The sequence below is a fragment of the Lycium ferocissimum genome, chromosome 12 (genome assembly GCF_029784015.1).
Source record: "Lycium ferocissimum isolate CSIRO_LF1 chromosome 12, AGI_CSIRO_Lferr_CH_V1, whole genome shotgun sequence".
In the NCBI taxonomy this organism is placed as follows: domain Eukaryota; kingdom Viridiplantae; phylum Streptophyta; class Magnoliopsida; order Solanales; family Solanaceae; genus Lycium; species Lycium ferocissimum.
Window position 1 is genome coordinate 51,529,318 of NC_081353.1, and position 144,179 is coordinate 51,673,496.

At 33.6% G+C, this 144,179-nt stretch overlaps 4 protein-coding genes, 1 long non-coding RNA gene and 2 pseudogenes across 7 annotated transcripts; 3 read left to right on the forward strand and 4 right to left on the reverse strand.

Moving 5' to 3' along the window:
* Window positions 1-11,170: 11,170 nt before the first annotated feature.
* LOC132040703 (polyphenol oxidase E, chloroplastic-like) lies at window positions 11,171-16,865 on the forward strand (annotated as a pseudogene).
* Window positions 16,866-36,001: 19,136 nt separating this feature from the next.
* Window positions 36,002-47,555, reverse strand: LOC132040733 (uncharacterized). The gene is made up of 2 exons (XR_009410756.1): window positions 47,173-47,555; window positions 36,002-36,309 (listed from the first exon to the last, which is right to left on the reverse strand). It is a non-coding gene; the product is annotated as an uncharacterized LOC132040733 (long non-coding RNA).
* Window positions 47,556-49,887: 2,332 nt separating this feature from the next.
* On the forward strand, window positions 49,888-51,068 carry LOC132040316 (serine/threonine-protein phosphatase 7 long form homolog). The gene is made up of 2 exons (XM_059430953.1): window positions 49,888-50,247; window positions 50,655-51,068. The coding sequence occupies exons 1-2, from the start codon at window positions 49,903-49,905 to the stop codon at window positions 50,886-50,888; spliced, it is 579 nt and encodes a 192-aa protein (XP_059286936.1). The 5' UTR covers window positions 49,888-49,902; the 3' UTR covers window positions 50,889-51,068.
* Window positions 51,069-66,493: 15,425 nt separating this feature from the next.
* LOC132040501 (uncharacterized) lies at window positions 66,494-67,853 on the reverse strand (annotated as a pseudogene).
* Window positions 67,854-106,250: 38,397 nt separating this feature from the next.
* Window positions 106,251-108,193, reverse strand: LOC132040176 (delta(12)-acyl-lipid-desaturase-like). Of its 2 annotated transcripts, none has more exons than XM_059430798.1 (2): window positions 108,035-108,193; window positions 106,251-107,655 (listed from the first exon to the last, which is right to left on the reverse strand). In XM_059430798.1, the coding sequence occupies exon 2, from the start codon at window positions 107,632-107,634 to the stop codon at window positions 106,501-106,503; it is 1,134 nt and encodes a 377-aa protein (XP_059286781.1). In that variant the 5' UTR covers window positions 107,635-107,655; window positions 108,035-108,193; the 3' UTR covers window positions 106,251-106,500. The 2 variants fall into 2 exon arrangements, with proteins under 2 accessions (XP_059286781.1, XP_059286782.1); XM_059430799.1 differs by having other exon boundaries at window positions 108,011-108,090.
* A 1,735-nt stretch (window positions 108,194-109,928) lies between these two features.
* On the forward strand, window positions 109,929-112,817 carry LOC132040230 (uncharacterized). Of its 2 annotated transcripts, XM_059430860.1 has the most exons (3): window positions 109,929-110,244; window positions 111,030-111,183; window positions 112,186-112,817. In XM_059430860.1, exons 2-3 carry the CDS (start codon window positions 111,045-111,047, stop codon window positions 112,311-112,313), a joined length of 267 nt encoding a protein of 88 aa, XP_059286843.1. In that variant the 5' UTR covers window positions 109,929-110,244; window positions 111,030-111,044; the 3' UTR covers window positions 112,314-112,817. The 2 variants fall into 2 exon arrangements, with proteins under 2 accessions (XP_059286843.1, XP_059286842.1); XM_059430859.1 differs by having other exon boundaries at window positions 111,030-112,817.
* A 23,910-nt stretch (window positions 112,818-136,727) lies between these two features.
* Window positions 136,728-138,553, reverse strand: LOC132040242 (delta(12)-fatty-acid desaturase FAD2-like). Its single transcript, XM_059430871.1, has 2 exons — window positions 138,460-138,553; window positions 136,728-138,069 (listed from the first exon to the last, which is right to left on the reverse strand). The coding sequence occupies exon 2, from the start codon at window positions 138,037-138,039 to the stop codon at window positions 136,882-136,884; it is 1,158 nt and encodes a 385-aa protein (XP_059286854.1). The 5' UTR covers window positions 138,040-138,069; window positions 138,460-138,553; the 3' UTR covers window positions 136,728-136,881.
* Between the last annotated feature and the right edge of the window lie 5,626 nt (window positions 138,554-144,179).

Consider the following 144,179-nt stretch of genomic DNA (forward strand, 5'->3'; position numbering starts at 1 on the left):
AAACAGTATATTTATATACATAACCGCACATTTTATTACTATCTAATAAATGTAAATAACACACGGGCATCAACATGCCTGCTTGTGCTACCTGCTTTTTTTTCTCTTAAATTGTAGGCATTCTATCGTGTCGCACATAAATCCCAACACATGTACTTAAACATCTGGGCCCATTTGAAATTATTCGCTTACTTTTCAGTCAATCCGCAAATACTTTTGTCCAATTCTTTCGATTGTTGTTACGATATCGCATTGCAGGGGCTTTGTAAGTTCACCTTAAATATGATACTTGAACTTCATATGGATTTTCATCAACACATTATTTGAGGTTAAAGAAGATTTAAAAGCTTAGTTGATATTATCTAAATTTATCTTAAAGTCCAAAAAATATTTTTATTATTTATGATGAACTTAATAATAAAATTCAAATACTTACTCTTATTATTGCAGTTGTATTACGATGTATTACAACACCCCACTATTATATTTCTACAAACAAAACTGATGTTACTAAAATATAGGTGACAATAATTAAATTATCAAAAATTATAAATTACATCGAGTAGGAACAAAATTTCAAGCTCCCATCTTAATCTTCACCCATTAATAATAATATCAGCTACTTAGGAATATAATAGAGAAACTCTTCACTATTGTCAACATCACTTTTAAATTTCATTTTAACGAAAATTAAAGTTTTTGTTTTGACTGTTATTTTAAGATACACAACTAATTCTAAAAGAGTAGAAGGTTATAAGTGTTACACCCCGGCAATTTCATATCGCTGCGTCGTGAATAGACTAACGCAAGCTTAAGGCAAACATGAAGCCCTCGCGATTATAAAAAGGGTATTTGGCAACCCTAGAGGATGTACGACAAGATTTTTAAGTTATGTGACTTGGTGGAACTAGGTTCGGCAAAGGAGGCGAAGTATAAGCTATGTTTGGGAAGGATTTCATGGTTATCGAGTGGACGGATATTTAGTAAGGCTGAGAGGAAGAGTTATAAGGTTCGTTAGATTGTTAAGAAAGTGTTACACAAGTGCTAAGAAGGCTCCATAAGGATTCGAGATCAAACGAAACGACGAGGACAAATCTGGGAAAAGTGTGGATTATACGGTCATATATACGTACCGTATATTTTATACGGCCCGTATACCTGACCATGGAACCCTTCTAGTGAAGGGTGAGTTTCTGGAAGAAACATACGGTCCATTATACGGACCAAACATACGGTTTCCTTTTCTTTTTCTCATTTTTCACTTCTCCAACCTTCCTAAAACCTCTAGAATTTTGTCCATATCACACTAACACATCCAAGAAGGGAAATCAAAGATCAAACATCCAAAGTTGGTACAATCAAAGGTGTGGATGCTCCCTAGGGTTGATAGACATTAAGAATCTCTTTGGTATTGGAATAGAGCTCTTATCAAGTAGAGTATTTTCATTCAAAGGTCATCTCTACATAATCAAAGGTGAGTTTTACAATTGTTTCATGTTGTTGATGGTGTTGAGTAGTTGAAGAACTTGAATTAGAAACACATATGGAATATGGACTCAAATATGCTAATAAGGGTATGTTGAGTTGAAAGATAGGTTGAGTTGTGATTCATGGTGTAATATGGGTATAATATTATTATGAATGACACTAATGATATTGAGGAAGTGTTATATGAATGATAAACATGATGATGTATTATAGTTATGGTTATGGAGGATCTTGGAAGGGAATTTGGAAGTCGAATAATATCTAGCTCGAGGGAATTTATGTGTTATGATATTATGGGCGTTGTTGTGATGTTTGGGAGCTGTTTTATTATATGAGGAAAAGTTGTTGAAACAAAGGAAATGCTACCCAATTTTCGTTACCTCTAATGGATTTAGTTTAAGCTTAAGTATACTTCCGATGATCTAACTTCCGTACGAACCCTTTGTATGTAGAATTGTGAATTCGGAAAGAGAGCGCTTACTCGATATCGTTAAGGAGATATAAAGGTATGTAAGGCTAGTCCCGTTCTTTCAGAGGCATGACTCATGTATCATATCATAACTTCTTCTCTATATGCCCATGACCTTCTTATATCCCAAAGACGAAAGTTAAAGATCATTAAAAGCTCCTTATGAGATATGTTTTATGCTAGTGAAGATGATAATAATGCTTTCCTGATGTTGATATTTCTACGTTTATGATTCCATTGATGTTACTTTTGTTGTTATCTCACCTCATGGTATTAGTTCCTTCAAGGTGAGATATAACGATGATGATGACGGCATAATGCGATAGGAGGTTCACGACCTTACGTCACTCCGATAAAGTGCATCTTTTATTTGGGCTCTCATATATATATATATGGGACATGGGGAAAGGTGAGGCACTATAGACGTATAGCCACCTGATCAGCTGGTATATTATGATATCGTCCCGGACTCGGGATATATGGATAATTGGATCGGGCCGTTCATTCCGCGGCAATATATTGATATATGATGGATACATGAATAAATGGATCGGGTTGCACGTTCCATAGCAACATATGATATGATATGATGTTGTTTATTAAATAAGCTTGCATGCAGGACTCCGCCCTAAGAGGCAAGCAGTCACAGGTTATCTCTTTATCTCTTATTCTCTCGTTATCCTATTATGTTATAATGCATGCCTTACATACTCAGTACATTGTTCGTACTGACGTCCTTTCCTTTTGACTATTTGTGTTCATGCCTACGAGTAACGGAGACGACCCAGATTCCTAGGAGCCGGATCAGCTTGCACAGGAGCACTTCCATATTTTGGAGGTGCAGTTTCTGATATATTCTTTTGTGTACATACTTGGATATGGCGGGGGTCCTGTCCCGTCCTCATGACTTCAGTGTTTTAGTTAGAGGCTCGTAGGTACTTATGTGTGGGTAGTAGATGTTATGTGACCCTCAATGTATATTTTGTATATCATTCTTTTGTTGCCGTGAGGGCTTATATGTATAAATGTACAAGTTTTGCGAAGTAGATTATAATCAATCCATAGTAAGCATGGTTTTGGAGATTATATGTGTACAGGTTGGGACGATAGTAGTATGATGTGTGGTGCTCGGTAGTCAGCTCCGGGTACCCGTCATGGCCCACTAGGCGGGTCGTGATAATAACACATTTATGTTTTAGGAAAAAATTAAATAATTTAAGTTTGATATTATGAAAAATATATTATACAATAATTTTAACAAAATGTATCTTAAGATGCGATTTAAATTTATGTGAAAAAGTTATGAATTAATGACAAAGAAGTTTTAATTATAAATATATAAAAATGTAAACTTAAAAAGTTCGAAATAGCATTCTATTGGAGTTGGGCCTGTGCTTTGCATGGACATCTTCTTAGGGAAATCTACATGGTATAGAGAACATTAGACCTTATTTATATTTAGTAGCTATACTTTTCCCAAATTACATCTCATAGGTAAATCTTGTATGTCAATTACACAAGGTAACTAGTACAATAAAATTATGTTGTATTTAGTATTAAAAACTATTTTCTCTCTATTCTCATAATCTCCTCCCATTTTCCTCCATTTTCTGTCTCTTCCATAGCCTCTCTCTGTCTGCCGGATTTCACCCCTCTCGCCTCTTTCTCTCAACCGTCTTCTTCGCTGCTCCGGCAAGGAGCTTCTAGCTCTGGTGAACCGGAGCAGTCACCACGAACAACAGCTCCGACCAAACGACACCACAACATCCACCCTTGCTTTGTTGCTTCTTCGTCTTCTTCGCTGCTCCGACGAGGAGCTTCTAGCTTCGGTGAACCGGAGCAGTCACCACAAAAATAGAGTGTATCTTAGATCTAAGCGAATTGAGTGTATCTCAGATTTGAACCGATGCAGTCATCACGAAATAGAGTGTATCTCAGAAATACACTCTCCTTCACCGCCGCCGTCGTCTCCAGATCCGGTCATTTTCCAGCGTGCTGGCTTAGGTTTGAGCTTTTTTTTTTTTTTTTTTTTTTTTTTTTTTTTTTTTTTTTTTTGTATTTCAAATCAGAGTGTTTTTTATTTTCTTGTATCTGAGATGCAGGTGTACATTTGAGTGTATTCATTAAATTTTTTAGCGTACAATCCAGTGTTTGGGGTGTATTTTATTTCTTGTATTCAGTATTTGAGTGTATTCGTTAAATTTTTAGTGCAAAATTCAGTGTTTGGGGGTGTATTTTATTTCTTGTATTCAGTATTTTGAGTGTATTCGTTAGTTTTTTTTAGTGTAAAATATAGTGTTTCTTTATGTATTTTTTGCTTGTATTTTGAAGGATATCTTTTTTGTATACAACCGATTTTAAATATTATAAAGTGAATACAGTGTAAAAGTAGCTATAAATGAATACAGTTAAGTTGAATACATTTGACTTGAATACAGTTTAGTTCAATACATCTGACTTGAATACATCAAAATCTGACTTTAATACAGCGAAATCTGACTTGAATACAGCGAAATCTGACTCAGCCGAATTTTGAATACAATCTACTGTGACGCTTGAATACAATCTACTGTAGGTACAAAATGTAATTAGCAAAAGTGTAGCTATGCCTAAAAAAAACTCCAAAATGTAGTCATTTATGTATGTTGCCTATCTTCTTACTAGTATGTATATATATGTTATTGATTACCGAAAAGGGCCAAAATTACCCCTGAACTTTGGGAAATAGTTCATCCATACCCTTTGTTAAACTTTAGGGCCAATTATACCCTTACCGTTATACTATGTGGTCAATTATACCCTTATGTCTAACAGCTGCCACGTGGCATCATCCAACCCTTCAAAATTATTTTCCCCTCAAATAATTTTTTACCCACTAAAATAACCCAACCCGACCCGAATTATTTTTTTCCATCCAAACTGGTACAGACCCAACCCATTACCCCTTGGCTAGAAAAAAAAAAATCGGGTCGGGTTATTGTTGCGGTAAAAATTATTTGAGGGAAAAATAATTTTGAAGGGCCGGGATGATGTCGCGTGGGGACCGTTAGACATAAGCGTATAATTGACCCCATAGTATAACTGTAAGAGTATAATTGGCCTTAAAGTATAACGAAGGGTATGAATGAACTATTTCCCAAAGTTCAGGGGTAATTTTGGCCCTTTTCCATATTGATTATCTATTTAGATGCAAGTAAATTCTGATATCACTTGATGGAATACTGATATAAACAACATAACCAAACAATCAAAATTACTTGCATGTAATATAGACATGTGAAATAAGCTTTCACTTTTCCACAATATTCTATTGTGGGACCCAAGAAGTTTTCAGATTTAATACTTGTTTGCTCAAGTATTTCTTCCAAAAACCAATATCATTGAAGATTAAGAGTATAAAAACATCCGATAGACTAGATATTTCATATAATCAATTTAAAATATTATTTATCTCTACTTGGTCCGTCCAAAAAATACGATATGCACTAGCACAAGAAGTTATAACTATACCATTTTCACAATCAAGATAACTTACACTTAATCTTGTGCTACAACCATTCTAATAGGTATCAATTTCCATCGTAGAATGTGAGCTTAAACTTTATAAATTATAAGAATTAGTGATTTATTTTTTCGTGTATAAGTTAAAAACTCTATACACTAAATCATTTACTGTATAATTAAGTAAACAGATGCATAAGCGTTTATAATTTTTTGTAGACATTTTTTGTTTGACATTTGATTAAAAGAAATTTTACAAAACATTAACTTTTGTAATTCTTTTTGAAATAAAGCGCCACCTACCACACCATGATATCACTCAACCATGTCAATAATTCAAAATTAAGTGTGAAGCATGTTGCAGAATCAATGTTTTCACAATATAAGTAAAAGACAATTTTCATTATTATTCACAAAAAAGACAATTTTCATTATTATTCACACTTTGCCTACCTTTCCTTTTTTGGAAATTATCCAACCACAAACATTTAACAAAAGGGCAGCCCAAGTGCCAAAAACATCTCCAAATTAAAATGTCAGTTCTATCGTTCTCTGGTTCTCTAGAATCATTTTGTCATTTTAAAGTGTTTACACCTAGGGGTGGACGTTCGGGCCATCGGATTGGATATGAAATTTTCGGTTTGGATATTCGGTTTTCGGATTGAAGAAATTACAATCCAAATAAGTTTGGATTGGATTGGATATTTTAAGTTCGGTTTCGGATTATTCGGTTTGGATATTTCGGATTTTCAGATTTGACTCTTAAGACTTAAGGAAAACTTATTAGAAACGAAATTCATGTGTTATTCTGCAGAGGTAAATCTAAATCTTAATTGTTCAATAAAAAAAGCCTTCCAGTTCAAATTAGGATTAACAAATCCAAGTCATATCCAACATAGTAAATCCATACCAAATAAAAGCATTCTAGAAAAGTGAAAATGAACAAAATAACATAAGACTTTTGAGACTTGAGAAGTAAGAAACCCCTATATTATATTTGATTTAGTAAAGAATTGTATATTGGATTTAATATTTTAATGGGTAGGACCTTAGGTACTAATCTATTGGACCTTTAGAAACTAGACTTATTAATACTTGACACATATGATACATTTTTTTTGCGCGGATTGCCCTTCTTTTGGGGTGGTCTTTAAATTTTGCCCCTCAAATTTGTGGTCTTTAAATTTTCGCCCTCATATTTGTGGTCTTTAAGTTGTGCCCTTCGCTTGGAAAGGTGGGCGAATACATGAAGTTTACGGTTCGAACCCCGCTCAAGCATAAAATAAAAAAATAATTTCGCAAGGCAGATCGGGGAGTGTATGCGGATCGGCATACAATCTTTAAGGGAAAAGCTAAAGTTATGCGGATCCCGCATAACTAAAATCTCCGCCCCTATAAGGCAGAATTTTTCCTAAGACATAGTTTAGTTATGCCTTATGGGGCAAAATTTTAGTTAAGGCATAACAAAATTATGCCCCATAAGGCAAAAACTTTTCCTTAAGGCATAGACTTTGCCTTATAAGGCAAAGTTTAAGTTATGCCTTAAGGAAAAGTTCCGCCTTATGGGCATACTTTTAGTTATGTCTTTGGGGCATACTTTTTAGTTAAGGCATAACTAAAAGTTTACCTTGAAAAGTTAAAAAAAAAAATATATATATATATATATATATATATATATATATATATATATATATATATAAGCCTACGTCGCCCGCGACTTTTAGTTAAACATAACTAAAAGTCTGCGGAGGGGGCATATAGCAAAATTTAAACTTTGCGCTTATAAGGCAAACTTTTAGTTATGCCTTAAGGAAAACTTACGCCTTATGGGGTATACTTTTAGTTATGTTTTATGGGGCACACTTTTAGTTAAGGCATTACTAAAAGTTTACCTTGAAAAGTCAAAAATATATATATATATATATATATATATATATATATATATAAGGCAAAATGCCCCCTCCGGCAGACTTTTAGTTAAACATAACTAAAAGTCTGCCGGAGGGGGCATAGCGAAATTTAAACTCTGCTTTGCAATTTTTTTTTAAATTTTTGACTGAGCGGGGGTTCGAACCCGGAACCTATGGGTTTTAGCCGAAGGGCAAAATTTAAAAACCACAAATATGAGGGACAAAATTTAAATACCACCCCAAAAGAAGGGCAATTCTGCGAATTGCCCCATATGATATAGGTAGGGCTAGATAAAAGGTATAAAAATTTTGGATTTTCGGATATCCAAAAATCCATAGTACAAAATCCATATCCAATCCGAAATCCATAAATGTTAAAAATAAAATCCGTAGTCCAATCCATAATCCAAATATCCAAACCAAATACTTAAAAAGTTTGGATTTTAGTTTGGATTTCGAGTCGGCCCAAACTGTGCCCACCCCTATTTACACCTATCAACCCCTTTCAAATTTCTCCACATTTTTTGCAAGGTTTACTAAAGTCACGCGATGTCTATTTTTCGTTATTTTCCCATAGGATTAATTTAGTGGAAAGGATAAATGGTTTTGCTGTGGCTCTGTTTGTTTTCACTTTATTGAAGTTAATATTCGAAGTCTTCGTATTTAAGCTGTGCATTTTTTTCTTTTACAGTACTAGTTTACTTTGTAAATGTTTAATTCATTAAAATCTTCTATGTAATCTTAAAATCATTAAGATATTATTCACTTAAAATACATGTGAATGCAATATTTAATCACCACTCTATCTACTAGCTATCACCACACAACCCTTACCACACATTCACCCATGCCAACAACTTCAATCGGCCAATTTTAATTGCAGAACCACCATCGCTAACCACAGCCACCAATTCATTTTCATCGGTAACCACAATTACCAGTTAACAATATGTGACTAGTGGTGAAGATAGTATTGTGTAACTGGATTTTAAGATAACACTATCAATTTAGTCTACTTATTTGTCATTTTATATCGAGTATACAAATATTTCTTGTTTAATTGGTGCTTGTGATTTTCAATGTGGAAAATGGAAGTAATTAAACATCCAGATGATTTTGTTTTCTTATATTTCTTAGTCATATTGAAAACTTTTGAACGAACCGCAGAGAAATCCGACCGGGTCTAGGGGAATAGTTCGATGTCAAACGTTGATTTATAGTTTTTCTAACACAAGTGATAAGACTATTAAAATTAGAACGCAAAAGGGCCAAATATACCCCTGTACTATGAGAAAAGATTTAAATATATCTCTCGTTATACTTTCGTTCCAAATATACCCCTGTTGTTATATTATTAGTTCAAATATACCCTCTCTTTCGTTAAAGTTGTCCAAAGTGGACATCCAATACTACGTAATCGACATTTGATGAGGTGGATGCCACGTGACATGCCACCCCATCACCCCTAACCCATTTTACCCCTCCCTTCTATTTGCTCTTCCACCACTAAAATTTCCTTCCCCTCCACCACCATTACTGTCATATAGTTGGAGCTTTATGAGCGGTATTTTTGTTCACTTTCATAACGGCGGGGCATAAATAGCCCCAACTTATAACGGAGGACAAAACTAGTTAATAAATGAAAGTAGTAGGGGTATTTTTGACAATTAGTATGAAAATATTCTAAAATATTCAATAAGGGCCTGTTTGGAAAGCCGCCCATGTAATAGGATTTGGGTGTAATTGGGTGTAATTATACAGTTTGACATGTTTGTCAGGCCAAGCAATTACATGATCAGCATGTAATTGAGTGTATTTATGAGGTAGTAATTACACTCTTCACTCCTCAAGGGGGAGTTGAGAATTGAGTGTAATTACACGGTGTAACTACAAGGTTACTTCTTAACTTCTTTCCTTTTTGTTTTTATTTTAATTTTTTCTTTTTAATTTATTTTTATTTCTTTTTCTTTTAACTTTTTAAATTGTTTTTATTTTTAAAATATATTTTTATTTTTACATTACTTATCTTTCATTTTCTTTCTTCTCATTTTCCAAACTTTGCTTCTTGTGATTCCATATAATTGCTCGTATCTTTTTATTTCTTATTTATTTTTCATAATTTTCTTCATTTAGGATAACTACATATTTATTCTAGTTTTTGAAACTACCCCTCCTATTTTTTTTTTTTCAAAAAAGAGTCATTAACAACTTGGCATATAACAAGTGATAACATTAAGTAGAGTTTCGTTGTTGAAATGGGGATGTAGACTTATGTTTTCCTTTTCTTTTGAATTGTAGTTACTTAAGTTACGTCGGAACTTAGTTTATGTTATATTGGAAGTTGACATAAGAGTATTATGTTAAAAAAAAAAAATAGATTTTGAATTTATGTTATACTTTTGGTTCCAATTTATTTGCTTTATATAGTAGTATTGACTAATTATTTCACATTGCATGCCGTTCTTTTTCCAATTAGAATTGATAGATTGACTCTTTGTCACACATTTGAATGTCATGACATTATATTTTTAAATATTAATCTTTTTCTCAAACATGCCGTCCATGATTCTTACAAAATATATGCTTTTAGTTTTTATAATTACTTAAATTAAACTATTTTAATTTGAGAAAAATATACATTAATTATTTTTACAATATTAGTTACAAATATATGATTATTAATACATAATTTAATATCATTTATAAAGGTACATATTTGTCAAACTGTATAATTACACTTGTGCAATCAAACAGTACATGTGTAATTGCATTGTAATTACGTTATGACAAATAAACAGATCGTCGTAATTACTATACCGTGTAATTACCAGTCAGTATAATTACTACCCCAATTCTAATTACCAGGTGGTTTTCCAAACGGACCCTAAATCAACATTGTTAGAGAAATTTCATTTTGATCAAATCACACGTGGATCTCGAAAATTTGAAGATTAAAAAGAAAACATTTGGATCCATTTCTGGATGACCAAGTTCATGATCCTATTATTGGGATATATTATTGTTTATTGAGTTTCTTACGCGACGGAAAGCGAATTTATTGCTGCATAGTTGAAGATGGAGGGTTGGATAATGGTGTGAATATTCAATTAGCATTTCATTAGATTCAAGGGGTATATTAAAACAATTTTTAAATTGATTTTCCCCTAAGATCTTTAGCTGTAAAAGATCACTCTTCAGACCAACTTTCATCCAAGTGGATTCAGTTGAAATCGCTTTATTTTTTATTTCTTAAATACTATTTCAATGTCGAAATTACTTTTCTAAGAGATGAATTATGATGAAAGAAAAATTATCGAAGGGGTCAAAGTCCACCAATTTTGCCTTCACGTCCATTTCCCATTCATTTTTTTTGCGCGGATTGCCCTTCAGGCGTTGATCTTTAATTTTTGACTCTCAAATTGTTGGTCTTTAATTTTTGTCTTTCGTTTAAAAAAGCGAGCAAAAAATAAAAAGCATGAGTTTGAAGTTTGCTAAAAAAAAAAAAAAAAAAAGCCTTGTAAAAATTCGCCTTATAAGGCAGAATTTAGTTATGCCCTAAGAAAAATTATGCCACTTATAAGACAGAATTTGTCTTAAGGCAAAAGTTTGTCTTGTGAAATTTCTCAAGACAATTTTTTTCTTTTTTACTTTATTGGGATTCTACAGAAGTTATGCCTTAAGGTCTAATTTTTGCCCGAATAGAAAAAAAATTTTTTAAAGGGTTTTCGCGAAATTACGCAAGGTTTGAATATTGGAAACAAAAAGTATTACATAAAATTATGAAAGTATTATATAAAGGTTGAAATCCTCGAAGCAAAAGCACTCTTCCCAGCAATGGCTTCTACTACTCTACCATTGTGCACCAACAAAACTCCCTCTTCTTCCTTCCCCAACTCATCCTTCTTTGCAAATCCTTCTAAGCTTTTCCTCTATGGAAAATGTAACAAAAATTTCAAGGTTTCATGCATGGGATCAGAGCATGATAAAGACATTGAATTAACAAATAAAGAATTAGGAACTCATAATGTTGATAGAAGGCATGTGCTTCTTGGTTTAGGAGGGCTCTATGGTGCTGCTAATCTTGCACCATTAACCGCTTCTGCTTCTCCTACACCAATCCCTGATCTCAATTCCTGTTTTACAGCCACGAAAAGCGATAAAGATCCAGATAATCCAGTATACGTGTCATACAGTTGTTGCCCCCCTAAGCCTGAAAATTTGGACAACATTCCATACTACGAGCTCCCTTCTAGTACCAGACTCCGTGTCCGTCCACCTGCTCATGCGGTTGATGACGAGTACATAGCCAAGTACGAGTTAGCCACTCGGCGAATGAGGGAACTAGACAAAGACCCTTCTAACCCTCTTGGGTTCAAGCAACAAGCTAATATTCATTGTGCTTATTGCAATGGTGCTTACACAATTGGGGGCAAACAGTTACAAGTTCATCAATCATGGCTTTTCTTCCCTTTCCATAGATGGTACTTGTACTTTTATGAGAGAATCTTGGGATCACTTATCGATGATCCAACTTTCGCTTTACCATACTGGAACTGGGACAATCCAAAGGGCATGCTCTTTCCTCCCATGTTCTACAAACACTACAAAAACGCATGCGGGGGTTATTTTTAAGGGGCATTGTCAAAACCCCCACAATAACAGTTGTCACAATCAATTAGCGGCGGTTTTTTACCGACCGAGGTTATTTTATATAAAGGTTGAAATCCTCAATACATATATTTTTTTTTTTTTTAAAATTAGCTTATATTTAAAGCAATCTCATATGCCCCAACAACTCAAAATCACCAGAAATCATAATCAAAGCAAAAAAACGTTAAAACTTTAAGAGATATCAATAACATATCGTAAAATCACAAATGTTATCATAACTCTACCATTAGTGTAGCCGATCACTCAAAAACTAAATTTAAACACAATACATTTCTTCCTAACATCCCCAAACAATACATCCTTCTAGGATTTATGCATGATCCTGCATCTAAGGGGCTTTTCATAATGAAAAACTCTATGAAAAAAGAAAATCAAACAACTACTAGAAAAATGCTATCATTAAACAAGCAACAAAAATTTCAAAAGGTTTCAGCCTAGTGCATGAAAATATAGTAGAACATATCAGAGATCCATTCAAATAACCAAATTCAACGGGAAGAAGATCAAGAATTCTAAGTGAAAAAGACATTAGAAATTAACACCATAAAGAATTAGGAACATATATCATAATGTTAGATAGAAAATGGGAAAATGATGTGCTTCTTGGTTTGTGACATCCAATAATAGATAACGTGGCAAGCCAAATGTCTTTACCTTTGGGAAACAATGGTGCTGAAATTTAATTTATAACCCAATAAATCTTGCACCATTACAAACTTTAAAATATTCAAGTATATAGCATAATATGCATTCTCTACAAAGTTTAAGCTACTAAAAATAAAGAATGCCTTAAAGACTACAAAGATGATCTCAAGATTTTATTCTAGACCTAAAAAAAATTTTTACAGCCACGAAAAGCGATAAAGATCCAGATAATCCATATATGATTTGACCATACAATAAAGTGTCATATAATAAATTACATGAATTGTTGCCCCCTAAGCCTGAGTACCATCAAATGTTGACTTGGACAACAATTCCATACTACGAATATATCTTCAAATCTTCTATTTAACAAGCACCTAACACCAAGCATACAAATTACACTTTAAGTAATCACAAAATGGAAAACTTTCGGTTTACATTAAAAAATGGACGTTGAAAACATCGAGCATAAGCACTCACCTGCTCATCGTTGATGACGAGTACGATATTTGTAGCCAAATGTTGTACAAAGTTAGCCTATATCGGCAAGAAAATGAGGGCACAAACTAGACAAAGATCCCGAGAGAGATGAACTAACCCGTTGAATATGTACCGATAGTCAAAAGTATTTCAAGTCTACAATCCAACAAGCTAATATTCATTGTGCTTATGTTGCAATGGTGCTTACACAATTGGGGGCAAACAGTTAGTCAAGTTCATCATAAACCATCTTATTAAGAAATTTTGATGGTTGCATACCTTTTCAAGTTCCATTTATCCAGAGTTTGCTTAGATGGTACAAAATACTTGCAAATTTAATTTTTTCAAAAAGTTGAGAAACAAATCGTTTTATTCTTTTAAGGAAGAAAAAGAAAAGATCACTTATCGATGATCCAATGTAGACGATTAGTAGAAATTAAGATAAAAGAGGCTTAGCAAAATGTACTAAATTAATTTACGAAAGATGGCTCATACTGAAAACTGGACAATCCAAAGGGCATGCTCTTGAGTCCTAGAGGATTCCATCCATGGAAGATAGTTCTCACAAAAATGAAAAAACACATTCCAAATTATAAAATCTATGTCATAAATAAATGTAAGTAACGTAAATAAGAAACACATAGAGATACTTATAATGTTTTATAAATTCTCAATAATTAAACCGTTTTTTTCTTGAAATAATTAAACTTACATTTCAAAATCAACACAATGAAAATTCAATCATTGACACAAATAATCTTGGGACCCATTTGTAAAAATAATTGCAAATTACAAAAACCCAAAAATGGGATGAAAGACCCATTTGTAGAAATAATTGAAGAGATACCTTGATCGAGGAAGAGGAGTTTGGGTTCTCAAGATTTACGGACGAGGCTTTTGTTTTTCCATTCCCAACTATAATTCATTACAAACCGTTGCAGGTACAGCTTGCATTCCAAACAAAAGAAATTAATAGATCAGATGATAACAATACTTACCCCACCCCCAAAACATGAAACAAAAAGTAGTGGATCTTCCACCTATGGATAAAATTCAAGAAATACCCACCTAAAAACTTCTCATACCATACCAAAAGACTCAAACTTTGGCTCAAACAATATATAAAATGAAACCAATAAAACCATATACAAATGGAACATATACTGCCTACCGATCAAAATCAACCATACTCTCATCGAAAACCAAAAAAAAAAAACTACCTTGAACACGTCGATGAAAACAATAGAACAACATACCCAAATAAAACAAATTGAATTGATTACAAGAAACAAAACACACCCAATAAAGAAAAAGTGCAGATTCACACAAAAAATGGACCAAAAAAAAACACCCATAACACTAAATTGAAAACCAAACAATAAAAATCAAATTGAAATCAGAAAAAGAACTCACAGAAATGGATGATTCAATGTTTTCCAAAAAAGAAGAAGTCTGTATCTCTTGATTTGCCTCTAATTTGTGGAATTTTGCCGACTAGAAAAGCCGTTTTTTTTGTTTTTTTTTTTAAAAAAAAAATCTTTTATATATATCTTTGTATATGGTACGTGATGTTGTTGGGAAGGTATTTAACCCACTAAGATATATAGTGAGAGAGGGAGGTTTTGAGACACAGAGGGTTTTGAGAGAGAGAGAGACACAAAGGTGCGGTGGCCTTTCCATCTTTTTTGTTTAAGAGAAAAAAGAGCCAAGTTTAAAAAAAAAAGTGAGGGCTAGCTATTTTTTTCGGGGCGTATGGTGGAGGTTCCAAATGCTAGTTTCTTTTATTTAAACCCCGCTATTAAGACGTAGGGTTTTTTTTATTTTTAAGCATTTTTTTGTAGTGAAAGATGTAAACTCTCCGCTATATGATGCAAGACGTAATCCGAAAGTCACTGAGAACAAATACAAATTCGATCTTGGTTCTTTCGGAGACGAAGTCGATCGTAATGATTTACCGACGATGGTTAATAACTTAACTCATATGTATTGTCAGATGACAACTAATGCTCCATGTCCTCGGTTGTTCTTTGGTATGCCTTACGTTCTCGGGAGTCTCGCGGAGGGCTACAAGGGGGTCGATGGGTGCTTTTGCGTATACCCCGTATTAGTACTAGAAAAGCCAATGAATATATATCTATATATATTACAAACAAACCCACTAAGATATATAGCGGATGGTTCAAAGGGGTGCGAGAGGCTAGCAAAGCCACGTGTTCCATATGAGACGTGGGTTCAAAACCCAGCTCTAGTGCTTTTTTTTTTTTTGGTTTTTTGCCATGTGCTCTCTTAAAAAAAAAAAGAAAAGAAAAAAAGATTACATAAAATAGACTCCTTAGTCACTTCTGTTAGCCTCCATCAATGCGTGCTAAGTTCCCAACAAAAGTTCTGCCTTTGATTATTTGTCTAGTTCTTTGAGTATACATAATTAACTCATTTTTAATTAAAGTAGCTCATTTTACAAATAGAAAAATAGCTCATTAATCAGGCTCATACCGAAAAAATTGAATTAGAAAAACCAACCGAATTTGAAAAAGATCAAACGGTGTTCGGTACAGACATTCGAATAAACGAAGAACCGAACGCCCACCCGTACTTGTTCGTTAGTTTGGTGGTTGTTATACATTAGCTTGAGGTTGTTGTCATGATTTAAAATTCCGAACCTACAAATCTCAAATCCTGGCTCCACCTCTGTCGGGAGTAAACGTAAATCCAAACAACAGGACAATTGAAAGCATCCCTCACACTCCTGCCCACATTTGGACTGGTACAGTGCAAGATTCGGAATTGGGTAAAGATGCTTCGGGTAAACCTATCAAGTCGTCCGGTGAGGATATGGGTAATTTCTACTCAGCTGCTTTGGATCCAGTTTTCTATTGTCACCACGCGAATGTGGACAGGATGTGGAATGAGTGGAAACAAATAGGAGGGACAAGAAGGGATCTCACAGACAAAGATTGGTTGAACTCGGAGTTCTTTTTCTAGGATGAAAAACACAACCCTTTCCGTGTGAAAGTCCGAGACTGTTTGGACACTAAGAGGATGGGCTACGATTACACACCAATGCCCATCCTATGGCGTAGCTATAAGCCACAAAAAAAGATCACAGAAGGGAAAGTGAATACAGGTTCACTTCCGCAAGCCAGCGAGGTATTCCCACCCGAACCAGCAGGGAAGCTGGATAGAGCCATTTCCTTTTCCATCAATTGGCAGGTTTCGTCGAGGACCCAACAGGAGGAAGGTGAACTGGTGGAGTCGCTAATATTCAAGGGTGTCAAACATGATGATACGAAGAATATAAGATTTGATGTGTTCCTCAACACAGACAAGACGGCGAATACGGATGACCTTGACAAGGTTGAGTTTGCAGGTAGCTACACCAGCTTGCCACACCTTCATACAACAAAAAAGGCTGACGATAAGGGTGTTGACTTCAACCTGGCCATCACTGAACTGCTGGAGGACATCGGGTTGGAAAATGAAAAAACTATTGCGGTAACTCTGGTTCCAAGGAATGGTGGTGAACTGATCACCATTCGGGGTGTGGAGATCAATGTTCAGCCTTGTAATTATGTCCTGCTGTGGTGCCAAAAAATTGCAGCGGGTGCTTTACTTTTCGTTTTTTTTTTTTTAAAATATCAACTGGATTGCTGATTGTCTTTCTAGCTGTTGCTAGAGCTGGAATAAATGTTTGTCTCCATGCACACTTTTTTGTTCGATTTCAACTCTGCTGCGTTGAAGGCTATTTTTCGGTTTCCGTTCGATTTCCATAATTTTCACCAGAGAACTTCATGTAAGCAATTTTCTGGTTTTCTGCGATTTCCTTTCGATTTTCTGGTTTCCACTCAATCAGTTTAGGCACAGTGGTTTATATTGTTGAAGACACATCAACAAAGTTGAAGATACTTGTTATGTTCGGCTTCTGTTCTTCTCTTGGTTTTTTCTTGTGCATACTTTCGTGCGGCAAAAAATCGATATTAGTGCTTACTCCTTTTTAGTTACTAGTACTTCTTTTTTAGTATATGGAGATGTAATAAATAAGTTATAATTTGACGTGCTAAAGGGATAAGGCACCATTACCCCCCCGAACTATACCCGAATTTGCTACGACACACCTACCTTTCCCCGGCCCTATTACCCCCCTAAACTTATTTAAAACGGAATAATTAGCCCCCTAAACGCCGCCGTGGTAAGAGAGTGTGTTTTTTACCTTTTTGAGAGAGTGAAACATAAAAAATTTAAAACTTAATTTTTTTTTTCTTAAAAATCGCATTTTCTTGTGAAAATAAATCTGTCTTCCACATTTAGTTTTAAAAAACGTTAAGAAAATAATTAATTTTTTCAAAATTTTATAAAAATTCAGCTTTTTTTTCACATTTTGGCAAGAAAAACATTTTTCCGCATTTTATTTGAAAAATAAAAGTGTCCTAAGAAAATGAAATCAAGATTTTTTAAGACATTTTAAAAAAATAATCAAGTTTTCCATATTTTTAACAAATCCATTTTTCCATATTTAAAAAAAAATCATTTTTTTTTTTTTTTCTTTTTCAAAAAACGGGTTTTAAAAAAAAAAACAAATTTTCAATTTTTTTTTTTTTTTAAAAAAGGGTTTTAAAAATCCTTTTTTTAAAAGAAAATTCAGTTTTTTAATCAATGTTTTTAATTTTTTTTTTTTTAAATGGGTTTTAAAAAAATCAAATTTTCAAATTAAAAAAAAAAGACGGGTTTTAAAACTCATTTTTTTAATGAAAATTCAGTTTTTTATTTTTATTTTAAAAAAAATTGACACGTAAGCCGAAAAAAATTAAAAAAAAAAAAAGAAGAAAACAAATAAATACACATGTGGCAAGGAGAGTGTATGTCGTTTAGGGGGTAATTATTCCGTTTTAAATAAGTTTAGGGGTAATGGGATAAGTTATAATTTATCTTTTACCCTTGTTCTAAATGGAAAGTATGGATGTTTTTTTTTTTTTTTTTTTTTTTTGTGCATTGACTGATCGAAAGTAGTCATCTATAGCCAAGTGCCAAAATTTGATGATATACGAAGTAGCAGTAGAGTGAAGTATCCAGGTTCTCGCTCCTTCGATGTTTACCAAGTAACTTGATTGATAATTTATATCTGTGTTTCTACTATAACAAGGTAGAGTTTAACTAATATCCACATACATGTAATCATTTTGCTACACTATCAGGTAATTTGACCGGCAATAACCAGTCACCAATCTTACCATCCTAATTTTCAGCTTTTCTATGATTGTCTTCTTTTTTATTTTTTAAACAGTACTCCTTCCGTACCTCTTTCACTTCCATTCGCACTCTTCCGGATTTGCGTCTATCCCTATCCCTCTCTCCCAAGTCCTCATTTATTACTTCATATCTAACCTGTTAAAATATTCAAAAATTAACCATTCCAATTCTTTTGAAGTCCAAATTGCATATATTTTTCCAAATGAACTTGTTTGAAATTAGAAGCTCTTTTAAAATTTTCACTTCAAGTTCAGATGTAATTCTAATGGCTATTGAATGGCAGAAGTCTCGTATAATCAGCCAAATAATGAGATTATAATCTTTTTTCAACAGGAAAAAACCTGTTGTATCATTCGTATGATGCTAACTTGATTAAAATTAAGTAATCCTAGAAGTTTGGATGCGATTTTAATGGCTATCTAGATGATCATATTAAAGTTGACCATTAGTTTCAAAAGTGTGATGGAAGAATCTTTTCCCACCAGCATAAAAAATCTTTAGCTAATAATTTCTTATGGCAGATTGGTTGCTTAGAAGGAGTTGTTTACTCCTAAAGTTGGTGATGTGGATCAACCACAAAAATTCTCCATCTCTAAAATCCGCAAAGGAAAAAGTTAATGTATACCATATAGAAGAGAGTTGGTGATTGTTCAATGGTGTATGCTGTAGATGTGTTCGAAGAAACAGAATATAGGAAGAAGATGTGGACTATATATTTTTTGTATTTTTGGTAAACATGGCTGGAGAATAAATGTAGAGTCCAAGTGGATATTGGTTAAACTCTTATCAAAGTTTAGCCCTGAACCCTGTTTTGCCGACTAACTAGGGGCAGTTGGCTAGAAGGCCAGTTTCAAAACCTTTTTTAACAAAAGGCCACAAGTCTGAAAGAATTTGGTGATAAGCCACCATTTATTACGTCATCATTATCAGACGCGGAAGCCAACAACCCTAGTTCCAAAGTTTTGAAAAATACATTTTGGCCCCCAACCCCCAACATTTTAATTACCCCAAAAAGAAATAAAAAACTAAATATTTCCCTCCAAAGCTCTCAATTTCTCCACTTTTCAGATCCCATTTCCGGCTTAAATTCTGGCTTTTCATCGGAAAATTAGTCTCAAACGAATGAAAGCTTCCCTAATTCAGCCATTGTAACTAAAAGCTCATAGAAATCATGGAAAAAGAGCTTTCCCATTGTTGTAAAAGGTCACTTTTTCGGCGAAAATTTCGGCCTCATTCCGACATTGGAGTTCGTTTTGGGAATACAAATTCTCTTGTGGAGTCAATTCTCCATCTAATACCTCAGTTCGTAACTGGTAAGAGCTTTATTGTTACACTTCGTAGTTTTGTAAGTGAGATCTATTAGGCATTAGTTGTTTAAGTGTAGACCTTGAGGACTTCCTAGGATATGTGAGATTGTATGCACCTATCTCATGGTTACGAGGGTTTAAGTTCATATAATAAGCTATGGAAGACTCTGGGACCAAGCAAATCAAAGAAAATAAGTTTGTCGAAAATTTGAAAAAAAAAAAAAGTTGGCAGAATCAAGGATAGAATTTTGGGTCAACTTTGGAGGGGTATATCTCCAGGTATATTAGGAGTTTTAAGGTGTTTCAAAATCCTAAAATGAAGTTCGTCGAGTCTAGTTTCCAACACAAAAAACCACTCGTCGATAGGACATTGGAGTAGAGAATTATGGACGTTACAAGTTCAGTTGACAGAGCAGAAACAGTGCTGCTACAGTGCTGCCGACTCTTATCCACTATAAAAGGGTTAAAAACCCTATTTTTCTCCATCATAACCTCCTAAAACATTCCAGAAAATTCAGCAAGCATGAGAGCTCACATATCACATAAAAGTGAGGATTTTGAGTAAATTTCAAGTTATGGAGTATTAATCGAGGTCCGGACAACGTGTAGTCGCAATTATAATTTCGTTTTGTGTTGGAGTTGGCTTGGAAACAAAGTAAATATTGAAGATCTTGCTACTTTAGTAAAGATAAGGTATGAATCATTGAATCTCTCTCTTTATTAACGTTGATTTAGGAATATTTACGAGAATAAAAGTTATAGTTTGTTGTGTTGATGTTGTTGGCTTATGGATTGAGGTTTGAAGAGAATTTTGGATGAAAATATACATATTTATCTTGTAGAATATTGAGGATATTATTGGTATTGTTTGGGAGTTGTTTTGGTATTTGGAGGAAGTAGATGATATAGGGGAGATGCTGCCCAAATTTTCGTAACCCAAATTAGTCTTCAATAATTAGTGCTTATAAGTTGATGGAAATATGATGAAAGTGTGATTAAAGATGTATTTCTCAATATATAGGTTCGGGTGAAGGGCAAGCATCGGTGTAAGGAATTCTTTAAGTGGTGGCTTGACGGATAAGGTATGTAAGGTGTTCGTTTCCCTCTTTCTTTGGCACGAATCCAACTAGAATATAAACATGAGCGTTCCGTAACAAATCCACTCCATTCCCATGCTTTGTATTTCAAATCTTAATGGCTTGTTATTTTGTTGATTCTTAAAATATTATTTTACTTATCATCATCGATTACTTCTTTGGACTCGATACGAATTCCATAAGTTATTCGGAGGCTACCGACCTTATGTCACTCCGAAAGGCCAAGGTCAGATCATTGACTTCTCATGCATGGTATATATATATAAATGTATTACACTATTTTACTACACCGTGTCGCACTATAGTTGGCCGGGCATGGCGCGTAGATGCGCACACCACTGCAGTGGGCATGTTATGATATTGCCCCGGACGCGGGCTAATGATGATAACACCGAGCCTTAACGGCCGGGCATGATTTTACACATATAACACCGAGCCTTACGGCCGGGCATGGATACTATCTGTTACGTATATATATATATATATATATATATATATATATATATATATATATATGCATACAAATGATTTTATCATGCATTGTATCTCGTGCTACTTCCAGATGTTCAGTTTTCTTTTGCCCTTATTAATGTTACATTATATCTTAATTAAGTTGTTACTCTCCTGCCTTACATACTCAGTACTTTTATCTGTACTGACATCCCATTGCACGGGATGCCACATTTCGTGCTGCAGGCTCCGACAAAGTTATTGAGAAGCAACCGCAGTAGGATTTTTCAGCTTCAGCGGTGTTAGCAAGTGCCACTACTCCGGGCTTGCTATCTTTTGGTACTTTTCTGTTAGTATAATATATGTTCATATGTATACTCTTAGAGGCTCATGGACATAGTGGGATATGTAAATATTATGTATGGCCTTGTCGGCCTTGTTTGGGTTCTTGATATTTTTTGATAGCCTTGCCGACTTTATGATATACGTTATGTTGTGGCGACCTTGTCGGTCCGCATATGTACATATGTGTTGAATTATTGGATATTTCTATGTTGGGCCTTTTCTGCGTGCAGGTGTTCTTTGAGGTATGGTATGTGATGTTCAAAGTAACTGTTAAGTCAGGTGATTTTCGGCCTACAGGTCGGAGCCCGTCATTGTTGACACCCAATTTTGACCCTCTTTTTTTTTATTTAATTAATTTCACTATGCTTCTCAGTCGTGAAAATTCCCCAAAAATGAGTTTGAAACATTTTCGCTAATTGTTACACTATTTTTCGAGATATATTTCTCTAAAATTAAGAACATTTTTATTGTTTCTTAAAAATTACTAAACATTATATTTTATAATTAAAAGTTACTAAGCATCATACTATATAATTAAAATGACTCGAAAATAATGTTGACATTCCTATATCAATATTGGCGTTGACATTTTTTCTTTAATCCTACTTATTACCGTATTAATCATCTTTTACTCTATTTTTTTTTTACTAAATGCGTGTATTAAATTACTTGTATTATAACTTATATAGGTGTATATATTTTTGGGAACTAATTAGGAAAAAGAAGCATATTTTAATTAATTGATTGAAGTAAAAAGGGATTAGGAAATTAATTCATCTACCTAAAATTTGGGCCAAATCCTATTCCTATTTCTACAAAAATCTGTGGCCCAAAAATGTCCCTAGCCCATAACCGCCCCAGCCCAAAACCCCACTAAACCGACCCGGCCCAAACCCCTAAACTAAGTCCCTAAATCAGCCTTAACCAAACAAAATCCCTAACTCTTTCTCCTTCAACCAAACGAGTCCCTTCTCTCCTTCAACCAAACCAGCCCCTCTCTCCTCTTCAACTAAACACAACCCCCAACGCTACCACGCCTCCACCCCGTCACTTTCGTCACGTTTCCTCACCGCCACCACGATCATCAGACTGCCAAAACAACCTTCTCTCTCTCTCTTGAATCGAAAAAAAAAATAGTGAAATCTATGGGTATTGAAGCCATAACCACCTCCATTGCTACCACGTCTCTGATTGACGTGGTGGCAGAGCCGAAAGGAGCCCTATAGGTCGTTTCAACCTCTGTAGAAGAGGAATGTAATGGACCGCCAGTTGCAAGCTCGTTTTCTTTGATTCAATGGATACAAGCAAGAATCCGCCGGATTCTATCCCTAACGGCTCCAATAACTGATACATCTCTGAAAGATAAGTCTCATCACTTCATTTCATAACTTTTCTCCTCTTTTCCAACAATTCTCAGAAAACCGTCACTTTTCCCCTTCTTTTCTTTAAACTTGAATTTCGAATTTCAGTTGCAAAAGTGCAACAATCCAGCTATAAATAGAGCCCTTAGTGAGCCATTTTAGAATAGGGTGGAGAACCATGAAAATCCCTTTTATTTTTCACAAGTTTTCGTCTCATAAAATTCCTTTTGTTAAAAACTTGGATTCTGTGAAAATCTCATTTTTTCTAAGTTTTTGATTGTCGCAATTCCCTCTTTTAGTTCTCGGCTGAGCAAGGACTGTTTGGAGCGGATTCGGAGACCCGACGACAACATTAGCCTCAGTTCGCTGTCCCGAAGAAGGTAATCGTACTCATCTTCTCTTCGTCTCCAATTTTGTAAAAGTAGAAATGTAGTCGTTCAAGCATTTCTCGTCGTTTATTTGGTTTAGTTGGCTGGAATGTGTTCGCTCCTCGTTTTGTCGTAAATTAGGGTAGAACGACGAATTTCGTCGAATATGTGTTTAACCCCGTCGATGCACGTAAAAAAGGGTAACGTTTTATCCTTTCTTTTATTTTTGTGCCTTTAAGTGTTTTATGTATGTTCTTATGTAGTTTAGCTTGTTCTGTATGATATTCTAGTCCGTAATGTAGTTAGTGCTATTGTTAATGTGATTAGTAGTTGCTTTACTGATTTGGTTAGTAATGTAGAATGACTAGGATAATAACTAGGCCTTGTTCGTAGGTTGTTAGAATAATTCGGTGTTGGCTTCATATAACCAACTTAGTTGGATTCATAGACTGTTAGGATAATACATGATGCTTAAAACCACATCGACTCATCTAGAGTAGTCAAACGAACAAAACATAGCATAAAGGAAGAAGGTTAACAGGAATCAAGAGTGGCATAGGTGGAAATGAGCTTTAAACAAGCCTTTATGAGTTCATGATAGAGGAAGGGAACAGTTATTAAATTCTGTAGCTAAAGGGGATTAAAAGAAAGGAAAATGAGACTAGGATGTTTAACCCGTGTGTGTCCTTGAAAGCTTCTTGTTAAACCTGAGATGAATGCTGCCTTAAGCCTGGATTATAGTTTGTTTGTGTGTCTGTTTTAAGTGTGGGTTAATTCAAGTCTTGAGAGGTCTTTTTTTTGTTTAACTGAAGCAGGAATCTTTAAGGGGTAAAGATATCGCATGATCATAGGTATTAAAGGGATTCAAACATTGTTTTGGTGTACACTCATTTAGCTTGCTAGTTTGTCTATGTGTGGTTATGAAACTAAGATGTAGTTGAGCCCCTTTTCCTTTCTTTCTGAAATACAAATAGCTTAAAGTTTGGATCTGTGGCAACCTTGTATTGGTGTGTTTTGTTGTGACCAAACTGCTATTATTTGTTCAAAAGTGTTGGGAATTCACCTCTGTTTTGGTTACATGATATGACAATACACTAGAAGTTGATAAATGGTTTAAAACATGACTGCTTGGTTGCTAAATGGGATTCTGTGATAAAATATTAAGTCTAAGGCCACTAAGCATCTAGTCTAATCCCAAAGACTCTAAGAGGCTATCACTTAATTTTAGGGTGAGGTAAAGCGGAAATATTGAGTCTGTTAACAGTTTAAACAACCAGAATATGATTCTTGAGTCCGTTAACAGTTTCTGGGATCTAGCCTAAGTAGAATTCACAATTGGCTACAGAGTTGGTTCTAATGATAATCATTCTTCTCTTAAACATGAGGTTGCTTTAAATATAGTTAGGAATCATTTTGGTCCCTCTTTGTTGTAGGCTGAGTTAAGGACCCTCATATCATCATAATAATTTGGTAACTCTAGCTACTATGATTAAGAGCTAGTTATAGCTAGTTTGAGTTGATGTAGAGGTAGTATACCCTTTTCATTTCCAGTTCATTGTTTTTTAAATCTTGTGAAGGTGTGTATTATTTGTTTTGTTATTAGTTGGTGTAGTTGCAAGTAATTAATTAGGTTATGTGATTAGTTGTTATTACCATTAGCCTATTACTAATGTTAATCTGCTGTCACTATCAGTAATATGATTTGTTTAGATAGCATACTGTTGGTTTTTTTTTCTTTTTTTTTTCTTAGTGATTAATGTTGGTTAACTGACTATTAGAACTATTTAAGAATGCAGTGCAGAGGGAATACTAAAAATTAAAAACAAATCACCCCTTTTGTCACTGTTATGAAATGTGATGAGCTTTTATGTAGTTTTAAACTCAAATGCATCAGTTTGGGTGGTGGGACTAAAAGTTCCCTCTCTTATTGTGATCATGAGCATAAGCTTTGTTTAGAGTTGAATAGAGATCTGTTTGGGTTTAGTTTTTGCCTCTCCTTGTTCTCCTTTTCTATATTTACCACCTAGAATTCAATTAGTTCTTGTGGGATAATAGAATCTGTGTTTGCCTGAAGTTGGTATACTAAACTTAATCCTAGTCATGCCTTAATAACCTTTGAAGAAGTCACTAATAGATTGAAGTGTGATGTGAGCTTGCCATTTTGTATTAACTGGTTTGTGGATATTGCTAAGTCCTTTAAACTGATGACAGCTCTAAAGGTCTCAAGTGATTTCCCTCTCAAACTTCTTGTAGAAATTCAGACCAGGCTCTCTGTTTAGCATAGACTTAAAATGTTGTTTGACTAAATATTGAGTACTCAGATGTGTTCCCTATTTGAATGCCCCTTTTAGCCATCAGTAAATTTCTGTTTCAAGGTTTCCTAACACAAGAGTGGCTGCTTCTTTTCCTCCCTCAGGGGAAGTTTGTTTACTTTTTCTCAAAGATTCATTTCTTCACTTTGGTTTTCTTCAAGACTTTAACATTAGGAATGTGAATCTCCAGTATTACTTACTGGTCTGTTTAAGGAAAGAGTGATGGTTTAGCATGTTTCTTTTAAGGTTTTTCTTGAGAATTATGGGTTGATTAACTTTAAGACAAAGTTGGCTTCTTCTTTACAGTATGTTTTGAGTATGTTAGGGCACACAAATTGACTGGCCACACTGTTAATTGTAGCAGGCCATTGATAAGTTAATATGGTGATGTACCTATTTTAAAGGAGGTTTTTAGTCTAAAATCCTGTTCCCACTCTGTAAAACTAAGATAAAATAGCCATGGTGTTTTGTGTATACACTCAGTTCTTTGTTAGGATAGATTTAGGTGCTAATCTCATTGACTATGTCTGTGTGTATGAGTTCCTAACAGCCTTGTTCTGCTTGCTCAGGATACAAAGTTTGCAATCTGTCTTTTTTTTTTACTGTTTGGGAGCTTGGGGTTTCCAAACTAATTTTGATTGTGCATCTGCGTTATCTCTTGTCTCATTTTTGTATACTGAATGTCCGAGTTAGGTAGTTATTTTTGTTGGATATTAGCTGAGTAGTGTAGAAAGTTTTTTTTAAGAGAAGGAGGTGTTTCTTTAAGTATGTTAGTCAGGGGATGGATTCCTCATGGGATCTATCTCTCTTTAATCTTATCATTACTCAAAATTTAGTCCAAAACCCTTCCCCCTACTCCCTAGCAAACTGTCAAATTCTTTTAACCTTTATGAACATAGCTAGGAGTCCTTAGCATGAAGGATTTTAATCCAGTTAAGCCTTCACAAATATACATTTCCTTGTAGTAGCAGCTCTCTGACTCTTGACTAACAAATTATTGTTGGATCATCTCCTTGTGTGGGTTAGCTTCTGAAATTTTGGTTTAGTAGTATAGGACCTGGCCTGTTCATTATAAACCTTGTTTAGAAAAATGTTAAGTAAAATGCTTGCCCAGATGTTTCTTTTGAGAGCCATCTACTTATGCCTCTAAACTCGTATAAGGATTTGACAAAGAATCCCTTGGTCTTCACTTTGGGAAAATTTAGATTTCTCAGGAGTAATAAGTTGGCAGATCTCAAGTTTGATTATATTTGTGTTAAAGATGAGTTGTGTCTGCATAAGTTTCGCCTTGAATGTTTATAATTAATAATGTGCTAACAGTTTAAGCCCAAAGTCAAGACTCTCCTTGAATTAGTAAAAATTACCTCTTCTCTTAGTGAATTTGCTAGTCTGTTTTAAGATGCCTTGTTTGAGTGAGAGTTTTTTTTTTTTTTTTTTTTTTTTTTTTTTTTTTTTTTTTTTTTTTAAAGATTAAGTAGTTGAAATATCTTTGTGTTCACTTTTTCTTGAAAGCATACTGAGTGGGGTTAGTATCTTTACTTGCTGGCAACTATTCCCAAATAGTTGACCACCAAATATTCTCTTAACTTAAGTTTACTTCCAGATTCTTAGCATTAAGTGCTTATGACTCTCGTAACTTGCAAAATCTGGATACTTTTGTGTCATGAAGCTATCTTATGTGCTCATCTACTTTAACAATATTGAAACCTTGCCTAATATGTCGAAACTGGACTAAGTTACGATGACCATTCAATAAATGAGATGTCTTGTGTAAATTCTGGAAACCAAGCAAGACACGTGCTTCATTTCAGATTATGTGATTATTCTTATTAACTAGTTTTATGCTTGTGATTAAGATCGCTACTAATCCTTTGCTTCTTTTTTTTTTTTTTTCTTTTTCATGCAACACTTGGGAGCATTTGGAGTTAAGGACACTCCGGATTCGCCCGTATTCAAAAAAAAAAAAAAAAATAAGGCGCATCCGCAATGCTCGTGTCTAGCTGTCCCCCGCTTTCATGTCAAGAGTCTTCGTCCGTCTTCCTCTCTTAAAATTTTATATCTTTTGTATTATTATACGTTATTTGCACCCTCAGACTAACATTTTATGGGTTTGTATTTGTAGGATTTTATTTCTTGTTTGTTTGTGAACTCGTGAATGGCCGAGCTTTGTCATTGGCCACTTTTTCTTAGATATAAATCTTGGTTTAAGGATAGCTTAGGATGAAAAAGTGACAAACGTCCCTTTGACTTTGCGTATTTCATAGGTCGTAAACATTTTTTAACCAATAGATAAGGCTGATTTTTTTTTCTTTTTCTCTTCTTTAAAGTTAATTAACGTTCCTCCCCCCCCCCCCCTTTTAACAAAATGAGTGATTTAAATAGGGGCTTCAAAAGGATAAGATGCGTATTTTATGGGTAATCCTTTTCTATTTTATGCTAACATATTGAATAGGTTAGATTCATTAAATTTAAATGAGGAAGTTATATTAGAGCCCGAGTATAGTGGCTCAAGCTATTTTACGAAAGCTATAAGGTAAATATTCCATTTTATATACACGCATACATATATATATTATCTTATTTTCAGCAATTCCCTTAATCATCTTTTCATAATGTGTGTATATATATATATTATTCTCATGTCGTAAATAGCTATTTTCAAAATATGACGCACCATATTTACAAATAGCTATTTTCTAACTAATATGACGCATCCCTATATATATATATATATATATATATATATATATATATATATATATATATATCTTCTAATACATTAAACATACTGTGTTATATATATTTTATTCACGCATGCTTCTATATATATCACATATATACTTAATCTTTTCTCATTTTCTATACTATATTATACAAAGGAAAAAAAACATTAGGGGGATTATTTATTATATACCTATTTTTTAAAAAGCACCTGAAAAGAAACTATTCCTCCAAATGGATATATATATATATATATATATATATATATATATATATATATATATATATATATATATATATATCTCATGCACATTAACTACTTCCTTTACAATAAACATGTCACATATATACATTAGTATCCTATAAAAACATACACCTGCTTATTCTACATTAAACATACTATTCTAAACGTTATATATATTTTCTCACGCATGCATCATCATTATCTACTTTTACAAATGTGCATTTATTCACATAACATAATCATCTTAAAATCCGCTTTTCTTTTACAAGTCATTTGGAGGAATAGTTTCTTTTCACAGTGCTTTTTAAAAAATAGGTAATAATAAATAATAAATAATCCCCCTCTAGTGTTAATTAAGCTAAGTTTAAAGACTGTCCTCGGATAGGCTCTGAGGGATGCTTAACACCTTCCCATCGGGGTAAATAAAACCCTTACCTAGAATCTCACAGGTTTCGAAGACTAAAAATGGAGCTTACATTTTATGAATGGTTTCCTAAAATTAGGTGGCGACTCTGAAAATTTACAAAACCAGAGGAAACATAGTCATAAGTTGTGAACTAGTTTTAATCCGTTAAAAATAGGGCATGACAGTCATACTCCTCGTTGGGGGTGTGACATTTATCCCTGCTCTTTTTTGGTTCTGAATCTGGTACAGTTCGTCGGCCAGTCATAGACCACAATCATCGTCGAGTCATAGACCATAGTCATAGTCTATTATAGATTTATTATGGAGTCATTGACGAGCTACGTAGGCAATTTAGAATTTTCTTTTAAGTGCAGTCACATGAGTAAAAAATAACTCATCCCTGTAACGCAGGGTCAAAGAAAAGTTGCTTGCACAAAGTTTCATTTGCTGCTTTTCACATGCTTGGAGAATCTTAAGACAAGCTTCTACAACTTTGGAGGATGGAGCGACTTTCCATGATGGTCTTCTTACACCAACTTCTTCATTGTAGATGGATCTTGGTGCATCAATGGGCCTACTCACTCTGTCTGGGGACATATCTACTTAGTTCATGCACTTTCTCGTCATAGCTGTTAAAAAAAAAAAGGTACTTCAAGTGTCTCCCTCGCCAAGCTGAAGAGGGAGATGCACCATCAACTTTCTCGTCAAGGATGGAAAGGACTACTCTAAGTGTCAATCTCTCTAAGCCGCAAGAATGAGATATACCATGTAATTTCTCTTTCAATGCCGCAAGGAAAGTGGAGGCTCCAAGTTGTGTCTGCAAAAAAAAAACTATTAGAAGGGTGGAATACACCAAGTGATTCCTCATCGATCACGTGGACATCTTCATTGTCTGATATCGATACCATTTGTGCTCCTTCATAAAGCTGCGAAACAAAGAAAAGATCCACAACGACAATGCCATAATGCTTTAATGCGGGATGGTGAACATTGTGCCATTGTACTTCTCCACAAAACATTGAAGGATGAAATACTCCATGCCGTGAGGCGCTAGCTCTTTGCACTTCTTCACTAAGTCAAAAGAAGAGGTTGACAACACCAAAGGTTAAAGAATGATTCATTCTCCCTACGCCTTTACAAAATTGTGAGAAGAGGACGTCACATGTGCTTTTTTCTGCCAAGCCGTGGGGATGAGATTCTCCATGTGCTATTTTACCAAGGCAGGATGCAAGAATAGTGGATGCACAAAGTCTTGTCTCCGAATGGTGTCTGGCAAATAAGTAATCACGAAAATGCAAATTGATGTCCTTTCAAATTCGTAAAGCCGCAAGGAAGGATGAATTAAGTCGTTTCTCGCCAAAGCTGGACAGATTGATACATTAAGTTTCTGTTTTGACCCATTTTCAATAAGTCGTGCGGGCACCTATCTTTCCCACCTCGGCAAGCGAACCCTTATCCCAAACAATCATAAAAGAATAAATTAGTGGAAGAAGATAGAATAACGTAAGTCTCACGATAATAAAATAAGAAAATACGGAAGTAAAAGAAATACACCCTAGTATCTAGTCTGGTCATACAAGAGTATCTAACTAAATACTACAAGTCTGAATCATAATAATACATCCAATAGTCTCAAATTATGTCTTAGAATGGAAATAAAGACATAATAACATAGGAAGAGTCTTCGGGCAGCGAACATCCTCATGCTCACCTCGAAAGACTCGAATCAGCAATCCTCGAATATCAGCCACGAGGAGTAGAGGTCGATCCCACCTGGAAATCTGCTTCATAAAAGAATGCAGCAAGTGCAAGTCAGTACAAACAACAAGTACTGGTAGGTATCATAGGCTGACTAAGACTAGCAAACGTATATAAAGACAACAAAGCAAGATAAATATATAAACCAACAAGTACAAGTCAACACGAATCCATATCCACAGAACAAGTCATCACATATGTTATAGCATCTAAACCCAACTGTGTCAAGTCTCAGCACAATCAGTCCAAACAAGTACATCACAATCATCTCACAACATGTCATCACCTATGTTATAGCAGCTAAGCCCAACCGTGCCAAGTCTCAGCTAATCAATTCGAACCAGTATATCACGATAGTATCATAACATATCAACAGAAACCAGAAGGTACAATATGCAATGTAATAATGTATGTATGATGAATGCAATGCATATGCACCTTTGTACAACATGTCCTGGATGAAATAACTCCACGTCTCGATGATCATGATCCATGGGGGACCGCGAAGTCCATGTACCACTCTTACGATCCCGGCAAAGATCTCAGTCATCGGACACTCAATCATTCCCTACAAGAAACCTCGGGCAACGTACACTCATCACTCTCTTACGCTCTCCGACAAAGACCTCGGAGGCTACAATCTTTCACTTATCATCATCAGTACCATAACCATGCATATATCAATATATCATGGAAATGCGTATGAATAAGATGCAATGTAATATCAACAATCAATACAATCCGAAATAGTACCACATATGGCACAAAAGTAATATCAATAGTAAGGCTACACTATAAGCCACAATGGAATCACCATCCTCATCTCAGTATCAACAAAGTAAAGCACCACAATATCATAGCCATGATATAGCACTAGTAACAAATACCCAATATCTCAACGTGGCAACGAGCCAACAAGTAAATAGATCAAGATAAATCAACAACACAACGAGGTGGCTAGCCCCCATATCATACAACAAGGTCCAACCTAAGACAATATCCAACCCAACTTCATACCTGAAGGCTTACATGCATTCTCCGACGATATCATCTAAACATACGCTTCGTTAGTCGAAGTCTCACCATAAAGTAAACCATAACCTACCTGGAGAGCCGAACAACAAAGTCTCCAATAATCAAACCTTAGTATTTTCCTTCCTTTGAGCCTCGAGATAATGGAAGTCTAAACATATCCGAATCATGAAATTAGAATCAAGAAGAACGTCATTCAAACTTTACTTCTATTCAAGACCCAAATCCCAACCTATGGAATGGGGTTTATGAACTAGAAAGATGAAATTAGAAATCTACAAGTCCCAACATGAAATTAATACTCTAGGTGATCAATTCCCATCAATCATAATCTAGAAGAACTCATAAATTTCTCAAAGTCGAATTCTAGGTGAAATACCCAATTTTGGGTATAAACCCTAACTTTAAATCTCACAAATTGTCACTAATAATGAAGAAATCATGTTTATATGGTTACTACTCAACAAATCCATGCTTAATCAAGCTTAATCCACCAACAAATCAAGGTTTCATAAATAACAACTTATTCTAGAAAAATACCCCAAACCCTCTCTTATTATTCAAATTCTGTGGAGTTACTAGCATGAATTCTTACTTAGGAAAGGTAATGGAAGAGATTGAGATTAGAGAACTTACCCTTAAGAGAAATCTGGCCAAACCCTCCTCAAATCGCCTCTAAGATGCTAAGGAAACGTAATATAAGGAATGGGAGGAAATAAGGGTTTCCAAAGGCATTTAAATCAAAAAAACTCCCCGTTGGCCGGTTTTTCAGTCAACAGGCCGCTATAGCGCAACCCCACCTCTATAGCTGTCACCCTACCGCTATAGCGCTCACCAGACACCAGAAAATTCTGGTGTCTTCCAAACTTGGAATCGACACCTGGTACCTTCAGGACACAAACCAAATATGCAAATATAGCTAAAAACGCTCTACGAACACACTCGTGGCTTCGAAATTCCCAACGGAGGTCTCGTTGAACAAGTCAACTCCCCAACGGCCTAAAATTAACTTTCCAACACAAGTCCCAAAACACACCTGAGTGCATTGGGAACCAAACCGAGGCCACCAATCAGTCACAAATGATCATGCAGGCCTCCCGAAATTGATGAATTTTTAAAAATGGTCCGTTTACCTAAAAGTCAACTATGAGTCAAACGATTTTCACTTAAAAGCTAAATTTTCCAAAAACTACATCAAAGCCCAAACCAAAGCCTAGGAAACCATGCCACCTATCCCTTCGGGTCAAAATAGTACTAATAAGGCTCGTGTACGGGTCAATGGGGGCAAAATGGTCAAAAACGCAACAACGACCAAATGGGTCGTTACAGTTTTATCAAAATCAGACATATGACACTCCAAGTAGTTCCTAGCCAATTAATAATGGATGAACTTAATTCGATGGCCGCTTTGTTGTTGGGAATTTTGTTTGCTCTTTACAACTTCAGCAGATGGTAGTGACGTCTCGTGCATCCTATCAGTTTGATATAGAGATCGTTTACACCCTCTCAAGGACCTATAACAAAAATCAAATGAATAAAAAGGAGAATAAACGCTCATGAAGCATGCTATTCGGAATAACATCAGATTGTAGCATCAACTTGAAAAAATTGTGTGGGTCAATCCATGCCGAGTTAAATATCCATATTTATCAAAAGGCGTATGGTTGGATTCTAGTTCTTGTAGGATCAAATGGCTCATGATTTGGACTCTCCGATCTCGAGATATGAAATTTTTGCCTAGATTACCCAATGCAGTGAGATTAACGTGCCAGATTTGAGGATCAACTTTAAAAATTAATTCTCTTCAATACAGAAGGAGTTTGAAGTTGATTTTGGATATATCATAGTCCTACGAATGTAGCATCATTAGAATCAAGCCTCTCATCATTTCAATGCTCCTACACCAAGATACAGACATTTGGTTCGACTACACAAATTTGTGAGAAGAACCGCCAAATCTTGAGAGCAACTTCAAAAAATTAATTCCCGTTAATCCAGCTCGAGTTTGTTGATGATTTTTAGATATGTCGTAGTCCTACAAGTGTAGCATCTTCAGAATCAAGTCTCTTATCATTTGAATGCTCTTATACGAAGATACGACTATTTTGGTGAGACTAAACAAATTTGTGAGAAGAACCGCTAGATTTAGAGACCAACTTCAAAAATTAATTCTCATTAATCTAGAAAGAGTTCAATGTTCATTTTTGGATATGCCGTATTCCTACGAGTGTAGTATCTTCTGCGTCAAGCCGCTCATCATCTAGACACTCCAATCTCAAGATATGGAGTTTTCCGTGAGACTGTACAGTGCTTAGAGAAGAAAATGCAGATTTGGAGCTCAACTTGAAAAATTAATTTCTATCAATCAGGAAGGATTTTTGCTTTAATTTTTGGATATGTCATAGACTTCAATGTCTTATTTCTACAAAATCAGGCCTCTCGTCATTTGAACTCTCCTACACCAAGATACGAACGATTTGGTGAGACTGCACAAAGCTTTGAGATAACGGATAAGAAGTGTATATCTTCACTAAAGCTCGATACAAGCTCTAAAAAAAGACATAAATTGTCTGCTGGAGGAGTAATAGAAGGTTTTAGCACATGGCACATCAAGAACCCAAAGTAAATGTCAGAATTTTCAATGCAAAGCATCTTCTTAAATATATTTTCTTAGAAAATATATTATTGGAAGGAAATTTATTTGTTTCAAGTTTGGCTGGAGTGATTAAAGTCTTCAAGGAAACAAAAGGAAAAAATAGATGCTCAATTGTTTTCTAAAAAAGGAAATAAATCAAATAGAGTACTAAAAAATAGAGTAAAAGGAATGACAATCTTTTCCTCAGTTTATATGCATTAGATTAGTTCCTTACCAAGTTTACACTCGAATGATTATGGCTCTACATGGAAACTATGCGGAAGGATCTCTTTGTCATATGGAGTTATAATACAACTTTGATATTTGAATATTGATCAAGAAAAATTGTTGCAATAAACTCATCACCAAAATTGAAGGAAGAGAATTGTGTATCTTCTTGGTTGTTCACAAATTCAAGTAACATTAACTTTCAAGCCGCATTTCAAGGAAAGTCACCGAAAACAAGTCTCAAGGAAGTTTTGTATGAAGACAAAGTAAAGTGATCTTCAAGGGTACTTCAAGTCTCGTCTACAATTTCGGCAGGCATACACCTTGACAAGTCTTGAAGTTGGGTATTAGTAGACATCAAAATTTTTATTCGAATTAATTCATACAAAATTTGGGTTAAATTCTAAGTTATTGACATGTTGACCAAGTCAAATTTTGGTTAATAAAGTCGGATTAATTATTTAAGTCAAAATTACATGACTTGAATGAAATCCAAATTAAGTTTGGGTTAGTCCATTAATTGGGCCTTTACAAGACAAGCCCAACCCACGTCTTTCTAGCCCAAGGTCCACTAGAATTACTTGGAGACCAAAAATACCCCCAGGCTCTACCTCACACCTATATAAAGGGGTCACACATTTTCTTTTGAAGACATCTTGACATTGACACAGCATCTTGACTAGAGGAAAAGTAGAGCAACAACATCTACATAAATCTTCTCCATAGGTCTTCAACAAGAAGGAGAGTTCCAGAGACCTCTTCCCTCAGGAACAATCCAAAGTGCTGCTCAAAGTTCTTCAAAGATTCAACACATCCACAAAAGTTCATCGTTCGTTCGAGAAAGATGCTACATTGGCCCTCGAATCAAAGCGAACAACACGGAGACACTACAAAAAAAGGCTCCATTTGCAGGGGTTAAATTCACATATTGCGGCGGTTGTTAACCCCCGCTATCCGATGTAACGGCGGTTTACAAAACCTCCCCAATTATGTTCGCCGCAAACACTTTGCGGGGGTTGTTTTCCCGACCGCTGCTACACAATTACGGCGGTTGTGTGATGCATTTCGCGGCGGTTCTGACCTCCGCAATTACAATTTAATTTTTTATTAAAAAATGTTCTGGGGGTTAAAACCCCCGCAATTCCTTTATTTAGCGGGGGTTACGACCTCCGTAAGCTTGAATACATTTTACCAGCTAGCTATTGTTATCTATGCTATTCTGAAACATTTTTTTGGGACAATTATTACTCCAAAACTGATTGATCTAATCTTTCTAATATATTAATATAATGAAGCGTCAATTTATTATTCAAATTGTTTACTAAAATCAAGTAACATCAATGTATTATTAAGCCATATTGACATTAACATAAAGCAAGTATTATAATTACTCTCAAACCTAACATTAAACACATCCACTCCAACATCAGTATTCTCATTAGTCTCAAAAACTAACATTAAACACATCCACTCAAACCATTAATCATAAAGGATCTGCTATGTCCATTCAATCAACTACCATACTTAATTGTCTAATACAATTGCAAGGAACTTCATTAGTTGTCATTATGATTACTGCCACCAAATGATCTTCTTACGTCCGTGGGTGAAACGTGTCCACTAGCGGCATCACTTGGCTACAAAAAAGAATTTAAAATAAAATAAAATTAATCGAAAGGACCACAACTAATGATCAGATCTTCATAATCAGACATAATTGTTCATGCTACTTTTGTTTGAATCAATAGCTTAAAAAATATACATTCATTCTAGCAAACAGTCACCATTTCCTTGAAAAACAATAATCCTAATATGAGACCTATATACACTCAGTTACCACTGTACATCACCTAGATTCAAAGGCCATCCATTCAGATAAATATCTGCAAGTTCATAGTTGATCAAAAAGAGCTACTATTCAATCACTCCATCTCAATCTAGTTGAGGTCAGCTCCATAAATCATCCTAATACTCAACTAAATGACTTAATTCTTCAGTCTGTATCTATCTAAATTTTCCCAGCACCCCTCAAGAGAGCCAAAAAGAGCCCATGAAAGTTGTAAAGCAACGATCTTTGAAGTGATTAAGTCGTAAGAGCACAAATGATCCAACATCACTGAACAGGGTCAACTTTATTGGACTTGGATGTTGACTTTTAATCAAAAAGCACTGTTTGTGTTAAAATTGAGCCTTCACAATATTTCAACTATTTTCCAGAGTAATCGTGTCATAAAACTCTAAAATATCAACCTTAGTCAAACCAGCTCACATTCTTACGGTGATCATATGGGGCACAACTAGAAATAAGTATTTTACCAGAATTTCCTGTTTATGAAATGTATATTTACTTTTACTTCAAGTAGATAAGAGAAGATCAAAGGTATTACAACAAAATTTATTTCAGGATAATATGTTTAGTATCTGTTGTCTAACAGACAGTCATGATTCATTCATAAAAGGAGACACAATTATTTTTCTTGTCACTGCTATGTCCTCGCTTTTATCAGTTGTCACAAATATTTTTTCTCTCTATCTATTTGTTACACCTCGCATTTTCATATGTTGAGTTTCGTCGAATGCTAGTTGTCCTAGTCTTGGGAGGTAGGACAAATTTTTTCAAGGTCATGAGGATAGATATGTCCATCTTGGGTATATAATGGAGTAAAACCATGTTTAGTAAGCCTTGTGAAGGTATAAGACTCGTCGTATCATCGAAGTCAAGTTTCGGTGAAAGTTTGGCAAAGTATCACATTATGGCACAATATGTGGCGCAACATGCTAGCAGCAAAGCACGCTTTGCGGTTACGCAGTTGCTTAGCAAAGTGTGACAGTGAAATTTTGTGATTTTGCGAGGTCTGCGACACAACATGCATTTAGCAAAGCACGCTTTGCGTCTAGCAAAGCTCGCAGCATGTTTTGTCGGTCCAGAATTTTCTGGACCACTATAAATAGCCCAAATTCGACCCTAACTCATTATTTTACCATTTTTGGACCTAGAAATCTCTAGAAACTCTCTCAACAAGTTCTCTTATGATCTAAGACCAAAATCAAGGGCAAACCAAGTGATTCCAACATGAATAATTCCATGATCATCATTAGAGTGTTCTTCCTTTTGTGGTGTTGAATTTGGAGAATTCTTGGAGGTGGAGGAATTTCGAGTTTAGAGTGATCCTTATGATTGAAGGTAAGATTATCACTCCATCTTCATGTTTATAGAATTATTTGGCATTTACATAATTTGGGTGAAGGAGAAATTGTGAAAGTAAGGTTTAAGTTGTGCTAGAACTTGTTCTTAGCTATCCTTGAGTATGAATTGCTCTAGACTTGGTATGGTTGTGATGTTGTTGGGCTGGCTTGCACAAATAATTTGTAATATGAAGTTGTTGGATTGCTAAGTAAGTTGTGAAGATGGAAAGGGAACTAGTATCGAATTGAGGGAAACAAGCTACATGAATCTCATACACATGAAATGTTTGACAAAATGTCTAAATGAGTTCTCTTATAAGTTATGAACCCATCGTTGATGCGGATACTTCGTTTAATGTAGATAATCATTTATAGAGTGCATGAGGACTCGAGGGATCCATACACTAAGGAGACAAGGTATGTAAGGCTTACCTCCTTCTTTCAAAGGCATGATTCTGATATCAAAATTCTTCGTAAATTTCCATAACCCTCTCATGTCACAACGTGTCGAAAGCTAATAAGTCTTAGTAGTTTCTTACAAGAAGAAGACGACATACGTTTATGATGATGACGATCCCATTGTATAATTTCATTGACGTTTTTCATTGTTTGTTATCTCACCTTATGACTCTAGTTCCACCAAGGTGAGACTTAGTGATGGAAAGTGTCCCATAATATAATTGGGGATACGACCTTATGTCACTCCGATGTAAAGCGTAACAATTGTTTAAGTTCTTCCATATGTTTCTATGGTATATGATATATATGTGTATATATATATATACATTAATGAATATATGGATGTAAGCATGAATACAGGGGATAAAGGGGAAAAGGGCCAGAGCGCTATAGACGCATAATCACCTAATCAGTTGGTATCTGATATGATTATACCATCCCGGACGCGGGGTGCTCGGATGCGGGATTTGTGGATAAATGGATCGTGCCGCACGTTCCGCGGCTATATATGGACATATGTATGTACATATATGTTGATGTATGATGGGGTATATATATATATATATATATATATATATATGTGTGTGTGTGCGTGTGTGTGTGTGTGTGTGTGTGTGTGTGTGTGTGTGTGTGTGCATGTACGAAAGATGCTAAAGGAAAGTTAATATGCATGATTCTGCCAGAAGAGGCCATATGTCACAGGTTTTCCCTTTATCATATATTTCCTATGTTTTTTTCATCATGTTGTTATACATGCCTTACATACTCAGTACATTGCTCGTACTGACGTCCTTTCTTTTATGGACACTGTGTTCATGCCCACAGGTAGACAGGGAGACTGACCGGATTCTTAGGAGTCTTATCAGCAGCTTACGGGATCACCCTATTACTCCGGAGGTGCCACCTTTTGATATATTCTTTTATATTTGGGTATGACGGGGTCCTGTCCCGTCCTTATGTTCAGTGCTCCAGTTAGAGGCTCGTAGATACATATATGTGGGTAGTAGATGTCATGTTACCTCTCAGTGTATATCATATATATCATTTTTGTAGCCGTGAGGGCTTGTGCGTATATGCATGCTTTGGGAGATATTTTATGATCAGTTCATAGGAAGCGTTATTTTGGGGATTATGTGTGTACAGGTTGAGAATGATAGTTAGCATGATAAGTAGTGCTCGGTGGGGTAGCTCCGGGTAACCGTCATGGCCCCTAGCTGGGTCGTGACAAAAGTGGTTTCAGAGCAGTTCCGTCCTAGGGTGTGTCTACGAGCCGTGTCCAGTAGAGTCTTGTTTATGGGTGTGAAACACGCCACATTTATAAACAAGAGGATGCGGGGCATTTAGGAATAATGGCCGTATTTCTTCTTTATAGATCGTGCGATAGAGCTATAATGTGAGAATTTCCTTTTTCCTAATCGAGTGTTATGTTTTCAGCGATGCCTGAGAAGAGGAAGCAACAGCCGCCCATAAGGGCAAGACTGTAGTAGAAAGGCGGACTGAACGGGAGTCACCAAGAATATGGAAGGGGGTGAACCCCATAATGAGGCTCCCTCTCGTACTTCCCACACTCCGCCTATATTAGGGGAGCAAGAAGGGGTCTCCACTCCAGCTCCAGTACCCCCAGTTCCTCCACCTCATGCTTCAAGCCAGGAGATGAGACGGGCCATTATTTTGCTGACTCAATTAGTAGCTGCTCAAGCTCAGCGGCAGGGATTGGGTCATGGTGATAGGGGTCATAGGAGGAGGATCAGGTCTTCAGGGTTTGACCGTGGGTTCAGAGGTGCCTCAAGGCAAAACAGCTTTGTAGGCACCGGCTTGTTCGGAATAAGTGCGCCCTACGCTTTTTAGACCCAGGTCTGATAGACCCACTTATCTCGGATCAGGTCAGAGCACTAGAGTTTTGGATTCCCAGTTTGGAGGTGAATTCAGGCAGATGAGACCACCTGTACCACGATGCCCTCAGTGTCGTAGACTACACACGGGGTCGTGCCGCTTGGGTTCGGAGGTTTGTTATGCCTGTGCTCGGCCAGGCCATTTTCTGCGTGAGTGCCCATTTCGAGGTAGCAGAGGTAGGGTTCAGCCTACGGGAGTAGCTGTTGGATCTTCATCATTGGTACACCCTCCGAGGCAAAGCTCACAAACACCAGCAGGCCGTGGCAGAGGTAGAAGGGGATCATCCAGTTCGAGTGGTCTTCGGCATCGCCTCTATGTATTAGCTGGACCTCGGGATTTTGAGTCTTCCCCTGATGTTGTCCCAGGTCTATTACCAGTATTCCTTAATGATGCATACATATTGATTGATCTGGGGTCTACTTTGTTGTATATATATTTCTTAATGTTGCCGACCGTATTGAGGAAAATAAAATCTGAATCAATCAAGCGTTTTGAAATGTTTATACCTGTTGATGACCCAGTGATAGTTATACGAGTATGTTTTATGAGTATGTAACCCCGGTAAAAGGAGTTGATTGATGAAATGTTTAGAAGGAAAAGATGAATTCTAGAGGGAACATTTAGGTACAATTTATGAGACAAGGTTTATTTTCATGACTTTGCATTCTTTCATAGTGATCGGCTCTATGTGGTTAGGTTGTGTATTATATGCGCTTCGATATGTGGCCTTCTAAGGCATGAGATGTGTTTTTTGGGCTGTGTGCAGGTTTGTGATAGTTACGTTTACGGAGGAAACTCTGCTGAAATTTTTGGAAAATTTAAGAGAAATCGTGGAAAATTCTAGGTAAAATTATGCCGAGGAAAAAAAAAAAAGGGGTCTAGTAGTGAAGGATTAATGATGAAGTTAGTAGTTAATTGCGGGGTGAATGTAGCAAGTATGCATTAAGCTGAAAGGAATGATGAATTGCCCAGGATAGGATAAGAAACGTGAGAAAGGAAAACGAGGTTATATGCTAGGAAGAAGTAAAGAGACAAGCATTCTAGAAGAAGTTTGCGAGTTAGAAAAGTTGACTAGACTTTCTAAGGTTATAAAGGATGAAGATATGAAATAAACTTGATATGTATATACGTATAGGCCTATGCATGTAACACCGATTCAGATTGTTAAGATAGATTTCACCTGATGGTTATAGTGGGAGAAAACTTCCATGTCACTATGAGCCAGCCCTGTCGACCTCGGTGATACCTCGAAGAAAGAGATCAACAGAGATGTGTTCACAAAAGCTCCTTGCCTGGAAATTGGTTAACCTTGTGACAACAGTTGTGTTCTTTATTATAGTTCGGGTTATTTATCCAGGAATTTACTCGAATGGTTACATGGTAGAAGTTTATTATTACTGATATGAAAGGAAGCGAAACCAAAATAAGGTTGATCAATGAAATAAAAGAACTATAAATGACGAATGCCAGTATGTGTGATGTGTGTATAGTAGGGAGAAAAGACAAGAAAGATAGACATGCTGGAAACAGAGAAGGAAGGGCATAAGTGAGGCAAATAGAAGAAAGGTCTACTAGAGCAGAAACCCGATAAATAGAGGGTGGAAGAAGATCAAACTCTGTGGATATCCTAACATTAAGTAGGAATGGTAATAGGTGTCATGGAGTGATTGAGATTTTGGATCTTACCGTGGGAATGGTGTGGCTAATTATGTTATGACGGGAATTATAGAACCATTTGTTCAGCAAGATATCTTATGCGTGAGGAGCGAGTTTATGCGATATTCATATAAAGAATTTTAAAGGGGCCAAGCATTACCCTGTTATTAAAATGTTAAGATGGCAGGGGACAATGCTCCTATAGCGGTGTGAACTGATCAGAGAAAAGGAGGGGTAGTCAATGGTACTCTGAAATATGCTTAGAACGATTGTCCTGTGGATGGAATCATCTAAGGAACGGGATGAGAGGTAAGACGGAAGAAGAAACAAGGTTTGATTGTGAACGATCAATGGACTGACTTCATATGTATCTTCAGACAGTAACAAATGGAATTGCACCCCCGGTGAGTTACACGGTAAAGGTAGTAGGGAGTGACTATTGAGGAAAGGTGAGCCAAGAGAGGGCGAGTTTATGGACGATTTAGTATAGGAGTATAGGGCGGTTATGAGCTACATTGATGGAAGTGGTAAACATACAAGACGATCTATGGGTCTTGACAGAATAAATGAAAGAAACACTGGGTAAAGACAATCCCTTATGGTTAGTTAGTTGTGGCAGTTAAATGGTAATCAAAAGAGACAATCAAAGAAGTAGTCTTCGACTTTCCGAGGCAGCGTGGCCGTCGGAGGCGTAAGGATGAGATAATACAAGATATGGGCCATAGAATGTAAGACGGACGGAGGATCCAACATGGCAATCGTACAACAATAAGGTGGATTATGAGGTAGAGTTAAAGGATAGGCGTAAAAACGGAAGAGCAGTATTAACTCTCAAAAAAAAAAAAGATACCTCATGTGAGTATTATGGCTTCTGTTCAGACGTAAGATGAATAAGGATGAGACGGTATTCCCATACAACAAAGGGTTCATACAAATGAATTCGTAATGGAGGTATACCGGAAATGATGCTAAGAAAGGGAAGAAGTAAATAATGGGCTAAGATAAAAAGTCAGGTGAAATAACCGCCGCGAGCTAGTTGGATGCATGCGGAGCTCCAATGTCGTATACCGGTTGGGGAAGCATTGTACAAGGAGAGCCTTAAAAGCAAATTCTCGAGTCGGAATTTTGTAATGTCTTTGCTAAAGAAGGGATGCAGAGTTAACAATAGAAAAAGATTGAAATGGAAAAGGATTATTTAAAAGCATGCGGGTACTTGATAGTGTCAACCTATGGTGAAAAAGAATAAATGTGTAAGATTACCTAGAAGAGGAAACTTATAGATGATACTAGAATTTCGGACATAGAATAGTTAAGATGTAAAAGGAATTAAGGCCGCGCTACAAGTAAATGGAGTAAGATGTACCAGAGTAAAGGATCATATAAAATATCTATGAAATTCTCCGGTTAAGATATTCAGTTCCCTACTAGCGCCTGAGGATCAACGCATTCAGAGAGACTTGGAGAATATAGGTTATCCCGGTAAAGCCCTCCATAGTTGTACCAAGTAATGAAATTCGAACTATAGCACAGTTATCGTATGAGAAGTTTCTACTGTCCTCTCAATAACTTCGAGGTGGTGAATTAAGAATTAGAAGTGTTAGCTTGATGAAGCTATTATGAAAGAATGCAAAAGTAAAAGAGATGACCTGGGAAGTAGAGGAAGATGCGAAGTCCAGGTACCCACATTGTCCCACTCCCAGAGAAGGTTCAGACAGAGCCACTGTTGTCCCCAGGTATGCAATGCTTTATTTTGATAATTTCTTGGTCGTGTGTGGCCAATATCGTATTTGTTGTGGTAGCCCTGTGAGGTGATATATTTTGGGCTGTTGTGACAGGATGATAGTGGCATATTTACAGGGAAAACTCTGGCAAAATTTTTATAGGATTCCTAAGAGTCTAACATTCAAGGACGAATGTTTCCAAGGGGGGAAGGATGTTACACCTCGCATTTTCATATGTTGAGTTTCGCCGAATGCTAGTTGTCCTAGTCTTGGGAGGTAGGACAAATTTTTTCAAGGTCATGAGGATAGATATATCCATCTTGGGTATATAATGGAGTAAAACCATGTTTAGTAAGCCTTGGGAAGGTTTAAGACTCGTCGTATCATCGGATTTAAGTTTCGGTGAAAGTTTGGCAAAGTATCAGCGGCGCAACATGCTAGCAGCAAAGCACGCTTTGCGGTTACGCAGTTGCTTAGCAAAGTGTGACAGTGAAATTTTGTGATTTTACGAGGTCTTCGACACAACATGCGTTTAGCAAAGCTCGCAGCATGTTGTGTCGGTCCAGAATTTTCTGGACCACTATAAATAGCCCAAATTCGACCCTAACTCATTATTTTACCATTTTTGGACCTAGAAATCTCTAGAAACTCTCTCAACAAGTTCTCTTATGATCTAAGACCAAAATCAAGGGCAAACCAAGTGATTCCAACATGAAGAATTCCATGATCATCATTAGATTGTTCTTCCTTTTGTGGTGTTGAATTTGGAGAATTCTTGGAGGTGGAGGAATTTCGAGTTTAGAGTGATCCTTGTGATTGAAGGTAAGATTATCACTCCATCTTCATGTTTATAGTATTATTTGGCATTTACATAACTTGGGTGAAGGAGAAATAGTGAAAGTAAGGTTTAAGTTGTGCTAGAACTTGTTCTTAGCTATGCTTGAGTATGAATTGTTCTAGACTTGGTATGGTTGTGATGTTGTTGGGATGGCTTGCACAAATAAGTTGTAATATGAAGTTGTTGGATTGCTAAGTAAGTTGTGAAGATGGAAAGGGAACTAGTATAGAATTGAGGGAAACAAGCTACATGAATCTCATACACATGAAATGTTTAACAAAATGTCTAAATGAGTTCTCTTATAAGTTATGAACCCATCGTTGATGCGGATACTTCGTTTAATGTAGATAATCATTTATAGAGTGCACGAGGACTCGAGGGATCCGTATACTAAGGAGACAAGGTATGTAAGGCTTACCTCCTTCTTTCAAAGGCATGATTCTGATATCAAAATTCTTCGTAAATTTCCATAACCCTCTCATGTCACAACGTGTCGAAAGCTAATAAGTCTTAGTAGTTTCTTACAAGAAGAAGACGACATACGTTTATGATGATGACGATCCCGTTGTATAATTTCATTAACGTTATTCATTGTTTGTTATCTCACCTTATGACTCTAGTTCCACCAAGGTGAGACTTAGTGATGGGAAGTGTCCCATAATATAATCGGGGGATACGACCTTATGTCACTCCGATGTAACTGTAACAATTGTTTAAGTTCTTCCATATGTTTCTATGGTATATGATATATATGTGTATATATATATATACATTAATGAATATATGGATGTGAGCATGAATACAGGGGATAAAGGGGAAAAGGGCCAGAGCGCTATAGACGCATAACCACCTGATCAGTTGGTATCTGATATGATTATACCATCCCGGACGCGGGATTTGTGGATAAATGGATCGTGCCGCACGTTCCGCGACTATATATGGACATATGTATGTATATATATGTTGATGTATGATGGTAGTGTGTATATATATATATATATATATATATATATATATATATATATATATATATATATATATATATATATATATATATAAGTGTGCATGTACGAAAGATGCTAAAGGAAAGTTAATATGCATGATTCCGCCTGAAGAGGCCATATGTCACAGGTTTTCCCTTTATCTTATATTTCCTATATTTTTTCATCATGTTATGTATGCCTTACATACTCAGTACATCGCTCGTACTGACGTCCTTTCTTTTATGGACGCTGTGTTCATGCCCACAGGTAGACAGGGAGACGGACCGGATTCTTAGGAGTCTTATCAGCAGCTTACGGGAGCACCCTATTACTCCGGAGGTGCCACCTTTTGATATATTCTTTTATATTTGGGTATGACGGGGTCCTGTCCCGTCCTTATGTTCGCACTCGATTAGAGGCTCGTAGATACATATATGTGGGTAGTAGATGTCATGTTACCTCTCGTTGTATATCCTATATCATTTTTGTAGCCGTGAGGGCTTGTGCGTATATGCATGCTTTGGGAGATATTTTATGATCAGTTCATAGGAAGCATTATTTTGGGGATTATGTGTGTACAGGTTGAGAATGATAGTTAGCATGATAAGTGGTGCTTGGTAGGGTAGCTCCGGGTACCCGTCATGGCCCCTAGCTGGGTCGTGACACTATTGTTGTAAACTCTCTCTCCCTCGCAAGAGTATGATGTACGAGAACAGTAAAACAGACCATAGTCGATTTCATATATTGAATAATTGTCCACTTAACCTTCAAATCTTGTCTAAAATTCAGACCATCTAAAACAATAAAAAGGAGGTCCATATCAACAAAATCTTTGTCCAACTATTTGAAGGGACACAAAGATCATCCGTCAATAAAGTAGCAATCAGAAGATATGTTGATTTGCCTTTAATCTTAATACAACCAAATATTCACTCTGAGAACATTCAACAACTACAAGCTAGAAAACTAAACATGAAAAGAGAAAAGAACTCATTTTGCACTAAACTATCTAACTAAAATCTAAATACTAAATCTAAAACCCAGAAAGAAAGTGCCAGTTTTCTTCCACAATACTCAAGTCTGTTATGTAGTTATATACCGTTATTTCATTACAAAGAAGGAACAAACAAAAGGAAGACAGAAAATCCAACTTCACATTTAAACACTGAAAAATACCCAACAAACGAATGGAGCCTATAAAAGTTTCAATTACTAATCCAATACTAAAATTATATAACTTTGAGTCTTTGAAAATCGTTTACCAACTACTTCCATGTGATTGTTAAAGGAAACATAAAATTCACCAATGCAAGAAAAAGAAGAAAAGACAAAAAGCAAAAACTAATGAAAGAGAGCAAAAAACTCATACATAGCAACCAAAGCAACAGCTAATTTGAATAACAACTTGAAACAACACCAGTAAATAAGAGTTAAACTAATTCACCGATTTCCGATTCAAAATAACGAACTCATAAGTTCCAAAATCCAAATCAAAGGATCAAACAAATGCTATTTACTGCTGTTATTTCTAGTTATTATCCAAATCACAACAACTATGTATGCCTTCAAACTGTCAATTCCATAGTTCAAACTGTCAATGCCATAGTTCAATACCTTCAAACAGCCAATGCCTTCAAACTGTCAATTTTAATTGTGGAAAAATACAAAAATCCAGCATTGATGCATAGAAAATCCACATGCAAGATGAAAATAAACTAAATAACAATTTGTAGAGAAAAGTCAAAAAATAAGGAAGAAGAATACCTGAAAATCAGTAGAAACTTGAAGAAATCTTATATTTTCAACATTGATTTTTGCTTTTCAACATTGATTTTGGATCTTCAACCTTAGATTTTCTAAGAAATCTGAAAATATGAGCGATTTGGGGGAATTTTAGAGAGAGAGAGTGTGAGAGTGGAGAAATTTTAGAGAGAGAGTGTTCTGGGTTTGGCAAAAAATGAGGGGCAAAATTAAAAAAATGAGGTTCTGGGTATATAGTTGTGGCGCCCTTTTTTTAATAGGTCTAGCGGAGGTTAAAACCCCGCAAATCTAATGAAAAATAGCGGGGCCTACACTAACCTCCACAATTAGTATAATTTTGCGGAGGTTATAATAACCCCCGCAATTAAACCTCCGCAAATCCAGCATTTATTTGTAGTGAGATTAGAATATTTTTGACCAAAATAAGCTATTATTTAACCCAATTCACCAAAATAATACGTTTTTAAATTTTTTCTTGTATAAAACCTCAAAACTAGTATAAACGTATTCCTAATTGTTCACAATTAAACGTATTAGCATTATTTTATTCAAAAATAATACGACTAGTATAAAAAAACAGCTAATAACGTATTAGCATTATTTTATTCGGACGGCGTTAAAATAATAAAAGTCGTTCGACAGTAACGATTTATGCCTATTACGTATCCCAAGACCACGACTATTAGTTATCCTTCATTTAAAATAACGACGTCGTTAAATGTTTTCTAATAAATGTGAATAGATATACAACTGAGAAGCTCATTGAACAAATTTTCCTTTTCAACCTAAAACCCCTCTTCTAAATAAAACCCTAGCATCACTATCACCAGGAGAACAACAAATTTACTCGATCCATATATTATTTTATCTATCTCTACAAATTGATTTTGTTCCGATGATATAGATTGTGACGTTTATTCGATTTTTGCCGCAAGTTTTAAATGTGAAACTTTCAAAGCTCAGTATTTTGTGCGATTTTGCTTGCAAAAATCGATCAAGAAGCTTGGAACAGGATACTGTGATTAAGGTATGTGTTTTTTCACACACTAGTATAGTGGAAGAATTCTGGATTACGTTTCAAACTTTCAATTTCTGGATTAGAAGATAATGGTATGACGAATTTCCCCCTTTATCTTAAAAAAAATGGTAGTATTCTTGTTTCGTGTTTTTCGTTTGGGAAGCTACGGAGTTTTTTCTCTGTTTTTTCACTTTCTTAAGAAGATGTGATGTTCACATTTTTTAGGCAAAAAAAGCATAGAAGTTTCATAGAAAATATTCACTTGTGTAGGTATTTTTGTTTTATGGCGGAAAATAATGCATATCAGATGGATCCGGGTCCACTCGACTCGTCCGTATTGAATGAACAACTCACCCATAGGTCACGGGATATATGGGATGGAAAGGATAATGTGATTTTGAATACAAGGAGATGTGATGGAAATTTTTGGGACTTCGTAAAGGAACATCCAATTGATACACGAGTCTTGGAAGTGATTAGACTATCGGGATTGTACGGTGTTTATAGATCTCATCGACCTACTATTGATCGTAGTTTGATTACTTCATTAGTTGAAAGATGGCGTCCTGAAACTCATACGTTCCACTTTAGGACGGGAGAAGCGACAATCACCTTGCAAGACGTAGAGGTGTTGTATGGCTTACCCGTGAATGGTGATCCAGTACTTGGGAATGAGTTGGCGAGGAGCACAGAGGATTGGAAAGACATTTGTCAAAGATTATTAGGTTTTAGCCCACTTCCTGGAGACTTTAAAAAAAATAGCCTCAAGGTATCTGCACTTAATCAACACATGCTACGTCATCCAAAATTACTTGACACGGCAACACAAGATATGGTCAATCAGAAGGCTAGATGTTATATGTTTTGGATGATTCTTTGGTATGATGATGGCGGATACATCTGGAAGTAATTTGAAGCTTATGTACTTACCTATGCTCGAGGACGTCAACACAATAGGATCTTACAGTTGGGGTAGTGCGACCCTAGCGTGCTTGTATCACTATCTTTGTAAGGCCTCACAGGCTGAGCAACATGAGATAGCGGGATTCCTACCACTACTACAGGTATACCTAAAAATATTAATAAAAGTATTAACTGTATTTATAAAAAAAACTTGTTCAATTCCTAAACGTATAGTTCTCTTTCTTCTAATTAGATTTTTCTAACCTTCTTACATGGAATGCTCCTCCCAGAGTATACATATAGTTCTCTTTATTTTCTTTCTAGCTAAACGATAAGATTTTTTATTTCCTTTTTGCTATAATGAAAAAAATGATGTTGATTGTTTTAGTTTACTGCAGCAGTTGCATTAAATGATCTTTGAAATTAATGTTTTTTCTTCGAGGTTTGGGCATGGGAGAGAATTACTGTCCTCAGGCCCCAGATATTAAAACAAAGGGACGCGAATCTTTGGTTTACCTAGGGGTCCACGCGCTACTAGATGGTTTGCACATTTTAGTTGGACCAACACTACCCAATATGTGTTGAAAGTTTTTAGGGATGCACTTGATTCCATGACGGAGGATCGGTACAATGTTGTATTAGTTTTGTTTTAATTTTCATGTATATTGTAATTGTAAGGACTCATTCGATTTATTTGTTTCATTTAGTTTATTTGGGAACCATATTTTGATGAATTAATTGAGAGCCTTCCCGATTATTGTCGTGTTGGACGAAATATATGGCGTGCTAGAGTCACAATATTTTGTTGGGATATGGTCGAGGTTCACTTGCAGCCTCTCGATCGAGTTATGAGGCAATTTGGAATGATACAGGAGATACCACCAACTCCGTTTCCATTTGATCCCACACATTTTAACCACGATCGTCGGGGAAGGCCAAATACAAATTGGGAATTGGAGCATGCACAATGGTTGCCATTTTGGCACCAACGACTTCGATACGTTATTAATGCACCGGTCAATCATGAACCACTTCGGTACGATGACCCCTACCTTGTTTGGTTCAGACGCATTACTCGTCTTGTTATTGGTAATCCTACTTCGCGTCCTCAGCGGCAACAAGGTTATGTGCCTAATGCAACGGCTTATGAAGCAATGGTAAGTGGTGCATATTTATTTTGGTTCAACAGTCCTACATGTTTCTTGTATATGCAATGTGAAAAATGCATCAGATAATCAGTTCTACACTAGTTGCAGCATATTAATAACTTCCTTTGTCTTTGTTGTTTCGGTTAAAAGATCCTACCAAATAACTGATCATGTATAAATTAATCTAGTGGTTCTTAAGTTTAGTTTCAGGTGAACTATTTGATAGATGGTATATTACAACTTGTGATATACTAACCACCTCTTTCTCCTTTTTGAAACTATGATGCATGCTCTGCCCATAATTCTGAAGCAAATTTGTGTTAAAAAGGTACTGTTTGGTTCCATGAAAATGCATTTGGGACAGAGTATTACTGTACTATTCTAAAGATGCTTGATTTTGATGTGGTTTCACACAGGTGCGTTATATTCATTCAGTGGTTGATAAAGCAAAATCACTCGGTGATCAACCATTATTTGAGGAATTTTATATGTTTCGTGCAATGGTGCGGAGTGAAGGTGAAAAGTGCTTGACATATGTGCACGAGGCTGATAGAATTCATTTACAAGCCGATTATAAAAAAGATGGGGTACATGCTGACCATATACGTCCCTCTGTTCGTAGCCGAGGAAAAGGTGGTGTTCTTTGGTAGGAGGGAACGTGCTATTAAGAGAGGTCAAGTGTCTATTGAAATGGATGAAATGCATCAGGAAGATGCCCAAGCAGTCCCGGAAGATGATCCAGCAACAACAAATTGTAATATTGGTTCCACTTCAAGGGGCGACACTCACGAATTCACTCAGGCATCAGGTATGACATATCAACCAACAACTACTCAGATTGTGCCATACATGACGCCACAAACTCCACAATATTCAAGAGATCCAAGTCTTTCGTCTTTTGAGAACATATTTGTTGAGAATGGTCCTGTTTTCAACTCATCGCCTGTGCAAATATCCATCGATATCCCTGAGGCCACTAATAGAGATGATGGGCAGGACTCCAATATTGAGATACAAGGTAATGAGTTGGATGATTCCAACGATGAAGTGGATGGTGAACCATCAATGAGGCAGAAGCGTAAAATTATTCGTAAGCGTTGTGCGACCGGGAGTCACTTTCTTGATCAGCATGGTAGGATTAAAAAGCAGCGCGGTAGAAGTAAAAAGCAGCAAGGTAGAAGCAAAAAGAAATGAATGCATCACTAATAGTTTGGCTTGTAAGTAAGATGAAGGCACATAATCTCGCTGATCTAGTTTAGTAGGAATGATTTTTTTTTTTTTTTTGCTTCTTGGTGTTGTTTTTTTTGGAAAAAAACAACTATGGTGTATTAGTCTTTTTTTGCTTTTTGTATTCGGCCTATGGTGCAAAGAAGTTTTAATTGGAAGTCATGATTGTATTTGGTTTTTGCTAGCAAGTCATGATCGACATTAACCTTCAAGATGTGTATTTCTTTTTATCATTAGTTTATTTTTTTGGTATTGACTAGGAGCTGTTTGGATTGGCTTCAATCATGAATTTTTTTTTTTTTTTTTTTGTTGCTACTCGCCGGTGTTGTTTTGAAGTTGGAAAAGAAACTATGGTGTATTAGTCTTTTTTTGCTTTTTGTATTCAGCTATGGTGCAAAGAAGTTTTAATTGGAAGTCATGATTGTATTTGGTTTTTTCTAGCAAGTCATGATCGACATTAACCTTCAAGATGTGTATTTCTTTTTATCATCCATGAGCAGTTTATTTACTTATTTTATGTACTGAAGAAGATTTTGTTGGTGTTGACTAGAGCCCGTTTGGATTGGCTTCAATCATGAATTTTTTTTTTTTTTTTTGCTCACCTTGGTGTTGTTTTGAAGTTGGAAAAGAAACACTATGGTGTATTAGTCTTTTTTTGCTTTTTGTATTCTATGGTGCAAAGAACGTTTCTCCGGCAGACTTTTAGTTAAACACAACTAAAAAGTCCGCCGGACCGGCATAACTAAACATAACTAAAAGTTTTTCCCCCTGACTTTTGTTAAACACAATTGCATAACTAAACATAACTAAAAGTATTTGCAGACTTTTAGTTAAACACAACTAAAAGTCTGCCGGATCCGGCATAACTAAATATAACTAAAAGTCCGCCCTCCAAAGATATTCACTTGCATTTCTAAGAAAGTATGCCTCGTATCGAGCTTGCATTTTAATCTTCTTACGCAGATATTGTTCCAACTCACATTCACAACTTAAACATAGTCACTTGGGATTAATATTCTTAGAAGCTAAGAATCTTTGCCTCCTCGAAGACTGCAAGACATTCATCCAAGTTAGGTGAAAGTAGAGACATATATCGTTAAGTGGCAAAGTCATATTACCCGAGATGACAAAGAAGAAATGTAATATGAAGATTCATACCTAGTTTGATGGAACTACTTCAAAACACAACTAGAATTTATATAAACATGGAGATATAGAGAATCCGTACAATGAATAATCAATGCCTAATACATGTTGATTATCAACGGCATCAAGCTCTCACTTTTTCCTCGATAATAAAGAGTATGAACAAAAACAATTAATAACGAGTCTTTTTTTGCTTTTTGTATTCAGCTATGGTGCAAACAAGTTTTAATTGGAAGTCATGATTGTATTTGGTTTTTTCTAGCAAGTCATGATCGACATTAACCTTCAAGATGTGTATTTCTTTTTATCATCCATGAATTTTATTTACTTATTTTATGAATCAAGAAGATTTTCTTTGGTGTTGAAGATTTTCTGGAAGCTTCAATCATGAACACCGCTGGTGGTAGAGTGTATTATTTTTTGTTTTTTGAAATTTTTGGATTGGCTTCAATCATGAATTTTTTTTTTTTTTTTGTTAAACACAACTAAAAGTCTCGCCGGACCCGGCATAACTAAACATTGGTGTTGTTTTGAAGTTGGAAAAAAATAGTTAATAATTTCTAAGAAAGTAATTTTCTTTTTTTGCTTTTTGTATTCACAACTTAAACATAGTCACTTGGGATTAATATTCTTAGAAGCTAAGAAGTTTTCGAAATTGCAAGACATTCATCCAAGTTTCATGAAAGTAGAGACATTATATTAAAACAACTATAAGAGATGACAAAGAAGGCATTGAATATGAAGATTCATGTAGTTTGATGGAACTACTTCAAAAACACAACTAAATTTATATAAACATGGAGATATAGAGAACTTACAATGAATAATCAATGCCTAATACATGTTAATCATAAAAGCTCTCACTTTTTAGTCAATAAAGAGTATGAACAAAAACAATTAATAACGAGTCTTTTTTTAATTCATAACTAAAAATGACATTAACCTTCAAATGTGTATTTCTTTTTATCAAAATTATTTACTTATTTTATGATTAAAACTAATTTGTTGACTCGTTTGGATTGGCTTCAATCATGAATTTTTTTTTTTTTTTTTTGTTGCTAGTAGGTGAATTTGAAGTTGGAAAAAACTTATGGTGTATTAGTCTTTTTTTTGCTTTTGTATTGACTAAGTTTTGAAAGTACAGTATTGATCACTTTTTAGTTAAACACAACTAAAAGTTAGGAAACCGAGCATATTGATCATATAAAATAAAGAAGTAAAAAAAAAAAACATAAAAAAATTAATCCGATTACTTTTAGTTAATGAACTAATATAATAACTAAACAAACTCGACTAACACTAAGTTTGACCACGGGTTGGACATTGACGCCTATCATGTCCAGTTTGCCTACACAACCCGCAAGCTCGCCCATATACTGCAGGACCACGATCCATCTCATTAGGAATTCTAGTTGTCCTTGGTCGATTGGGACGACGATAAAGTTCATTACTTGTCATTCTAAAACTTGGAGATGGCCAATACGCCTCGTGCCCAACTGGCGAGAATGACCCAGAATATGTTGTAGCATAATTCTCTATTGTGAAATGCTCGCTGACAAAATTTCTAGCCAATCCTCCCATTCTTTCAGTAACCTTCATGACATGTGAACATGGAAACTGCAAATTAGCCCATTTTCCACAATCACATTTTTTTTCATTCAGTGAAACACGGTGAGGATTACCACCAGTACCATCAACCTGCATAGATCTAACCTCATATACCCCTGTGGGTATATTCCAATCATAAACAAAGTGCCTTTTTGAACTTTCATAGTTCTTTTCCCACTTCATTTTGAACCTCCCCGTCCATAGTTCATTTTGCTCCAGAAGTTGCTGCGCTGTTTGAGACCTACGAGTATACCGTTCAACAGTTTGCCCCAATGACAGTTTAACCATAGCAGTGACAGGCAAGCCTCGTGCTTTCTTCAGAACTCCGTTGAACGACTCTGAAAGATTTGTTGTCAACACTCCCCATCTTTTTCCATCATCATGGCTAACTGTCCATTTGTCCAGGGGAATTTCCATGAGGTATTGATATGCTTCAACATTTTCTTCCTTAATTTCCCACATCAAGGCTTCAAACTTCCTAATTTGATGGGCTGAAGCAGCCCTCCACATCAGTTTACTGAGGTCCTTGTTTGGATATCGAGATTGAAAATTGCTCTTAAGATGCCTTAGGCAAAATCGATGGAAGGCCCGAGGCTCTTGATACCGCCGCAACTCCGATAAACTAGCCAAAATTCCTTTTGCCCTATCAGAGATCACATATATCTTCTCTATCCTTTATCACATGTGCGCTCAAATTCCTAAAAAACCATTTCCATGCCTCTTTCGACTCCCTGTCAACAATAGCAAATGCTAGAGGAAGAATGTTATCATTTCCATCAATTCCAACAGCAATTAATAATTTGATGTCATATTTGCCATACATATGAGTTCCATCTACCGAAATAACAGGGCGACACGTTTGGAATCCATCAATGCATGGCTTGAAAGCCCAAAATACAAACTTGAAAGTTTTTACCTCTGGTGAACTCGTAGACTCTTCGTGTTTCCATTCCACAACCTGTTCCATGATTAAAGTCTTTGAAAAGTCGCAAAAAATTTAGGAAGCTCACTAAATGAATTTTTAAAGTCACCATACACCAATTCAAATGCGCGTTGACGTCCAAGCCACGCTTTCCTGTATGTCACTTGATGACCAAATTTCTCGTGAACCCTAGCCACGACATCTACTACTAACAACTTGGGATTTTTTCGAATTTGGTTTAGAAATAAGGATGCAATCAAATTGGTATCTAGGTTGACATGACTCGTAGTAAGCCCTTCGGCCTCACATCTATGATTATCAACATACTTTCCTATCTTCCAAAGGTTATTTCCAACCTTCCGCCTCGAAGAAACCATAGACAACCTAATAAATTATAAAACTTGCATCTCACAACCCATAGACTTTTGTTTGACGTTATCACCTCAAACTCTTTATTTTTGCGCAAACTCCAAATCGTCACGGCCCGTTTCAATTTTGCTTTGCTGCTAAAATACATATTCTTTTCCAAGTCTTTGTTGGCATCCTCGGACCAAGCTGAACAACATCCCATCTCAGATTCTTGTGTAGAAATGAAAATATCTTCCTCGTTCTCCAATGTCGTAAAGTAGGGTATATCATGACATGGAAGTTCGGACACACCATGACCAAATTGATTATGAGGATTTACACCAATATTATTTTGAAGTAAATCTCCACTATCACCGATATATTCATCAGGTTCACTTTCTCTTTCACTCTCTTCATCCTCTCCTGAAGGGTCGTCATCCTCTGAATTTTCAGAGCTAATTTCGCATTTGCATCATTATACATATCAACGCTGGCCTCAAATTTTCTCCGTGGAGAAAAGGAAGAAACCATATTAATAAATTGTAGTAAGATTGTAGGATATATAAGCAAGTTTTTTTTCTCTTAGCGAGAAAATTTATACGAGTACGAACACATTTAAAAGTTAAAAAATGCAACAATTTTGAGGTTTCTAATAAACCTATTCTAGCACTAAATAATTGAAGCAACAATTAAAAACATGTAAAAATGCAACAATTGGCGGTACAAATATCTTCTGGGGAGTACATATAATTTGACTAATTTATTTGTTGAAAATATATAAACCCAAGCTATCGAAAAAAATCTAATTTTTTGCTTACCTGGCCTCATATTCTCCGTGGCTACTACTAGTACGTCTTTGACTACTTGAGCCTTCATCAAATGATCGATGACCATGCGTGCTAGGACCTGCACCAAATGATTGACGGAAACCATGTGTCGCACTATATGATGACACATTGGTGTGAAATTGATTATAGAAATTTGGATTGTCGTGCATCGGTAATTGCCGGAATGATGGTTGAATAATCGATTCGCAAAATGAGGTCGATCGCCATAGCAAATCCATAATTTTGAGCCAACAAATTCATGTGATAACCATGCTTGACCACTCATTTGAAATACATTATTTTGATTTCTTTGGTTTGGTCTTTACATAAATCTCCAAAATATTTATATCGATCTTATCCGCAAAATTTTTGCGGTATGGTGAAAAATTGTAGCAAGGACTGGTCATTCTCAATTTTAAACTCAATGAACCTTGTATTGTTACCTTGAAATGAGCATGGATATTTTCCAGAAATATCAATTTGAATATTTTCACTATTTGTCCCCATCTTCTCATGCAATAGTTCAACCAATTCAAGATAGTTCGTTGAAATAAACATGCTAACAATCATTTTGGCACCTTCAAAAGATACCTGAATCCGTTCATTTCAGTAATTATTTCGCCACCCCAATACAAAGCAACCATCACATTATGTTCAAAATTGGCCATCTTTACTCCTACACGCGAAAATAAGACACTTATTATTATTAATATAACAGAAAAATAAATTAAAACTATAGTATTATTTTAACATATTACAACATATTTGACTTAATTAACTCATACCTGTTGAATTTTTTAATGTTGTTCCAACAATAGGCCACACAAGTAGAAGCTTTGCTGAAAATTGTTGGAATGTGTTTGAACATTCGTTTCATACACTATATTTTATAATGATCTGTGGTTTGTTGGACTTTAGCAGTGTGTCGTTATTGTGTGTCACGTTTTACAATTAAAACGTAACTATTGATCACGTTTTATAGTCAAATCAGTCAGAAGGATTCCCAATTTGCAGGATTCTCTGCAAGATTCGATTGCCCGTGCCTAGTTTGAGTAGAAACGTAACTGTCAGTTACGTTTTATCCTAAAATCGTAACTCCGAGTTACGACTTTAACATCAATCAATGTCAGATTACGTAGAAGGATTGCTCGTATATGGATTCTTCTAAAGTCAGCATTCTTGTGCAACGTATTAGGAATAATACGTTACTCACGATCCACGAATTAGCTTTGACACCGTTAACCCCGCAAATTATTTTTCCCGTCAGAATTTTTGAATAAAATAATGTCTAATACGTTACTCAGGAATACGTTTATACTAATTCTGTAAAAAAAATTAAAAACGTATTATTTTGGTGAATTGGTTTAAATAATAGCTTATTTTGGTCAAACTCTCATTAAACTTCCATGACAGGAGAAAAATAATTGACATATTTGATGCGATGTTAATTAATGATACTAATCCAAAAGATAGTCAACGGGCCTTACTCAGTAGCCCTCATTGACCATGCAACATGCATCTGGTGGGAAATAAATTAAGTACCAATCAGAATCATATTCAAGATTTAAAATCTCACTACAAATATCACATCAGACGCTGTAACACCTGTGAACCTAACATAAATATATGTACTTAAAACCATTGTAAGACATATAACATAATATACGTATTTCTTAAAATCTTTCTAAGATATATAAAATATTCGGTATCTAGTACATGTTACCATCAAATTTTGTGACATAACTCCATTAACGAAAAGTGTAATGAAAAAGTAAAAAGAAAAAGAAAAAGGAGAAAAAGCTACTCAAGAATAGAATACAAAGATAAAAAGATAAATATAAAAAAGAATAGAATAAAAGGATAAAGCCACCTCCACCCCTTTCCTAGATTGAATCCATATATAGTTACTCAAAACCCATTCTAGAAGCAAAGCCTAATAATACAATCCTCTCTTTTTCCTCCTCCTCCCTCTAAACCCAAACCCCACAACAAATTAAAGCTCTCATTTTCATTACTGTTTCCTAATGGAGAATTTTAGATCAATGTCCACAAGGGAAGGTGGAAGGATGCCAACAAGTATGCACGATTTGAGGAGTTATAGTACCAATTCACATGTTCCTTATTCTTCTATGGATAATAATACTAAGGAAGTGAAGATCAAGAAGAGAAATAATCAAAGCAAAGTGATGTCCTCTTCTTCAAAAAGTTGGAAATTGGATGATCTTGAATTGCACAGAAAGAGAAGAGTTGTTGGATATAAAGCTTATGCTATTGAGGGTAAAATGAAGGGTTCATTCAGAAAGAGCTTTAGGTGGATCAAGGATACTTGCAACCATGTGGTCCATGGATGGTGGTGATCAATTAATCTTGGCCATGTATCATACTTGCTTGCTAGTATGTGGCTGGGGTCACTTATTTTTCTAATGGCTATATTGTCACTTCTTTTTCACGTTTAAGCATTTATTTACATAAAAATACTTCTCTTTTATTTTTTTTCTTTCTTGAGAACCCCTTTTATCAAAAATCAGATGCCAGCTTTGTCTTTTATGCGTGATTTAGGTAATTCCGTCTTTTGCTCATGTTTCGTATAGAGATGGATTGATATGGGAGTTTCTACTTCCTACCCATTCACTTCTAGCTGAACTGCTCAACGAGCTTTTGTGACGAAATTTTTTTGGCTGAACAGTAGTCAACTTGTGGGGTGTCATTACATGTAGATAACAACCGCAACAATCACTACTCTGATTCATTACCCCCACAAAGTAACGTGATGACCGAACCACCCCCAAATGCGAATAATGCCCTAGGGACCGAACCCAGACCAACCAATTAAGATTCCTCCACAATAAAAGCGGACTAAGTCGGTATTTAGATCTTGTGAAAAACATCACCGTCATAATGTAATAGATTGATCTCCACTTGGACTTGGTAATATGAATCTCGGTATCTTGAAGTTTTGTTAGCTTCAAAAATTTTAGTTGAATAAATTTGGGTAAATTTGTTTGAAACACATGTACGTATTACGTCTAGTTAGAGGCGAATATTGGAGTTAATTTTATGATTTTTGTTTAGTTTTATCTATGGTAAAGAATACTACTATATTAAATACCATAATATCACATCGAGCACACTGTAAATGAGTAATATGTTAAACCGATCGAATTACTGAAATTTAAATAAGCTTATTCTACACCGGATAAACTGTAACCTGTTTCTTATATAATCACAGGTTATTACTCACCATACCAGCAAATCTGCAACAATAAGTGAAAAGGATATCTAAGGCAAATGATGATATTGATTCACGAATAATGCTGCTGTTCATTTTGTAATTATTAGCAACAGTATTTAGTACAAGATTTTATCTACATATTGATGTTGCAGTAAAATTTACATATGACAGGTTACTTATAATATAATTAAAAGTTAAACTTTATGATAAGCATTATGTAATTAATAATCAACAAAATAATAACTACCTTATTATCACAGGTCAAAGCAATAATGATAGTGTAGATTTTTTTTCTTTTTCTTTTTATATAGTATTGTAGGTATACAACTAAAATCAATATAGCCTAATAGAAGCTCTAATGGAGTTCAAAGAGAGCATGTGACTGACCGGGGAAGCTATGGGGCGTATTAGAAAATTGCATTGTAAAATATAAGGTTAGATTATATATATATATAGAGAGAGTAGATACTGAATCTTCTTTTAACTTTTTCATATATTTACTCCTTTATTTTGCTTCCCGGTTCATATTGTATATAGTGTTTTTAGTTTGAGCATACCCTTTGAGAAATTCACTCATCCTCAAAAGTAAAAGGTAAATCACTAAATTATTCTTAATTAAATAATACTTTTTTAAAGATGAGTTCTTGATTATGTGAGACCGTTATCTAAATAGGGTCAATTTGAAAAAAATAATTAATATCTTTTGATTATATTAAAAATTACGTTTATCTTGGACTAAATGTAAAAGCTAAAAATATCATATAATATGAAAAGGGAGTATAATTATTTTTTTACTAATTACCCCTTCCATTCCATTTTAACGGCAGTTTTAGGGGTTTTCACTTTCATTAAGAAAATAATAAATACAAGATGATTAAATTTGCCCCTATCTAACAAAAGCAAAGGGATTTTTATCTTAATATATATTCCCTCCATCCCAAAATAAGCGTCATCTTAGTAAAAAAGAATTTTCTTAGAATAAGTATCACCTTAAGAATTCAAGACAAAAATTGATAATTTTTTTCAACTATGCCCTTAGCATTAAAGAAGTAGTCCTCTTTAATTTTGTTCAATCTCAAAAAATATCTAAGGAATAGGGGTAGTTTAGTAAATTCTAAATTGTATTTATTGATTTTTAATGCGTGTGATTTTTAATATTAATGGTATAGTTTTTGAAACAATAAGGTCTTTTGGCCACACTATTTTGGTCACAATGGCCCAAATGGGGTAAATTCATATGACTATTTAGGTCAAATTTAATAATTTATGCTTACTTAATGTCATTTCTATCTTTTCCTCTCAAAGTTTATCTTAATTTAAAATTGTACAATAGAGGTTATGGTGATTTTTACATAAGTATAGCCAAATTTGGGTCAAATTAGTGTGCAACTTTAGTTTTAAATCTCAAAAGTAATAATGATTTTGGGATACACATTTTGAGCTAAAATAACTACTCCCTCTGTTCATTTTTACTTGTCCACTATTTCTAAAATAGATTTTCATTTTTACTTGTCATTTTTCACATATCAAGATAAAATAAATAAAAAATTCCATTTTACCTTTAACATTAATTACTCATTTCAAATCATTTTCCAAAACCAATACCATTATATACCAATTAATATGGGCATCATGATAAAATACACACTTCATTTATTATTCTTTAAACAACATAAAAAGTTAAAAATAGACAAATAAAAATAAACGGAGGGAGTACATTACTAGTAATTTGGAAGGACAGAGTAGTAGAAGTCTTGATTTCAGCAGTGAACGACAAAAATCAGATCTTCAAAGATTTTGCGGTGGTGAAGTGAGCGAGGTTTCTCTTGGTTTTATCCCTCCACTATTCCTAAATACGAGGTCTACTTAAAAATATGTGCATTTAATACTAGGAAGCCTTACCTAGCTAGTTCCTAAACCTTGTTTATTGGTTTCTCTTTCTGTGTGATGTGAATTTTAACCCATAATTTTGATGCCCATGATACGTTCTTGGAAATTGGAAACCTGGAATTATTCAACCTTTAATATTTCCTTCGTTCACTTTTACTCGTTTTGCACATATAAGTACATATTTTATCATGATACTCATATTAATTAGTGCATAATTATATTGAATTTAGAAAATGATTTGGAATGAGTAATTAATGCTAAGGGGTAAAATAGAAAAAACAAATTATTTTTCTCTTGATATGCGAAAGTAGATAAGTAAAAGTGAAAATCTATTTTTGAAATAGTGGACAAGTAATAGTGAACGGAGGGAGTATATATTATGCTCAAAATTACCATGCAAACCCTCTATTTTATTTTTACTATCAAAATTAAGAAAGAACCTGGCTTTCCCTTTTTTACTTTGCATTTCACTCACTATTTTCATACTGAAAATGTTCAATGGCTATTCCCACTGAATGTTGGTGGAGAAAACCTAAATAATAGTGTTTTCACACGGAAAAATTAGAAAATTTATGCGTTTTAATGAGAACCTGTTTTCTAGTGAGCTGGTTCGATAGGAATGCGATGGAAAAATTATGTTTTATAGCACAATTTTTCACTGAATGTCGGTGGAAAAAACCTTTGTTTCTAGTAGCTATAGTGATGGTTTTCTCGAGTTATAACCATTGAAATCGTAAAGACTTTCAATATTATTTCAAGTTAATAACCTACGAAGGTTTCGCCTATTTTTTCTATGAATAGAAGATTTTGGTTACATGAACAAATTGGGATTTCTCACAATTCTTCAGATTTCCTTTCTCATGCTCAAAACATGGAATGTGCTAAAAGATATTGAACTTTTGATTATTAAGAAAATACTAGGAATTAAACCAGATAATTGATCGGCAATCATATGCCATTATATATCTTCATAATTCACAACAATACGATCACAAAAAACGGTAATGATGATAGCAAGAGAGACGAGGAAAACGCAAAGAGCCCAAACTTACATATAGACAAGTTATATTACGCATACATGGAATCGATTATAGGTACAGCCAATTACGCAAATATATTTTGTTTTATTAATTAATTCTTGACAAATACATATGCTCATATTACATTATACGTTTCATATAGGATTAAATTTCTCAAATGGTCACTTGGATTAGTGAAATTGCATCACTTATCTGATTTTTATATCAATACTCACTTTAAACTTTATTTCCTAGAAAACAACTCGAACCGGAGAAGCTACTTTTCAATAGGGGTGTACAAAGTAAACCGACAAACAGCACCAAATCGATAAACCGAGTCAAACCGAGAAAAAAAGCCGACTAGTGATTTGCTTTGACTTGGTTTGGTGTTGAAAAAAAAAAACCCCGACCATAGTTTGTTTGGTTTGGTTTTAGCTAAAAAAAGTCAAACCGAACCAAACCAACCCGATATTACATGTATTCAATTTTTAAAATATTTTATACATAAAAATATTTATTTGTAATGTAATTTATAAATATTTCTTAAATTTTTTCGTAGTTTTTATCTATTATCATATTATTCAAGCTTGAACTTAGAATTTTGATTGTCAATAAGTTTTATATACTATGGATGTTAGTAATTCAAATAAAGTCCACCAAAACCAACTCAACACTAATGCTAACAAAAGAAATTTAATTTACCACTAGGAATGACAATAATGTTGTATATCTATTTTTTAGTTTTGCATAATTGATTTAGAGAGTGAAAATACATAACTTAAGTTTTTTTCTTTGTCATGTAATTAATACTTATCAGCCGCACTTATTTTCGCATGACTTAGTATTTTTAGATTATGGTCATTTTCTTTATGGCTTATTAATTAGCAATATTTATTTTAACCGATTTTATTTTCTTTTGTTGAATATTTTTAATACAATGTCATCACTCCTCACATTTTGTGTTATTTTGTTAAGAAACATCTTAATTATAGAGTTGTATCTTACTAAAACTAAAGAAATATTTGAAGTAAAAGTTATATGTTTTGTCTCAAGACTATTCCGAAAAAAAAATCCGAAAAAACCCGTGAAAACCCGAGGTTGAAAAATCCGAATTTTATTGGTTTGGTTTGGTGTATAAATTTAAAAACCCAACGCAATTAGTTTGATTTGGTGTTTAAAAAATCCGAACCAACCCGGTCCATGTACACAGTACACCCCTACTTTTCAGCACTGAAAATCTGACTTGGAGGGGATTCCACGAATTAAAAAAACTATGAAATATTTTAAATCATTTGTCATTGCGATTTTAAGCTTTCATCATAATTGCTAAAATTGAAATGCCTTAGAAACTTGTCATCCACAACACAAGAAAGGGTAAAAACTCAAGGGGGATGGAGAGTGAGTGGGGAAGACCTCTTTAATCATGGCAAAGCATTATCAATTATGCCTTTTTGCTTGAGTGCAATGACGTTCTACGTACCTACTTATAGAAAAGTTTAATTTCTATTAAACCAAATAAATTTAACTTAAGCAATCACAAATTAAAATGGACTCGTGAAACAATGTTTAAAACTTTAAGTGAAGCGATGTGAACATTAAGCATTATGATGAGATGTAGTAATTGTTATCACAAATAAAAGTAATAATACATATTAATTTATTATAATTGGATTACATAAGTTTATTTAAAGACATGCTATGCATTTATCGATTTTGTATAAATACCGAGGGATAATTTGCACAAAAAGGATTCTACGGTTGGTATTAGAATTTTGTCCCTGTTTTGACATTTGTGTGGAACTAAACGTTGTTAACTTTAATGAAAAATTGTAGACCAAAATACCCTTAAGCTGAGTCACATAGATGTTGAAGAGATTTCGGCAAGCGAAACCATAATCGGTGAGCTGTTACATGCAAGTCATGATAAATCGATAGGACTTCATGCCATATTTAACCTAGTTGTCATGTTGGTTTACTCATAAATCATCTTTGGATGATTATGATTTCAAAGCTACTACAAAAGGACATAAATACAAGTCATGAACGGTTTGACATTATTGCTATATGCAACCTATTGTTCTGTTGGATTACTTACAAATCATACCGATTCGTTACAATTATGTGCTTAGTCATGAATACACCAGCTTATATTGCAAGGAAAAATATGTTATTTGTCTTTCCTGTAAAAGAAAACACGTCTATATTTTTTTTTACAAAATATGCAAAGAAACCAGGATAAATATGACTCTTTGAGCAGTTTCCTAAACACCAAATGCCAGTCTCTAATTTGGATATCATAAGAGGGCTGAATTAAGCATATATCCTTTTCCATACCACAATTTAGATTTTATCTCTATATATTTGTAAAATGTGTCTTCAACATATCAATTGAGCTATAGCTTGAAGCCCAATTCCACCACCATTTACTAGATTTGCATTTGGACCACAGTCCATTGAGATTTATCTCCAAAAAATTGCGTGGATTGTCCTTCATACGGACTGGTCTTTAATTTTTATCCCTCAATTTGCTGGTCTTTAGTTTTTGTCCATACTTCTCATTTAAAGAAAATTTATGGGCTAAAGTACCCTTTTCGCACTAGAGATTCTGGGTTCGATCCCCAACAGAGTCGAAAATAATAAAAATTTCGCAAGGCATAGGTTCATATGCCTTTTCGGGCAAAGTTACATAAAACCTATGCCTTGTCCGACAAAGGTTCGTGGAAATGAAGTTCTGCCTTAATTTCACAACTATGCCTATAGGCACAGGTTTTATGTAGTTTCATAGAAACCTTTGCCGTGTCCGGCATAGTTTCTATGTAACTACATAACGAATAGGCATAGTTTCACATGAACTTATGCCTTGAGATTTTTTATTTTTTTTTATTACTCTGTTGGGGTTTGAACCCAGGATCCAAATGTCAGGGATATTTTTTATTACTTTTTTGTTACTTAAAGTACCGAAGAACAAAAATTAAAGACCAATAATTTGGGGAAAAAAATTAAGACCACCCCCGAATAGGGGCATTTGTGTCAATGACCCGATCTGCTTGTTTTGTTAATTGTTAGAGAATGTTTCAGCCCATTCTCTTTTGTAATTGTTGGTTCAGAATTTTCTTTTTTCATACTCACTCCGTCCAATTTATATGCGGGTGTTTGACTGAACACAAAGTTTAAAAAATAAATGAAGACTTTTGAATCTTGTGAAGCTTCATATATGCTCACCATGCATAATCTGTCATATATTTTAACATGTGTCGCAGGTTAGTTACCGTTTTCCTTAGTACTTGATTGTATATAAAATTATTTATTCTTGCACTGTCAGCTTCATGGAACTTAAAACACTATAAAATGTCCTCACAAAATTATAGCAAGGGTCATGTGGTGTTTGAGAACTAAAAGTTATTAACTAGATATAGTAGTCGAAAACACACATTAAGTATCACCTTTTTAATTCTACTTGAACTATCAGGTATTTGCGTTTCCTACCTAAACTATCACTAATTATTTATCAAAACACACAGCGGCTAGTATCTGATGATGTGTGGTGTACATTTTTTTTTTGTTTTGTTTAAAAATGGTGCCAAATGACACTTCATGCGGATAATTAAAGGAATTAATTGGAATAATAGTCAAAAACACATCTGAAGTATCACTTTTTTGCGAGTTTCCAGTACCTTCGGATGCTAGTCGAGGTGTGTTTTGATAAAAGATTGGTGATAGTTCACATAGGAAATACAAACACATGATAATTTAGATGTGTTTTGGTAAATAGTTGGTCATAGTTTAGGTAGTAAATGCAAAACACCTGATAGTTCAGATAGGAAACTCACAAAAAATTTGATATTTGAGGTGTGCTTTTGACCATTATCTCTGTTAATTAACTTTCAAAGATGATCAATTGGAGTTGATTACTATAAAAAATTATTGTGTGCTATAAGATTTTATAACACAGATTGTTTGGTTTAGACTGTTGATTGAGGACTCCGCCATTATTTAGGTTGATTGAGGACTCCGCCATTATTTAGGCCTATTTGGATCATAGTGATAACCGGTTTGTAGTCGTCTTTGCGAAGGATGATAAAAATAGAAGTCGAAGTAAACATTTGGAATAAATCGTGTCATCAAGCAAAAGTGAGGACTAATGGAATTGTAATAAGTCATAACTGTTGTTGTTGATTTGAACTCAGTATTTTTGACGTATGAAGCATAAATTTTTGTGTTAAAATCCACATGCATATCCATTTCATGTGCACATCATATTATTGTATTTCTCAACAGATATTCCACTTGATGTCTTCTTCATCTAATTCTACAGTGATGAGAAGATTGGCACACCTGCTAACGTAGTTCCACCATCGACAATGAAAACATTGCCGGTTACATATTCCGAAGAATCATGGATTAGGTATCGGACGAGTGATGTTAAACACGGATCTGTCGTTGCAAAAAATCTCAAAGGAAAGGTCTTGAAAAGATACGTATGGAAAAATTCTTTTTTAAAAAGGCTCTCTGTTATCTCAGATTTGAAAAACCCTCGTGATAATGAGTTCACTCTGATCTTGTCTACTCCCGATTCAATAGCCATCACCTGCAATTCATTAGATAATATGCATAAATATAAAAATACTTTGATTCTATTTGCACAGTATCATTTTGAGCGGAGGCTCCGATCAGCCATTGGCACTAGCTAGTGAGTACTTACCTTAGTGACCATGTCATTGTCAAGAGCCATCTTTGAAGAAGCGTAAGCAAGACTCCCTTTGTATACTCCCCGATTCGTAGCAGCAGCTGAAGATATATTAATAACAGAGCCGCCGCCCTGTTGAGCATCGCGCATGCGTCTACCGACGTATTTTGATGACACCAACCATGCCCCTGTTAAGTTTGTGTTAAATGTATGGTTCCACGCCTCCTCTGATAATTCCATTGAAGAGCTCACACTCCCTATATATATGATTAAAAACAACCAATCAAATTCTAAGTAAGTTCTTCTACTCTGTCTGTCCCATTTTATGTGGCAGTCACACAGTTACTAGCAATAGTAATTTTGAATTAATAATACTCCACCTCTAACGCCGGCATTGTTAACCAAGGCATCGATATGTCCGAAGGCGTCCCAAGCTATTTGAACGGCGGAATCAATGGTAGCACCATCGGCAGCAACGTCAAGCTCGACCGCGATTGCACCATCGGCAGCAACGTCAAGCGGGTCCCTCTGAATTACTATTAATTTGGTCGCAGAGAGATTTCAGTCTGTCAACACGACGAGCAGCAGTGACAATGCTGCAACCGGCTTTGGCCAAGTCGAGACAGAACTCTAGCCCAATTCCTGACGACGCACCTGTCACCATCACTACTTTTCCGCTAAGGTATTTCCACGGCTCCATTATTTAATTTGCAAGTAGATAGGAAATAATTCTGTATTGATGCAGCGACTCTTATATATGCAGAGAGTAATGGATAACTAGTAACCACCACCGTATCTAACTTTTTATTTTTTTGTCTCTTTCCTTTTTGGTAGAAGAACCATTCAAGTTGGCCAGCCAAGCTAATTTAGGGAGGTAAACAGGGGCAGACAAGGCTAATCTTAACCTGTTAAGATTTTGACCCGCCGTGCCTTAGCTTTTTTATGTTTAGTATAGCACTCAGCTCATACTGAACTAATTTAAATAACATATTGTGAAGTTACTGATATACTTTCAGTAGTGGAATATCCCATTTTGCACTTTGCCAGCAACATTTCATTTTTGCCAATTGCCACTGAAGTGAATTTGAGAAATTTTCAGTTTATTTTTCAAATTTGCAGCTGAAAGCCCTGTCCTAATTTGTTTAAAATTTTGTAAAATATATGGTACAGGATCAGCTTTAACACGTGAAGTGAAGACTTTAACGAGGGAGCTGGCTAAAGGCCATATTGAAAAGTTATTTCGCCAAAAGGCCACAAGTCTTCAAAAATTGGTGCTTTGGCATCATTTATGACGTCAGGATGTCAGAGATGTACTGTGTCAAATCCCAGCCCCAAAGTTTTGAAAACTACACTTTGGTCCCTAACCACCCCCCCCCCCCCAAACAAAAAAAAAATTAAAAAAAAAAAATTCCCTCCAAAAGCTCTCGATTTATCCACTTTTCAGATTCCGTTTCCGGCGATATATCCACTCTTCAGATCCTATTTTTGGAGAAAGTTCCGACTTTTCATCGAAAAATCAGTTCCCAACAACTTAGTATGGCATCGATTGCAGTCATAGACCATAGCTGTAGTCTATTATCGATTTGTTATGGCGTCGATTGAAGTCATAAATCATAGCCATAGTCTATTATAGATTTATTACGGCGTCGATTGCAGAATATATTATAGTACGTGGTGATTACATGGGTGAATGGGAGGAGACCTCAAAATGTTGGAATTGGATTTCTATGAGCAAGGTGACAAGATGATTTTGATAGTGATGATGAAGAGTGTACAGACAAAAAATAAAAAAAATAAAACCACAAACTCTAAATTGCACAAATCTAAGGGATCGTGGATAGGTATACCATAAACCGATCGTCGTCAATAGCTAACAGTTATTGTTTAGGCTCGACTTCACGCATGGTGAATAATTTTTCACATGTTATATATAGACCGGGGACAATATATATTTGTCTAAAAAGCCATAAGTAAATAAAATAAAATAAATAAAAGTACATGCCACTATTTAAATATTACAGTAACACTTTAGTACACCATATGAGAGTCTTCATCCATTGAACACATGATCAAAAGAATTTTAGGACAAATAATGCTACTTAAAATGCCAATATTTGTCTAAATAGCCATAAATCAATTTTTTTTTTAAAAAGGACATACCACTATTTAAACATTATAATAGCACTCTAATAAATCATATGAGAGTCTTCATCCATTAAGCACATGATCAAAAGAGTTTTCAGACAAGTAATGGTACTTAAAAGGCCAATATTTGTCCAAATAGCCATAAATAATTTATTTTTTTTAAAAAAGGACATACCACTATTTAAACATTATAATAACACTTTAATACATCATATGAGAGTCCCCATCCATTAAACACATCATCAAAAGAGTTTTAGGACAAGTAATGATACTTAAAAGGTCAATATTTGTTTAAAAAGAATCATAAATAAATAAAATAAAATAAAATAAAAAAGGGCATACCACTATTTAAACATTATAATAACACTTTAATAAATCATATGAGAGTCCTCATCCATTGAACACATGATCAAAAGAGTTTTAGGACAAGTAATGATACTTAAAAGGCCAATATTTGTCTAAATAGCCATAAATAATTTTTTTTTAAAAGGACATACCACTATTTAAACATTATAATAACACTCTAATACATCATATGAGAGTCCTCATCCATTAAACACATGATCAAAAGAGTTTTAGGATAAGTAATGATACTTAAATGACCAATATTTGTCTAAAAAAGCCATAAATTAATAAAATAAAATAAAAAGAGGTCATACCGCTATTTAAACATTATAATAACACTTTAATACATCATATGAGAGTCTTAATCCATTGAACACATGATCAAAAGAGTTTTAGGACAAGTAATGGTAATCATAACATTACTATTCAATTAGTTTGCCAACAAGTTATTGTTCTCAAAGCACAACCTTGTTCTAGGGATAACTATTACTTATGCTTAAACTCTTTGGATCATGTGTCTAATGGATGGGGACCCTCATATGATATTATAATATTTAAATAGTATCAAGCCTTTTTTATTTATTTATGGCTTTTTAGACAAATATTGGTCTTTTAAGTATCATTACTTGTCCTAAAACTATTTTAATCATGTGTTCAATGAATAGGGACTCTCCTATGATGTATTAAAGTGTTATTATAATGTTTAATATCCTTTTTTTTTATATTTATTTATGATTTTTTTAGACAAATATTGAAATTTTATGTACCATTACTTGTCTTAAAACTCTTTTAGTCATGTGCTAATGGTGGGGACTCTCATATAATGTATTAAAGTGTTATTATAACGTTTAAATAGTGGAATTTCCTTTTATTTATTTTATTTATTTATTTATGGATTTTAGACAAATATTGTCCTTAGTCTATATATAACATGTGGATAATTATTGACCATGCATGAAGTCGAGCCTAAATGATAAGACATTAGCTATTGACGACGGTCTGTTTATGGTATACATGTCACGACCCGACTAGGGCCATGACGGGCACCCGGGGCTAACCACCGAGCACCACTCATTCTATTACTCATCTGCTTTCATTCATATATCTTATGCTCGTAATCATGGAAAACTATTATCGTTTGAAACATATTCACTTCATAAACATAATCCCTTTAGGCTATCAAAATAATATATAAATACATGCATATACATATGAGAAACTTGTGAGACCATACTACCCACAACTGCGCATCTACGAGCCTCTACTAGAGTACTAGACATATAGACGGGACAGGACCCCATCATGCCCAAAACTTACATATACATATATACCAAAAGAATAATCAATGGTACCTCCGGAAAATGGAGTGCTCTCAAATCAGCTAATAGCTCCTACGAGTCTGGATCGCCTCCCTGTCTACTGCCAGGCATGAACACGGCGTCCAAAGAAAAACGGAAAAGTATGAACATTGTACTGAGTATGTAAGGCATAAACAATAATAATACATCAATGAAATGAGGAGGCATCAAATGAGGAGCAATCTGTAAATGACCGTGAATCATAAAGAAATAATGCATGCTGTCTTACTTTCATAATCATCATCATGTCATGTATGCATATATGTATAAGCTACCCGACCATATAGGTACGGTGTGATAATCATTAGCATTAGCCTACGTCCAGGCCTCTCGCGTCTGGGGTACCATCTCATGCCGCCCACTAGTGGTGTCTGCCCATGCCATCTGCCCATAGTGTATACGTTGCTCGCCTTAGCGGTGTCTTCCCAGCCATATAGGTGCTGTGTAATGTCATCATCATATACTCATCATAATATGCTCATCATAATATACTCATCATAATGCATGCATGGAAACTCAAAGACAACTATACTTTATCGGGGTGACGTAAGGTTGTGAACCCCCGATTCCATTATGGAGCATTCATAAACATTCTGCCTCACCTTGAAGGAATTAGCATATAAGGTGAGTGTATATAATGACCAACATCAATGGATTATAGATAGCATCATTAGCTTTATAGGAACATCATCTCATGAACTCTAGAATCTTTAGACTTAAGCTTATCATTATCATTATCGTACTAATAGTATATCTCTTATCTCATATGGATACTCATTAACAAGGACTCTTAGTTTTCTTGAAGATAGGACATTCATGAAGAAGGAGGAAATTTATGCCATAAGATTCATGCCTTAGAAAGAAAGGACTAGCCTCACATACCTTTGTCTTTTAAATATTCTATCGCTTGCTCGTTCTCCTTTAATGCACGCGTTCTACCTTCAAGAGAATTCGTATCGACATTAGCTAAACAATTATAAGAACGTGCTTACTAAAGCTAGAGAAAATTGGGCAGCATTTCCTTTGTTTATACGACACCCTCCATATTCCATATCAACTCCCAAACATTCATAACAACAATCACAATATCATAAACAACAATCATCATTCATTTGCATTATCCACATTTCACAATTTGTAACACCCCGTATCTTAGAACTCATGGTAGGCTCATAACGTTAGAGTTTTAGAGGAAAATTTGAAAGTTTGTACGTATTATGAAAGTGGTTGACCAGCCTACTTCGGGCACCCGTAACTCGTTGATTAGTTGATAATTTGAGAAAACTTAAAACATGAAAGTTATATCCCTTTGGAATAGCTTTCCAACGGTATCTTATGGAGCTCAAACGGAGCTCTGTGCTAAGAGTTATGCCTATTTTATTATCACTGGTCGGAGCAGAATTTTCAGATTTTGGGTTACGTTTTTAGCCTTTTCCTACTCTAATTGGGACTCCCTATTTATTATTGTATGAAGTAAAAACGTCCCTAACACTATTCTAAACCCTAAGAGACTATTCTCTTCTCTCTACCTCCATCCCTAAAGAACCTAGACACTTTAATCTTGCAAGAAACTCATTCTTTGCAATCAAGAAAAATCAAGAAACCTTCAAGAATTTGGTTTGGCAATCTAGTTTCCTAAGGTTTCCTCCAAGGTAAATATTTTAATCAAGAACCTTTGTATTCTACAAGATTTATCATTTATAAAGACTAGAATAAATCCATCCACCCCGTTACCCTATAAAAATCAAGAGTTGTAAAAAGTTGGAGAAAACTCAAGTATTTTTCTGTTGAGTTCCATTCCGACTAGCCATATTAATTTGGTGTTTCCCGATAATCTAACCGTTGGATCAAGCCCAAATTTTACTGAGTGTTCATAACACAAAATTCTAAAATATGAACAGTGGAGATTGGATTTGGAGGTCCAGAGCAGTACCCTTTGAGCCACGAACAGTAGCTATGAAAATTAGTGAAAATCCTCTCAAGGTTTCCAAATTCAAAGCTTTTGGAATTCTTCTTCAAAGATTCAGACTTTTCTTCAAGTTTTGGAGCGATTAAGGTATGTAGAGTTACTATCTACGTGTGGGAATATCATTGTTCTTCCCCACGCCTCATAATCCATAAATTATGATTTTTTACGAAAACTAGGGTTTCTATACCATGCTCATGATAACGCTAGGTCAATGTCCATGATTATATTATGTATGAATTGTTATAGTTCCATCGTTGAGTTCTTAATATTTCTTTATGATTATTAAGAATCGTCCGTAATCTATAAAAAAACCCATATATCTCATTCCATGGGTTCATGCATGCTAATTTATGATATATTATGCTATTTTCAAGAAAATACTATACATGTTTTACAAGTTCATGCAAGCAAGCTATAATTTATGATATCCATGTACAAGCAAGCTATATTCATGAAAACCATGGGCAGCAAGTGCCACTTATTTTACATGTTCATGTTTTTGGGAGTTGCTTTAATTTTCGAAGAGGGCTTCAGATAGCTTGAAACTACGTAGCCACTGTAGGATGAGGATCGCTCCACCCATGTCCCGGACGATCTCTCATAATGACTGGATCCTTTCATATTTTATTAAATCTCATGTTCCCTGGCAAGGACTGAGTGTTCTGTGCTGACTTCCCCTTTCTATTGCCCGGGGGCCTGCATTTCACGATGCAGGTATTGATTGGCAGGACAGCAGATTTGCTCGTTAGGACATTGCTCGTATCATCTTTTGGTGAGCCCCATCTCATTGGGGGTTGTGTCTTTACTTCTATATATATGCTTATGCATTTAAGGTATGCGAGGGCCTTGTCTATGTGAACGCTTTTTAGACGTATTCGTGTCGAGGTTTCATAGACTAGTCAGTTGTCATGTTCAGTTGAGTTGGCCTTAATGGCTACATTACCATAATTCCGCATTCATGATATAATAATAATAATAATAATAATAATAATAATAATAATAATAATAATAATAATAATAATAATAATAATAATAATATTAATAATAATAATAATAATAATAATAATAACAATAATAATAACAATAATAATAATAACAATAAGAATAAGAATAACAATAAGAATAACAATAATAACAAGAATAATAATAATAATAATAATAATAATAATAATAATAATAATAAGAATAATAATAAATAATAACAATAATAACAATAATAACAATAATAACAATAATAACAATAATAAAAATAATAATAATAATAATAATAATAATAATAATAATAATAATATTTTCAGACTTATGATTATTGAACTCCATGTTTTCACAATTCATGCATGTTTACTTTATATTCCGCATCAGTTCATGTCCCATGTAGACTCAGCAAGTCATGTGGTTCGCTCGGTCACATGCAGCAAGGCACCGAGTGCCGTGTTATGCCCAGGCCATGGTTCGGGGCGTGACACAATTTCACTTCAAATTCTCTATAATCAAGATCATAGTTCACTATCGCGTCCTTTCACATACAATGCTTATTCCATGTTCTAAATGTCATTCATAACCTACTTACAATCACAATATATCCATGTTCATGATTCATCAACTACTACTCAACAATGACACTATTCCCACATTTATGACCCATTTTCTATATTCTACTACAATCCAAGTGTTTCAACTTTTCAATACTTCAAATAACATGAAAAGATCATGAAACTTACCTTAGATAGTGTAGGAACAAGCCTTGAGTGGCAATACTGTTCTTACACCAAAATCCTAGTTCACTTCTCTTGGAATTTCATGACTTAGATGACTTTAATGTGTTTCACACTCTTGATTCTTGTTGGTTTGATGAAGTTGATCATCAATTTCCTTTGTGTTCTTGTAGATGAAGAGTAGAGAATATTCTAGAGGTTTCTTGACTTGTGGAGTGAAAATGGAAAATGAAATAAAATGAGAGAGAGGTCCCTTATATGATTTTAAAATCTGCCCCGATCGAGATCTACGGACCAACATACGGTCCGTATATTTTATACTGGCCGTATGTATGGCCATAGATCTGGTCCAGAGAGACATGCCATTCTGGGCTGATCATACGGCGAACATACGACGTCAAATATAATTTATACGCCATGTTGGGCCGTATAATGCCCAGGGGTTCCGAAATCATTCTCGTTGACTCGTTTGATCTCCGATCCTTATAGAACCTTCTTAACACTTGTTTGATACCTCAATACCAATCTAAGGGACATCATAACTCTTCTCCAAAGCATCATTAGAACGTCATTAACTCGATACTCGTAATTCTTGTCCGACACACAACATATGACTTGCTTTCCTTAACAACTTTCTTTCCTTACCTTAAATGTCTTTGAAATCTTGTTTAGAATCATCAAATGATATTTCTTACTTATCAAAACATCGTATACGTCATACCCTTCGTTAGCCTACCCACTGTACGTTAACGGAAAGATTTCCAAGGTGTAACAATACCTATCCACAATCTCTTAGATTTGTGCAGTTTGGGTTTTGGGGTTTGGGGTTCGGGTTTTGGGTTTGGTTTTTTTTTTTTCCGATTAGACTAGTGCAAATTTAGCATGTGTTTCATTCCAACAGTTGCTTTTATTTCTCTCATTTATCATCGACCAAAATGGTCTAAAATTGTCCTAAGCAGTGAGTTATTATAAACTAAGGTGGTTTATTTCCGGTTTGGCTTATAATTGACCCAGCACACCTGGCTTTATTTTGATTGATGGACCACAAATTTCTCTACAACGGTAATAAAATAAAAAAATCTTAAATTTACAACCTTAGCAATATATCCTTCCCTATATAAAACCGACCAAAAGTTCAAACACCTCAATTGTTTTTTTTTCTTGACCAAACTCCTCCATTGTCTCTTTTCTTGATCAAACTCCTCCCTCATCTTTCTTGATCAAACACCTCCATCCTCAGATACATAACCATCATTCTCAACTCTATCTCCTTCATCACCATCAACACTACACTCATCAACGGGTCCAGGCAGACTCACTCTCCTCGCATTTCTTTTTCTTTTTACATCTCGGCTAACTTCTTCACACAATCCACAGTAAAACGGGTTTGAACCATATCAAAAGAACGGGAGAGTATTTTTCCTCTTCTTCCTCTATACCTAGGCATTTATACGATCTATATATAAACAATACATACTTCGTTGAACCACAATATAAGAACTATCACTCTCAATTTTCAAATGTATCTGAACCATCCTGAACGGGGATGTGGCGGTTGTATCTGAACCATCCTCAAATAGGGACTTTATTTTGCCTGTTTTTCAGATAAGGAATAAGAATAATCGACCAAAAGTCTATTAATAGATCATAATTTTGCAAAAAGCAAAAAACACAAAAAGAAAGATCAAAACAAGCAAAATAAGTATAAACAACACACATTTCAACGGAAAAACAAGCAAAACTTCAAAGGTTTTGGAAAAAAGCAGAACTTTATGAACATTAGGTTTTTCTCAAGATTGAAAAAAAAAATTAATCAAACCATATTTTTAAATAGGAAATATGAATCTTAAAATGCTTTGCCACTGATACAAAATTAATTAACATACCTGAGGACGACGATTGGAGAGCTTCTGGGCTTTAGAGAGAAGAAAAATCGACTGGAGAGATTGGTCTTGATAGAGAAGAGAGTGAAGAGAGAGAAGGGAACTTATGCATATTTTAGGAGAAAGAGAGAGGGGCTATGTATATTTTAATACAAGTCAGAATGACTTAAGTGTATAACTTAAAACCTCCAAACTTTTTAAAGTTATGAAATATACCCCAATCCCCTTTTTCTAAATCCTAATACCAAAAAACAATTTAAAAAGAAATTGAGTGGCCTTATTCCCAATTATAACTTGAAAGTGGCCTCCTTCACAAATCTTCTCGACTTTAACCTGCACCTCCCCTCCCGCGTAGCAGAATTTTATGTTTTCAGCTCACACTGTATACCCCGCCCTTCCCCACCTGGTTTTTCTTTAGTTTTTCTTTCTTTTCCGTTTTTATGGAATAATTTTCTTTTTTTATGAGTTTGATTTCAAGAAGGCCAAGTCCCCGTTTTAATTAGTTTGATAAATTGTCTTTCACGTTGCATGTATCGATATATGTGAAGTTTTAATTTATTTGTATATTTGTGTGGAAAGATGGTGTTATTATGAAAATAATTGATGGGTTTATAAGTTGAGGAATTTAACTATATGAGTTAGCAGTACAAACTACAAGTTGTTATTGTTGGTTTTTTAAAAAATGGTGGAGAAAGTGATTGAAATCGTCTCTCTTAAATTTTATTAAGTATGGAGTGCTTTAAATAGTCAACTTAAAATATAAAATCTGCTAAATAATTTCAAAAACCTAAAATATGTCAACAACTACTTTATATGACAAAAGATCGAATTTTAAACAAAGTACTCTCCTCCAACTAAATTACTTATTATTCTAAGTAACAGCAACAGATACAATTTTCAATAGTTATCTTGGTAACTTTTTAATGGTGGATCGGGTTTCTGCAAGAACAATTGCAAAATGAATGCTTCGTTTGCGTTCAATCCGCACTTGCTCGCCCCACACCACACCACGATCATGTTCCTCGCTCCACTTCGTATAAGCTTAAACTCGCCCTGCCCCGTTGCCATTCCTAGAGACAGACTTATAGCGCTGCTTCTTTTGAGTTACATGGTGATTGAAAGTGTTTCATGCTCTTCTATACGTTTTCAAATAAACGGCATTTATAGCGGCGTGGGGTTTCTAGTAATCAAGCTAGGGGACAAAGTTTTAACAATGATAAAACTGGACAACTAGTACATGTAAACACTAGGATATTAAATTTCTTAATTTGTCAGATCTAAATCAGCCATTTATGGACAATAAAGTGGGACAAACCAACCACCAAGAGGTGTGTTGATGGATGAGATCCATTTCTTAATCAAAGATTTCGGGTTCCAATCCTAGAAATGAAGGAACCACCGGTATGTAGGAAGTATTTCCCCTCATAAATGTGTTAGGATTTTGCCCTGATTTTTTAACATATTTGAATTTTATCTTTTTATTGAAGTAAGGGCAAAGAGTTTATCATATTTGGTGTACTTTTCCCAAAAGGAAAATTTTAACATTCCATATTTGAGTAACCTCCTTCTTGGAGGAAAAGGTTTTGGACCTCTCTATAAATTGAAGAATCCCTGTCATACAACATAGCACAATAACATCCACACTGTAGTCGTTAAAAGAGTCTTGTTTAGGGGGAGATTTTCTCTCAATAATTTTATGCTTTTATTAGTTTTATCATATGTAGGCCAATTGGCCAAACCATATTAGATTTATTATGCATATCTTAGTATATTTTTTGTTGTCTGATTTATCATCGTTTAAGGTTTGCAATTGTTAGTTTTCGCATGATGGCTTGATTATTGCTATCCCAACAAAAATGTTCTTACGCGACACGAATTTGGATTAGTCGATGTTGGGTAATGCCAACATCTTCCCAATTGTGAAGTTTAGGTGATGGGTGGGATAGCCGGGGTTGGAGTCATGATCGAACGTGACGCTTGCTTGATGGGTTTGGGTAAAAAATAAAAGTTGTGTCTTGCTATTAGCTAGTTGTAGCTTTTGAAATGATGGTAAGCGCTTGATCCTACAATTGGTATCACAGCAAAGGTCATGGATTCGATTTTGCATATTCTAATGCATCTTAACTTTTATATCGTCCGTAGTATTTCTTTACTCAAGTCTTTGACGCTTTACCTACTTTTTGCCTCACACCACGTCTTCCTCATTTCTTAATTTTAAGAAAAAAATTCTCACATGGCAATGTATGATCTTCAGTATTGTATCAAATTTATTCTGGTAAAGTACTGCAATCTTTCTTCTCTTGGGTGCGATACGGAACGAGAGTTCTGATAATTTTTGTCAAATACTACTGGAGAAGAAGGTTTATGGAATGGTCAACTTTCCACGGGGATTCATCTCTTTTGTATAGTATGTAGATTGGTTTTCTCATGAAATCTAAAGAATATATTATTTGCAATTACTCAACATTAGCAGGGGATGTATTACATTCTTTTGGATATCTTATAGAATTTTGTTTCAAGAAAGTTTGCAGCGTTAATATGTTGTGAGTGAAAGTATTGCATCCTTTTAATGTAATCCTGTTATATGCATGCAACGCCTATAAAATTATTCTTGGTGTCGAACCCTTTTGGTAATCTTGAAGCTGTGCTTTGTGGAATTTGAAGGGAGAAACAAAAGGGTAGAGATTAGTGTTGGGTGTGCGAACAAAGTACCCCATTAATAGCTGAAAAGAAAAATGAGTTACTTATTAGGTGTTAGATACTCTTAATGATGTGAGGTCTTTTGGGGAAAACCGTACGAGCTTGGCCCAAAGCGGACAATATCATATTATGTTAAGAGTATCTTTGGGCCGTTTTAGTCCAACAACTGGTATCATAGCCAATGGTTTGGCAGGACGAGTATGAAAATGGCGAAGTGTGGCGTGGGGTCCAGCTTAGTGCCTTTGCCCGTCTATGGGCTGGTTTACGACATTTACCCATAGCTTTGAAGACGCATACACGACCTTTGGGCTTTGGTGACCGTAAATACTTTGACATGACACGCTGAATCTCTGACCCGTGTTGTATACTCTTAATGATGTGAGACCTTTTGGAGAAAACCGCGCAGGCTTGGCCCAAAGTGGATAATATCACATCATGTTAAGAGTATCTTTGGATCGTTTTAGCCCAACAATTAGTGCATGCTTATTGTATCAGATGATTTTATGAGTTTGTTGGTGTGAGCCAAAATGATTTTATATGATCACGTTTGTTGGTGTGATCTAGTGAACTCGATGCAGAGTTATTTTGTAGTTAGGGATTTGCTTATTTTCACATATCCCATCTAGTCAAGAAAGAGGCTAAGAAGTACCTTACACCTATATAGGAATCATGTTGTCTTTGTCCTTTGTGTGAAAAATAAGATTTTTTGGCTTATCATTTGCAGCTTTGCTTATTTAAAATCTCGAATGCACAAAAGTCTCATTTATAATTTGGCCAAACCTATCGAGAACACTCCGTGTTTTTTCGCATTCACCATTTCTTTCACTTAAGCACCTAAAAAATTCTTGTCCATTTAGACACTTCAGTGGGCCATCTTATTCCACTTAGACACTTTTGTCAAGCATCTGAGCAAAACCAACACTACAAGCCTCCCACTGGATTAATGGCCAATCAAATTGTATACCATTTAAATTGTACCAACTCAATTAAATTGTGTCAACTCATTTTAATTGTAAATTCACTAATTTGTAAATTCAGGAGTTTTGACCATTAAAAATTCGTTTTGGGTCAAGTTGATGTGCAATGAGGTGGCGCCCTTTGGTGTTGGTTTTGCTCCGATAATAGTGCAAAAGTGTCTAAGTGAAATAGGAATGACCAATTCGAAGTTGTTTAAATGGAACAAGAGTCACTTTAGGTGTTCATGAAAGAAGGTTTTATCACAGTAAAGATGTTGATGGGTTTCACTTTATAATTTTAAATAACCTTCCAAAGGTAAACACAAACATTATTGGCCGCATCTAGTAGTAAATATTATACAGTGTTAGTGTTCCACCTAAAAGAAAAGGATATGAATGATTTTGAGTCCAAACACAAAGAATATGAATAATTTGAGTCCAAACTGAAGCACATGCGCTCTGGACTCTTGACTTTTTTGTTTAAAAGGAGCAAATGGGCAACAAGAAATGAATTAGGGTTTTGATAAGGTTTTGCAATTCTTGTGACATCTGTTGACACTCAATTTTGGCTCATCCTTCTTGAAATTAACGTCTTGGGGGGCCCTAATTCGTTAAAGAGCACGAAATACATTTTTTACACATTTTTTCATTTTTTTTAACAATTTATTGATGATTATCCTTATTTTAGGAGTTTTATCAATTAATTGTCATTTTTCAAAAATTATTATTTTTGCACATGTACAGCGTAATACTACCATTTTTTGTGCGATTAATAATCGTTTCTTAATTTTATAGTGATACCTTTTCATATCTTACACATTAATATTTATATTTTATACTTACGTTATTATTTATACATGTATTAATTAACTATATTTTTAGTACAGCCCGACAGTGCAGAGAAAAGCGGAGAAACTAATTTTTTTTTTTAAATGCAGAGAGAAAAATTCAATCAAATCAAGGACATTTTGAGGTGATGGGTTAGATTTTGATTAGTTAAAAGAAATAAGGGGACAAGGGGGTATGGCTTCATTATTTTTTGGACAAAAAGGAGAGTTTGTTCACATTATAAGGAAAGTGGGGGTTGATTTAATGGGGATCCAACACATGTTTGCACAACACACAAGCACATTTCAGATTTTTGCTTTTTTCCTCTCTCTCTCTAACTAAACCCTAAACATTTTTTTCTCTCTTCTCTCTCCAGCCTCGCCGCCCCCTCTCCCCTTCATATCTCTCCTCTCTTTCGGAGTTCTAACCTCCCATACGAGTCCAATGGACTCGTCTATCCTGAGCCCGAAAGCCCAACGTTTACGAGTCATCGTGCAAACAAAGAAAATGGGAAACATAAATTTCGGGCTAAAAGCCCACCCGAAATGGGTCGAGCTCCATTTAAAGAATTTAAAACTCGAGCCCATTTAATATGATTTGCTCTTTTATTTCTTTTATGCATTTGATTTGTATCCCAATTAATACTTTACTTTGTTTATTTGTTTCCAGATAAAATGAACCCAAAATTAATGGGTTAACTTTAGCATAATGGGTAGTTAATTTAAGAGGGAAATTCACATTAGTCCAAGTTTTTTTTTATATTTACAAGTTATATATATAGTATTTATTTTTATTGGAATAATTGATTTGCAAAATAGTATGCCTACATATTTTGGATTAAAGGAATCATTTCTATTCTTACTATCTTAGGAATTTCGTAAATTTTACTAATGCACCACCGTCAATTACGCATATCTTTAAGCATAGTTAATAAAGGATAAAGAAAGCTCACATTAGCTGTTTTTAATATATTTTGTTTATACTCTTAAATCGCAAAACAATTCAATTAATATCTCACCATTTGAGTTGTTTCAAATATTTATTAAAATCGTTTTCTTCGTATATATTTTATGCAAATCCTATTTTAAACGATATTACTTAAAGTCTCTTTGCAACATTTATAAGTTTATTTAAATGGCATTTGAAGTTTTTCCTTTTAAGCGTATTATTATATTTTCTACAAGCTAGTCTCATTCTAAATAGCATTTTTATTTAAAGCCTTATCAACTTTTATAAGTTTTATTGTAAATGGCATTTAAAATCTTCTTTTACGCAAACTATTATATTTTCTCTAAATCTTATCTTGAGCAACATTCTTATATTTTTCTTAAAAACCCTAGCAACATTTCTTAGCCTTTTTTTAAAAAAAAAATAAAAAAATTCAAGCATCTTATTTGCATTTTCCGATGAAAATTTCCGTCGATTTGCCTTCCATGTACAAAAGACGGTTTTTTTATTTTAAGTTTATTCATTATTTCTTTAATTCACCCAATATTTATTTTTCTTACTAACATTTTTACTAAGTCTCACTACGAGTTAATTCTCGAAGATGACGCTCAAAAGAGTTCAAATAGCTTCTCAAATTCTTTGTTTATATTTATTTTCTTTATATTCTTAAGAGAAAAGACATCATTGCTAAAAATCACTTTACTTATCGTAATTATTTCCTTAATAATTATTTGTGGAGTGTATTACACTCGCGCTAATGTCATTGCCACATCATTGCGTGTTTTGGTCAAAAATTACCAACTCTTCATTTTTTATTTTTCTTTTATTATTTTTCTCTTTCTTCTACTTTCTCCTCATTCTCACTAACACCGCCGCCCGCCACCAACACCGCCGCCGCCCCACCTTCTTCCGCCCTCCAATGTTCGTGATTTCTTATATCCTATTGCTAACTTGAGCTCAAACTGATTTCATCATATACACAGATTTCATTGGGATATAGATTAATCGTCTTCTTTAGCAATGCATACGTACCGAAAGAACCCTTAAATACAACTATCCTTGTGGTGAAAGCACGTTTCATTGTACATCATTACATTTGTTCTTTAGGACTAGGGGGAGTGAGTAGATTCATTTCTCCTCCACCAATGAGCTAATCTAATAAATAATTAACTTTGCCATAGCCCAAACAATAAGCATTCAAGGATGTGCATTTTATGCTATGCTTTCCTTTCCAAAATACTCAATAAGAAAATACACACGTATCAATCAAAGTTTTCCTAATACTAATAACCGATTACAAAGAATATAAAAACGATAGCACATTTGCATAACTAAACATAACTAGGATTTTTAGTTGTTGACCCGCATAACTAAACATAACTAAAAGTTCCCTAAGTATTTTTAGTTAAACACAACTAAAGTTGCCGTGAGGTGTGATAACTAAATATAACTAAAAGTTCCCAAGATTGCATTTCTAAGAAAGTATAGGGAGCTTGCATTTTAATCTTCTATGCGATAATGTTCCAACTCACATGCTTAATCTACAAATTAACAACAATTAACATAAGTATGAATGCACTACTTTCGAGACAAGCAACCCAATCTTAAGCATTCAAGGATATTAACTCCTCGCATTTTCATATTTTCTTTTGTTATTTTCTTTGATGCTTTCCTTTCCAAAATACTCAACTCCCTTGAACCCGAAAATCACCACACGTATCAATGTATTAAGTTTTCCTAATACTAATAACTAACAATACAAAGAATATAAGAAACTCATAACTAAACATAACTATGATATATTGCTAAACTAAAATTCCCTACTTTTTAGTTTGTGGATAACTAAATATTCCTTCTCTCCAAAGATATTTTTTGTTTAAGAAAGTATGCCTCGATCGAGCTTGCATTTTAATCTTCTTGGATAATGAACATGCTTAAATAAATTCCAATTTGTATGCCTTGAGACAATGAACCCATAATTCCAAATCCACCGTTTGAATTCAATTGTCATTGTTATTGTTAACACAAATAACAATAGAAGCCTCCCATGTACAAAAGACGGGTTTATTTTGATTTATTTTTGAAGACAAGAATTTGAATACAAGATTGTTGAATATGTAATAAGAAATTAAAGTAACTTTAATCAGCTAAACAACACTAGAGAGAGAAACCAACACAAAGAACATAGCTCAAATTCAATACGCAAATGTCAATATGCATTTTGACTTTTTTAACATTTGAGGTTTTTTCAACAAATTTAATCTCTTTATTTGTGTCAAACCCATAAATTAAATCTATATACAAAGAAACAAAGAAGAAGAAAAAAATAGTGGGAATTCCAGCAAGAACGCAGAAAAGAGAAGGAAAAGAATAAGAAAGAAAAGGAAAGTTAATTTAAAATAGAAAATAAAATATTAAGAAAATCTTAATATATCATCCAATTAGAAGATGACACGCTCAAAAGTGTTTATTTTTTCCTCCCACGCGCCAAAGTTCTAGTTGCCATAAAACTGCTGGAGCGGGGGTAAATAGCTTCTCAAATTCTAAGTTTGTTGCTAAAGTGATTTAGGGGGAAATGATGTCTTCTTTATATTCTTAACATTATACAAAGCATAAAATATAGTGAAACTTTACTTTTTAGGGTGCAGATCGGTGGTATTTATTTATGATCTGCTTATGTGATTTAATTTTTATGCGTTTTAGACAAATTAACATTAGACAGTTATTATTTTTTTTGTAGCTAATATTCTTATAATTATCATGTTTCGCTAGAGTTTTAATTTAGTAGCTTAGCACACTTAAGTAAATAAATAGGGTGATTTGCCTCAATATTTAGGCTTTAGAATGTACTCTCATAATTAATTGATTAGACGTACATACTTAGCTAGTTAAATTAGTTAACTCATCTTGAGTGCAAAAATAATTTCATGTCCATTCCTTATACCTTTTCACATACTCAAGCTCTTAAGTTGTAGATAAAATTTTTAAATAATTGTTATATCACATATGTTTCGATTTTTTTTTAATTCAAAAGCAAGTCGTTCATTGTTAAGTACATACCTTTATAATATATTCATTTAAAACTAAAATTGTTAGTCATTGTAATTAAGACTTTATTTACTTATAAATAATCATGTAATACGTATTTTATACATACGTAAATACTTACACCTTTCACTACATGAATATTCATATTAGTTATTCTTTAGTCTAAATTCCATTAATATTTTTGTAAATAATAATCAAGCCTTTTTACACATACCTCGTATAGTTAAATTGGTTCAGCCGGGAACCACATTTGTGGATTCTGAAGGATGCCTAACACCTTCCCTTCGGAATAACTTGAACACTTACCTAGAATCTCACTTATTTTCGTAGACCATATTAAGCTGCATATATTAATAATTTATAGGTATCCTAGCATGCCTTAAATGCTAGGTGGCGACTCTGTACATAATTACTTATTTTAGGGTTCCATAAGTTGTGCTTTGTTTAGCCTTGGTAAAAATAGGGTGCAACAACATGGCGACTCTGCTGGGGACACTTAGGTTCTAACCATATGGACTCAATTTGTTATTCGAGGTATTTTATCTTTATTTGAGTTTTTGTTTATTATTTTACTTGCCTGTATTTATTCGTCATGCATACCCTTCCCCTTGTTTCCTTATTTGTTTAAATACATATCTGCTATTTTTCATACACTTTGTTACTGTTTTTTTTTACTAACAAGTTTTATTTACCATATTATTTTTTATTTTTTATTTTATTGTAAATTATGCATCTTGCTTTTACTGTTTCTCTTTAATTGCTATCTTTTTGTGGTTTCATATTAATATTCATATGTGTTATCGGTTTATATAAATTGTCAATCCGTCCATACTTCTTCCACTCCTGGAAAACTCACACATATTCACACACTTAAAGCGGTTTCGCGGTTCGCGGCCGCGCACTACTAAATCACCATTTAGTTGGATCGATCTTGTGAATTTAGTCGATCGGCGGTCGCCTCTTCGACCACGGACTTTCCACTCCCAAGTTGTCCGCTTGGGAGAACCTTGTGTTTAGATAAAATCAACTCTTAGAATTCCTAGGTTACTGTACATTCCATTTTTGCAGTTGTTTTTAGCTAGTTTGAATTTTATCCTTTATTTCGAACATTCTTTTCATTTTTCACATACTCTTTATTTGTTACATGTTTTGTTTTTAAATAAATATTGTTGTTATTTGCTTTGCACTACCTTAGCACTTTATCTAACTATTTTTAGTTGACTTGTGTTGAACCCTGCATTTTATAAAATATTTTTTCTTCAATCATGCATTTTATACCCTATCTGCAAGAACTACGCACACCTGATTCTCTTCTTTGATGAGATACGTAGGCAGCCCTTTTGGGTTCGGTATTCATTATTCAAAAATCAAAAAAAAAAAATCCTTTATTTCGAAAATCACAAAAATATTTTATTTCTTTCTATCCTATCTGAACGAACTACGCGCACCTGATTCTCATCAAAGATGAGATACGTAGGCAACCCTTTTTGGGTTCGGTACCCCTATTCAAAAAATACAAAAATATTTTTTAGATTCATATCTTTGACTTGGTTGGTACCAAATACGTTAGAATGTGCATAGGAAAGAAACAAGTAACACTCAATATGATGGAGAGGACTGACTTCGTGGTAAACTATAGACTCTTTTGGTACCTCTCATTCACACTTTAAGTGACACTTGAAAAATTCTCTTGCATGCTTGTAAGACAAGAACAAAACCAACCTCATTGTTTCATGTGCATTGTGTGGTGAGCTTTAGATAGCGTTCAATTGCATTGCATTGTGATCTAGAACTTGGCCTGAATGTCTGTTGAGGCGAAATTATGAGTAACACTCAGCATAGAAAAGGATCGTAGGCCTTCTTTGACCCGTTTGAGCCTTTCTAGTCTACCAAATGACATTATCCCTAGCATTCCCCCTTTGAGCCTAAAGCCTTTTCTTTGACAACCACATCATAAGCCTATACCGTTTCTGAGTGCTTACATGCACTATCTCTCTCTTGGCCCAACCTCCCTGAGCGCACTAAAAACGTGCAACTGCGGATAGAGATCTGAGCTGAAGCTTCCAAAAAAAAAAAAAAAGGGAACTAAAAATAAAGGCTAAGAAAAAACAAAAAACAAAAAAAAAAAAAAAAAAAAAAAAAAAAACTCACTATTCAGATCTCGACATACAACCCGTTATTTCTTTTATTTTTTCACACTGTGCATACAACCCGAATTAGTATCAAGGCATACAACCCAAGTCAATTCTCTTAATCCCTACGCAGTCTCAGCATGCAACCCTAAACTCAAAAAAAAAAAAAAAAAAAAAAAAAAAAAAAAAAAGGGGCTTTAACTTGCAAAAGAGGTCGCACAAGTACAAAAGAAAGGGACAATAAAACAAAGTAGATCAGCGTCAGAGCACACAAATACCAAGCACAGACATAGTGCAACGCTTAGGGAAGGATTAGTCACTCTTTACCCAAATAATATCCTACCCTTTTCCCAAGCCTACATTACAACCCCATAACAAGCCCTACGTGATCCTATGCTAAGGTTTCTCTCATTAGTGGATACTTACATGACGGCCAAGCTTATGGTATCACAATTGCAAGCATTGAACATCTTTCTGAGTTTGAGTGTACTTCTCTAAACGTCCTAAAGTTCAAAAATACCGAATACGTGTGAAAAGGGACTTTCTTTCTGGTGAGGGCACTTGAAACATGAGGATAGGTATAGTTCAAAGTCCTTGTTTGAAACAAAATGAACCAATCTTGTCGATCCTTAGGTATGTCTGAGGTACCACTTGAAGCTGTAGAAATTACCAATAAGTCGATCTTGGTTTGTTGGACGATAAATAATGGTGAATCCTTATGCACAATACTAATTGTTGGTACCAACTGAAGTCGAGGCATGTTATATCAATCATTGTTATTAAAAAAAATAATAATAAAAAAAAAATTCAATTTTGCTCTCATGATTTTGCTATTTTTCTTAATTTTTTTTTATTGCACAGTAAATATAGTTCAATGTTGTTGTGTTGTTACTAACTCTACGAGGTATCGACATCTGGTCTTACCATGAAAGATCCTCGTATTTCTCCGCTGAAGCATGAAACTGGGACAGCATTTTTGAGTAGCTTCAAAAAAAAAAAAAAAAATTCGCGGGAGGCACATCACATTTCTAAATCGGGACGGGGAAGTATGCAAATTTTTTGTTTGTTTTCGAGAGAAAAGGCACGGGTTCGTCTGGAAATTTTTGAGGGGGCCCTCAAAAATTCCGCCAACGGCGCATTTCGAGAGAAAAGGCACGGGCTCGTCCAGCCCCACAATAGGACACTGCATTGGCTCGTCCAGCCCCACAGTAGGACACTGCATTGGCTCGTCCAGCCCCACAACAGGACACCGAGGGCGTCATAGTCTAAAGGCATCATTCTCATCGCCTAAAGGCACCATTTCATGGCCCAAGGACCTTACCTTATGCATTGCATTCGCGCCGAAGCAAAGGCGTTATCTTCCGCACCTGCATTGCTTTATTTTCAAATGCCCTGCGTATGCTCGCAGACGCATTGCACCGCACCTGCATTGCTTTATTTTCAAATGCCCTGCGTATGCTCGCAGACGCATTGCACCGCACCTGCATTGCTTTATTTTCAAATGTCCTGCGTATGCTCGCAGACGCATTGCACCGCACCTGCATTGCTTTATTTTAAATGCCCTGCGTATGCTCGCAGACGCATTGCACCGCACCTGCATTGCTTTATTTTCAAATGTATTGCACCGCACTTGCATTGCTTTATTTTAAATGCCTTGCGTATGCTCGCAGACGCATTGCACCGCACCTGCATTGCTTTATTTTCAAAATGTCCTACGTATGCTCGCAGACGCACTGCACCGCACCTGCATTGCTTTATTATTTTCAAGCGTCCTGCGTATGCTCGCAGACGCACTGCACCGCACCTGCATTGCTTTATTATCTTCAAATGCTCTGCGTATGCTCGCAGACGCATTGCTCTGCACCTGCATTCTTCGCCGAAGTAAAGGCGTTATCTTCTGCACCCGCATTCTCCGCCAAACCAAAGGCGTTATTTCAGGCACCAGCACTGCATTCTTCGCCGAAGCAAAGGCGTTACATGGCATGGCATCCCGACAATCCGAGGTGTGTGGAAACTAGAAAATCAGAGTTCGATCACATTTTTTTCAAAATGATTGTTTGTTCGGTCGAGCCAAAATCGGTCATAATGTCAACTTCTTTGTCCGAAGACTCTTACATCATCTCCGTTCAAAGAGGGACAGCTGTTGACACTCAATTTTGGCTCATCCTTCTTGAAATTAACGTCTTGGGGGGCCCTAATTCGTTAAAGAGCACGAAATACATTTTTTACACATTTTTTCATTTTTAACAATTTATTGATGATTATCCTTATTTTAGGAATTTTATCAATTAATTGTCATTTTTCAAAAATTATTATTTTACACATGTACAGCGTAATACTACCATTTTTTGTGCGATTAATAATCGTTTCTTAATTTTATAGTGATACCTTTTCATATCTTACACATTAATATTTATATTTTATACTTACGTTATTATTTATACATGTATTAATTAACTATATTTTTAGTACAGCCCGACAGTGCAGAGAAAAGCGGAGCAACTAATTTTTTTTTTAAATGCAGAGCAAAATTCAATCAAATCAAGGACATTTTGAGGTGATGGGTTAGATTTTGATTAGTTAAAAGAAATAAGGGGACAAGGGGGGTATGGCTTCATTATTTTTTGGACAAAAAGGAGAGTTTGTTCACATTATAAGGAAAAGTGGGGGTTGATTTAATGGGGGATCCAACACATGTTTGCACAACACACAAGCACATATCAGATCTTCTTCTTTTTTTTTTCTCTCCCCTAAACCCTAAACATTTTCTTTTTCCCCTCATTTTCTCTCTTTCCAGCCGCCGCCCCCTCTCCCTCTTCATATCTCTCCTCTCTTTCTCTTTCATTTTTTTTTTTGCATGAACCTCGCATACGAGTCCAAGGGACTCGTCTATCTCCCGCATTCGGAGTTGGGCTGAAAGCCCAACGTAATCTCGCTTGAGTCATCATCTCTCGTCCAGCCACGAATCGCAAATTTAAAATGGGAAAACATAAATTCTGGGCTAAAAGCCCAATAGCAGCAGACTAGCAATTCCGAAATGGGCTGAACCCATTTAAGCAATTCCGAAATGGGCTGAGCCCATTTAATATGATTTGCTCTTTTATTTCCTTTTATGCATTTGATTTGTATCTGTGCAATTAATACTTTACTTTGTTTATTTGTTTCCTTAGATAAAATGAACCTTAGCAAAATTAATGGGTTAGCTTTAGCATAATGGGTAGTTAATTTAAGAGGGAAATTCATCATTAGTCCTATAAGTTTCTTTTTTATATTTACAGCATATATATAGTATTTATTTTTATTGGAATAATTGATTTGCAAAATAGTATGCCTACATATTTTGGATTAAAGGAATCATTTCTATTCTTACTATCTTAGGAATTTCAGAAATTTTACTAATGCACAAATATATTTTATAAATAACTCTTTAAGTTTTATGTCAATTACGCATATCTTTAAGCATAGTTAATAAAGGATAAAGAAAGCTCACATTAGCTGTTTTTATTATATTTTGTTTATACTCTTAAATCGCAAAAAAATTCAATTAATATCTCACCATTTGAGTTGTTTCAAATATTTATTAAAATACTGCACAAACCCGCGTTTTCTTCTCGATATATTTTATGCAAATCCTATTTTAAACAAAGTATTATTACTTAAAGTCTTTGCAACATTTATAAGTTTATTTAAATGGCGTTTGAAGTTTTTCCTTTTAAGCAGATTATTATATTTTCTACAAGTCTCATTCTAAATAGCATTTTTATTTAAAGCCTTATCAACTTTTATAAGTTTTATTGTAAATGGCATTTAAAATCTTCTTTTACGCAAACTATTATATTTTCTCTAAATCTTATCTTGAGCAACATTCTTATATTTTTCTTAAAAACCCTAGCAACATTTCTTAGCCTTTTTAAAAAAAAAAAAAAAAAATTTCAAGCATCTTATTTGCATTAATTAATTAACCTTAGTTTGGCCGATGAAGAAATTTCCGTCGATTTCCAAGGCCTTCCATGTACAAAAGACGGGTTTTTTATTTTAAGTTTATTCATTATTTCTTTAATTCACCCAATAGTTATTTATTCTCTTACTAACATTTTTATTAAGTCTCATGTGTATTCGGAGTTAATTCTCGAAGATGACGCTCAAAAGAGTTCAAATAGCTTCTCAAATTCTTTGTTTATATTTATTTTCTTTATATTCTTAACATTATACAAAGCATAAAATATAGTGAAACTTTACTTTTTAGGGTGCAGATTGGTGGTATTTATTTATGATCTGCTTATGTGATTTAATTTTTATGTGTTTTAGACAAATTAACATTAGACAGTTATTATTTTTTTCGTAGCTAATATTCTTATAATTATCATGTTTCGCTAGAGTTTTAATTTAGTAGCTTAGCACACTTAAGTAAATAAATAGGGTGATTTGCCTCAATATTTAGGCTTTAGAATGTACTCTCATAATTAATTGATTAGGCGTACGTACTTAGCTAGTTAAATTAGTTAACTCATCTTGAGTGCAAAAATAATTTCATGTCCATTCCTTATACCTTTTCACATACTCAAGCTCTTAAGTTGTAGATAAATTTTTTAAATAATTGTTATATCACATATGTTTCGATTTTTTTTTTTAATTCAAAAGCAAGTCGTTCATTGTTAAGTACATACCTTTATAATATATTCATTTAAAACTAAAATTGTTAGTCATTGTAATTGCGCACTTTATTTACTTATAAATAATCATGTAATACGTATTTTATACATACGTAAATACTTACACCTTTTACTACATGAATATTCATATTAGTTATTCTTTAGTCTAAATTCCATTAATATTTTTGTAAATAATAATCAAGCCTTTTTACACATACCTCGTATAGTTAAATTGGTTCAGCCGGGAACCACATTTGTGGATTCTGAAGGATGCCTAACACCTTCCCTTCGGAATAACTTGAACACTTACCTAGAATCTCACTTATTTTCGTAGACCATGTTAAGCCGCATATATTAATAATTTATAGGTACCCTAGTATACCTTAAATGCTAGGTGGCGACTCTGTACATAATTAATTATTTCAGAGCTCCATAAGTTGTGCTTTGTTTAGCCTCGGTTAAAATGGGGTGCAACAACATCAATGTTCAATTTTCGGTTAACACAATTAATTCTTTTTGTAAGGTCATTTGTAATTCTTCAGTTGTGCACGGTCGACTTTTTATTAATAATTTTGGGAATGCCATAAAGATTATGACCTGGATCAAATAGATTTTCCTCCTTCTTCGTAGTGTTGTTATTATCTAACTGAAAAGTGAATTTAAATTAAGTCAATGTTATTAGAAAAGCTTGAAAATATTAATAAAGATGAAGATTGACTATATAAACTACTCTTAATTTCGAACATACCTCTCAAAAACTTCAGATATGGATAGTTCAAACTTTAGACATACATGTCATAAGTTCAGGACTACCAAGCTATATTTGAATTCTAACATAGATATCTGATCGCATATATTTGACGCTCAAACAAAAATATCTTAAATTTGCTTGTATTAGCAATACATCAAACTTCAAATAAAAATTGTAAATTCATACGCGAATTTTCTTAATTACTTCATTCAGCCTTATAATTAATTTTAAAATGACTAAACTCACAACTCATAAACTTTGATTGTGAATTAAATAAAGTTATGAAATTGGTTGTTTGTGCACTTTCCCCCATGTAGCTCAAACTGATGGCCTCTTTTAATTTGTTGAGATCTAAATGTGCACTTACTTAAAATAATCTAGCCTGTTCACTTATCAGTTTGTAGATCTGACATTAAAACCGGCCAAAGCAAATAAATTACTAATAAAGTTTGAGGGTTGGCTGGAAAATAGGGAAGGCTTTATGTCCCAAAGTTTTGGAGGCCGCCATTTCCTAACAATAGCATCTTTATGTATGGTTATCCGTTTATGTATTAATTTTATTTCAAGAAGATATTGAATACTATAATGTATAAACTACATACTACAAAAACTTTATAAAAAGGAAAGTAAACTTCCGAAATTGTGATTGATGTTACTATTGTAAGAAAATTAGGTAATGGGAATAACTCTTTTAGATCCTTTATTTCTGAATGTAATTTTTTTGGTTCATTTAATTTGGCATTGGAATAAATTATCCAATTTATATTTCACGTTTTTCTCTGCTTACAAGAAAATATATAATATATTTACCTTTTTTTTCCTTCATCCAAATAAGCAATAATTTGGCCAAATTAAGGCTCGTAGTGCATTGAATATTTCAAATTGCATAATCTTTCCACTATTTCAAGTATCATGTAAATTGAACCAGTGAATTTTATTTTGGTACAAATTTATTGAATTCAAGAATTTTTTGTGTATGCGTGAGTCGCGAGTGTGTCTGGGGCGGGCTATCCGTGCACCATCTCCATGTAGCAGCCAAGCTTACGGCCTCTTTTAATTTGTTGATATCGAAATTTATACTTTCTTAAATAATCAACCATTATCACTTGTCAATTTGTGGATCTGCCATTAACGAGATTGATCAACACAAATAAATAACAATAAAGTTGAGAGATGACTGGAAGAGGAGGCTAAGGCCCTTTTCTTTTGAGCCCGGAACATTTTTAACCAAAAAAATAACGTTTGGAACTAAACTAACCCTTTTAAAAAAAGAATCAAACTAGGCTTCACGCATAGAAGCTGTGCGTGAAAGGGCTAAAGTGTACATTTACACTTTGGTCCTTTCACATGCATGAAATCCTCCTTTCCCCGATCCCAATCTTTATTCTTTGAAAATCAAACTCAAAATTAAACTTTTTTCCGTACTTTGACCGAACATTAGTCACGTTTCAAAACACTGGAATATAAATATTTTATATAGAACTTAATATTTTTTTTTAGCGTAAAATAATGTCGGCTCATTACATCAAGTATACATATATGTTTGGATCATCATTTTAGGGGTTGTAAAGTGCCTCGAAGTAAGTTTGAAAACTTGTTATCTTTAAGTTTTTTTTCGTACTTTGACCGAAGATTAGTCACGTTTCAAAACGTCGGAATATAAATATTTTATATAGAACTTACTATTTTTTTTAGCATACAATAATATCGGCTTATAACATCAAGTATACATATACATTTGGATCGTCGTTTTAGGGGTTGTAAAGTGCTCCGAAGTAAGTTTGGGATGCATGGCGTGTAGTCAAATCAAGCATGGGGTGTAAATACACTTGTATTGCGCATTAAAATGTTGCGCAATATGAATTAATGTCTAATAAAACGGTCAAATAATGCAGCATTGTATTGTCAAATCGGTCTTTTATGTGTCATAAAAAAGCTGAAATTGGCATGCATGATGTATTGTCAAATCAAGCATGGGTATCATAAAAAACTGAAATTAGCATGCATGATGTGTTGTCAAATCGGTCCTTTATGTGTGATAAAAAAGCTGTAATTTTCAACCATGATGTGTTGTCAAATCATGTTATATTACGCATTGAAATGTTGCGCAATATGAATTAAATTCAAATAAAACGGTCAAAAAATGCAGTACTATAAATAACATGATTGACAAACAACTAGTATTCACTTTAAAACGAGTTATCATGACATTCTAACACAAGATTCAGATCCAAGTGGGATTCGGACTGTGAAATGTCCGATGAAGATTAATATTTTTCTTATAATAAGGTAAGTAGGTAGGGTCATAAAGACCCCCCCCCCCTCGAGGGTACTTGGGGGTTTGCAACTATATAAGTAGCCCTTTCTTTTATTATTAGACTACAACGTATTCAATGTCGAGTAGTAGAAACACAGCTTGGTCTTTACTCCTTCCAAAAGAACCAAATAGCATGATGATGAGAGTTCAAATCATAGCAGTTTTTCGAGTAATAACAGTGATTTCAAACTAGACGAATTGAATCCTCGCCTTCTTATAGAGCGTAATGATGATTTTCATAGCAGTGTGAAATATTTAGATCCGTGAGAATATTATTGCGGGTTACGCCGAGAATGGTCACATCGACTTGCCGAATCAGAACGTCTTATTCGTGACTTGAAAAATCTCAACGCTCCAATCCCAACAAGGTACTCAATAACCATGCCTCGAGTAGATCCATAAACTTGCGAGTTTTCCGTACAAAGGATTAGAAAAGAAAACAACAAAATGCTGGCAAGACGTTATAGATTTTACATGCTAAAGTTGGTCGAAGAACAAGCATCATCAACTGGTAGAGAACTAACATCTCCTGAAAAAAGATGTGTGTTAAGAGACCCCCAATATCGTTCTGAGGACGATATTGAGGACTTCTATTCTGATGACGATTAGGGTCTATTTAGGCTCACTGTCTTAGATTATGGGTCATTTAAGTTTCAGACTAAGACTGTTAATTTATACATTTTTAATTATTTTATGATGAAGTCATCAATTTGAATTAGTTTGGCATGTTTTTAATTTGCTTTTATTGTTAAAGTCTATTATTAATTTATATAAGCACCTTAGAGTTAATAGTACATAAAAAGTTCAACAATTGACAATTTAACAAAGAAACACAAATAAATTAGTACATAAAGGATGCAGATTACGTTATAGGGGAAAAGGTACAACTAGTAAAAAACATAATCCATAGAAATATTAAACTTAATAAACAAAATACATATAAATAATAAACAACAACAAGATAGCACAAATAATCTTCCACAATTTAAGTTTTTCTTTCAAAGCTATTTTCTCGCGTTGAGCGTCTCTAAGGTTAGCCTTGAGCAAAATTCATTTTTTTTTTCGGAACCAGTGAGCAAGACCGCCAAAAGTTTAATTTTTTCTTTAGCTTCCACAAGCTTAAAATTGCGAGTCCAACTTAGCGGTATCTCTAGAGATACGTGAAGTCGCGGTATCTCTATCAAAAAGTGGATTTTTAAACTTCGCCGCCACCGTTTTATCCACGTGAATGCTATCTTCCCACCGAAAGTGTCTGCAACCGCCCATATCCTATAAACATTACAAGAAAATTAGTTTTTTAAAGTAAAATATGTGGATAACGTGAAAAAAAAAAAACACTAAATGTAAAAACACTTACTTCGGGCACTTTACAACGCCAGAAACGGCGACCCGGATTATCTTGGGTCTTTGATGTTTTTAGTTTATAGTAATAACCGCATTCACAAATATCGGGTTGCATAGCAAACTTTGAAGTTTCGGAACTTTGAGACATATTTTTGGGAGTGCAAAAGTGTGTTGAAAGGGTGAAAATGGAGAGAATGAAAGAGACGAGTATGCTGGAAATGGGAGGCTTCTGGTGGATTTTTGTTACACCTTTCACGCACAGATGTAAATGTACACTTTAGCCCTTTCACGCACATATTTTGTGCGTGAAACCTAGGTTGGTTCTTTTTTTTTTTTTTTAAAGGATTAGTTTGGTTCCAAACATTATTTTTTGGGTTAAAAAAGTTGCGGACTCAAATTAAAGACCTTGGCTTTATGCCCCAAAATTTTGTGGGGGGCCCCATTTCCTAACAAAAAACATTTTTTTTGTGCGGATTGTCCTTCAAAGGCGCTGGTCTTTAATTTTTGCCCTTCAAATTGTTGGTCTTTAATTTTTCTCCTTCGCCTAATACCATGAGGTTTGGGATTCGAACTCCCACTCAGTCACAATAAAAAAATAAAAATACAAAAAATCGTAAGGTAGAGTTCCGTAGCAAAATTAGACCTATTCGGGCAAAAGTTAGGACTTAAGGCATAATTTTGCAAAATTCCAACTGTGTAAAAGATTTTTTTTTTTTTTTTTTTTTTGCCTTAATGCAAACCTTTACCTTAAGGTAGAGTTTTGCCTTATACCTGAAGGCAAATCTCTATTTTAAGGTAGAGTTTGCCTTATGACTGCAGGCAAAATTCTGTCTTAAGTAGAGTTTGCAGTCAAACTCTGCCTGATCAGGTAGAGTTTGAGGCGAACTCTGCCTTAAGGTAAAGTTTGGAACTCTATCTTGCAAATCTAAACTTTACTTTAAGATTTGTTTTTTAATTTTTTACTCAGCGGGGGTTCGAACCCAGAACCAAAGGGTTTTTAACTAAGGGCAAAAATTAAAGACCACCAATTTGAGGGGAAAAAATTAAAAAGCACACCCGAATAAGGGCAATCGTGTGAATTTCCCAACAAAAAACAGAATATTTACCCACTAATAACTTTACATCTCAACTATTGAAAATGGGCAAATATTCTTTTTTTTTTTTTTTTTTTTTTTTTTGCGTGTGTGACGGGTGTGTGGGGGACGGGCTATCTATGTAGTTCTCCCATGTAGCCGGCAATGTTATGACCTCTTTTAAGAGAAGAACGCCCATGCCCTCTCAAACAAAAATAATTATCTGTCCATACTTCCATTAATGTCGTACCTCCTGGAAAAATTAAAACTATCTGTTACAGTCCGCTTTTACGCTTGTGCATAAAAGCTTTCTCTTAACTTGGCCTCTTTGTCGTGAACAAACAGAGTCGCCACCTAATTCATTGAATGGAAATTAGGAAAACATTTTTTAAAGATATTTTTGAAAGAAAACCTTTTTTAGTACCATAGAAAGGGTAAGGGTTCTGGTAATCCCCTAAGGAAGGTGTTAAGCACCTCGGTATTAAGGACCCGCCTAATGTGGTTTACCTATAGATCCAACATCTTATTGCTAATAATTTGTATAACTTGTTTGTTAAATATGTTTAAAAGGGTGTATAAAGTTTGAAGGAAGCTTATTCACGGCTAATTAATTAGATAAAAGGAAGTATATTTTATTTTGAAAAATGAGCTTTAGGGGATGTTTTACTTTTGAAAATTATTTTTAGCGTTTCAATCATATCTTTAATTCAATTAATGAATTAAGTATATAATTTAGCTAATTATGAAGGAATAAATCTCTACAAAATGGGTACGGTTTATTAAGACTTTGAGTTATAAATATAACTCAACTTCTCATTCCGTTAATGGATTTCCTTGTTTATAACCAAAGAGAAAATTTCCTAAGTCATTTGACAAGTACTTGGGATTTCAGAAAAAAAAATCTATTTGCCCTTAGTCTTTTTAAAACAATCTATTTGCTCGTGGTCTTTTTAAAACATTTCCTTGAAATCGTTTTACTCAATTTTCCTTTGGGCTTTGAGCGCCACTTTCTGAAACTGTAACAAGATTTAAAAACATATCTATTGCTCTGTTGATACTTTTAAAATTGTCTAATCCGCTTTTTATTTTGGAAATTCCACTAAGCATGTCACACCCTTAATCTGATAGGGTGTGATGGGCACCCGACCCTTACCTAGGGCCGAGCGAACCCGCTGACTCTCGTGACACTCATAATCATATTGGGCCCTCATAGCATAACATAAGTACATAATGAAAGATTTTCAGAAAACAACATGCTTTTTACCTTTCACGAATCAAATAAAATCTATAACATATAAAACTTATAGTACAATGCGTAATAATACATCGGCTTACATAGCCGCTTACATGACCGACATCTTATACCCACGACACTGTCTGCAAAGTCTCTAACCCGGAACATGAAACCATAACATAATACTCTGACTCGGCAGCACTCCGGAGAAAATGGAGCTCGCCAATCCCGCTGGAACATCTTCTACTAATATCCTCAGCTCATCTGGGTGTACCGCGGCACGAAACGCCCCCGAAGAAAGGGGGTCAGTACGGAATATGTACTGAGTATGTGAAGCATGAAATGTAGTAAGCGGGATCATACTGAAATAAAGAGTACAGAAAATCATAAGACTTGTCTTTGAAAAACATGTATCATGCATGTCAATGTCATATGATCGTCGTATAAACATATAGCGTGTCCCGGCCCTCTGACGAGGGACTCGGTAGGTAAAATCATATCATCATCATGTATGCATAAATATATATATATATATATATATATATATATATATATATATATATATATATATATATATATATATATATATATATATATATACCCCGCCCTCTAGCGAGGGACTCGGTGAATAGCGTGTCCCGCCCCGCTAGCAAGGGATTCGGTATGCCATCCTGGCCGCCATCCCCACATCATCACATCATCATATACATATATATATATACTGTGTCCCGCCCTCTAGTGAGGGACTCGGTGAATAATGCAGTAGAATGTGCACGAATGCGTGTCCGGCCCGGTCTCGGTGAAAGACATATTGAGCTTCGCACGAGCGAGTAGTGAGAAACCATATGCACATAAATCATCATGACGGACTAATGGATAAGTAGGTAGTCGACGCTTGAGAGCTAAAACGATAATCATGTCAAGTTCTTTTCAAAAAAAGATCGTATCAAATCCATTCTAAATATTTTGTCATTAAAGCTGCATTAAAATAACTTTAAGGGATCGCAAGCACATATCAAGTCAATCCGAGCCCGCTCGTAAAAGTTACGGGCCTTACCTATCATGGAACCTCATACGAACATATCGGAGCGATCCGAGCCTTTCGGTGAAAGTTACGGACGTTCGTAGTTTCGGAATCGTTTAGAACAAAACTCTTTTGAAAACAAAACCTTTATGCAACTTTTGAAATTTAATTATACAAGTGACATAAGGACCATGATTTGACCATATTAAGAATGCAAATATCAAGAAGCCAATAAGAATCATAAACATGCTCGGATCACGTAATAGAATTACCTCGAGATTCGTGTCATAACTTACTTTCAACTAAGACATGCCAAAGAAAGAAAGGTTGAGCTTTACATACCTTAGCCGCTTCCTAAGCTAATCCAAACTTACGTCTCGACTTCGCACGATCTACAATAATGTCATTAGGTATCAACCATTAGCCATAACACTTAAGAATCCAATTCCAAATTAACACTTTGTCTACAAAAATTTAAAGATTTCCCCTATAACTTCAACATCCCCGAGAATTCAACTCGGCCAAATCAACAACAACCAAACCAACAACCATACTAACGATATCCATAAGTGATTCAAAACGCATTCTAACATTAATAATTTCTTTCTACACAATTCGACAACATTTCATTTATATTCAAATAAACTACATACGATCAATTCTATACCAATGCTCACATATTCGATTACTAATCCGCAACCATTCAAACAAGATTTAAGAACGTTCCAAGCAATCCATACAATATTCAAAACAACCCAAACAATAAGCCATTCCACCCGAAATCCTTCAACTACATTAGGAACATTAATAACACATTTTCTTCTTCCAAATTCATAAACTATATCAACAATCCGCATGCTAACGATCATCTTTCTCATGAACACGAGAATCTACATTAAAATTATATTGATCTCCAAAACAGCCCACAACAATTTCACCTTCAACATGAGCCATTAAACTCTCATTATCATCATAAAGTCCACAACAACAATAACCCAAAATACTAAATAAAATTGATTCATCCCTTGCTATACCAAACAGCCCATATTCACGGTCACAACATCAACATCATCATTTCATGAATTTTATTCATTTCAACACATTACAACATGCTCAAACGTCCATAACACATGCAAGAAAGGATTGAACCTTACCTTAGCACTAGTTTTCCTCTCGGCTAGAGGTGTTCTTTGCAAAACGAATGGTCTACTTCTTCCAACAATTACTCCACGTGATAGAGGACCTTTCATTTGGTAGGAAGACAAGGAGAAAATAATTTTCCATGACCAAGCTTTCCATGAGCATGTTCGGCCATGCCTTGGCCGAACCCTCTCTTCTCTCTTTTCTCCATCTCTCTCTTGAATTTTCTAAGGTTGGAGATAATAAGTTATATCTTATATTGCCATCACTCATATATATATATATAAGTAGAGGCACATGGCCGGTCACATGCCTCTTATTTTCTCTCTAGTTTTCTCAAATTTTCTAGATTTTTCTTTAAGTGGAAAGGATGACTAATTCCTTGACTTGGTCATCCTCTGCCTACATATTTATATATCTTGCAATATAAGATGAACACATATCCCCTTAATGGCTTGAAACCATTGGCTAGCCATGTGTGGGTCCCACGGCCACATGGCTAGTTGTGGCTATTTTATGAAATAATTTGTTTCCACCCTTGGCCCTTAATTTTCCTTATTCCAACTTTACCCTTAATACTTCATACCAATACAAAGATGAATATGCAACTTATGCATTCTAGAAAAAATTATAACCTTGTCCCTAACTTTCCGTCATTAACTCGGAATATCCAAATGTACAAAATGCGAGGTATAACAAAGCATTTCTAGAAAAAATTATTTTATTTGATATTGAACACTAGCAGATGACAAAGATTTATCATGAGAACATCACTCAATTTTAGCAACTAAGATTCACGTTCTGCCTGGGATTCATCTGAGTTTAGAAAGTAAAACAAAGTAAAAAGTTAAGTCATTTAATACAATACAAACACATAAACGGATGAAAGAAAGAAAAAAAAGAAGAATTTTAGCTAAATGGAGTTAGCCCATTTCTGGTGCTGCGATCCGCTACTGCTACGCTGTTGGGCTGCAGGCTTGACTCGAGAGGAATTATGTTGGGCCTGGCCCAACACATAATATGCAAGGGAGGAATGGGATTGAGCTCCTCTCCATTTCCCTTCTCTCCATTTTCCCCAAGTTCTACCTTAGATTAGGGACACATGGCATGTGTTAGAATTAATGGCTAAGATTTATTTGACTAAAACAAATCTCTAACCACGGTTTACATAATTAATAACTTATCCATAAATATATTAAAATATTCTCTCTCTTCCTATTTTACGTTTCCCAACTAAAAGATTAACTCAAAAGGGAATTGGAAGATAGAGTGTAAGTTATCAATTCAAAAATATTGAAAGAGGGATTGGATAAAGAAAAACAAAAGAGATATCACCAATTGAATAATGGTGATATCTTGTAGATAAAGAAAAACGAAAGAGATATCACCAATTGAATAATGGTGATATCCTATATAATTAGTAATATATTCTGTGAATTAGTAATGGAATAATGGAATATATTCTGTGAATTTGTAATATCACAGAATTAGTATATCACCAATTGAATAATGAGTCTAATTCTGCGTTGGAAGAAAGAAAAGTGGGTAACGTAAAATAGGAATATTTTACTCCCTCCGGATCAAAAAAAGAGTCCACTTAGCTGCACACCCCTTAAGAAAATACTAACTCCTAGACAAAAATAGATAATTTGACTAAATTACCCTTAATTAAATAGGCATTGGGATTTAATCATATAACACTTAATAGGGGCAAATATGAAAAAACAAGGTTAATTCTTTCTTGATTTGCTAAGTGGACTCTTTTTTTTATCCAAGAAAAAAAGGCTAAGTGGACTCTTTTTTTGATCCGGAGGGAGTAATATATTTATGGATAAGTTATTAATTATGTAAACCATGGTTAGAGACTTGTTTTAGTCAATTAAATCTTATCCATTAATTATAACACATGCCATGTGTCTCTAATCTAAGAAAGAACTTGGAGAAAATGGAGAGAAGGGAAATAGAGAAGAGCCCAATCCGGAGGAATGAGTCCAATGGACTCAAGTCTGAGTGTCACATGCAGAAAATAGAAGAAAAGTAGTAGTAAGAGAACTAGAGGGCACTTATATCAGACTCAACAATTAATCTAATCATAAGCCATTTTACTAGAACAGAATCACGAATGTTTCATACTATTATGACTAGAATAAACGGAGTGCACATCAATTTTTCAGTAACAAATGATTTCTAAATCCAAACAACTTTGAATTTTCAACAGAGATTTCAAAGACACAGTTTAAATTGATGGAACTCGCAGACTGACCTTCAACTAAAAATTACACGAAAATGGGAAGTCAAAGCAGCCTAGATTCATAATTACAAAAGGAATATTCAGATTTGAACCAAACACACAGCTAGTCACTTTAAGAACAGATTTGCAAATACTGATGGCATACTTAATCAAAAATATCAGTTTGCTTACACTGAGAAATTTAAAAGAAGGAACAGCCGACACTTAAGTTGAAGATCAGAGGAAACAAATACTTAAATTCCACTGGAAACAGGCAGAATCCGACAATTCATTTATTTAAATTGGTAAAGTTAAGAAACAGGCATGCTTTCATCTAATCTACAGGTCATGCTTACGGATTAGTAAAGCTCACAAAAGAAAACTAATACTTAACTAAAATAACCAACCGATCTGAGGCAATCCTTAAACTATTTTAAGACTCAAGTTTAGTTTCCAGAAAAAAGCACATAAACAAAGGTTAAGCACACCACTAGCTAAGCAAATTCAAATTAGGTGAAAGTAGTGGACAATTCCTCAAACTCTTATTAAGAAACACAGTCATTCCATAACAGGGCAAAGCCGGCCATTAACTTAAACGAGGAGAGAATAACAGGTAAGAAGTTCTTTCAAGAAAACATATTAGTGATGAAAAAAAAAAAGTTTCAACTTTCAAATCCCAAACTATGTATCTAAAACCAATCAAAGGCAGCGATTCATTCAAGGCTATAAGAAACTACTCACATATTTATAAATCGAACAACAAGATTTCCGAAACATGCAAACGAGAAGCTCAAACCACATCATATCTAACTGGGATGTCATAGTTGATATGCATATATCTAAACAGAAGTTCCCCCGATTCATATTTACTAGAACTAAAGAAAATCCAAACATGCTGTTGACACTTAATTTTCACCTCATAAAATGCGTATTTTAATTTTTCAAATTTTTCGAGTCCAAGACGGAGTAAGAATGCCCTTAAAAAAAATTAATAAAAAATATAAAAATTTCGAGAAAATTACAAAAGTTGATGTATAATTATTATTCCATAAAAATTAACGATTACAAGAAATTACGAGCCATTTACTTTCACAAATATGATTTGAAAAGAAGATATATATCCCGTTCTGTCTAACTCGGGAAAATTGTTAATTAAAATGACGTATGAATTACGACTCATTTTTTACCGCATTTTTCACATTTTTAAATATTACTCGGAAGTATATCAATATTGGGCTCGTTTCGAACTCGTGTTTTAAAACAACGTATTATGATTTTTATTTCATCGAAATATTATTTTACGAGGAGCATATTAGACTAGTTAACCTAAAACTATATAAAAGCTATGCTACATTTTTATAAAAAATAAGAAGGTGATTTTATCCATTTGTACCTTTGTTGGTACTGTTTGGATAAAGTTTTTTTGAGGGGAAAACTACGGTCAAATGGCCTATTTTTGTCTATAGAATTTTAAATGCTTAGTTGGGTGATTTTTGAAAATTTGAATAAGGATTTTGGGGGGGGGGAGCTATGGCCACATGACCTATTTTGAAAATTCTTACCAATCTCATTAGGTACAAGTTGTGATCATCAGAAAAGATGAAACCGAAATACAATGTAAAATTGGGTCTCTGCAAATGGCTCTTCTCCAATCTTTGATCTTCTTACTCATGCCAGTGACCAATTTGGTTAATTTCCATATTTCTGCGGCACTTTCTTCTCAAAATAGTTACCTTCGCATTAAGGTATATATATCTAATCTCGTCGTTTCAATTTATGTTTAAAGTTTTGGGTAGTTTAAACAGTTCAGAGTTTTATAACTTTTTTAATTAACCCCGACTGAGCATGAAATTTAAAAAAGAGAGTTTGAGATTTGTAGCCTGCCTTAGTTATGTCATAACATTGATCAATGTGACAAATTTTCAAATTTTTGAAAATTTGAATAAGGATTTTGGGGGAGAGGGGGGGGGAGGGGGGGGGGGGAGGCTATAGCCACATGATCTATTTTGAAAATTCTTACCGATCTCATTAGGTACAAGTTGTGATCATCAGAAAAGATGAAACCGAAATACAATGTAAAATTGGGTCTCTGCAAATGGCTCTTCTCCAATCTTTGATCTTCTTACTCATGCCAGTGACCAATTTGGTTAATTTCCATATTTCTGCGGCACTTTCTTCTCAAAATAGTTACCTTCGCATTGAGGTATATATATATCTAATCTCATAGTTTCAATTTATGTTTAAAGTTTTGGGTACTTTAAACAGTTCAGAGTTTTATAACTTTTTTAATTAACCCCGACCGAGCATGAAATTTAAAAAAGAGAGTTTGAGATTTGTAGCCTGCCTTAGTTATGTCATAACATTGATCAATGTGACAATAAGAATTTGAAACCTGTAATTTAGAATATTTCATATCATTGTGTGACTATAAAGACTCGTCATTTAATGTTTAAATGAGAAATTTAAGTTAGGTTATTTCTGAATTAGAAAGAGGTCATTCATTTTGGTAAACTTAAAAGAAACACAGGATCACATAATCTGAGATGGATACACTTTATTTTCTAATTGATGATCATGATAGGATAACACATTGAGCACAGATTCCTCACATATCAACAAAGGTTAACATAAACATATTTGTTGAAATAGGGAAGAATTTGCCGAAAAAATCAGTTTCAAAGATTGATTGCATACAGGTCTACTTGAACCATATGAACTTGGTCGTTAGCTCAAGTGAAGAAGCATACTATGGTATTTACATAGTGTTGGAAAAGCGGGGGAGGAGAAGCACTCTCAATCACTCAAATTCTCTCTTGGACTTGAAGACAAGTGAGGCAACGAGTCTTCTTTGTTTCACTCAACTTGACTTACATAATCAATCATTCACTTTGAAGAGAAGTGGGGAATATATTGTTCCACCAACTTAACTTTCATTTAGGCTTACATTTTTTTCTTCTCACATTATATAACTAGTACCTAGGTATTTATAGGAATTTTCTGGCATGCACCTAGACTAATACATGCACCTATTTTAATTCTAAAAATTCTTTTTATCTTCCTAGTTCATGAACAATTTTAATCTTTCCTAGTTCATGAATAAAACAAAACAATACATGTATCATAATTAATTTTCTATACATGAACTAAGCCCATTCATCTATCAAAAAAATACTTTTTCTTTTCTCAACACAAGGTTCATTTTTCAACACAGATGTCTTAGAAATATGTAATTTCAGACAGAGTGTTTGTCGGAAAAGCTACCGACGAGCTAGTTTCCAACAACCTCCTAAAAAAAATTCCATCGGAAATTTGCGTGTTTTTAATAGTTACTTTCAATTAAAAAGAAATTATTTTCATAGTAAAAAGTCTCATTCATTACACCAAATTTAGTGGTACATAGATATTTATTTTGTAGTGAAACAGTGGTTTCAACAATATACATAGTAGTGACAACTAAAACAAACAGTAACGGTACAATACAAGCAAAACAACACAATCCAAAATACTTGCAACTATGTGGGTCATTTAGCGAATTCCGAACGAATACTTCTTGTTATTCAACTTTCAGAGCTTGTTTTTGTACCAATAAACACCTTTATCTTTATCTTTCTCCACATAGATGCACTCCTTTGTATCCCTCCACAGTGCCTTTAAAATTGGGGTGTCGTCGAATTGGTAGTATTCTCCTAGCAATGGCTTAATAGCGTTGGTTGCCTCCATTGCATGGTAATGTGATATGTATGAAAATATATGATGCAAGACATGAGTATCTGTAACATTGTGGAAGACCTTATTTAGCACCCCATAGTCTCTATCTACCGTAGCTAGAGCTCCTCTTAGATAATCCCACTCGGATGAATCATAGTGTGGCAACGAAGAGTGAGTGTGGTGCAAAAGAGTGATGAGCACTATAAAGCCGTTCACAATAAGGAGGGGCACCCCATAGATGCATACAAGCCAAGCTAGCCCTTGTGTCAAAGTAACACGATACAACGCATAAGTAGCTGCAATCACTCCTGCATCTGAAATGCAGACCTGTAGCCTCTCACGATTAGTATATATCGGGCTGTATGGATCATAGTGACATGCATAACGGTCATATTTTTTGCCAGAGATATTGAATATCAAGTACAAAGGCCAAGCACAAGTGAGGGTGAAGGCAAGGACTAGTACTCGTCCTAGTGGATTGTTCAAGTATTTGTAGTACCATCTTAGTTTTGATTTAAGCCTGGGTATGTAGACTTCATCATTCTCAAGGGAACCAGTGTTGGCGTGGTGACGGCGATGACTATGTTTCCATGCGAAGTATGGTGTTAAAAGTGCAGAGTGGAGGATAAGACCAACAGTGTCATCTACCCATTGGTAATCACTGAAGCCATGGTGGCCGCATTCATGACCAATGACCCATATTCCAGTGCAAACACAACCTTGAGCGATCCAGTAAGCAGGCCATGCTAGGTAATAATACGGGGATGGAAGGGTGTGGAAGTAAGTGTTGGCAATGTAATAAAAGAGGGAGACAAGTATGAGATCCTGAATGAGATAGGAGAATGAACGAATGAGAGATCGCTGAAAGCAGTGAGGAGGAATGGCCTTCTTAATGTCACCAAGTGTAAAAGGGGGCTTTGAAGATGGCACTCTTTGGAGAGGAGTTTTCTTCTTTTCAGTTGGAGCAGTCATATTGCCACCGCCTCCCATTTTTGTTCTTCAATCCTGAATCTGCACAAATTAAATAAGTTTGCCTCAAATTGATCTTAGTTCACCTGTTGTAGTTATAATATTAAGATAGATTGCTTAAATATGAAAATGTTAATAGAAAACAATTCAACTATGGCAACTCAAGCATAAATACTTCTTTAGGAAATGAAAAAAGTCAAAGTATTGCTTTTGGCACGACGATATCCTAATAAGTGGTATTCATTAGAGTTTGATTGCCTCATATATGTTTGGGAATTAACCGATAATCCATTGGACACAAATCTCCAATTACCCAAAACCCCGTTAAACTTGAAGCACTAAGTGTCGTAGTTTAGTTTAGTTTTCCCCAGTACTGAAATATTAAATAAAGAAATACCTCAAAATTCAAAAGAGACCTTACCCGAAATTAAAGCAGGATGTTTCTCTCTTCTTTATAGAAGAAAAGAGCCTTTTTGATTGTTTCTCACTTTGTGCAGATAGTTTGTGTTTATATAAAGCCCTATATGTGGGACCCAGTAGCCATCCTACTCTGACTCTTTGGGCCAATTTTAGTCTTTCATCAATGGGAAGCTGGAGTCATTCAAGAAAATAAATAGAGATTTATTAGATCAAAACAACAGGGGCATATGCTTGGAGGCTGCATGCACTATAGTTGGATGTCCATATGTGCTTTGATTCCACTTTTATCATTATTATGACTTCGCGTAGTACTTGTTTCATTTATTGAATACCCCATGCAAGGGGTGTATTGGTGAAATCCAATGGCAAACAACTGTTAAAGAAAAAGGGGAAGGTGCAAATATACCCCCAACTTGTGATTTTGAACAGATATACCTCCGTTAAAAGTGGTGTCTATATACCCTTGTCATTATAAAATGGTGCAAATATATTGCTGGCTTTACACAAATAGTGCAAATATACTCTTTTCGCTAATGGGATTTTTTTTTTAAATCATTTAGCTTATTTTTTATTTTAAAAAAATGCCATGTCGCTTTAAAAAAAGTCTTCCCATTTTTTTATTAGACATTTTTCCAACGCCACATGGTAAATTTTTTTCTCAAGTCTGATTCGTTTAAAAAAATATTTTTGTGGCTTTAAAAAAATAAGCCTACCCTTTTTTTTTTTTTAATACAAACCGGACTCCGACCCACCGATTTAAAAAAAAAATTATCATGTGGCTTTAGAAAAATATGTCTACTAAAAAAAATGGGTAGACTTTTTTTTTTTTTTTTAAAAAGCCACAGGATATTTTTTTTTCAATTAAAAAATAAACTAAATGATTTTTTAAAAAAAAATTGTTCACATAAAGGGTATATTTGCACCATTTTGTAACGGCAAGGGTATATATACACCACCTTTATAATGAGAATATATTTGCTATAAATCGCAAAATTAAGGGGTATATTCGCACCTTTTCCCTAGAAAAAAATCCCCTAAAATCTGAAGACTTTTAGTCCTTACGTTTGTAAAGAAAAATATAAAAATAAAAACTCAACTTAGAAGTTGAGTGTGATGAGTTTGAAAAGATTAGAAAGGGAGCTGCTGAAATTTAAACAAGAAGAGTGACTAGTGTTGAGACTATGATCAAAAGAGTGCTTGACCGAATTAAGGTAAAGATTAATTTACTTATTACCTCCGAACCCCCGCTCCCCATCCCATCCCACCTTTATAGTGTTTTGCTCGATTACATATTAATGCTTTGAGATATTTTTTGACTTACTAAAACACTAGAAATAAGTACAAAGCCCACTTATTTTTCAAAAAAAAAAAAAAATTCTAGGAAAACATTTTCCTTTATACCAAACACACCCTAAATTTTCTAAGCCCAGTTTGAACATGAGGATATTAAGTAGGCGTTTGCTCATAAGATTTGAGACTCAAATTTGAAGCTTTAATTTGAACTCAGCATTTGTTTATGGAATGTGAACAAAGGTTCAACTTCAATTCAAATCATGATTTGAAATCTCAAATTCTTCAAAAATTAAGATTTAAAATTTCAAGTTGTGATTTCATTTTAAATATAAAACTTGATCCATAAGTTTATATTTTGCAAACAAATTCCCATCATTTTAAAATTTGTAAAAAAAAGACTCATATTCGATGTGAAGAGATTATCCGTACCATGTGAGAGGTTTATATTAAAGAATAGCTAATTACTACTAATGTTGATTTATTCAACCATTGGATCTTTGTAAAATTATGTGGATTTGAAAGTTTATAATAGCATGCAACTGGACAAGACGAGGGCCATTGTACTATATCATTCCTCATGATTATCCAATAGATGAAGGGATAACTACATGGTATAACTAATTCTAGCACATATTTATATTTAGTAGCTATAGTTTAGATTAATTACATCCTATAGCTAAGAGTAATATGTTAAATACAACTAATAGCTACCTATATATTTAAAGTAGAATACTCTATTTTTATTATTTTATATCTTGACTGAAAATTTTAGGGTAGCTTTGAGATGCTTCTTCTCTGTCCGCCGCCGCCGACCACTACAGAATCACTGCAGAAATCGCCGCCGGAGCTCCGTTGCCGCCGTCATTATCCTCTGGTCAAACCCTACAACTCTGCCATCAACTCCGATATGTAGATCCGGTCATCTCTCTCTCTATCCTCCTCCAAATCCGATCATTTTTCGTCGTCTCCTCCTCTAGATCCGTCGTTTTTCGGCATCTCCTCCACAGATCCAGTCGTTTTTTGACGTCTCCTCCCCAGATTCAGTCGTTTTCCGGCGTTGCCTCCTGGAAAAGTCTCGTAGCTGATTTTTAGATTGTATTCATTTTTTTAGGGTGTATTTTGTTAGCATAAGGGTTGTTGTTGTTATTGTTATGAAATTTCCGGTAGATCTAGCTGGAAATTGTCGGTAGATCTGACCGGAACTAGTGGTTGGTGTTGTTGTATTCACGAATACGGCGATTGTATTCACTTTTTTGAGCTTTTTTTGTTAAATTTTTAGATTTTATTCATATTTTTAGGGTGTATTTGTTAATTTTTGGTGTATCTATGCTTTTATGTATTTAGTTTTTACTCATTTTTTATTCATGAATACAGCGAGCCCATTTATGAATACAGATAGTCATTTCATGAATACAATGAAAAAGTAGCTATAAATGAATAAAGTTGAGTTGAATACATTTGACTTGAATACAACTTAGTTGAATACATCTGACTTGAATACAGCAAAATCTGACTTGAATATAGCGAAATCTGACTGAGTTGAATTTTGAATACAATCCGAATTTTGAATATAATCTACTGTAGCTAGTGAATACAATCTATTGTAGTTACAAAATGTAATTAGCTAAAGTATAGCTATGCCAAAATTTTAACCCTCAAAATGTAGTCATTTATGTAAGTTTCTCATAGATGAAAGTGTGCAGGATTTGGAAGAACTCATGATAGAAGGCAGATGGAATGTGAATAAACTTCAGCAACTATTACCAGAGGACATTGTTGAATATGTTACTCAGGAACTGGTAATGCAAGAGAAATCAAATCAATGGGACAAACCTTGGTGGATGATGACAAGTTCTGGTAAATTTACCGTAGGAAGTGCGCGGGAATTGCTTAGACAGAAATCTATTCATTCATATACTTATTAGAACATATGGGTAAAAGGTTTACCTTTTAAGATCTCATTCTTCTTGTGGAGATTATGGAAGTTCAAAATTCCAGTTGTTCAAGTTCTTTCTAGTATCGGGATGCAAGTAGATGCTAGATGTTGCTGTAGGAATGCTCAATACGAAACAATTGATCATTTGTTTCTTACACGATCAGTTGCAACTAATGTTTGGAGATATTTTAATGCAGTTGTAGGTAATCATGGTAATATTGTGTTGTTGAAACAGATTATTAATTTATGGTGGAGTAATTCAGGTCCTTCAAAACTTAAGCCCATATTTGTAGCAATGCCAGCTATTATAGTGTGGCAAATTTGGAAATGGATAAACACAGTGTTACATGGTGGTTCAATGACCATCAACAAAGTTATATATGATATTAATATGAACATACATCTCTTGTGTAGAGTTAGATTTCCCTGGCAGCATAATATGCCAAGGACTGTACCTCAAATCATCCAACTGTTTGAAGGTTACAGGCCCGGAATTAGTTGTAGAATGGTGAAATGGATTCTTCCTTTGGAGGGTTGCTATAACTGTAATTCAGATGGTATTTCTAGAGGAAATCATGGACCAAGTTCAGTGGATTTTTGTGTCAGAAATGAGGTAGCGGATCTGATATATGCTGCAGCAAAGAGAACAGGTGATGACACAAACTTGGTGGCTGAGGATTTAGCATTCAAGATGGGGTTGGATTATTGCATTCATCATCAGTGTACTCCACTGGTAATGGAAACAGATTCTATGGCAATGAAGTTAATCTTAACAGGAGTATGAGAGGTGCCTTGGAAGATTGTAATGGTTGTACAAGACATTAATATACTGAGAAAGGATCATATGGTCTAGGTGGAACATGTATACAGAGAAGGAAATAGACTAGCAAACTTTTTAACTAACTTTGGGTTTGATTTTGCAGGTGAGTATCAATTTAACGCATTCAATGATCTTCCTCTGAAGGCTAGACAAATCTTGAACACTGAGAAAGCTCAGATTCCTTATTTGAGATTCAGAAATGCAAAGGATCAGGGAATCAACACAACATGAGACTAGTACTGTATATGAGCAATATGTCAACTTAAGAGTTGTATGTTATTATCTGATGGCCATGTATCTCTAGCAGCAGTGGAATTATTGAAAGCCTTTTTGATTTCGTCACAATGTGTGGTATTAGCTTGTTTACAGGCTCATTCTGTTGTTACAGGATCAAATTTGCTTAATAGTAATTTCTGGCAAACACTACTTATATGGCATAAAGTTAAGACTGGTAAAGATTGCAACTGAAGCTAGATTATGACAGGATAAACTCTACTCCAATCTTGATAACCTGAAGTTTTACTTCTCTAGACTATTGATCCATAGCACCTGGTCAGAGCTTTGTAGGCGTGTGAGATGGTATCAGGTCAAGGTCCAAGGATCTGCGGTAGATAATTGCCTGTAATAATTCTGTTTTTTCAGTTTTTTTGATGCTGTAAACCAGTGGTTTATCACAAGCATTTATTTACAAAAGGAACATGAAGATATGAGATTTATAAATGCGGCGCCTTAGGATATTTCGATAGCTTATTTATGAACTATGATTTGCTCATTAGGTAAGCTTACAAAAGAGTTGGAGAAGTTTTGATAGTTTTCACAAATTGTGGGTTTTCATGTTTATGAAAAAAAAAAAAAATATATATATATATATATATATAACTTAAGAAGTCCAAATTGCATGTCCAAATAAATTTCAACTTCAAATCAACGTGATTTCAAATCAATAATTTTAAATTGTAATTTAAAATGGGCAATTCTCAGCAATGCCCTTATTTTGGGGTGGTCTTTAATTTTTGCCCATCAAAATGAAAGTATTTAACTTTTGCCCTTCGCCTAAAACCTCAGGATTTGGTTCGAACCTGTGCTCAGTGAAAATTAAAAAAATATTCACTAGGCAGAGGTTGCCTACAAACTCTGCCCCATCGGGCGTAGTTTGCCTGCAAAACTCTACCTTAAGGCGAGTTTGAAGCAAATTATGCCCGTGGGGCGAGTTTGTTTGCAAATTATGCACGATGGGCGAGTTTGCTTGCAAATTATGCCTTAAGGTAGAGTTTTGCAGGCAAACTATGCCTTAGCAAACTCTACCTTAAGGTAGATTTTTGGATAAAATTCTGTCTTGAGGCAGAATTTTACCTTCAGGCAGAATTCTGCCTTAAGGCAGAGTTTCGCGGGTAAAACTCTGGTTTGCGAATCCAAGTTCTACCTAGTGAAATTTTTTTAAATTTTTTACTGAGCGAGAGTTCGAATCCGGAACCCATGAGTTTTAGGTGATAGACAAAAATTAAAGACCAGCAATTTAAGAGGCAGAAATTAAAGACCAGTGCATTTGAAGGGCACGCCGCACAAAAAAAATGATTTAAAATCATGTGCAGTAGGCCCTAAACCGAACCTCGGTTAGTCCGTGGTCTGAAGGCTGAGTTGGGGCTTGAGCCTAAACTTAAAAAGATATTAACTAATTATTTTTAAATGAAAATTAAAGGATTAAAATAAAAGAACCAAAAACTAAAGAGGTTTCACTTTTTCCCCAAGTGCTCTCCGGAAAGTCATGCATTAATCGACATAAATTGACATTGTGTTATTGGTGTACATTTTCTACTTCTCTTATACTCATTTGTTTGCACTTAATGAAGGTTTGAATCTCCATGCTCAACCTCAATAAGTTTTTTTAATTGAAATCTAGCCACTTAATCCATCTGGACACATCTTATTCGGTCAGACCCTCAACTAAGTCTGAAAATTATTCAGACACTTCTCTTGCTCGTGTAATTTTATATTATTAAATTATACTATTAAATAATTTTATCTCCCTGTAGAAACCATGGATAAGGATTTCTGGACCTGCCTCTTCATCTCATTCCTCTCCTCTGTTATCGGAGCAGTGGAAACAATAAACTAAACTACCATTCAACCTCCAAAACAAATGAAGCAAGAAATAATCTCCATTGTTAAAATTGCTTCTTCCCACTCATCACTCCTCCACTGGCCTACGAAAATATAATTGAGATTCATTGCCAGAAAAATTACCAATAACATATAACCAAATATCGGTACATGGAAAACAATCATAAATAAGATTTAGAAAACCCACACACCACCGCCTTGACAGTGGACGAAAAAAAATGATGGGTCTGTTAATGGAGGGTCTGTTGAATGCATTTTGGAAATTGAGAAAATAAACAATAGAAATTGTATCAATTTCTTCTCTTTCGTTTTTGAAATTTGAGTTTAGACAAGGATTTTAGTGGAATCTGAAGGTTTAACATTTGATGGTGGATTACTCGAGGGTTACGACAATTATTGGTGTTGAAGATAGTTCAGAGCTCTTTTTTTTTTTTTTTAATTAAGTTTATTACTCCATCAATCCCAATTTATATGTTACATTTATATTTCATTTTTTAACAAGTTTTTTTATTTCAATTTTTTCAATATGCATATTAAAAAAATTATTGTGATATACCTTTTTCGTTTTTTAAATAGTATGTAATTTTTTTTTTTAAGAAAGTTAGAGATTTCTTCGAATTTATGATCAAAATTTAGAAATTAGCTCTCAAAATTTTTGTACCATATAAATTGGGACAAAGGGAGTAATAATTTGAAAATAAAATAACATTAAGTTCATTCAGATGTTAAAAACAAACGGTCTTAATTATATAATATTCAGATGTCGAGACAACATCTTAATAAAATGATTGATTCGTACGTCTTAATCTAAATGAAAACAAATGCAGCCTTATACTCGCTCGTTTCATTTTGCTTGACCTCCATGCTAAAAATATGTTTTTCTTTTACTTGTTCCTTTTAGCAAATCAAGAGAATTTTATTACTTTTTTCTCATACTATTCTTAGTATTAAATAACTATATAAAGTACTAATAGTTAAATTTAGAGTTTCAAAACATCATAATAAGGTTAGTTTAGTAAAATATACCCCTAATAAAAGCTTTTTTAAGAGATGTGTCAAGTCAACATGGACCAAGTAAAATGAAACGAAGGGAATATATTCAAGCTCAAACACATATAATCTTAGTATTTTATCTTACAATTATAATTAAGCATTTCTTATCTTCTAAGTACTTGCCAATTTATATTTATTTTAAGTCTTAATTAGGGGAAATGTAACAGCTTCAGCGCTTCCAAATATATTACCAATAAAGTATACAATTTTTTACATATATTTCATTTTTTAACAAGTTTACATATATTTCATTTTTTAACAAGTTAAAAAAAATTGGTGAACCTTTTTCACATATACCATTTAAAAGTTTTCTTCCATTAAAATGAGTTAGTATTTCCTCCGTCCCAAAAAAATTGTCCTCTCATGATTTGACACAAAATTTAAAAAATAAAGGAAAACTTTTAAAATGTGTGGTCCAAAATAAGCCATAAATATTTGTGTGACTGTAAATTATATCATAAAGTTAAATTATTTCTAATTATAGAAAGAAGACAATCTTTTTAAAATAGATTACAAAGGACAAAAAGAATAATTTTTTTGGGATAAAGGGAATATTAAGCTAAGCCCGAGTTAGCTCGCGATCTCATTAGTGTGGACTAGACAAGTCAGTTTTGATGGCTAAGCGAGAATAGTTGTGCCAAATAATATCCAAAATTCCAAATGCCGGTCAAAAAGATACACATTTTTGTACCATGATTACTTTTCTTAATACATCATACCGACAGTGATGGCCAGGCCAACTTTTTTCACAATTTTTTTTGCACCAAATAATATCCAAATGCCCGTCAAAATGATACACAATTTTGTATTATGATTACTTTTCTTAATACATCATACCGAAAGTGATGGGGTGGTCAACTTTTTTCATAATTTTTTTTGGCTTTTTCCAATTTCGTTACTCACAAGTGACAAGACTAGAAAGAAAGTAGTACAAATTTAGATCCGAACAGCATTAATATTGCTTTTACTATATAGAAGCATGGGTTAAACCCATGCTCGTCGTCAGTCACGGACCAAAAAAAAAAAAATCAAGTGGGCCTCACACTCAAAACACCAAGCAATATTAAAAAAAAAAAGTGAATCCCACTATCTCCAAACTCATATCAAAAAAAAAAAAAAAAGTGGATCTCATATTAAAAAAATCAAGCAATATCAAAAAAAAAAAAGTGAACCCCATATTAAAAAAGCAAGCAATATAAGAATAAAAAAAAACGTGCACCCCATATTAAAAAAGCAAGCAATATAAGAATAAAAAAAAACGTGCACCCCATATTAAAAATTAAACAATATTCATGTAATTCTCAAAGTATCCCCATTAAGTCAATAATGGTGGATTCATTGCCACATGCGTATCAACCCATTAGTGGGAGCAAATGAAATTATTGTACAATGAAAAAAAACATGGACTCCATATTATTATTTTTCTTCAAAAGATTAAGTTGACCAAACCATACAATTTCCTTTCTTTTCTTATATTAGCATTTCGAGATCTAATCTAGATATTTAAGCATTGTATTTGCTATTCCGCCATGTCATTTATTTGTTATGTTTACTAAAATAAATATACTTAAAATATTTATATTTTAAAATAAGATAGAATTTAATTACTTTTTCATTTTTATTCTTACTCTAATAAATGTGAAAAGAGATTAATGTCGTAAAAGAAAAATAATATTAAATGGAGATCAAATTATTAATAAGGTAAATTAGTCAAATTATAATTCTAATTGACGTTTCCTTAAAAAACCGTGCAAAAGACAACATGACAAGTAAAATGAGCTAAACCAAGAATATTTACCAAAAATTAAAAAACAGTAGTTCTTCGTTTAGATAGAAAATTAAATTTCTACTTTGTTTCGTTTTAAACATGTAAGATTAATTTAATAATTTGAATTAGAATTACCCAAATCAAAATTTGATAAAAAAATAATAAGTATTGTTTAGGTCCAATCTACATATATTAACAATAGAATATTTTACACCTTTAAATTAATCGAATTAAAATTCAAAGTATCAACTAATGCTTAAATATTGCTTTTGTTTTATCTCAAAGAAAGGAAAATAGTTTCCCTTTAAACAAGTCTTCTCTTTTAAAAAGTATTAATAAATTTTTGCCAACTTTGTATTCGTAGCAAACACTAATATAATAAAGTTTTGGATACGGAGCACAAACTACAATGTTATATTAATCGTGTTTTGAACATAGTGTGTGTGTGTGTGTGTATATATATATATGCATAAAAACAGTGCAAACTTATGTATGTTTATTATCAATATAAAATATATATATTACCACTACCCAAATACAACTACATACATATAGATACACTATAATCCAAAGTGTTGAGCCCGTACTGCTCGTCGTCTAGTCCTTATATATAGTCAAAAGATGCAATATGCTTGGCGGCTACAAGGGGAAGTACCTAGATAGCCAATTTCATAACTTTATTTAAAGCATAATCGAAGTTTATAAATTTTTATGAGTTTAGTTATTTCAGAATTAATTTATATGCATGACTAAAGTAATTAAAAAGATTCCCATATGAAGTCACAAATTTTATTTGAAGTTTGGTGTATTGCTTGTGCAAGTAGATTTTAAATATTTTTATCTGAACTTCAGATATATGCGATCAGTCATTTATGTTTGAACTTCAGACATTTATCTGAAGTTTAGCTTGTCAGTCTCCAACTTCAAATATATATATCTGAAGTTTGAACTATCACAGTCTGAAGTTTTCGAGAGATAGATTCAAAACTTACAGTATTTATCTATCAATGGTTTCACGTTTTTCTTATAACACCCACCTAATTTGATTTCACTTGTCAAGTAAAAAGTAGCGACCCTAAGAAGAAGGAGGAGGAGGAGCAACTGAGCATTTGTCTGAACTTTACCAGTATTAAAAAGATAGTCCAGTGCATAAAGCATCACGCGTTAGCAAGGTCCGGGGAACGGCCGCACCCCAAGAAGTGTGATGTAGGCAGCCTATCCTAATGCAAGCTTTAGTGACTGCATTCACGGCTCGAACCTATGACCTATAGATCACACGGTGACAACTTTACCATTGCTCCAAGTTCACCAATATTGACTACCAATGAAAAAAATTAAATAAAAATAGTATGCTAAAATTGACTACCAATCGATGCAATCCCAACAACTTCATTCCTTATTGTCCATTAGTGCTTTAGATCTCAAACCTCAATTAGTGTTGTTAGGCGTCACTTAGTAGCTTGTTAGGATTATATAGGTATTAATAATGCTGTAGTTTTTAGTAATGCAAGTATTAGTTATGCAGATATTAGTAATCTAGGTACTAGTTATGCCGGTATTAGTTATGCAGGGTTTAGTTATGCAAGGTTTAATTATTCATAAATTATTTCTTTGGACGTTGGTTTGTTATATTAAAAGTTAATATATATCATATACTTTCTATAATTTAAATATTTGTTTAGAATTAAAATTAATTAAATTTTTTACAAAATATTAAAATATTATTCTAAAGTATTATATTAAAAAATTATATAAAAATATTTATTTAGAAAAGGAAAGTATTTAAGTGGGGAGTGATAAGGGTAATATAGTCATTTTTAACTTTTTATTCATATATTAGTTATTTCATCTTCTACCCTGCATAAAATAATACATGAAGACCCCCCGCAGTGTAGCGTCAAAGTACGTAGAGGTCAATCAGCTTAAAGGTTAACTCAAACTCTACAGTAGTTGATATTTTAGATTAACAGAGATGTTGTGGTTATCTAGTTTTGTAAGTTAACATCTGATGCTCTTATTTTTCTCTAATGGTTCCTTATATTTTTCCTTTTCTGGATTACTTTGGAGGTGATCCGAGTCCAAATTGGACTTGATCACACCACTGAATATAGTGAATATAGTGGAATTTTGGGTGTTAACTATTACATTTAACTTATACATGTATTAGTTATCTGGGTTTCTAATGCAAACTAAATGTCGTACTAATTTTATACATGAATAACTTACTTCCTAACTAGCTACCAAACATGGTATAAGTATGCAAAAATTCATACATGAATAAGGTGTCTCTTTACTAACTACCAAACCTGGTATAAATTAATGCACAAATTAATACATGAATAACTTGCCTCTTGTCCAGCTACCAAACGACCCCTTACGTCGAAGCAAATTAAAATGTAGTTGGTTGGTGAAGTCTAGATAATAAACTAGTTACACGAGGCCCGTGCTAAGTCCGGGTTCCAAACTCAATATATAAAAATAATAATTTTATTAAATAAGCTAGTATAATTTACGTTATATTTTTCTATTACATAATTAATTTAATTGCAGTTAATCATGTTTTTTTTTTTTGATAAATTTCATAATTAATAAACTTTATTAGTCAAATAATTGGATAAGTTTCAAAAAGAATTATAAGTAAGCAAGTTTAGCAGGAAAATTTGCAAATACCAAAGCAATAAGTGATTTGATACTGTATAAGCTAACAAGATAAATTATGATAATTGCAACTTGACATTTTTTATGAACATGTGAGCACACGATTTTTAGTCATAGATAGAGAAAATTTCTTTTGATATTTATAATTTTTTGATGCATTATTTTATGTTTCATGAGTTATGCTAGTTAAATGTGGTGATTTAAACTTAAGTTTAGAAAAAATTCAAGAAAAAACTTAAATTCATTAAAATGAACCTCAGAATTTTTTTTAGTTCTTACCAAATAAGAGATTTCGAAGACAATTCGATATTGGCCGATAATGCTACCTTCATTTTCAAACACTATAAGGCACCATTTAGTAACTTCGACTTTTAATATTTGTAATGCAACATAAATAATATATAACCTCATACAAATATATAATTATCAAAATTTAGGATGGTTTTAACCTCTTCTTCATTCCCCAATATAACAATTTAATAATAATAAAAAGAATGTCCTTTAATTTTTCCCCAAAAATGCCAATTTATTGATTTTTGAAAACATTTTATGCACTCTAAGTTAATCTACTAAAATTCATTGCACTAACCTTTCTTAATACAAATTTTACAAAAGAACAAAAAAAAAAAGGAATTAAAGTTCAAACGAAAACCATAATTGAAATATATTTTTCATGGAAAAAATGCTATTCATGATAAAAGATTTTAATTTAGTAATTTCAAATATTTTTTACCAACTATTTTTTTGATTACCCATTAAAGAATGGGTTTTGATTTTCTTTAAAGAAAAACATAAAATATGGTGCGTCGAGAAATTAGTTGTGGATGAAATAAACACTTAAAAAACACGTAAACTAACAATCTTATATAATAAGTACAATTTCAAATAAGTATGTTTACAAAATCTTTACTGATGATGGAATTTTTTAATTCAAACTTATGCTTATCTTGAACTCATTTTAAGATTTTAATATTATATTTTTATTTAGATAAATGAATTTTTATATACAAAAAATTATATTAATTTGAGATAATTTAAATACTTTTTAATTTCGAGAGGCGAGTGATTTCTTAAAGATTGTGCCAAGCTAAATATTATGCCCTCTATTCCAATTTATGTGATACTTTTCGCTTTTTGAGAGTCCATTTAGTTAAATTTTGAAGCTAAATTGGATTAGACTAATTCAATATTTTAAGGTTAAAATTTATATATTAAAACTAAATGAAAAGTATTATAAGTTGTAACTTTTCTCATATTAATTTAGTGAAAAAATATATCTTAAAATATTGATCAAAATTTGTGCAGTTTAAATTTCGAAAAGCTAAAAGCAACATATAAATTGAGACAAAGGAAATAATATAATATGAACTTAGTTATAGTCCAATTAAAAAGGCCCAGAGATTTCAAGAAAATTAATAAGGACAAAAATGGGCAATACACAGGAAACGCCTAGTACAAGAGCGCGTGCCCACAGATAAGCATCAAAGAGAGGAAATTTCGATATTATCCCTATGAAGGCCGTGGGGTCGACAAAGCTTACGTGTTCTCGTTTATATATAGTACTAAACTAGTATTGATGAGATAACAATAATATCACGGCACATTGGATTTTGTCTTTTTTAAATGTGGTATCCATTTAAACTAATATCATGTTACTCAAAGTATATTTTAAAGTAAATTTCCTTAAACGGTAGGATTTTTAATTTTGCAAATAAGATATAGTATCTACTACAACGTAAAAACGACGTGATGCTTTTATAAAGTCCTTTACCTTTTATATAACTTAAGACAAAGCTAGAGTTAGGGGTGTACATGGACTGGATTGGTTCTGATTTTTTAAATACCAAACCAAACCAATTGTATCGGGTTTTTAAATTTATAAACCACACCAAACCAATAAATTCGGGTTTTTCAACTTCGGGTTTTCTCGTATTATTCGGGTTTTTCGGGTTTTTTGGCTTTTAGTGGCAATATATTTTTCTTTTAGCGGCAATAATTATTGCCACAAAAACATTTACCAGCAATTGGTTAATGCCATTAGATCCAAGGTCGCTAAAGCCTTTAGCGGCATTTATTGTTAGGGCTAAAGTTTGATATTGCCGGTAATAATTGATTCTAGAATATAATTAGCGATAATTAAATTATTGCCGCAAATTAATTACCTCTAAAAGTATATTTTGTTGCAGTGTATTTAATTATATGCTCATATAGATTTATACAGTGAATAATTAAATCCTTTCCTGGAGCTATCTTATCCTATTTATATGTATAAGTTACATCGACTGATGACAGCATAAATTTTTAATATGTATATCGGCATAATATAATCAGTTATAACATGTTATTTTTTAATGTTTTTTTTAGAATTTTTTTTAGAGAAAATGGGAGAGGGGATTACAAGGTAGGAAATCAAACTCTCACCAACGAGGTGAAAGTTCAGGTAGCCAACCAACTAAGCTACTAATTAAAATTCCCCATAGCATGTTATTTGGATTAGCTATATGGCGTATAGTGAATGTTGGGTCGCCTAAGTCAAATATATCCACAAAGATAAGTATTGAAAACATATAGATGCTAAGATGGATGTGCGATCATACAAGATTAGATAAGATTAAAAATACGATCATATTCACCACAAGAGACAAGTAGTACGTAGTGAGGATAGCCTGAGGGAAGGTCGCTTGAGATGGTTTAATTTGGTCATATATGCATCGACCTACAGGGGCACCGATCCATAGGTGCGAAACTATGGGGAATGAAGATGTTAAAAAGGGACGTGGTAGACCTAAAATCACATAAAAGGAAGTTGTCTCGAAATACCAACAAAACCTTGGAATCAATGCACACTTACCACGCTAAAGATAAGACATAATGAAAGAAACGGATCCATATCCACTAGTTTGAAATAAGTTTCAGACTTGTTAACTTAGAGAATTTCTAATATTATTACTATTATTGTTATTACTATATGTACATTTATCTTTCACTTTTATTGTATTTGGTATGATGATGCCATGAATTAAGCGTAGATGAAATAGTGATGATATATATAGCCAATCTTTACTTGTTTGGAACTGAGACGAATGTTATCACTATTATCAAACAGCCACATTCGTCATAGATAGTAAGTAACTTAATGTGATAGTATAAAATTATATTATACAACTTAAACTCGTTAATAAAAGGGACTAGTTACTATGTCAGTTCTTCTATATTATAGTATTATGAACAAGGACTTATAATCTAAATCTTTGTAATGATCATTCTAAATCTTTGTAAGGATCATACATTTTTTATTGCTCATCTGACAGTGTAGAGAATTGACTCTTAGCGCATCATCGAAATCGCCAATTTCATTTTCTTTAGTGAAGGTACATACATCTTAGAATATAATGTAACAAATTATTTTAAAGAGTAAATTATACACCCTTATGAAGGTTTTCTTTGTCACATTTGCATTTTATTTTTCAAGTAAGGAATAATGGTACAACTATATATATGTTAGAATTTTCTTGATAATTCAAGAAGTGACAGAATTCTTGTCCAGTTGTTTAGGTGGAAATATTACTGTTTATTATAAACAGTAATATTTCCACCAGACCCAACACACGAAAAAAAAAAAAATCACGTGGTATATTTCCACCTTTGCCCTTTTTTTAATATAGGTTCCATCTTCTTTTCACTCTTTCAAGCATGAATTTTTAAAAACTATACTTTTATAGTACAAAAAACAAACAAGAAGAAGACGACTTCAATGGCATATCTAACACATAATGCTTGAAAATTAGAGTAAGGTTAGGTTCACTTAATGAGTAAACATCAAAGTGGAAAGGATATGTCTCTGTGCTGGAACGTTCATCCGAAAATTCCACGTCAAAACTCGTGCAAGGACTTGATCAGAAAGAAATAACATTTCCATTCTTCATTCATAGTTGTCTTTCTTGACTTATCTAAATGAGATCGTCCGCTGTGATTAGAGTCACTGAAATATTAATATCAAACTGTAAGACTATTATGTGTTGTAGTTTTCTTAACAATGGTATTTCCATTCTTCATTCATAGTTGTCTTTCTTGACTATAGTTTACTATGCTCTTTGTTTTATCTAAATGAGATCGTCCGCTGTGATTAGAGTCACTGAAATATTAATATCAAACTGTAAGACTATTATGTGTTGTAGTTTTCTTAACAATGGTATTTTCATTCTTCATTCATAGTTGTCTTTCTTGACTATAGTTTACTATGCTCTTTGTTTTATCTAAATGAGATCCACTGTGACTAGAGTCGCTGAAAGAGAACATCAAATTGTAAGACTATTGTGTGTTGTAGTTTTCTTAACAATAAAATTTCCATTCTTCATTCATAGTTGTCTTTCTTGACTATAGTTTACTATACTTTTTGTTTTATCTAAATGAGATCCACTGTGACTAGAGTCACTGAAAGAGTACCATCAAATTGTAAGACTATTGTGTGTTGTAGTTTCTTAACAATAACATTTTCATTCTTCATTCGTAGTTGTCTTTCTTGACTATAGTTTGCTCTTTGTTTATCTAAATGAGATTCACTTTGATAAAGAGTCAGTTAAACAGTAACATCAAATTGTAAGACTATTGTGTGTTGTAGCTTTCATTTTGAAATTTTCATGGCAAGACTTATGAAGAGCCTGTTTGGAAAGCCACTCGGGAATTGGATTTGTGTGTAACTAGATGTAATTATGTACACAGTTTGGCATGTTTGTTTGGTCAAGTAATTACTTGATCAACATGAGATTGAAAGTAGTTGGAGCAGCGTAATTACACTCTTCAATTCTCAAGGGGGAGGTGAGAATTGGTAGTAATTACACTGTATAATTACAAGGTTACTTTTTAGTTTCTTTTCTTTCTATTTTTAATTTTAATTTATTATATTTTTAATTTTTTTTATTTCTACTCTTTTTTTAATTATTTTTATTTTTCAATTATTTTTTACATGATTTATCTTTCATTTCCTTCATTTTCCAACCTTTACTTCTTGTGAGACCAAGTAATTTGCTTGTATTTTTTAAATTTCTTATTTGTTTTCTTCATTCCGTGTAATTGTGTTATTATCCTAGTGTTTGAAACTATACCTCCTAATATTAAAAATAAGGGAAAAGACTCAAATATGCGATCGGACTATTAGAAAAGGTTCATTCATGTCACTTGTTAATAGTTGGACTCAAAAATGCCACTGCCGTTACCATTTTGGGTCATATATGTCATTACTCACTAACAGAACTCTATTAATATCAGATTTTACCACGTGGCATTATCTACACCCTTCTTTACGAGTGGGGTATATGAGTCATTTCGTAGTTTAGTGGCATATATATTTGAGTCTTTTCCCAATTCATATGTAAATCTCCATCTTTTCTAATTTTATGTAAGAAGCTTATAAGGACAAGTTTATCCTTTATACTAATAACATTATTATTTTACATGGAAAAACTATGCTCTCTTATTTAATTGGATTATGATCTAATCTTATTCTATATACTTGACAATTTTTACGTACTTTATGGCACTTTAAAAAGATCTTAAAAACACATAAAATTATTTAAGAAAAAAAAGAAGAGACAGATTCAAAAGAGAGTATACTAATGAGGTGTAGATGGGTATGAAGATTTACATATTAGTGAAGTTTTGGGTGTTAATAGTGGTCGAGAGAAGGCTCAAATTTGTCATACTCATATGTATTTTGGGTGTTAGTAGTACGTGAAAAGTGTCAATGATTTAGAATAAGATTAGATTCACAATACAACTAAATAAGAGATTATATAGTTTTTACATGTAAAATAATAGTGTTATTAGTATAAGGGACAAACTTGTCCCCTTGTTACATAAAATTAGAAAATATGGAGATTTATATAGGAATTGGGAAAAGGCTCATATATGCCACTCATAAAATGAAGGGTTTAGATGATGTCTATGTGGCAAAATCTGGTAATAGTAGACTTCTGTTAGTAAATAATGGCATATATGACCCAAAATGGTAACGACAGTGGTATATTAAAGCCAACTGTTAACGAGTGGTATGAATGAGCTTTTCTGATAGTTTAATGTCATATTTGAGCCTTTTCCCTAGAAATAATGAGTCATTAACAAACTTGACTTATAATGAGTGATGTCACTAAAGTAGAATTTCGTTGTTGAATGAGGTTATGAACTTATGTTTTCTTTAAAAAAAAAAAAAAATATTTACTTAAGTTATGTCCCAAATAATTTTATGTTTTATTGGAATTTAACATAAAAGTATTATGATAACTTTTTATTTTTTTTGAACTTATGCTATATTTTCAGTTCCAGTTTATTTGCTTTAGTAGTATTGACTTGTTATGTCACATTGCATGCCGTTCATTTTTCAGTTAGAATTGATAGATTATTTATTGCCAAATATTTGAGTAGTGTTATTGCATTTTATTTATAAATATTAATCTTTTTATCCAACATGCAGTCCATTATGCTTTTACAAAATGTGTGTTTTTAGTTTTTATAATTAATAAACCTATAATATTATTAATTTGAAAAATATATACATCTTATTTTTACAATATTAATTATAAATATAATTATTAATAATATATTTCAAAAGCAATATGTATCTTAAATACCAAATTTAATAAGTATCATTTATAAAGACACATATTTGTCAAATATTAACTTTTAATTTTTGATAATTAACTTTATTTTTTAAATTTAACCTAACTATATAATTACATTCGTGCAACAAAATAATACACTTTTAATTACCCTGTAATTACACCAATTCCAATTACTAGGCAGCTTTCCAAATAGACCCAAAGAACTTTCTAATTTTCTTTAACAATATGTCCCTAACTTTGTGTATAAAAGTCCAAATTTAATTAATGATGTATGATCCGAAGCGTTGAAAGCTAGACTCGAAAATCTTTAATTTGATGTAATTCACCACATTACTCTTTACATCTCAAAAGTTGTGATCGTTTTAAATATATAGCGTCTTGTGCAAGCTCATTTGAAATTTTAGTCTGATTACCTGCGTAGCTGTCAACTTGGCTTCTAGGGCTTGCCTTACACCCTACATCACTTACAATACACCTCTACATTTATTATAATATCCATGTGATGTGATATTAGTCCATAGCGTCTTTTGGCTTGCAAAACTTTATTGCTAACTGTTGTTAACGTAGTTTTAAGTTTTAAAACCTTATGAAATTTACGGGCTTTAATTGATACAACCTACAAATTCTACCACGATTTCCCAAAAGTATTCTTAAAATGTGTTTTTCTTTTCAACTAATGCAAGTATGCAACACAAGATTTTTGTTTGCATACCCAGCAGAAGCATATGGAGAAAATTCTTTTCCCTCTTCACGGCCACTTTGATTATCTCTTTCTCAGCGTAGTCTGAATATTTTATGTTTTATTAAATAAAATTTATTGTCATTTACGCTATCTTCTAGTCAAAACTTCACTTTTTGTAGTTCAAAACAAAATAAAACGACTTGAATGGATAATTAACACATTATTTTTGACAATTAGAGTAAAGGTATATGTTCACTTAATGAGTAAACATCAGAATGAAAATTCAATTTTTTTTGTGTCGGAGCTTTCATTTGAAATTTCTACATCAAGACTCGTGCAAGGACTTGAGAAATTAACAATCACATTTTTATCATCATTCATGGTAGTCTTTCTTGACTTTAATGTATCACTACAACATTAGACTTTTATAGCTACGAATTCTTAGCTATGAATTTGAAAATCATGGCTAATACCTAGCAATAGCCATGAAAATTAAAATTTCATGGCTATTTACAATTTCGTAAAATTTCTTAGCTACAAAACTCATATGACAAAGCTAATTTCTCATTTTTGCTATATTTGCCAACTATCGTAGCAATAATAACCCAAGTAGCTATGATTTTATTGCTACAATAAAACGCCGTAGCTAAATCACATGTTTTTTGCCACGCGTTTGAAGTTACTGTAGCAATAGTATTCTTATAGCCACAAAAAATCACTTGAAACAAAATATTATAGCTAAATAGATATTTTTGCTTCAAGTTATAAAAATCCGTAGCAATAATTACCTAAATAGTTACAAATTTATTGCTGCAATAAAACGTTGAAGCTAAATCGTATGTTTTTACCTCGCATTTGAAGTTATTGTAGCAATAGTAATCTTATAGCCACAAAATTACTTGAAAAAAATATATTATAGCTAAAGAGATATATTTTTGCTTCAAGTTTAAAAATATGTGGCAATAGCTATCCTAATAGCTACAAACTTAATGCTAGAATAAAATTTCATAGCAAATAGTAATATGCTTTTGCCACATATTTGAAGTTACTGTAGCAACATTGATCTTTTTAGCCGCTAAAATTTCCTTGAAATAAAATAATGCAGTTAAACCGATATTTTTGCTTCAAGTTGTAAAAAGCAGTGGTAATAATTAGCTTAATAGCTACAAACTTGTTGATAAAATTTTATAGCTAAATATAAGTTTTGTTACGCATTTCAAGTTATTACAGCTAAATATTTTACGTCATGTTATAAAAAAAATAGCGATAGTTGGATAACAACTACAATTATTTTTATGACAAAATGATATAATCGCAAAATCAGAAAGACAAGAAATTTTCATTGCAAGTTATAACTTTTCTTCATGCACTTGAAGATACTATCATATCATACTATATTATTTTAATCAGAATAAATTAACTGAATAAATATTTTTCTTTGGTTACAAAAATCATGACAATAATTTATCCAAAAAAAAAAAAAAACAAAGAGAAATTATTTAGAATTTTCTTATATCTAAAGGCTTATTTTTATGAAAGTACTCATATTATGAAAACTTTAATAGTAATTTGTAGAGAGATTTTTGTATGTATGGTACTTAGTTACTTTAAAAAAGTACTTAGAGTAATTTAATATATCTAAACACTTATATTAATACACATATACAGAAGAATTTTATGGTAATTTTAGTGCATTCAGTTTTGACAAATGACCACAAACTCAAAATACTTAGAGGACCATGCTAACACTACAAAAAGAAAATAAATAGATTTATTGACGTATGACATTTTGTATATCTAGATAAAATTCTAATTTTGCTATTAATAAAAAAAAAGTGTATAAATATACATATACGTATAAAATAGTTATGAATTTTCGGAAAAAAATGAAATTTATCGCCAATTTTGGCACTAAAATTTAACATGAAATATCCTTTCTAAAAATATAATAATATTTCAAATTATTTTAAAAAAAAATAAGTTTTTCTAATTATGTAGAATATAAGAATATATTTTTGCTTATATCTAGTTGCACTAAGAATTAATAATTTAATACGGCTAATATTTAAGTCCACTGCAAAAAAACCCACTATGTTGTAATTTTTATTAAGTTACCTATGAGTTAAGACCACAATTAGAAAACAATTGAATTATGTATAATTAATGTGTAAATAACTAATTATATAAAATTTAAACACCTATAAGCTTGTGTTTGATTACATTGTATAGTTAGTTGTATTTATTTAATATCGACAACTAAAAAAAAATTACCATGGTTTGGTCCTTTTCAAATTTAATAATTTATTCATTATCATAAAACTCATTGCCCATCTATTAGATCATAACTATTACATCATAATTTATATAAAATTGAGTATTACTTGTAAGATTCTACATAATTAAGTAACTATTTATTTATAGTTAATTAAATTTAAATATCTTATTATATCACATTTAAAAATTATGTGCGTGTATCTTATTATATTCAATTTAAATAAGCAAAACAAGTTATTGATGTTAACTATAATTTTAATAAATTGATAAAACAACAACAATATATCCAATGTAGTTCTAGAAGTGGCATTTGGAGAGGGTAAAGAGTATGCAGACCTTACCCCTCCCTATGAAGACCTCACCCCTCCCTTGGTTGGTACAGAGCTTGTTTTGGAGAGACTTCGGCTCAAGAAAAGCATATCAATTTCAATAATTTGATAATTATGATAAATCTAAGCAAATATTAAAAATAATAAATATAGGATCATATGACCCAGCAAACAATATCACAATTCAGTAGGAAAAATATTACATGTCAGTTTTAATATTAATTAATTTAAATAATAATGTAACTATCATTGCTAAATTAATGAATTTAATCATTTTTGATATATTTTTTTATTTTTTATATATTGGATTATCTGATAGTGGAAAGATATATTTTAAATGTCATTTTTCATGAAAAGGGCTAATTTGTTCTATTATATTTATTGTTACTTATATTTTTACAATTCTCTTTTGGGATAATTACATTAAACACTCCTATAATATGATTCAGTTTTGAATACATTCCTTCTATTTTAAATCAAACACTTATACCTCTTATATTATATAAATACTACAGTTACACTCCCAATGAGGTATATACGAAACTAAATATTTGAATACAATTATTAAAAATTAAATTAAATTTACAATAAGAAGTATTTATGTATTTATTTTTAAGAAATTTAATGGAGAAAATAAGCCTTTTTTTTTAAATATCTTCAAGCATTGTATTAAAATAGAGAATGTACATATATGTTCTGGAACACATATCTTTCGAAACTTATAAATAAGAAAAGGAACATATTTCGACTAATCGTAATAATTTTCCTACGCTTTAAACATGTATTTTATTTTAATTTAGTTTAATCATAATATTTTATCATATAAGAATTTCTCACTTTTATTTTAGTTTAATATTTATTCTTCCACTTTAAAATATTTTAAAATTACATAAAAAAAAATTGATTTATAATTTTAATTAGTCTTTGAATAGTTACATTTTATTATACTTAGTTTTGGATAAACCTCGTGAGGGTGTAAGCGTAGAATTTTTGTGATATAGAGAGTTTAAGTTTTTTATTTTCAAATATAGGAGGGATATTATATTCCATTAGTTTTTAGTGTAATTAACACTTCTTTTTATAGGCAATCTTTTTTACTATTATTGTTACTACATTTGTTTTCGTTTATGGTATTTGTATAATATTTGACTATTATTTCCTCTTCATGGCCACTTTGAATCTTGTTAAACACTCCAACCCAGCTGAAGCATACGGAGAAAATTCTTTTCCCTCTTCACGGCCACTTTGATTATCTATTTATCAGCGTAGTTTGAATATTTTATGTTTTACTAAATAAAATTTATTGTCATTTACGCTATCTTCTAGTAAAAACTTCACTTTTTGTATTTCAAAGCAAAATAAAACGACTTGAATGGATAATTAACACGTTATTTTTGACAATTAGAGTAAAGGTATCTATATATATGTTCACTTAATGAGTAAACATCAGAATGAAAATTCAATTTTTTTTTTTATTTTTTTTTGTGTCGGAGCTTTCATTTGAAATTTTTGCATCAAGACTCATGCAAGGACTTGAGAAATTAACAATCACATTTTTATCATCATTCATAGTAGCCTTTCTTGACTTTAATGTATACTATACTGTTGACCACTCTAAGATTTGATTTTAATTTTAAGTTGATTCTATCTAGACTGTGGAAGTGCTGAACCTTGAGCAAATTAATGTTTAAAAAATGGGAATTGAAGTCTTAATAGTTGTGATTAATTAAATCAATCTTTATCTTCTCAAAGTAATCTATTATATATTTATATGAACTCCAAAAGTTGATGTGAGATATTTTCTGATTAGTCCTTCAAAGGATGTTTTCCTTCACTCCAATTTTAATTTTATCTCCGTTAAATTATCTGAATTGACAATATTTAATACTTATCTTTATTTTATCTATTTTGTTAATTTATACATGTTATGCAGGATTAGTACAACTAATTGGTACTATTCCCCATTACTATTATCTGAATTGATAAAATATAATACTTATCTTTATTTAATCTATCTTATTAATTTTTATAGAAGTTATGCTGAGTTAGTACGACGAATTGAGGGTACTATTCCATGCATGTGCAGTCAAAAATGAATTCAGAGTTTTACATTAGTTACATATGTAGATGAAGTCTCAGTAAAACTTAATAAATTCGAGTAAATAAATTGCCTAAATCATGAGAGATTAATTTGATGTAATGGTTTTCCTATGGCAAAGCCAATTATGCACAATGTGCAATGGACGAATCCATGAAGTAAGAGGTGTTGCTGAAACTCTTATTAATTAGTTTGTTAATTTCAAAAAGATCTAGTGGACGTATTTGTGAAAATTCATGATTTGGATAAGCTAAATTGGAAGGAGAAAAAACTCAATTATCATGTATATATAAAATAAAAGGAACTTATTTTACGTTGGAACTAATAAAATAAAAGGCATACGTTGAGTTGGAACAAGTACAACTCACGCAAATTCGACATCAATATCCTACTAGCATGATGGTTCAAAAGAAAATAAGACTGGTCACTTGAATGGATAATTAGCATGATGCAGCTTGGCAAACTAGAGTAGTAAAGGTCTATACGTTCACTTAATGAGTAAACAACAGAATGAAAATTCAATCTTGGCGTTTTGAAGCATTCATGGTAAATTTCTACGTCAGGACTCGTGCAAGGACTTGAGAAACACAACATTTTTTATAATCATTCATAGGAGTCTTTCTTGACTTTAATGTACTATACTATGGATCAATCTAAGATTTGATTTTAATTGTTTAAGTTGATTCTATCTAGCCTGTGGAAGTGGTGATATTCCAAGAGCTAATTAATTTTAAAATAAATGGGAATTGAAGTCTTAATAGTTGTGATTAATTAAATCAATTTTTATCTTCTCAAACTGCTTAATATATGAACTCCGAAAGTTGGTGTGAGGTATTTTCTCATTAGTCCTCCAAAGGATAAGTTCCTTCACTCAAATTTAATTTTATCTCCATTACTATTATCTGGATTGACATGGCTGGGATACTATCTTCATTATTTTCTACATATTTTGTTACTCCCTCAGTCTCAAATTGCTTGACACTTTTAGCTTTTTGAGAGTCAAATTTTTTAATTTTGATCGTGTGTTTGAGCATACAATATTTTCAATTTTTCAAAATAAATTTTACATATTTGGGAACTATGTAAAAAGTATTTTAAGTCACCATAATTAATATTTCAAAATATTTGATAGACATATGAAAAAATTACGGTCAAAGAATAACTTATTTGACTCTCGAAAAGTGAAAAATGTTAAATAAATTGGGACAGATGGAGCAGTTCTTTTTTTTTAACAAATTATGCCGATTATTATGACTATTTGGTACTATTTCATGCATGTGCTGTCAAAAGTGAATTCGGGATTTTACATCAGTTATATATAAAGAATCATGAGTTAGAGAAGCTAGAAAGTGAAAGGAGAAAAAAGTTCATTTTATCGTATATAAAGTAAAAGAAACTTATCTTACTAGCAGGCACACGTTGGAACAATTCACCAAATTTGACATCTATATCCTACATACATAGTGGCCGAAAATGATAGTGACTAAATTCTACATCGAATCAACAATTGCATGAGCGGTATATTCCACGTAAACTTTTATCATTCAACTAAGATTCATTAATATATTCTCACTTTTATTTATTTTGGTGGTGGTTTTTAATTTAACATGAAAGGGGGGCAATTATGTGGTTAAATTTTTGCATAATTTATTATTCAATTTTGTAATAGTTTCGCCAATTTTAATACTTTTATTAATGGCATATATCTACATAATCTAACAAAGAGTTATTTAAGAAGTAATAGCTTATGATGTTCGGCCAAAAAATACATATATTTATTCATTGTTTGTCTTACATTTTAATACTTTTAATCATCGTTTGAGTATTAACTTTAGTGATTTTGTGCTAATATGATATTTTGATATGTACGAATAAAGCGATGTAAAGATGAAGAGATTTAAAACAACATTGAATAAAGCGTGGAAGAAAAAGAAAAAGAAAAAGAAAGGAGGAAAATGACAGGAGACAAGAGTGGGGAACAATCATTACACAAAAATTAGTGCAAAATGTGCATTGAATTGAGAATTTGAAATTGGAACGAAACGTACCTGGAAGCAATACTTTCAACGGACCGCGATAGTGAAAGCGAGCACCTTCAGTGCTTTACCCAGTGCGACCGGCAGAGGCAATTTTCTGAATTCACTTCTTTCAATTTTGTTTTGGACTGACTTATTTTGTTCGGGCTTTTTCCCTACACCTATAAATAGTCTATAAGACATAAGTTTTACATAACTTTGGACAACTTGTGACTCGGAGTTCATAACTTTGGGCTTAGAGAAAGCTTGGAGCCGCCGTGGAAGCCGGAGTTATAGGGTTTTACCTTTTCTGTAATATTCGTTTTTATGTTTTTATTCAGACGATTTGTTATTAATTTTTCATGTCTATGTGGAGTTAAATTCTTTAGTTCTAGGGTGTTGGCCCAAACATGAAAGTTAATGTTTGATTATCGTTTATATCTATTGATTTTCCATCTTTGGGTTATTTATTAATTCTTGGTCTTAATTGTTTGATGATTTGACGAAATAGTTGACCACTATTTGTGGCGTGTGAATCGAACTTGAGAAAGGGAATTTGCATGCGTAATAAGAATAAATAGAGCTTGTTTGAGATCCTAAGGGTAATCATTTCGCTATTGAGGATAGAATATACTCTTTATCCTGCTTAGTTGAATACGGACATTTAAATGCGTTCTTGTTATTTTCTGACGATCATAAAGATATAGACGTTAGAGTAGCTTGAATAGACTTGTGAGCAATTCGAGAGATACTCATAAAGTTAATATTAACCCCTCAACTAGTAACCGAGAAAATAAATAGGTAGAACAATTAGAAGACTCAATTGGATTGTTAGTAGTCATAGTCCTAGATCTTTTTCTTATCCGATAAAAATCCGCTCTTTCTTGGTTGAAGTTCATTATTTGTTTTTGTTTTTGTTTTTTTTTTTTAAAAAAAAAATTTAGTTGATACTTATATTTCTGGATTTTACGTCTTGTATAGATATTATGATCGTTTAATTAAGTAAATAGTTAATCACAAGTCTCTGTGAGTTCGATATCGAATTTCTAAAATTACTATATTACTTGTACAACCGCGTATACTTGCATTTGCGTTTGAGAGCCATAACTTATATATTTGAACAACATTTATATCATATTAATGAACAAAAGAATACATGTATTTGACGGCTTCATGCACTGTTTTCGACTCACGGAAGCTTTTCGGTGTAAGCCTCAGTTTCATTGTATTTTACATGGTAAATATTGAAGTGCCTTAATTTATTTCTTTATTTTTTTATATTTTAAATTCTCTTAATAAAAATATTCGCTCCCTAACCGCTCCTAATGCCAACATCTATAAGTTGTGCACTAGAGTTTAGGTCGGATGTGCCATTTAATTTTTTAAAAATAAGTTGCATGTACTATAGATCTATAATTTAGTGGAGGGGTAGCTAGCTCATGAATGATTGATACCATGGGATTATATCATCTATTCTACATTGGATATAGAGCACATGATATGCCAATTCTAATGTACCTAATGGAGGGACATAACAATCAAACGCTATTTTATTAATTTATAATTCAATATCTTATTTTATTAATAAATTAAACCAAATAACTCTTAGTGTATAACCAATAATTGGGATTATCAAATGTGGAATTTGACTATATAATATTGAGTAATTTGCACAATAGGATCTTCCAGTATCCTTTGTTTAAATTTTGATCTCGTTAAGAAAATATATAAGAAAATTATTTAACTTAAATTTCATTTATTGGGAAATCAGTTGAATTTATTTGAAAGAGGTCTAGTTTAGCGACACAACTAATCTAAATTTCGTTAATCCTTTGATTAAGTGGTTTTTGCAATAAAAAATAGTTGACATAATGAGCGAAATGATTCGTCATAATTAAAGAACTGAAGCGTAAGAGGAAAGAAAATTCTTATTCAATCTCTTGAAAGAGTTATGAAAATGGCTTGATGAATATAATGCTTGAAAAATCGTAAGTTTTGCAGAGAACAGTTGAGTGTAATGTTGTCTTATGACGGCAAATTAAATGGAGTACAATCAGGGGATAATGGGTAAATATAAGATTGACCTTAATTACTAACTACTTTCCCAACCCTATGCACGACTTAGCCATTATCGGCGTGGAGACCGAGGAGTCATGGTAGAATAGAGTGTGATCTCTTAAATCTTGGGGTGTCACTGTTACGCACACCTCTTCCCTTTAGACGTTCCAGGACGAAATACTTTGACATATACAATTCCGGAGGCAAAAAGTTGTATTCCGTGGCAAGCCTCACAATATTTCGGCAACCGCGATCGGCTGGTGTTGTGAATATTAAAGTGTGCCCCATCTTTTCACCACGTGTCTAATATTTTTATATTGAAATATTTTTACCAATACAAACATGTAGCCAAAGTCGTGAAAAAATATAATCATGATGAGTCGTCAAGAGCTTGCCTTAACAATAAATTATGGTGATCGTCACTATTTCTGGTCAAATTCTACTGATCACCACAACATGTTGTGTACGTAGAAATTCACCAACACAACATGTTATGGTGATCAATATGTTTATGCTTAGAAACTAAGTGTGATATTCATGTTTATCAGTACATATTTGAAACATTATTAGGTGAATAAAAGTGAAAAAAATTAGACCTTTGCTGTTGGCGTTTTTGAATTTAGACATGAATATCTAAAATGAGTCTTTGACAAGCCATTCAGTTGTGTATATCAAAAGTTTGGGTTTGACAAGCCAAACTTCCAGGGTGTATGTCTAAAGTTTAAACAAAATGGTTTGAAGTTTGCTTGCACTAGCATTATGCCAAATTGTAGACAAAATTTGTAATTTCGGCATAGATTTTTGTAACTTCGGTCACGTGTGTTGGAAGTTGATTCTAGAGTGATTAAACTTACAAACGTTTACTAACTTAGGTGCGGCTTAAATGGTAGTCCCAAAATGGGCTATCTGTACATTTCATTCATGCTTGTTGGCTGCAAAATGATAAGAGGTAGCAATCTTTAGGGCTGCTAATTATATTTAATAACTTTCATATTATTGTTCATAAGAGTTGCCTGTGATGACAATATAAGATACACATGGTAGAGTTGGAGATACACATGGTAGGGTGGTTCAATACTAATACAAATACAACAGAATGAAACTACAGAGTCCAAATATTTAGCTTTCAGAACTGGTTTTTATACCAGAACACACCCTTGAGTTGAGATCCTTCATCAGTCTCCACATAGATGCACTCCTTGAAATCCCTCCACATGGCCTTGTAAAATGGGGTGCCATCAAATTGGTAGTATTCTCCTAGTAATGGCTTCACAGCTTTTGTTGCCTCCACTGCACGGTAGTGTGGAATGGCTGGGAAGAGATGATGCACAACATGAGTATCTGCAATGTGGTGGAAGATGTTGTTTAGCACACCGTAGTCTCTGTCTACCGTAGCTAGAGCTCCTCTTAGCCAATTCCACTCGTATGAATCGTAATGTGGCAATGAAGGGTGTGTATGGTGCAAAAAAGTGATTAATACTATGAAGCCGTTCACAATTTGAAGGGGTACCCCATAGATGCATACAAACCAAGCTAGCCCTTGTGTGATTGCAGCGCGATACAATACATAACTAGTTGCAATCACACCTACATCTGAGATGAAGATCTGTAGCCTCTCACGGTCATTATAAATGGGACTATATGGATCATAGTGACTTGCAAAGCGATCATAAGGTCTACCAGCGATATTGATGGCAAAGTACAAAGGTAAGCCAACAGTGAGGGTGAAGGCAAGTATGAATAATCTTCCTAACGGATTGTTGGCGTATACTTTGGTGTACCATCTTAGTTGAGATTTAAATTTAGGCACATAGTTTTCATCACGCTCAAGGGAACCAGTGTTGGAGTGGTGACGACGATGACTATATTTCCACGAAAAGTATGGTGTTAAAAGTGCAGAGTGGAGGATAAGACCAACAGTGTCATTTATCCACGGGTAATCACTGAATGACTGGTGGCCACATTCATGGGCAATGACCCATATACCAGTGCAAACACAACCTTGAACGATCCAGTAAGCAGGCCATGCTAGGTAATAATACGGGGATGGAAGGAGGTGGAAGTAAGTGGTGGCAATGTAGTAAAAGATGTAGACCAATATCAGATCATGAGCAACATAGGAGAAGGAACGAAGGAGAGATCGTTGAAAGCAGTGAGGAGGGATGACCTTCTTGATGTCACTAAGTGTAAACGGGGGCTTTGAAATTGGGACTCTTTGGAGAGGATTTTTATTATTTTGTTCAAATATAGTTGTTGCAGCAGACATGTTGCCAGTGGCTCCCATTTTTGTTCAGCTGCCTCTTCAATCCTAAATCTGCAAAAATTAGATAATTGGTTCATCTAATGTAGTTATGATATAGGATAGTAGTTATTAGGTAAAGATGAAATTTTTAACAGAAAAAAATCCAATGCACTACAAAAGAATTAGTAACAGATTCTTTCTTGTGTATGTGTGGATAAGTAAAGTTTGTGGTTTATGAAAAGTAGGCCACTTAACCCAAAAACCAACCAGCTTGAAGCACTAATTCAAGCAGCAGTACTTTCCATATAAATCTAACCGGTCCAAATTAAAGAATCACCAAATCAAACGCCAACATTTAGTAAATAAAAAAGATAGGAGCATATGCAAGATGCATGTAAATAAAAATAGACTCTTGGTTCTGAAAGAAAGAAAGGTAAATTTTGTTATGAAAGGAGGAAATACCTCAAAGTTCAAGAGAGGCCTTTTAGCCTTACCTTAATACTGGAGATTTCTCTCTCCCACATCATCTATTATTTATAGAAGTAGAGAAAGGGAGGCTAATTGTTTGGCCAACTCTATTCTTTAGAAGTCATTGGTTGGACTGTCGGGATCAACCGCTCACATCATGCCAAAAGTTATTGTTGATAGAACACTACAACATGACTATATTTCCACGAAGGAATGCAAATTTTATTTCTTAATTAAGCCTATCAAGTAGGAATGCAAAATTAGGAAATTATCCGGTGTAGCAGAATAATTTATTTTTTCAAAAAGTAACAGTAGTTTTTTAACCAAATATATACAAACGGTAAACATAAAATTGGCATAAAGCAATTATATAACTGCATGTATTTTGTATATATGTCGTCTCTATGGATTCTATATGTCATGCGCATGTCACTGTATGTCCACTGATACATGGGACAGACAAATAACATATACAGTCAAAACTACCTCTATAGCGTAGCGTTTGTCAAAAAAATTTCATCGCTTATAAAGTGAGGTGTTGTTATGCGTAATGTCTTGACGATTGATGTTTGATCTCATTTAATTATATAAATAAAAATACGCAAAAATTTGTTTATTTTCCTGTACTTTTTATGTTATAACGAAAACAAATACTTGTTAAATTAATTTAAAATCTCAATTGATTTTCATAATTCATTAATTAAAAACTGAAGTGACTAATAAATCCATAACTAGTTGTACCGTATCAATAAGGAATTAAAATCTATGGAATATATGCATTTAAAATTATTTGAAAATTAAAATATTTCAAGTTTGATGTAAGAATTCTACAATTGTAGGTTGTTTCGTAAATTTCAGTCTCTTAGTGACAATATAACGCTTGAATTGACGGAATTTTTTTTCCAAACTTTCAGCAAAAAGGAATTCAATAGTTTTTCCTTGATGATTATCATAAATATTTTAATATTTTATTTTTATACATAATATATTTAGTATGGCTGTTATAGAGAGGTAATTTTACAAAGAGTGTACTGCTATAATGAATGCCATTGCTGTTATAGGTAGAATCTTTGTCATAGAGAAGTAAAATATAACATGAAAAATCGATTCCGGAGAAAATCAGGCCGTTCTAGTGAAATGCTATTATAACGAATGACAATTATAGAGGGGTTTGACTGTACCCGACATCAGTGGTGGAGCTAGAAATTTTATTAAGGGTGTTCAAGTTCTAAAGGAGTGAATAATTTTTTTTTAGCTGAGTGAATGCAGAAAACATTTTTTTTTTACTGATGACTGGGTGCACCCAAAATTTAAAATCAATTTACATATCATTTAACTAAATGATATGAAAACTTAAAATTATGAAACTATCAATTGTATAAATAAAAAATAACATAGAAAAGTCAACAATTTTTTTTTTTTTGGCAACTAGTTTAATTATATAAAAAACAACACACATCAAAACTAATGTAAAAAATAAAAATAAGCATAATCATGCAACATAGAAGAAAATTAGTACCTACTCTTTTAAGGTGGTACAGAAAACAAAGTAGGTAGTATGAAAAAAAGAAAAAGAAATAGTAGTTAAAATGACAGAAAGTATGCCTCTAAGTTTTGTTTTTTTTTTTGTTTTTTAATTGATAGAAGAATATGAACATTTTTAGTTGAGGTGCGATATTTTAGATGAGACATTTCTAGTTTTATAGACTGAAGTAAATATAAATAAAGATAGAAAAATAATATGTTAATTTGTTCGAAATTAAAGAAGAATTGGTATTGGTAGGGTCCTAATAAGAAAGAGAATAAATATGTTCTAGTAGAATCTAGCCAAGCAATCAACGTGTCACATTATCGTCAAGTTTTGTTTGTTTTATTTCCTTTTTCTTGAAAATGAAAAAATAAGGCTAAAAATTGCTACGAGCGAGGTTTGAGCCGCAGACCTCCACGTCTCAATTGAACACCCTCACCATTGTACTGGCACTCTCATTTGTGTCAAGGGGTATGCATTTATTTATATATCCCAATAATACAGAATATTTTACCTATCTACACGTGTAATTTTCCGGCTCTTGGCTGTATCTCCGCCCCTGCCCGACATATAAAACACATACAACCTATTGTTCTTCTTCTTCCTCGAGTTTCGATATGAAATTCCAACGAAAACCAGCTCTAATCTTCACCAAACTACATCAACTATATTTTCATATAAACTACAATGATATTCCCGATCTTTTGCAACAACACCCAATCCAAATGAATAAAATTTCGCAAAATAGATTTTCAAATTCAAAGCTTCCAAGTTTTTTAATGGCTATCAATGGAACTTTTAATGAAAGCTTTGGGTGTGTTTGGTGAGTGTGTGTGGGGCGGGGGGGGGGGGGGTGGGATGATGAGCCTAATCCCTTACTTTTCCTACTCCCTCCATCCCAATTAAGTGTATCACTTTCCTTAAAAAAGAGTGTCTCTTTCTATAATTGGGAAGTTGAACATTCAAACATCCTACATGACAAGTTTATAACCACAAGATCCAAAGGATATTTTAGTATATTATACACATCTTTAGTTTAGAACCGCAAGATTGTAATGTCTATCTTTATTTCTTAAACTCTATGCCTAGTCAAACTAAGACACTTAAATTGGAATGTGGGAAATATTATTTTTGCTATAATTGGTAAATTATTGTTATATTTTATAGTAAAGTTTAACTACCTCAAATAGTTGTAATTAGCACTTAAAAATAGCTTATCTATGTAAAATTCTCCATCAAGTAAGCGCCATGTTCGATCATGATCCTACTCGAGTCATCCTCAACCCATCACTTGAGCCTTGTCATAGGCAGGATGTTGATGTTAGCCTTAATCCAGAAACATAGCCGATAGCAGGGGCACAACTTTTATTTCCTAACCAATCCCATCAAGTAAGGGTCATATTTGACCATGACTCTAACCCCAATCATCCCTAACCTATCACTTGAGTGTCTTCATCGACATGATGTACGTTCACGTTACACAACGATCCCTTCCCAACACTTGCCATACATAGCATGTTATTGTTGAGAATCAAACCCGTCATATTTGCTCAGATATCAATTATAAGGATCAAGTGCTTATCATCATGCCAAAAGCTACCGTCGATAGCAACGACCCAACTTATATTTTTTAACCAAATCCATCAAGCAAGTGTCATGTTCGATCATAACTCAGACCGAGTCACCCCTGACCCATCACTTGAGCCTAAGGTTGTCTAATGGACGAGATATCTTCTCCCGTCCGGTTAGCTTAGTGGGATGGGATGGGCCTAGGGGTTCGCCCCCTCTATTCCGTCCCACTAATGTCCCGGTCCCCCTTTCCCGTTAAGAAATTATCCCGTCCCGTCCCACTAAAATTAGAAAAATCATGTTTGTATGTTTTAATTTTGCAATGTTATCAATTTAACTTTGAAGTTTATTTTATAATTTGTATCCATTTGCTAAATTTATGTGGTATTATATCACACTATCATCTTTTTATAGTTTTTCGGTGCTTAATTATTAAAACTAATACAATTTTTTTAAAAAAATCCCACTATTGCCCCGACCCATCCCGTCACGTTCCCTTAGCTTAGTGGGATGAGATAGGCTGAGGGGTTCGTCCCACTGGTCCCGGCCCGCTAAGTTCTCGGTCCCTCCTATCTAGTTAAGAAATCGTCCCGTCCTGTTAAATAGCCTTGCCCGTGCCTCACAATTGGCAGGATGTTGCCATTACTCAACACCGACTAATTCAAATTCGTCTGTATGATTTATTTAAGAAGAAAATGCTTTCTATCATGAATTTCTTCATTTTCAGGCCTCAAACTCGAAAACTTTAGTCAAGGGGTGGACTCATCCATGACACCACTGTAAACAAAGGAGGCCATATGTTTGGCGGCTACACGCACTAAAACTGACAGAACTGATCAACTTGGCAAATAGAAACATTTGAAAGTTCAGTTTTTTTCTTGTTTCTTTATTAAAAAAAAAAAAAAAAAAAAAAAGGGAGCCAAAGACAGTAAATTTATCGAACCGATTTTTAGTGTTTTTTAATAAAATCGACGGTTTTTACATAAATTTATAACCGTACCGAATAATTAGGCTGATTTTTAGTTTTATAAAAATAAACCGAAAAAATACCGAACCCTACCGAATAAGTTTATATGTGTAAAATATATTCTATATATAAAATTTAAATATAATAAAATATTAAAAAAATTCGCCTTAGGTTCGGGATGATGAAAACGACTACAAGCCGGCAACATAATTAACACCTAAAGTTCCAACTTTGAAACCAATTATACTGCTTCTATTGAAATCAAAATAGTTCATCTTGAGTAGTAACTAGCTTGTAAGCTACAAGGTATTCTAACAATCTTGGATATAAAGCTACAAAGTATTAGATATCTTTCTTCTCATATGATTTTAAGTTTATCTTATTGGATATTTAATCTTAGTAGACTCTGTTCTTGAGTCCCATTTGATTGATTTTTGCCCTCTCGTGCGATCCAAATTATATTTTTGTCTTTGCTTAATATTGTTTTACACTATTGTAAAATAGTGAAATCAATCTTTATTCTTGTCGTCTTTCATGTTTTCTTGATTCATCACCCTTTAACTAGTAAAAAACGTCTAAAGAGTTTTTACCAAAGTCCTATAGAAGTATGCATGGTACCGTGTCTTTAACTTTTACTAGTGACTATAACATGATGTTCTTGTTCTAAAAAAAAAAAAAATTAACCGAATAGTACTGATACCGAAGAGAAACCGAGATGATGGGACGGTTTTGATAAGTCTAATTTTGCTTCTACAAAATCCAATAACCAAAAAATTGATATGGTATAAATTTTATGAAATAACCGCCCGAACCATACCATTGATACCCACTAGTAATTTCCATGGAAATTTTGTTGTTTTTTCAAAGTCAGTCTAGGTTGCCATAGGAATTTCAAAAGGAAGCTACAACACACAAAAGTCCTTGAATTTGATGATACTATTTCAGTGGCTAATCACAGTGGATCTCATTCAGATAAAACAAGGAGCAGAGTAAATTGAAGTCAAGAAAGACAACTGTGAATGATAGAATGGAAATGCTATTGTTTTCTCAAGTCATTGCACGAGTTTTTGACGTGGAAATTTTCAAATGAAAGCCGCAACAAACGAACGTACCGCAACAAACGAACGTATATATCCTTTCGCTTTGAATTTTCATTTTGATGTTTACTCATAAAGTGAATGTACCTTTACTCCAACTGCCAAGCATCATGGTTTAGTTATTCATATGAGAAATTATGTAACAAAGTTACTGAACTTTATTTTATATTAATAAAGTCTTTTAATTTGGGGCTTTTTACCTAAAAAATCACTCAATCAAATTTGTCGTTAGATTACTGCACTTTGCCCCTTAACATTTTGAATTTGGGAAATAATACCCGTTCACATTTTGAATGGGATAATAAATTTCGTTGATCTTAAATCAATTGCTAGAAATGAGTTGAATTATTGCATATATTTTTAAAATGACTTGATTGCAATTAATAAAAAAAATATTATTTAACTAGTTTGTCCTTTATGGTATATTTTTTTAATTTTATTAACTTTGCCAATCTAGCCAACTACAAAAAATGGGTGTACTTGATTCTTGAAGCAAAACTTCTCCATATTATTGCGATTATTCTTTTTGCAACACAACCAGATAGTCATGTGA

What these genes read in the sequence shown, in the direction of transcription:
- LOC132040230 (XM_059430859.1), top strand. Translation starts at nt 111,351, where the DNA reads ATGCAAGTAGATGCTAGATGTTGCTGTAGGAATGCTCAATACGAAACA.
- LOC132040316 (XM_059430953.1), top strand. Translation starts at nt 49,903, where the DNA reads ATGGTCGAGGTTCACTTGCAGCCTCTCGATCGAGTTATGAGGCAATTT. An exon ending in CAACGGCTTATGAAGCAATG is followed by an intron (nt 50,248 to 50,654) that starts GTAAGTGGTGCA and finishes GGTTTCACACAG; the next exon opens with GTGCGTTATATTCATTCAGT.
- LOC132040176 (XM_059430798.1), bottom strand. Translation starts at nt 107,634, where the DNA reads ATGGGAGGCGGTGGCAATATGACTGCTCCAACTGAAAAGAAGAAAACT.
- LOC132040242 (XM_059430871.1), bottom strand. Translation starts at nt 138,039, where the DNA reads ATGGGAGCCACTGGCAACATGTCTGCTGCAACAACTATATTTGAACAA.